We start from the raw sequence: 137,732 nt of genomic DNA on the forward strand, positions 1-137,732 counted from the left end.
ACTACCCGCCTCCTCCGTTTGTGGTTAAACGCCGGTGTCAGCTCTCTCGGAGTAATAGAAAAGACCGAGCAGGGCTCCGAGTCTGTTCAGCATACGTGAAGGCGAGCGGTGAGAGGAGCTCAGCCCTGAATTAAATCACTCACCGCTAAATGGATCTTTGAGACTCTCCCTTGACGCAGTCAGCCGCTGCTCTGTGCGTCTTCAACCCGAAAGCAGAAAAGTGGGATTCCTTTTTTGTTATTTTTATTTATTTATTTATTTTTTTTGTTAGAATTGTCTAACAGAAATAGGCCCTATCTAATGTCTCTTTGAAAATGTCTTGTGTTCGTGGTGACATGCATTAAGCTGCCAGCTTTGTGTCTGGAAGAGGCTCTCGCTCCGCGATCGTCAAGCAGGTAAGCTGATACAAGCGTTGCTAAGATTTTACACTCCAATATCGTAGAGTTTACAGACAACATTCTGCACTTAATGTACTTAAATGTCTTACGCTTTCACATGGGGAAATGGTAAACCTCTCCTGTGGTTTTAGGGCTGGTTGAATGCAAAGGAAATGCTTTAAAGAATATTAGTATTTGAGCAGAATTGTTCGGCTGTTGTGTGCAGAACAAAAAACAACAAGTCTCTCAGTAATCTTCTCCTACTGCACACACACACACGTTGCAAACATACGCAGCTGAACTTGTGCAACATCGTGCTCAAGTGTGAGCATTTTGCGTTCCTTGCCTCTGCAAGCTGACATGTTCTGTGAACGGGACATGGGGGGGCACTTTTACGCGTCGCATGTTGCGAAATGTTCTGGTTTTCTTTCTTAAAGTTTGAACAGTAATCACTTAGCTCAACGGTGGTACGTTTTCTGACACAATAGGTTTGCATGTGCTGCAAACACTCCATCTGATTGCGGCTCCGGTGAAAGTAGCGGATACTTTGTAACTGCAAACCTCCGCCCGCTTTGAGCTGTCGCTTCAGCACCGCGGACAGCTCCCGGCCGCTTAGCTGACCGCTGGAGGCTCCTCAACTTTACTCCTGCAGTTCGTACAAAGAATACCGTCATCTGGTCACGTCTAAGAGAAAATGCATCCTAATGTGAAGGTTTGCTTTGACTCATTATTATTATTTAAAGTAAAGAAATAAAAAATCTCTCCCTGCCGCGGCACTATATCACATAAGAAACTGCAGGAACTCATGACAAACGCTGTGATTCTTGAATTTCAAAACTCACACAGTAAATGACCGGTGAATTGCATGGCCTGAACCTGTTATATTGTCATTACACAGTAGCCTACTTACAGTACAGTAGCCCTTTTCAGTCTCACTCAGATTAGCGGAGGATTTCGCTGCGTCTGTGCCATCTGTCCAGGAAATACATACTATATACTGCAGACTGGATGTGTTGACATACATGAAAGGCACAGCGCTTCATGTGCATTGATTTCTATAGTCTAGTCAGCATAGGCCTGAATTTCCAAGGACGTTCACCCTGCCCTGAAATCTTTCACACTAATGAAGACACCCTGAATTCTCTAACAGAGCAGGCGGCAGTGGTGGCGGTGGTGGTGGTCGTTGGGAAGGGGGGTTCATAAATGTTGAAACAATGCCAGGTTTTAATATAACCTACACCCACGGTCACACAACAGCTAAGGAAGTGGCAAGCCTGTAAGAACAGTTCTCTTTGCTTTCCTCTCTGCTGCACCATGGATGGAGGTGTAGGAGTGCTGCATCATGCTCTGCTGTGGCTAAATCATGTGTTACTGTCCCAGTGGCATTTAAAGCCAGGACAGTATTTAAGATATAGAGCTTAAATAATCTGTTTTATGCCTCCGAACTTCTGGCGCTGTATCAATTGTCAGCCAGTCGTTTCATACCGAAGATCAGCTCCGGCTTAACCTCAGCATCAGTGTGAATCACTGTCTTACTTCTTCCAACTTTTTTTTTTCTCATGTCTAGAGTTATGACTGTTTCAAAACATCATAGTTTTGCTGCTGTTGCTAAAGCTGCCTCTCGCATTAGCCTTCACATCTCCCTTTTCCTGTCCCCGTCTCCCTTATCTTGATTATGCAGCTGGATGATTGAGTCAGCTATTTTGTATGCAAGTTGCCTTAGCTTGGTTCTTTGTGGAGGAGCAGGAGAGTGAGTGAGTGAGAGAGAGAGAGAAAGAGAGAGAGAGAGAGAGAGAGAAAGAGAGAGAGATCGTGCTGAGGATACCGAGAAAGAATTACAGCTTCTCATGACGGTGAGGAGTGGAAAAGACGAGGCTGCCCTGTTCAATAAATTGCTGTTTGAGAGAGACAGATATCCTCGAGGGACAGCGGTTTTGGAAATGTGACCAACCTTTCTAAATGGAAATGGCAGAGCACATTACAGTTTTCCACGCCTCTGTACTGCGGACGACTTGAAGTGAAGCATACAAAACTCTTTGTTATAAAGTTAGTCTGATATAAACCCATTTCTCTGAACTGAGAAAGATTTTAGTGGCAAGTCATTTTGTGCAGTAATTGTATACAAATATTCATGGTGTGCTACAGAGGGGTATGTATAAAGTGGGGGTGGGAGGAGGGATAGGAATATCCCCATTTACGATTTCAAGCCCATAGAAATCTAAAGCGGTACCTCCAATTTGAATGTAGGTTAGCATTTTCACCAGAAGTCATTGCCCTTCATCTTGTTTCCTGTTGCTTGTGGACTACAAGAGAGACAAAAACCATCTTTGTATCTGGTGGACCCTGGTGATATATAGCACCGATGATGATGACGTTTTTATGTGCGTGCGCTGGGGCCAAGTGGTGTCTGCCATTGTGATGGCAAAGATGCAGTTTACTGGACACAAAGAGCATCGGTAGAAAACAACAAAAATGTCACGCAATGCAAATACGTTTACCTTTTGACACTGGTGTCTTGTCGAAAAGTTACAGAGGCTCGTTCAGGGAGCGACACTCGTATGGTTAACAATGTGTAAAGTGTAATCAAAGGGACCAGTCAGGGTTTGTAGACAGAGCTGTGAAACATATGGTACAACAGCCTGGCATATTTCAGTTCTCCGCAACCGTAAAATTCAAACAGCAACTTCCTGTGCCGTATTGTGCTTGCCATTTTACAAGAGCTGTTGCACCACCTCAGTCTCAAATGTCCCTCAGCTGACACTCAGCTGCTTCAGAAAAAGAAAGAATGTTTTTTTTTCTCATCAGAAGTGAAGAATAGTACTGCCATGAAATTATCAGGGGGGGAAACGTGTCATTTGTTCTTTGGTTAGCGTTAAATGCCTGGATTGGATCCAGCAGACAGAGTTACGTTTGACCAGGCAATAACTCATACACAGTACATTAGTTATAGTTACACTGAACCAAACAGCAACTTATAGTTAAAATCCATACTGCACCTTACAATAACAATTCAGTGTATTTTATGTCTTAGATTTCACTGGTAGTGTGACGGAGTCCCTCAGGTTGAAATTGTCTCTGCACACGGGAAACAATGCATGCATGTTATCTCTGAAAGAATTAAATTTCAAACCAATTGGTAAAATAAATGTTGCCAACGTACATTTCTGCAAGCCACCGACATGTTGAAACTATTGAGATGATGTACACGTAATCTGAATGTTGATACAATAAATATAAAACGCAGAGCCTTAACATGTCTATGGTTTGCAGAAATGTACAATACCAACTTTTTATTCTGACTGCGCTGTGAATTCAGCTACTGCCACTGTTTCACTTTAAAGGCATTCTACTGTCAAAACATTGGGGTTGCTTTTATTGTGAAGAACTGCAAAGCTGCAACTATTTTTCACTAACTTCATTATTTCAAAGGATTGTTACTCCGTTCATCCAAAAAATATGTTACTACAGGACTGTTTAGCTGGGATATGAAACTGCACTTACTGCTACTAACCACAGGTGTCACCAAATTAACCAGGCCTGAAATCTTAAGACTACAACTTCAATGAAAGTGGTTAATTATATAACATTACACAGAACTGATACAGCATATCAAGCAATTTTGATTAATAAGAAAGATCCCTGAAAATACAAAATGCAAACCTTCATATCAAAATAAGCTTTGATGATGTAATAGTGACCCTGAACTGCCAGCCATTCATTATTTTATGTTGAAAACATTTGCCAGTGAATGCATAATAACTGTAACTACTTTGCACTGAATCATTTATCAGCATTTCGAATTCAGTTTTTGCAGCGGCCAGATTTCTGTCTTTTATTGTGAAGGACGGGGACATCAGTGACACTGTAAGCCTCAGAAAATCAGACATTAAAGGGAAATGTTATGTTTACTTCAAATTAACATACAGGAAAGGAAGACAAATGGCTCAAGAGTTCCAATATCTAATAAAGGCTGTGACCAGTAGATAAGGCTGAATATACAAAAAAAAAAAAACTGCTGCCCCTTAAATGCAGCTGCCCTTGGCTGCATTTTATTTAGCTAGATTGTAACAAAGATGCACCTCTGCTGAGATGATGTCTCCTTGAAAACATGTAAAACACCATTAGCCAACTTCACCTTGAATCAGCGGCTCATGTGTCATTACATGCATTGCATTCACGGAGCTGTGGCCTGGTCTCATCTCATCTCAAAGAATATATTTGAGTTCACTTCGGGGAGTTTATTGAAAGTGGCAGCGTTGGGCCTTTGGATTCCAGATGCATTTTTAGAAAAAATAAATAAATAAATAAAAACATGGCAGGTGTAACCATTATCGCTGGGTACTTTCATTTCTTCTGCTTACTAGCATCTTGCATGCTGGTTACATTTCAGGAGAAAATGAGAAGACTGCCAGATGACTTTGTGGTGATTTTTACATCTTCCCTGAGAACTGATTAACCCACAGAACTAAGGAGAACACACGAGAAGAAAGCTTGAGAGAGTTAAGTTGGAACGAGTCACTGTACCATTGACAGATTGTGGGGATCAAGCCGGAGATGTAGGGATTCACTCGAGGGTGTGAATCAGTCATAATTAATTTAGGAGTGCACAAAAATTAATCCACCCGAGAGTGCCAGAAACGTTTCTGTGTAGTTTCCCCAGCCACCTGCTGGCTGCCTTATGATAGATGAAACCCTTTAGTAAACAAGCATCACGAAATGGCAGCGAGCAAGGCGTATTGAACATTGCTCTGTCTCTTCCTTGCCATCTTCTCGGCAAAGTAATTAGATGCTGGGATGCAAAATACCACGGCAGTATGTGCAGGCACCTGCTCTGCTTGGTGAATATCCTGTACACGAGAGCCCATTAAAGCCGACACATAACAGTTCTGTCAAAGATCACTTCAGAAGAGGGATTTCAGTGTGACGTCCCCTGATTGCCTAAATTCTTTTTGTAACATCAGATTGTGCGTATGATGATGATGTGCCTCATGCTGTGTGGATCATCTTTTTATTATAGAACAAGAGCACAGGGGAAGGCAGACGGACTTTTACAACAAAGTAGAAGTTAGATTGGTTACAAACACAGAGCTGATTCACAACATGTGGGTCTGTTGGAGGTCTGCGAGGCCAGTATGCAACATATTTCCTCTGTGCATTGTGCAGTGTACACAGCAAAAACCAATGCACTCCATATAAATGCATGCAAAAATAACTCATCTTATGAAACTGAGCTCATTTCATTAGTCATATTAGTTTGAAAAGGCCTTGCCACATCATTCTTAAAGGCCTGTTAAATCATATAAATATGCACTGCATCTATTTGCATAGCTAAGACATAAACCCAGAAGACAAGGGTCATGACATGGGACGTGGTTAATAATTAACTGAGAAGGCCAGTTAATTCAAAATGGGATAGCTATATTGTTATGCTTTTTTCTCATCGCCCCACAGCATAAAGTGACTGACATTTCTAATAGAGGTTAAAATAACTAATCAGTTACTTTTGACCAGATTAGGTTATCTTGCCCAAATACAGTGGAATGACATTTTATTTGCATTAAAGGTGTAACACAAGGCTATTGTTTGTGATTGTATAACAAAAATATCTGTGTATATCTATTGCCTGATTTTGAAATGGAGGTTGTTGATCCGTGTGCGTATCTGAATCTTCTATTTTAATGTACTTAATACAGGTTTTGTCTCAAGGCTTTATCTGACAATCATTAGCCATGTTGGCCTTTGATTGTAGTGTTGACTTCAAATAACATTACAGTTCTGTCAAACATCAGCTTTCTATACAGAGTCACATACTGCAAGGTGTCAGTCATAAAATAAGAGCAGTTATAAAGGCCATATTGAGCTATAATTTCTCTACTTGGTTGCATTAAGGTCTGTTATTATTCTTTTTTTTTTCTTTCTTTTGGTCCAAATTACACCACAAAAAAGATCAAAACGATGTGCGATCTGGTGATTGTGCTCGAAGGCTTTCCCTTCTGTGGTCGTCGGGCAAACACAGAGATGATGAATGAATAATTGCATTTGAGAATTTGCTTCCTGCATTGTATAGTCCAGACTGCAGCTGCTCTTCATTGATTATAGAAGGGATGCTATGAACACAAAGGGGCTCCATCCTATACTGTGCATCTTATTTAATGCAGTCTTGATGCCCTTTTTTCTTTGGTGCACACTTGACTTTGCTTGGCACAGATGACACCTGCTGACGGATAAAATCCAGAAGGGCTTTCATGAATTAAATCTGACAGGCTCGGTGTGAACGTGGCGTCAGGTGTGAATGAACAAAGACGACAAAGTGCCAGGATGACGTATTTGTTGCTTATTGGGTGCAGCTGATTATTTTTGAGTGGATGAGCTGTTTTTATGTTTTTATTACAAATCAAAGTTTAGTAACATCTTAAGGATCATAAAAAGGTACCAGATGATGTAGTACTTGATTTACTGTCTATCATTTTAATGACTGACAGCTTTTTTAAGGAAGTCCTGGTTCTCTATCTCACACAAATGAGCATACATGTACTTGCACACAAAATCTCTCTCTCTCTCTCTCTCTGTCTATCCAATATACTCTCTCCCTCTCTCTCTCTCTCTCTGTCTATCCAATATACTCTCTCCCTCTCTCTCTCTCTCTCTGTCTATCCAATATACTCTCTCTCTCTCTCTCTCCCCCTCACTGAAAAGACAGGACACCAATCACATTAATTGGTTCCTTGGGGAAATATAAAACCCAAAGAGTAGGTCTGCAAAGTCTTAGGCACTCAAAGTCCACCAAATAAGAAAATATATTTAAGCTGTCAGTCTATCAAACTGAAGACATTTTATACAGCAGCAGACTTTAATTTTGTGTTTCACTGTGAGCTGAACATCTTTTGTTTAGATAATTATAATAGATTTCAGTGCAGTAACAAATAGTGTTGGAAGATGTAGCTGATTAGATCCCTCATTGGTAATGCGGCATGATTAGGCAGTTTGCAGTTTCCTACCAATTATGAAATTTAAACCAGCAGCCTTTAAAGATGGCAGATGCTCTGTGAATAAAGCTGCTCCCGTATGCCACACACTGAAGGCACACGCTTTTTTGTCAAATGGTGAGAACATTTTTTTTTTTTGAGGTCAATAGGCCCCAAAAGTCACATCATGATAATCAATACAAGGCTCTCAAACCTACCTCCCTATGAATATTAAGTAACCCCAGCCTGTGCGTGTAAACAGCTGATAGCCTAATGATGCACTGAGGAAATTAACCTGTTCAGTGACTCTTGTAAACATCTGCAAATATGTGGCTCTTAGTCTGTTTTTCTTTTCCCCTTTCTCGTCAAAATTGCAGTGCCATCAGCTATTCATTTTAGTGTTGATTCATAGTTTATCCGTGCAGGCACCACAGGAAGATTTTTTCAGATCGATTTTGCCCACCCTTCCCAGAGCCATTCATTCAGCTCGAGATGCAAAGTAAACAACTCTGGAGACTTCTAATTCGTTTAGTTAGAAGTCGGTAACTCATCTTTTTAAGTAAGATTTCACATTAATTCAGGCACAGGATGAGAGCAAATGAGACAAGATGAGAGGAAGGCCTTTTGCTTCTGCTTGTAAACAGTCAGACTGCTTACAGGTGTGTGTTTCATTTCTGTCTTGGTCTCCAGAATGAATTGTTCACCCAACAGCGACGACTGTTTGTGGTTATGTTAGAAAGGCATCTCGTCAATCTCAAACCATCCTAACCAACAACAACAAACTAACGTTTTGGTTTGTTTGGTCAGACTATTCTGCTGTTCTCTCCTGTCTGTCTCCTGTCTGTCTGTCACATTCCAGTGTCTTAAGAATATAATTCAAATCCCCGGGGCCTCATTTATTAACAGTTCTTTGATTTATACATGAACTTGGTTTTCATTTACGAAAGTGTGCTCCAAAATTGATTTTAAGGCCATGTTCAAATGAGGCAGGTTCTTGGCAGCAATAAACTGTATGTTATTACCATTTACAATGTTTATTCAGTTAAATAAACAAAATTAATTTAGCACCTTTAAATATCATATTCTGAAATCATAGCTTTAAAAGCCTACACAGCAGTAAAATTCTCAGTATCTCTTTGTGGTCCCGTTGTGTCTCTTTTTGGCCACTTTATGGTTGTTTAATTGACTTTCCAGCTTCACTTCACATTGTGGTTCTGATACTGACAAGATGATCACTGTTTTACTCCACTAGGGGATGCATCCGTGACCAATCAGGAGGCACAGCCAGAGGAGACTGTTTCCAGTTTCCAACTATGATAAAGGAAACATAACAAGCATGTCATCAAGTGATCAAATATCTAGAAAACACTCTGCTGTGACAAAGGAAGGAAATAGATTGGAAGGAATTATAAAAACCACAATTATGTCTGAATTGTCCTTTTCAATCTTAAATAAAAACAAACTTTAAGACCTCTGCTACTCCAAGTCAGCTAACTTTGCTGCTGGATAACGTCTCTACTTTTTAACTCAGCAGATTGATTGTAAAGCTGTTTTTGCCCTGTGCACCCAATTGCCCCTGACCGACTGAACAAACATTTCTTTAAGTGTACAATCATCTGAAGTGAAAGCCAAGAAGACACTGAGCAATCAGATGATCAGGGACTCATCTACACTTTGATGCTGTGTGAAGGTCACCCCTTAATCTTCCTTCACAGCACTGCCAACCACATTGTCGTACAAATGCCTGACAGATAATTTGAGCAAGTCGATTGCTTCCTGTTGAGCCAATTCTATAGAAACCATACAGGGACTTGCTACAGCATCTTTACCCCCCACAAATATCCTGCAGAGCAAAATAACAATGTTACCTTGGTTTATATAAACTTGGAGATATATATAAACAACTTGGAGATTGCCTGAGGACAAAACAAAAAACAAAACAATACATAGATTAAATCACCTTTGGCAAATACCTTGACCGTGCATGTTGCTGTTCTTCTACACTTCCACTGCAGACTAAGAATAGTGTCATTGTCCTTGTGTGTGTTTGATGCTACTTCACACTTCCTTTCCACTGCACATTACTTTTAACTACACTTTTAACTAGAGTCACTAGTTGGTTCACAAAGTAAAACTTCACAGATCAACATTTAAGATGAGGCATTGTTGTAGATTAAACTAAACAGTAAGTAAGTAGCTAAAATTAGCTCTACTGCCTACCCTTAAGTAATAATACTACAATGACTTAATACATAATATGTTGTGGCATGGTGAACAATAATGCTACACAAGTGATTGTGGCTGATCATTTTCACTTCCTGCAATAACAGCCTCTTGACTCAGTGTGCAGCTGTTTTAACAGAAGGCTTTTATCTCACAACGATCCCAGCATCTGTTCTTTTTTCTTTTTTTTTTACTGTTGAAGTTCTGTATCTTCGCTGCCTGAAAGATAGTGCAGAACTTAAATCCCCCCCACTTTTTTTATTTTCAGGGCTTCTTTAATTGTAGGACAATCACAATTCAAGGGATTGGCGTTTGAGCAAAGCCGAAGCATATAACGAGCCATCGGCACCGAGACCAATTGCTCGAATCCACAAAGTCAAGCTTCAGGCAATGAGAAGACTACTTTAAAGACCAGCTGAGAAGGGCAGGTTGTAAATAACAGGGTGACTGACTCATCAATAATTTCATCAGCCGTATGTCCAGCCTTTCCCACCTGCAGACGACCTTGTTTGCGGTACTGTGGGGATCAAAGATCAGTTTCGCGAGAAAATAATTAAGCAAAATGTCTTTTGATAGCTATCAACTCACAGAGTGCACAAGGTGCCAGAATACCTCTAATGCACCTCTACACCTCAACTTAAAAGCCTATAAGCACTTCTGTCAAGATGGTGTATAGCTTTTAAGTTCTGGCAAGCAAGCAACTTTGCTTACCGAAGCCCATGTGTCATAAAGAGTGCTAGATGTTTCAAAGAGTCTGTGCAATGGCTGCTGACGGGCCTGACTCGACTTACTTCATTTCTAATCAGTGGTACTAGCTAAATCTACAGATTGTCAGTGAGAAAGTGAAGATAGGACATTGTTGCCATAGAAACTGCCTCCAAACTTGGAGCAAACATACGAGCATCTACTTATAAAAATGTGCCAGTATTCACACCATTAGCAGGCCACAGTGTACCATAACACTCACATTGGAGAGCGCTGCTGCATACTTGACTTACTGTTCATTGACACTATCTGAGGCTTTGATATGATACAAATTATTCAAAGAGCCTGATTTCATGCAGTCATGTAAATTAAGTCTTGAAAAGGCCTTGATGTAGTGCTTCACACAATGACCTGCATAAGGGAGTTTAAAACAACCAGTGTGATAAATTAATTAAGGCTCACAGTGTTTGTAAAGAATCCCACAGAGTCACTTGTGGATCTCTCTTTGTGACTGATTAAACAATGCAGTTTTTATGAAAAAGAAAAGTGTCCTTTATGGAGAAGATTGATTACAGAGCAACAAAGCGAGGCAGAACGTCGGACTTTCAAAGCAATAACTGAATCAAGTCACATCAAGTGGGGAAAAGAAAAATCGCTATATTTGTTGGGCTGAGAGCAATGAAGTCAGTGTTACGCTGTGCCAAGTTTTGAGAGTGCTGTTACCAAATACTACAGATCATGATTCAGATCAGATGCAAGACCTTTTGGCAGTGCTCTTGCTGCTTACAGCAGCGAATCAGAAACATACCAATATTTACCTGGATATCTGCCATGCTTAGAGCTGATGTCTCTGAACAACAGCCAGGCGAATAACTCTGTGCGAATATAAGTTGTTTTTTTTTTTTTTTCTCCCACAAGCTGATGAAATCACAGACAAACTCCATGGTAGCGTGAACACTTTTGCAAACATACTTTTTTAATGATTATTATCCAGGCCGACAGCTGGCAAGAAAAGTGGTCCATCCCCAGCTGCAGAGCATTAATCTGACGCTCCACCTGTTGTCTCCTCACTCTCGCCCTGCATTGCTCATTAAACAGCGTTGCCTTTCAGGCCGAATCAGCTCAGGCTGGTGATCACCCACTGTGAGACCAGAGCACAGCGAGAGAAGGGATCTAGGGTGCCAGATTGTCAGGCCTGTGAGGTGTTATTCCTCAAATAAATATGGAGATTATGTGTAAAGCCTGTGTGCCAATTATTCTTTCCCACTTCTTTAGTAAGACCTCTTGGAATCTGTGTGAAGCTATGCACAATGAATAAAATGTACAGTTAGGGTCTCTTGTGATTTGACAAAAACGTGAAATACAAAATGAACAGGAACTGGAGAAAAGTATGAGATTAGGTTCTTTCAGTGGATTCTTGCCTGAACAAAACAGGAACTGAGGATTGTGCCTCCACTTTTTAAATCTCAACAATCAACCCCTTTGGGACAATAAATGTTATGTACGTGACGGCAGACGCTGTCCTCTCCCTTGGGTTTGCATAATGTCCATTTTACACAGACACATTCTTTTAGTTTATGTGTGCAGCGCTTTAACATCAAGGCGACAGTGCCTTGATAAAATAAAATACTCTTTTATTTATCCCCAAGTTGTTGCTAAGAAGTGGGTTTATGTCAGTCGGCGTTCACGTGTTGCATGTTTCCCGAGAAGGGATTGACTAGTCATCCTGGGTGAGCCTGTAAAACCTTTTACTCTGTGCTGGAATGCTGAATATTCAAGGGATTTTACCACACATTGGGTTATTACATATGCAAACATGTTTTTCTGGCAGTGTGGCTCACAGAGCAGTTCTGTGCCATAAGAGTCCAGGGGTTAGGTTTTTAAGATTTTAACAGCTGCATTCTGCAAAGACACAGATGATATCTTTCATTTATGAAAATGACCGACAAATACAAAGTTGTGTCACCCATGCAATGCACCAGTACAAACAAAAATACAGTGACTGTTTGCATATTAGGATTTTTGGGGGTCTGGTTTCTCAGACTGCACAGTTTGACAAACACGGTTAATGAGTAACAGAGAAAATCAAGCTGAAAAACCTTCTTTCACTGACATCTTTTGGCTGAATATTTCATGTCTGTTGCACCTCTGGAGTCTGACCTCTGACAGCATCAGCGTTGCTGTGAGTATGTATGCAGGATGTATTGGCCACATTCAGAGCACACTATATCACTGAACCAAGATGAGCACTATAAGAACTGGAAATCTGAAAAATTTGAAGTTACTCTATAAAGTAAATGCTTTTCAGTGTGTAGCTAAGGCATCATTAGAACAAGCCTCAGTGTCCACTGGATTTAGAATCAATCAAATCAACCAAAACAAACAAACAAAAAAAACCCCAAAACAATACACAGTTATAGGTTGTAAAACTGAGTGACAGCAATTGAAAACTTAAGCACAAACTGCTGGAACCACTATCATCACCCATCCTTTGCTCAGTAATTTGTGGCGGCTAAATAATAACAGAGGTGTTCCTCGCATTAGCAATTTCAGTAAATGAATTTCTGTTTCCCCAAGATGAGAAAACCAATATAACAGACAGTTTGTGTGTTGGAGCAGTTCAGCAGAGAAGGATGAGGAGAGAGTGTTACGCTTAAACTAATTTTTCATTTAAAATAACACAGTGCATAGCGTGCATAAAAACACCACTAAAACTTCAGCTGCATTAAGGATAGAATCAAGAAAAAGATTTATAAAAAAAAAATGTTAATATGCAGAAAATCAAGTTTAACACAAGCTTAACGTACAACAGGTATGGAATAACATTTTTTCAGATGGTTTGTTGGATGAGGTGTGTTGTCAGCTAAGAGGCGCCATAAAAGGAGAAAAAAAATCTAAATTTGGGTGCTTTCCATAACCTGTCTGAATTTAGTAGCTGCTACTTTAGGAGAAATACAGGTAGCAGCGATTTCACATTTCCAGCCTGCTACCAAAACTGTGAGAAGATTTGACATAAAAACCAGCAAGAAAAAGAAAACAAAACACAAACACATGTTTGCATCTGCTGTGATCTATTAAATACCAATAATATTTACTATGTTGCAAATAAACCATCAAACTCTAAGCTCATTAAGATTCTAATAATTATAAAACAGATCATAGAGATACTCTGACAGCTATACATGCAGAACAGATGTTTTTGCTTGTGCGAGTGTGTGCGGCCTAATTAGGATTTGTGTGTGATTTTCCCACTCCATGCACATGGTTTCACTAATGCAGATTATAGTTTGTCCCCTACATACTGTGGGCTATATATACTGTAGGCTCCACCTACATACAACGTCATAGTGGAACTTAAAAAAATCATTATATGCTGGTCTCCATATGCTTTGCTCAATGAATGTTTGCCTTGCACAATCTGAACTGCTGCTGAATGAAAAAAAAAAAAAATAGAGGCGTCTCTCTATTAGTCGAAGTACTGCTCAGAGAGCTGATGAAAGTGTGTTCAGGTGTCTTCAAATGAAGGGTGGGGCAGAGTGCCGACCTCATAATATAATGTCTCTGCTCACTTTTACTAGCTACAGAGGATCTTTCATCAGGGAAATACACCTAATAAAATAAAGTGACACTGCATGGCACTGGCAGAAAATATGCAGTAGTGCACATGCACAAACAAGGGCTTGAACCTACCGTCCCTGGTTCGATTCAGAAAGAGAGGGAACCTTAAGACCTGGGAACCCTCCAAAGAGACAACTCGCTATGGGAATAGACTACAAGTATTTGGTCTGAGAGAGAGGAACATTTTCTAAAAGCAGACATACAGTACTGCACAGCGCACCAATGTAGATCGGCTCACCTCCAGGGGAAACGAGAAGTGTTTAAGAGGAAGTACTGCATAAGTAAAAGATGCTCAACAGTCTGAATGTAACAGACAGAAAATGTTGCTCCCTGTACCTTTCAAATGGTGGAACAGCACTCAGGCCCTTCAACAGCCTCAGAGTGCTCAGTGGAGTGTCGTGGTGAACTGCAGGAATAAGCCTGAGCAGTGAATATTGCTACAGTATATACTGTAGGTTTTATTCGAGGACAGGGCCTCCCTCGAGGGCCAGAGTGCCTATTAGCCCTGCGGGTGTGCCTGCTCAAACTTCACTCCTATCAGCCGCAGGCGCAGTCCCTCTGTCAGTTCCTCTGTGTCGTGCCTCCAGTCCCTTATCCAGGGAAGTTTTCAAAGAGGTACATCTGTTCTGTCACAGTAATGCCAGTCATAACATGATGATAAACTTGTTCCAACTTGTTTTTTGTTTTTTTTGTTTTTTGTCTTTGCAAATTATCAAAAGAGCTGCAAGGAGTAGCTTAACTGTAAAAGTATTATGTATGATTGTCACTTACATATAATAGCATCATTCTTTTCTTTTCAGTAACAGAAATTAAGAATTTCCTGGACATGTGTGTGAGACAACCCATCAATACAGCATGTCATGAAAAAAAAATAGGTTTATTATGATCACATTAATTACAGCATAGAGGCTGAAATTTCAATTATTTTTCCTTGATAGAGCCTGATTAAAAAGTATAATTCTTCTGGTCCAGCGTATAAATCCCCATCAGAGGAAGTGTATATCCATGAGAAAACGTGTGCACTGTAGTGAATGTTGGGCTCTGCAATCTGTTATTAGAGGTTCAGGCTTGACTAACTGTATCCTTTTCGGCCTAATCTGATTTGCACAGCTAAGTGCTAATGCCTAGTGCTACGTGCCGGTGTCACTGTACTTTTAATTAAAAATATTAGGTCTTTCACTTTTCATTATTCTTGCTGTTTAAGGACTTTCAGTATTCCCTTTGGTTGATCTGATCTCATTACAAAGATACACAGTGTAAATGACTCTGGTTGGACTGTGGAGGCACTGATGCCTACAACTACAAAACAGACAACAGACTGCCCAGGTACTTTACTCTTAATAATTAGAAAACATACATTAACACTGGCATTTTAATGTAATGATCTTGTACCCAACACTATATAGACAAAAGTATTGGGTCACCTCACCATTAAACCAACAGGGTCTTTAGTGACATCTCATTTGAAATGACACACACACACACACAGACAGCTTTGCAGCTCTAACGGCTTCCACTCTTCTGGGAAGGCTTTCCACAACATGTTGGAGTGTTTCTGTGGGAATTTGTGCCCATTCATGCAGCAGAGCATTTGTGAGGTCAGACACTGATGTTGGACCAAAAGGCCTGGCTCACAATCTCTGTTCCAGTTCATCGTAAAAGGTGTTGGATGGGGTTGAGGTCAGGACTCTGTGTGGGCCAGTTAACTTCTTCCACATCACACTCACCCAACCAGGATGGGTCTTTATGGAGTTTGCTTTGCGTGCTGGCGCACAGTCATGCTGGAATAGAAAAGGGCCTTCAACAAACTGTTGCAACAGTTGGAAGCATAGCATTGTCCAAAATGTGTTGGTGTGCTGAAGCCTTAAGATTTCCCTTTACTGGAAGTCAGTCTGTGGAAACCCCATACCACACCTGAATTCAATAATAAAGAGGTATGTCTCAATACTTTTGTCCCTGTAGTGTATTCTTAACATTGTGTAACAGTGCTACTGTTAGTTTAAAGGCGCTAATGAACTCAGTCATGGGATTGTGACAGAGAACACACATAGCTGCCACTCTGTGTGTGAAATCTGCTTGATGGAAATGATTAAAAAAAAAAAAGAGTGAGGCATAAATCTTTTATCTGGACAGTGTTCAAAGTGATGACACTGTACAGCCTCTAAAGAGCACAGGATGCTGCAGTTGTTAAAAATGCAATATAGCCTAAAGTATATCATTCGCTGTTGGCCAGCATGTACATCAAAGCTTTTAAAGTTTTTGTGCCTGGCTTACATCAGTGAGTAAAAGCTGACAGACTTCAGTTGGATTCTGCAGGCGATCTTGGCCGTCGGCCCTGCAACTCGGCCTGCAGCCAGGGTTTGGTCTGAGGCGGGGGCTCAAAAGGTTGAAGGGACCTCCCATAAGACAGACACATTGGAATTTGTTGCTGTTCTACTTCATTGATTAAAAGTTCAGTTTTCTGTGAACGTGATCTCCCTGATACGAAGTGACTTTGTCGTCTTGTCCCAGCTTTTCTCAAGAGCGTTTGTGTCTTTTTTCCTAGAAATAACTAAGTGTGCAAACTTGCAGTTCTGTCCAGAGCTCTACAGTACAGTGAGGGACTATGGATGACTCACCAGACTCGAGCTTCGTCAAGTATTCATGAAAATCTTCACAGATGAAGTGTTAACAATGGTATGAAGGACAAATAAAAGAGCAAACTTTTTATTTTTGAAGTTCATTGCCAAGACTTTCCATTAACCTCTTTGTGTCCCATACTTTAGTACAGAAAACTGACCTGTAAATCGACCCCCTTGGTTAAGGGTTTTGGACTGTAGAGAAAAGATTAAAAGATTCAGATTTCACATGGTGTTTATTAAGCTCAGATCATAATGCACTATTAGAGAGCCCAAGACGATGTTTGTATCATTCAATGCTTTCTTTCTTTATAAATTTAATTATATTAAAGGCATCAGTAATCCCTGTGAAAGGAACTGTAATAAGATTAAGCATTTTTGTTAAACTATCACACACACTAGCACAAAGCACAGCATTCACTTTCAAACCATTAATCTGTGCAGCCTCTGCAATGTATTTTCTTATTATTATCTCAGTGTATCATCTTTACCCCTTTATCACAATCTTTGCAATACGAACAGCTGAAACATCCTCTAATTTAAATGAAGCGTCTCTCACAACATGTCTGGCTCTGCTGTAGCCTGGACTGCCCTGCCACGATTCATTTGCATTTATGTGCATCATGAACCATGCAAGCCCCGACAACATGGGGCTTCCCGGAGACGCAGTGGTGTAAAACATGCACCATGTAACCACAATGTCGTCAGTCCGAGTCTGGCTGAGGACCTTGTCACATGTCATGCTCTATTTTTTTTTTTTTTTGCTAAAATATTATCACTTTCCGCTATGAACTACCAGGAAAAATGAAAGTAATGTGAAACAATACAAAACAATCAAATTATTCATCATTTTGACACAAATAATAGGATTTACGAATATGTGAGCACTTTTTTTTGTTGTATTTAGTAATCACTCCGGTAATTACTGTGTCAAGTTGGAGCTTTAGCAACAGTTATATATGAATAAGATCAACCACTTATAACAGGGTACACAGCCAGCAGTGGATGTTGTTGTACAAAAGTCAATGATAGCAGAGTATATTGCTCTCGTGCTTTTGCTGCAAAAACACAGCACATTGTTCACAACACATTGATTTTTGTTGTTGCTGCTGCATAAAACCTTTCCCAAGTGCACTGAAATTAAAGCACAATAACAAAGGGTTTCCTGTGTTTTCCTGAAAGTGAATGTTGATGTTTTTCTCTTTATGAACAAGAACATTATAGTCTGAATATTTTATGTTCACAATCTCAGCTCAGCCGTTTTCTTACTACGCATGTGCATAGTACATGTATGAGAAAGCAGGCTCTCGTAGAATTACACAAGTCCTCTCACAAAACTGGAGAGACGCCAGTGGCAGCTTTGAGGGACCAGCTAGACCGGGCTTCTCTTCTCTTTTTAATGTGCTCTGCCTACACAGCCATGAGCCATCACACTTCCCCTGGTAGCCTACATACACTGTCCTCTTCTTTTCTTTTTTTGCCTTCTGGGTTTGGTCTCCATATCCTGCAGTGTCTGACTTTAACCCAAAAACACCAGCATCTGTTTTAAATGGGCAAATGGGAGTTCCACTCTTCCTCACATATTTTTTTTAATTGACTAAGACAGTTTTAAAAGCACGTAGTGAGATACTTGGAGAGGAAACTGAGACAGAGGTGTCATTAACTGTACCAGAGGCACTTTGTATTCTGAAGCTTGTCAATAGATACTGTGACAATGTATTTTTGCATTGTACTGCTGTATAAGGTAGGGTGGTGTGGCTGAAATCTGTAACACAAAATGGACAATGCAGCTGTCTATGTGATATCTCTCTGTGGTTATGCTGCGAATGAGAACAGCTAACATCTAATTCAAAGTTTCCAGTTTGACAAAATGAAAATAAACACATATGTAGTAAAAATGAGGCTCAAGTTGCAGCCCAGATTTAGTGCTTACACCCTCATCAAGCATTTTGGGAAATGGAGTTCCAAAAGTATAACCTAAGACAAAGACGGGGCTAAGAAAGTTAACAGCACAGACAAAACGCTTGTTTTCAGGTTGTTAAATGAATTTTGGTGTCACTAAAGCTAAGTGTCTTGTCAACACTCTTCTTATATTGCTGGAACACTGACTCCTCCATTCATTCGCATACAGATATTTACCCTGTTCTGAAAACTTGCAGATATACACACAAAAGGCAATTTTAAGCAGTGATGATGGTGCAAATAACATAACATCCCATTCCGGGAGCTCCTATAATATAGCTGCATTTATAATGACATCAAACACTTAAGAAAATCTAAGGGTGGTCACCGAACGATGGATACATTTTGCGACTTTCAACACAAACTTTCTTGTCTCATCTGTCACCATTACAGATTGTTTTTAAGCTCTTATAAAATAGGTGTTGATCTGAACATGTATTAGAAGTGCCAAGCACTTTGATTGCATGGAGTGTAGCAACCAAGGCCACACAAATGTCCTGCCACTCCTGCAAGCTGTAAGCTCTCCTATGCACTCCCCTGAATTACCTGTCAGCATCGATTACAGAGAGTCAGTGTGGATAGGATCTTGGATTTTCTCTCCCTCAGAATTAAGATAAGCTCCTGCCTGCCTGTTTGAGATGCCCCTTGTTGACCCACCTGTTGAGCGTGATGCGAGATGTGTGTTCCACCGCCATGGCCATATTATCCTCTAGCTACACACACACACACACACATGCACTCACGCCAAGCTGGCAGCACTCACTGTCCTCATCTGTTCATTTCTCCCCCTCGCCCCCATTCCTCGCCTCTCCTCTCACCTTTGTTTTCAGCCCTTGTTTTTATTCTCACTGCTCTAACCCCTCTTGCTAAGCTATCTGTCTGCTTTTATTCAACCTCATCTCTCCCTCCACACCTCGTTGACAGCAAATTCCAAAGAGAATGTCCCATTTCTGCTGTTATCCAAGCAGAAATAAAACATTCTGCTCATTTAGTTTGTGAAATTGGAAAGATATAAATTTAAATAGGCCATTTCCCAATAGTTAGGGTGCACAAGACTATCTACCACACTTTAAGAATGCAATAAATGTCTACTTGTGTCTAAAGAAATATTTGGTTTTATCTGTTTAAATATAAAGTGATGCTCCACTCCAACTCTGCAGAGTTTTTATGATATGTTGTCACAGCAGACATTTCAATATTCATACAGAGAATCAATCCTGTGTATCATACATTCAGCTTTCACCTGCATGATGATGCATATTAATATATAATAAAGATTACAAACTGAGCATTAGCACAAACCAACAAATCCTTCAAACTAAAAGACAAATACATTGTCATTGCCTTCAGAAGAGAACATATTAACCTATTAACTATTACATTTCCTGACCTAACATTTAATAATTGTCAATGCCTTCCAAAACTGTCACAAATCAGTGTTGGAATAGTAAAACATAAACAATTAATACATTTCTATTTCAATAATCTGATAACAAAGAGAATGTTTAAGGTTTGTTGGTCATTTGGTCATGGTTTGGGAACAATTACGGTCATAGTTAAAAGATACAGTGTGTCAAAGTCTGACATTTTGTTGACCCATCCATCCACCCTCCTCCTGGACTTTGTGGCTCTCTAACAATTAACACATTTCCACCCACCGGTTTTCATTTTCATTTATATTTCAACTTGTGCATTGAAAAAAATGATAATGAAATGCAAGAAATTCCAGAATGAGCTGAAAATCACAAAAGACATCAGATTAAAATGTCAAACCTGTGTGGACCCAATGAGGACACTGTAACCTTCTTCAAATGAATACATGAAACAAACAGAGATGCCTTTAACAGCCACAAGGAACGAAATAATATTAGCACCCTAACCTCCGTATCAGCACCACAGCAAAACATATGTACCTCACTGTCTCTTAATTTAAACTTCAACACTCACACATGCATGCTTGTGCTTTAAAAACATATCACGACTCGAAACTGATCCAAGTGCCGCTTTCAAATGTCATTCGTTTTTTTTTTTTAAAGGGGACTTTGACCCAATAAAGTTCCAATTATTAGTGTGTGCCTTTTCTCTGACCTCTGATGTAATGCACAGAATGTTTCACTACAATTTGATAGAGAAAGAAAGATGGGGAAAATGACTGCGGTAGTAAAGAGAATATTTAATTCTTGATCAATTTTCTTTTTTTCGCATTAGTGAAATAACGCAAACCTCCTTGTGCTGTAGTTCACACGTGAGTCTTCCAAATCCTGTTCTTTATCAGTGGGAGGGCTCAGTATTGGTATATTAGTTCTGTGGCTTTGAGAGGGAATTTTTCATCTTTATAGATTCTGATTGGAATCCTTAATGCCCCATGAAAATGATATATGTGACTTTGCTGCCTTCTCTAAACCATCGCAAAAGGTTTCATCAGGGTAGAGAGGCTGGTCCTTAAACGAACGCTTTCCGTAATTTGCACAGCTTCAAGCCTAATGTTAAGTTGATGAGAGTCTCGTGGATGGGAGTCTGGAATCTAATATAATTTCATCAGAGGGCTGATTACACTCAAAATGGTGTGCAGACTTTTCAATATGTTGGGTTAAGTAGATACGAGGAAAATGTATTTTCAGGTTTTTTTTCCCCAGAGATTTCAATTACAAACACCGATAGGGGTTTTGAGTGCCAGAAGAAATAAGATGTGACTTTGTGGTGTTCTCTTCAACTCTTAATACTATTTAATCTGCGGAAACAGGCCTATTTTTAATGTGCATACCGTCAGAGATTAACGTTAATTTAGTAAAACGTCTCATTGATTATGTGGAACTTACACTGTAAAAATTACTGGTTCAAAATTAGTCCAAAAAACACCCAAGACAAGAGACTGTTTTGATGCAGTATAACTGTAGCGCTATTCTTTATATTACATAAGCTATGGATGTAAACAGTTCTATGTATCTACTCTAATCTATCTAATCTTTTTAAGCTTATTTGTCACTGTTTTTTTCCTATTTGTTAAAGAGGTGTGGGTCCTTTGCGGTTTTGCCTGCCAAATGCATATAGTTTTTGGACAACTAACAATACACATTTGTGAGTTTTAAAGAGAAACTTCAGACTGTCTAACAAAGGCTCAAAATAACCACATACATTAATTCAGACAAATAATTCAACAGTCATATAAACACTAACACTAACACTGGTCCAAAACAACCCGATAGCATTGTGTCAGTATATTGACTCAAATGTTGTCAATTTTTGATATTATTTCATGTGTGGACAGTGACTCAGGCCCTCGTGGGACTTTATCAGCTTGTCTCAAACATGGCAGAGTAAATGTGTCCTCGTCAAGCCATTTTGTTATTGTACTTACAGTTCCTAATCCCCCAGGTAATCCTATCGACTTCACTACAGCCACAACCTCCCTGAGCTTTCCTGCACAGCTGTCATCTGTTTATATTTTACCTGTCAAACTGTTGGAGCAGATATGAGTTTATTAGCAAGGTGCGATGTGGTCAACAACTTTTTATCGGCTTTTTGCTGGCTGAATAACTGTTCCCACGTGAAGATAAGAGGACTTGTGAGGTGTGAGAACAACAGCCTCGTAATTTGATTCATTTGGAGGTGATCATTGTCCCCATTAGTGCCATTTATGTACAGTGATGTAGACTCTAGCTTTCATTGCCTCCTCCTCTCCCCTCGGAAATGAACAATTATCTTCTGTAAATTGATTTTTGCCACACACAGTGTTCACATCAAACACATGCACATAAAGCCACGTTGTGCAGCACCCCTTTGCTTTCACTTGGTGTCACGTCATATACTTACTGACATGCTGAGCATTATCATTCCCTTTATGCAAGCATATATCTAGTTCATGAGGAAATTCAAAACATATATGCTTCTTTTCCTGTTTTCTTGCCTCTAATCCCCCTAATCCATTATTTGTCATGCTCAGAATGAGCTGCTGTATTTGAACTTCAGAGGAATCAAGTGACTCTAGTGGAAAAGACAACTTTAGGACTTGGAGGCTATTGTTATCGGCTGATGGTTGACACCACCTTAGGCACATCCCACCTTGAGGTTGACACCATTTCCTTAGTGCCATCACTGGTCTTATATGTCCAAACTCTCTCTGAGGGCCAGTGTATGAGCCAGAGGGGATTTCATGATACAGTCTGACTGCAAAAGATGCTCAGATCTGTCTCCTAAACAGCCTGAAATTAGTTCATGTCAACCAATAGTTTAATTTTCCATAGACTGTTGTGTGTTCTGAAAAGGCTGATCGTCACATAACCCTGAGACAAGTTGACATTTCTGTACCAGATTTCATTATGGTACCTGATTTTAGGCTTTGAGAGAGACACTCATAAATCCAATTTCTTATGATTTTGAATTCTCTCTATTTTTTATTTATTATAAAATTGCAATATTAATTATCATTATAGTGCTGTAGTAATCAGACTCTGACAAAACCATCCTGGGAAGCTTTAAAGGAATAGTTCAGCATACACAAATCTCACTTATTTACCTTCTTCTCATGAGTGAAAAGAGAGAATCGATACCACAAGACAATAGTTTGCTAGCATAGCTTAGCATAAGTGGAAAAAGTTAACCTGGCTCTGTTAGAAGATAACAAAGTTCATTCATTAGTTCATTTATTATAGCTTGTTTGTTTAATCCATATTAAAGTGGAAAAAATTATTGATGTTTTAGGTTGTATCAGTCTTCTCAAGTCCACCAAAAAGAACAAGGCATTTTCGCTAAAACTTTCGTCTTAAATGGGTTTTTCAGGATCTTTCAAAACATAGTTGAAAAGGGGCGAAACACACTCTTCCTTTTTAGCTCTGATACAACTGAATTTCCACAGTCTTGGTTAGAATAACGTGCAATGCTGAAATTCTGTGGTTTGACACAGCTTTTACTGTGTCGTACAGCCTTGTTTAGAGAAAATCCACAACAAAGCAGAACTCAATCTCTGCATTGTGTCTCCATGATCTCAAACAGCTTAGGGTTTCTTTACATGCAGAACATTTACCCAAAGTAAGAAAAAGAGTCAAGCATTAAAACAGACCACGGCTTTAAACACTGGTGGTGATGGTTGCTGAGCCCTCAGAGTCTAGCTCCTTGGGGTTCTGAACCAGGGGCTGAAGGTGCTGTGTAGCTGAATAAGCTCACCAGGTGTTGTCTAAGATGCAGTTTAGACCTCAGTCTCCTCTCTGCTGCTGCCTCCAGGCTATCCAGCATCAGCCCTACAACATACCCATTCTCTCTCTCTCTCTCTCTCTCTCTCTCTCTCTCTCTCTCTCTCTCTCTCTCTCACACACACACACACACACACACAGTTTGTTTATCCTGTCTGCCTCCACAGATTCCCACCTCAGACATTGGAACAATGACCACCACTGACTGAGAGAATGCTTAATAGTCTGTTACATCCATTGAGTCTCTTAAGAAAAGTAGGGGTTTTTTTTACATTTCTTCATCTTTACAGTCTGTTTGCTGTTTCTCTGGCTCTCCTGACAGTCCATGCCTTGCTTTATGTGTTGTATTTTATATACACTTTGGCCTGAAAATGGCAGAATGAAGACAGCAACAAGCATGTCATTGTGTACCTCCAAGAAGTCGTGGGTGTGAATGCAAGTGCTGCAGATTTTCTTTTTCAGATTGTTTGGACACAACACAACACAACACTGGGTGTCATTTAATGGTGTCCACATTAAGCTTTTGGCATGTCATTTTAGGTGCAAATGTCATTGCAAAAAAAAAGAGTAGCTTGGACTTGTGGATGGGTGGATGGGTCCTTGACCAAAGAGCACAGTGTTCAGGTTCCAAGTGAAACCAAAAGTCAAAGCTGGCCTTTATTGTGTTAGACTGTAAGTTAACTTACATAACATATTTAACACACATGATGTAAGTTATGTCACATAAGTAAGTAAAGTGGTCGAAGCCCAAACCATGATCTTTTCCTTGACCTGATCTTTTCCTGTTTCCCTGTCTAAGTCTAACCAAATAGTTTTAATGCCCAAAACTAACCAAACTGCTACTGTCAGATCATGTCACCTGATTTTGTCATTTCCTGCATGCCCAGAACTCATCAAATGCAGATGGCTTTAAATGACATATAAAATGTTGTGAAATGTTGTGAAATGTGGGGTGCTATTTAAACGCAATCATATGAGATCATAGTGTGCCTGTCGGAAAGGTAGGCAACAAAACACAAACTGCAGTTTAAGTTTAATTTATGATGACTCTTGTATTCAACTGACTTCCTTTGTCACTCTGTAATAAAATCAAGCAACTTCCTGTTTTGCCGCAGTCAGACAGGAGTCACAATTCTTACAGCAGTGAGAGGGCTCTGTCACTTGAACATTCACAAATGTTGTTTTGTGATACTTGCTAAAAGAAAATTCTGCTGTTTTTTTCTTCTATTGAAGTAGAGTTGCAGCTGAGGAAACTCAGTCAACTCCTCAGTGTCCCAAACTGCAGGATTCATCACAGAACTTGTGAAAGGTGTTTGAGTGAAGTCAGAGAGGTTCAGCAAGTGAACAAAAAAGGTGACAGTATGGCCCCTCTGGGGCGCTTGAGGTTTTGTGGAGCTTGACTGACAGTGTCCAGGTGGATAGTCTGTCTTTGAGGTGGCAAATAACCTAAAAACTCTAACATTGTCCAAATGTGATTGTGTTGAAAGTAATGGAAATCAAAGAATACAATTCTCAATAGCTACCTGCCTCTGCAGGTGGAACAAAAGCTTTGTGTAGTAGGTGCATGGTCTGAAAACAACAGTGTTTTAGTTATACATATTTTTCTTTGTTGGATGTGTTGACACAGACAGTTATGTAAATAAAAACTGCAACTGCATAATGCTACACATTATCTATTGGAAAAATAATGATAATAATAATGTCTGAGGTTCTGTTAATTCTGTGCCAGTCGTTTATGGTAACTGTGGTAAATATGTGAAGGCGGAGATGACATGACTAAGAATTTTTTACGGTTTGGTTATCAGTCATGGGATGTGAAATTTCACCTGAGCCTTACATTTAGGCAGAACACACTCTGAGGCCCACAGGGAACTCATTTCCCTTCAATTTCTTGCAAGATTTTAAACTTGTACATGTTAAGCCTCCACCTGCATACCAAAATAACAAGCTTGTCCTCTGATGCTTCTTTGGGTTCACCACAGCACACAGAGATGACAAAGCTGAGGAAGTAGGATTGAGGGCAACAAACTGTCACACAAAAGGTGTTTTTTTTTTTCAAGTCCCTGACAGACGCGCCTTAACTTCCTGAGCACTGAGGCATGAGTCAGTCACAACTCTAAGCACAGGACGTCTCTGCATGTCCTATCTCCCTTGAGCTCCTTCAATACATTACAGTGATGGACGTGTGTCAGGTGACGAGGAAAAGTCAAGCGACTTACACCAGTCATTTGCTGCCTCACATCTTGGCAGTGTAACGGGTCCATGTAAAAAGCAAGATAGACAGTTGCTCAGTTCGCTTGGAGAAGACAGACCTCTTCCTACAGATCAGCTGTTCAGATTCAGTGAACTGACAGTCAGTTCTTTTCTTCCTCAAAGAAGCTGTAGTCTGCGTCTGCCTGGTGTGAAAACGTTCCATTTTTGTATTCCTCTGAGCATGGTGCCTGTTTGGTCTGGGAGAAGTTTTGTCATCTATTGGTTTGGAGACAAGGATATATTTTTTTAAAAAAAAACCAGCACAGAGAAACGATTGTTCTGACAATTTGTGCCATCATTCAGTACAATCCCACAACACGGTTTCTGCTTAAGACACTGCCAAACATAAGGCATAGTAGCCATGTTATGGTGGGATTCTTTGCTTTTAATGTACATGTGAAAGTTGGCTGCAGTCTCAGCTGACAAATGTTGACGAATTGGATTAAACTTAAAAAGACCCACTTCGGTGACAGTGTTTATAATTGTGATTAAAATACTACTGATCTTGTATTCTTTCTATCATGTGGGAGTTTTTTTCCAGCAGTCTTCCCTCCTTAACACTCACAGTCGTGATCCAAAGCAAACACCAATCATACTAAAATGTTCAAAGGGATATTCGGTGCTCATCATTAGCTTAGTTGGTAAATTCCAGGCTTATTTACTGATTGCACAAATGAGACATCATGAAATGAAAGCCACCAAATTGGTGGTCATTAGGGAAGTGAACCATTTTTGGAAGCATCCTGCTGGTTTTTACAGCTCTTGTGAATTCATTGTCCTAAAGCATCCATTAAGTACAACTCTATAGATTGAAGAGAGCCACAAATTGTAACTCTAGTTTTACAATCGCAACCAGAGTCCTTTAATGGGAGCACTTATCTCAGAATCTGAGTAAAACATGCATATGCTCAGCCATTCAGGACGATTCAAGTCAGTCCTGTGGGGGGGCTGCTTCCCATGAGCCGCAACGCACTTCTCTTCCAGTGAGCTGGTGTGGCAAAGTGCAATTACTGCACTCCCTGCCCTGACACAGCAATGTAATTATCTCTGAAGTTGGCCCAATGCAACTCTCATTGTTTAACCCTTCTGTGACAGGTCAGCAGGGATGGTCCGCCACTTCCCATCTGTCCTGATGACAGAAGGTGGGTGGGTGGGGGCAACCAGAAGCACGATCTGTATCAAGCCTGACAACAGACAACCGCCTAACAAGTCAGACAGGAACAATCCAACACATACCGTCTTTGTTAAGAAAATGATGGGTGGTCTGACTGCAACACGTGACAATCAGGGGTCCCACTGTGCAGGAGAACACACAGGAAACATGCAGACACAGCCTTGCAAATGAATCCACAGGGGGAGGAGTGATTTCAGCTCTCTACAAGATGCCTACATGGCTTTAGTTTTTCTAATACTTTAGTGAAACAACTACCTTGTTTTTATATGTCATCGATCGCACTTGACAGCACCTGCTGTAGCTGGAGACACTGAGCAGATGAGTCAGTTGTTGTCAAAAAATAATTCCACCCACATAAGTATTTCTAATACCATGAATGTATTGTTTATGTACCTATGCATGAAGCTTAAAAGAACTGTTTGAAGGAATATGTCTCTTGAAGATATGAAATAACAACTGTAGTGTTTTCTTCCTGCTTTCAGTCTTCATGCTAACATGTACCCCATCTTACCATAGCAGAATGGCTAATAAGTGTACTGTCCTACTGTTTCTTTAATGCCTCTAGCTTATGTAAGTATAAAAAAAAAGAAGAAGAGAGGGAGACATAACGTGCTGAATGGAAATTACATGAAAAGACGGATCTATTTTGGTCTCAAGTACAAGTACATAACAGTACATGACATTTTCTAGATCACTTTTCCCCATTCAGACTTAGTTTTGCGTACAACTTCTGAAAGCTACCCTTTTACAGATTAGTTTTACATGTAAAAACTGTTAAAACTGACATTATGCAGTGTCAGTAGTGGATTCTAGACAACTCCCCTGCGACTACAGAAAGTCATCATTAATCTTCATAAGACTTTGAATTAACCACTGAAACAGTTTGGATACCACCTGTAAAAAGGAGACATGGATGAATGGAGGACATTTTGCCAAACATCTTCTTCCCAGTAGAACGATGATGTAAGCACAGTGGCTTTTAGGTGGCTGGTGCGCAGCCAGGTAGAATGACATATAGCAAGGAGGCATGAGCAATGTGCGGCAAATCACACTTAGGTGAACACAATCTCTGCCTTGACTTTCAGGTTTCATAAATAATGCAATACAGGCAAAGGAAAACATTTGGATTTCCCAGGAGCAAAGACAAATACCTATTAAATTCCACTTTCAAGTGCACTTCTTTAAAAAGGGGGAAAAAAAACATTTATTGGCTGAGTAGCCTGGAAATGCTACTTGAATGTTCAACTTCGGCCTGAAAACCACTGACTTATTTTAAAACACAACTAAACATATCTGGGAGTTGGGTGGCATCCAGACGGAGCTGTGACTGGCTCAGTCAGGTCTGTCCAGGTGGTCAGAGTTCAAACAGACTCAATGAAACTAATTTCATTCACAATGTTTTCATCTCTGTTTAAAACCAAATCCCCATTGAGCAATTTGTCGTGAATAATAACTGCTCACACATTCTTTGAGGAGTCTATACTGATAATCTTACAATTGCATCATCAGAAGTGCACCGAGTTTCAGGTGATACGATAGTGTGAATAAACCGTGTGAAAAGTGTGTAAAAATATTCAGTGTCTGCAATGTGGTTATTGTTAGAAACTGAGTGAGGGAATGTTTATGATAGAGAGGTTGAGATTTTTAAATATTATTTGGATATTATGAAAATTTGCTCATTAAAACAGCTGTTTATGGAGAATGGGATGATGGTGCCCCGTCGAGTGCCAAGTAAAGGTTTTATTTATTTTATTTGTTTCCTAACTGAAGGGTGCAAGATAGTTAAGTTTAAGTATATGGACTATGGGGTTATTGCACTCACACTGACGTTTAAGGGGGGAAAAAATGAATAAATGTGAAATGGAGGTGGAAGAGAGACAAATGAGGAAAGAGACAGAGAGGAGAGAGGCTTTTCTGCCTCGGACATGCCTGTGGGCTTTTGTGTGATAACTGGTGGCTGTAGGAGGCTGTGAAAAGATAAGGTTTACTAATGGGGTATTCAGGAGAATGTTTCATTTATTATCGTACTTTACTAATGCAACCGTGGAGTCAGTGCTATTCATGTGAGCTCTGAGAGGTTTACATTGTAGGGACTGTTAGTGGTGCTTCCAAAACTGTTAATCCTGGAAGAGGAGAGGCAGCTGCAGCCCTGAGAGGCTGTTATGAAGGGTGGCTTTCGAGCAGCCATGGGCAATGTTGGGTTCCAGAGACTTGATACAGAGTCTTCCATCTTTCACATGAACACATTTTCAGTATTGTCTGTTCCTCGTTGGTAGCTGCTTTGTTCTTGGCTCTACTTGGACATGTTTTGTCACCCAACATTTTTGGGTGATTTCACACTACAGTTGATTTACCACATTACAGACCTCTGCATAGTTTAATCATGCCCAAAACGTGTACAATGAGACATGTACACATACTGTAAATGAAACTGCAGCCTTTCTTGAAAGAGTTGCACACCAGTTTGGCTTTGTATTCCAATAACATTGCAGTGTGGAGTATCAAAATCAATGCAGTTGGAGGAGAGATATTGCTTTCTTTGTTATTACATGCATTCTTCATGTCAAAACCTGCAATCTATGTTACCCACAATGCAACTCGAACACAGGCAGTCCCAACAGAGCTTTGGGTGTATTATTCAGTAACGGCTAATATAGACTAGAGGCAATAGCCTGCAGCAGAGATTAGAAGTGGGATACAGAGGGTTGATAAATGTATGTAACTGCACAAACCAGGATTTTTGTAGTCTTCAGCTTCAGGTGACATTCAAACAGCATCACTTGATGCCATTTATTGGACTTTATGCAGCTCCTTCTTGAGCCACTAAAGGTTTTACTGTATTGTATAAACTACTACTTGAAACTACTACTATTCTCACGTATGCCCTACCCCTCCCCAAGGCCCTTAAACAGGGTTTGATATGTAGACTCATTGGTCTTCCTCATTCATCTTTTCATGGCCTGCAAAACACCAGTTTGTGAGTTTTGGGTTGTTGGGGGGGGGGTTTGGTTGGCTGAATTGTAACTGTATTTTTAGTCTCAAATTTGAGAACATATTTTCATACTCTATGTTCACTGGAGGAGCTGCATGCAATATTAACATTAATAAAGAGACAACAATCATAGTAAAAGTTAGGCAAGAAATGAGAGGCTCACCAACCTTTTTTGATTCTGGTCTGGAAAGCAAATGAGAGCAGTATTGTTACTGCAGTAGTTAGCACTTTGATATATGATCTCATTACGGAACATTTCAGTTGGCTCTGTACTCATTCACTGCATATGACTTAATTATTTTGTCAAGCTGCTAACCCCGGTGTTGCCTGTGCCAGAGGTGTTGTAGGAGGCATTAAGCACCACTGGCAACAAATTTTACCAGTTTAAGTCTTTGCAGGGAATTATCCTTATAAAAGGAAGGCATATATGTTCTGTTTGTCTTAGTGTGCTTTGGATATTCTCTGTGGAATGAATGCACTGGCTAATCAGGCAAAAATTCTAACAAGATGAAAATTGCCATTGTATTTAAACTTGTGCTGTAGGTGGAATGCTCCCAGTTTAATCCCTACCTGACGGTTTCAATCTGAGGTATGTGAATTCAACTGTTTAAACTTCAAGGAACTGGAATATATGGTTGGAAACGTATCATGGGGTTTTAAAGCACTTAAAGAGACAGTGGCACAAGTGACACGGCAAATAAAGGATGCCACACAGCAGTTCAACGAGAGGAGGAACATGCATGCACTTGGCAGGAGATGTCTCATAGGTGACCGGCCCAGAGGAGTTCTGGAGGCAGAGCGAGCGAGGCAAAGCCCAGGAACACAGCCAGCATGAACAGGTGTTGGAAAATGTACCAAAAATCCAGCACAAAGCCAGGTGCTGAATGGCAAAATTAAAAAAAAAAAAGAAATGTGAAAAAAGATCGGTGAGTACCACCACTGTAGGTCAAGGAAATCACATCCTGTCTAAAGAGGAATGGAGACGGTATGACAAAACATAGATGCATGGCAATGAAGTTCAAAATAGAAACTTAGAGTTGAACAGAGAGTTCAGGGTGGTTGTTTGATCATCGCAGACAATTTTTCTCAAGGAGCGTTTCCATGGTGAGAATAAAGGACTGACAGGATTCAATCAAAAAAGTAGAGAGTAGAGCTGAAAGTATCATGTATGAGCCAGGAAAGACTCTAAAGCAGTTTTTTTGTCAAGTGCTACACACTGAGGGCCCATTTAGATCAAATACAGCATGCATGCTGCCACAGATAAATTCGGGATTACACAGAACGAAGGAAGAGACAAAGAATGTGGCACAACCGATGAACTGGGGTGCACAGATGTTTTGTCTGATGAAAGGTGATGCCAGAACTTATGTTTAATTAAAGAAGTGGAATGATAAGGGTGACAGGAAAGGAAGCACATGATGTTAGACATCAGCCCAGCTATCTGCAGCAGTGATCTTATCCCTTTATGCAGCTTTTGGATTTTGGCAAATCCCACTGCGTTAAAGCAGACTAGAGTGCAAACTGCTCAGTAATGCTGCATGACATATTTTTATTACCACTTTCATGTGAACTTGTATGGTGTGATTGATATCCATATGAGCTTATCAACTTTATGAAAAATGGCATCTTATTACGTTAGTTTTAGAGGTGAAGGTTTCTGCAACCCAATTGCCAGAATAAATGTTGGCATTGTGCGTTTATTTAACAATATGATGAACTTTTATATTTCAATTTTCAATTTTATGGTGTCACAATGGAGGTCTTGTCACCTAAAACACAGCTGAAAACCCTTCCAACAGCTCTTTGAAAAGATGCCTAGGAAATGTCCCAACAGTCACTAAAATTGGTGGTCCCAAACGGTGGCCTCTTGCCACCACTGCCAAATGAGGAACACATACACATCTTATCCGAACATGCTATGATGTGTATTGTACAAATGCTGATGTGGTTTGCTTAAATATAACATATCTGTGGTTTGCCTAAATGTTATTCACTGCTCACATTTTATTCCGGTGGCTGGGCTGTGGTCGGTTGCGTTCCCTGCAAGGCAGCCTGCGATGCTACGTTAAATGTGCTCTGTTAAAACCACCAAACAAGATTATGAGCAATCAGTTCTATTTGGTAGGGTGTACGAGGTCAAGGTATACCACATCGCTCCTCTGTTCCCCCGGTCTCACTACCACTCAAGTCCCATTAGACAGTAAACCCTCTTGAGAGAAAACAAGATCAGGAGCAGATGAAAGGAGGAGGCAAACTCTGGCTTCTTTTGTGCCTCAGCATTTTTGATGAAACATTAGCATCAGTGTGCGTGGAGCCCTCAGATAACCCAAGTTAACTAAGAAACTGATGGTGAATTAATTATTGCTATATGCTTTTGTATGCATTGCTCTGATACAAAATCAAATTTTGTAAGCATTTACATACTGGTGAGAAATCAATGAGAGAATGTATTAACTTAAAGTCCAGTGATTTCCTATAACTGATATTTTACTGATATATTGTAGGGATTTTGTAGTTTATTGAGCATAATTTGTTGCTTTACGGGATGTGAAAAAAAAGCCTTTTTGTAATAGTCTGTTTTTAAATCCATACACAGCTGCATGTAACTTTATCCATTCAGACAGGGAGTGTATGTTCTGCTCCTGCCCCTTTTTATTCAGTGATTTTAATCATCTTTCCAAGAGGCCCTGGGTAAATTTGTCTTTGTTTGTGTTCCTGTTAGGTAATCCATCACAGTGAACAGCATGTCATCTTTTATTTATATCACAGCAATGTTATTGTTGCATGCTTATGCAGTTGACACATAGCCAACAGTTTCATTAATTGACTAAGATTACAACAATAAAAGCAATTAAAGCAATATATTTTTGTGCTTATATATATGTTGGAGAAAATGTTATAGAGCATTACTGAAATTATTCATTGCCAGGTTTAAATCGCTAATTAATAACCTAAATAAAGGAAGAAACAATATAACACAGTAAAAAAAAAACAAAAAAAAAACAAAGACCATAAAGTTGAATCATGAAAATAATTTAGATTTTTTAGAAGGAGCATGAAGAGACTGTGTAGATATCTCTACTGTTAAAGAAAGTGTTTAATTTTGGCTTTAAAAAAGAAAGAAAATGAATTCTTGTTTCTAAATAAAAGTCCAACTTCAGGCTTTTTTGATGAGCTGTGTAATGTCTAGTTAATAAGACGGACCATCATCATTTAAGATATTTGCACTGTGAAAAGGACTCAATTATATTGCCCTGAAAATAGTAACAGATGGGAGATTTAGTGACCTATTTGCAGAATTAGAAAACGCCAAAAGTTTCATTTAATCAGCACAAGTTTCAACAGATATAAAGTTTGCTGAACTACACCCAAATTTTATTAGTGCATGAATTCCTTAGATACTTAATTAAATTAGATTATCAAGTATCTGACTGCTGCAGTATGTTAAACATTCTGTTTGAGTCAGTCATGGGTCTGGTCACTTAAATTACTGCAGAACAATTAACATGCATGTTGTTCAAGCAGTCCTTTAAACCGGGCTTGCCAAGACTTGACGTTACGCTTTGCTCACAGTAATAAAGCTAGACTGAAAAAGAACTGAAACAAAATGAATAATAAGCACTTAATGGCGATCTCTAAAAAAGAGAACGTAGGCTACATTTAATGGTGCAACAATACAAAGTAAGCACAAAGTGTATTGAGCTAATACGCTGTAGTAAGCACTTACAAAAAAGTTTTAGTAGTCGAATAAACTCTGCGTGAATAACTCTGGCCAATGAATTGGCAGCTGCTCAGAATTTAGTAACAGCATGTCAATCCTTGGATGACTCAGAGGTTATTTAAGAAAGAACTCTTTGTATTTTATTACTATAACTGTAAACTATGCGCTTTTTTACACTGTGTTTAGTAAATTATATAATACCATTATGTCCTGCAAGACGTTTCTATTAAGGTACAGCATAAGGTAATATCCTGCAAAAGGCACTTAGAAAATACTAGTGACTAACATTTTAGCCAATTCATTTCTGTAAATATTCTCTGCTGCAATGCAGAACACACCATGCAAAGACTTGAATCGGCTGCTTGGCTTCAGTGTTGACACTGTAGCTTCATCAGACCCCAAAGTGCATTACCAGCTCCATTCAAACCTTTTAATGAATCAGCTCCGGCAAGACCCATCAATATGAAGACACTGAATAATGCCTTTGGTATGGACACTTAGCTTGTTACCCTATCCATTCTGTAAGTGCTGATTGAGGAAACTGGGGGGGTGGGGTTAGCTGCAGTGCACGGGTTGTTTTTGACCTTAAATCCATTTCTAGTTAATATAATTAGCTTGAGCCATGTGGTTGGTGATTATTTACACATAAGCATGTGAAAATGTGGCATAAAATGCTTTTGCAACACTCATATTAAGATTTTTCTTGTCTGAAGTACATTGCAAATTGATCCATGAAATATTACACCAGGTTCTTTTGTTCTCTCTCTCAGACAACAATACCTGTACATGCTTGTATCTCAAGTTACTTTCTACTCTTTGTATTATAGATGATGTCTCTTCATTTTCCCCTTTTAATTATTCACTTCATCCAACATTAATCATCACTCATATTGCAGAAATTGGTGGTCAAACTTTTCTTGCACGGTCATTTTCCATATTGGGTTTTGGCTCTGATATGTTTTACTTATTTGTTTCGGAATTCTTGAAATAGAAAGCAAAAATGGAGCTCTTTCAGCCAAGAGTTTGCTGAGTCATGACAATTTATCCTCACAGTCACTGACGTTGGTGTCTTAGCGGCTGCAGAGCGAAGGCGGGGCGTCGTACTGTGATTTATTGAGTGGGCCTACTGCAGAGGGAAGCGGGGAGAATAAAGTGCTCTCACCTGGAAAGTGAGGCTCACTGTGGCCAGATTTCACTACTCACAGTCAGTGTAAAAAGAGCCAACGAGGTCTGAATGATTCCATATTCTTGAGTGGATTAATGATCAGTTGCAGGAACAGTGCCTGCAGTGCCAAATTGATTCTTAACATTTATCATTGTTGAATATATGAATGGACAAGAGCAAGTGGGCAGGAGGTTGATGTGCTGACCACTTGCTTTAAATAATGAACACAGAGGGACTGTGTACAGTGGACAGTCTGCAGTATCTTCTTCTTGCACGTTCAGTTGAGCGGCTCAGACATGCCCTAGCGAACTGCTTGAACCGAGGGCACTCTGCACACTGTGTCTTCCCGGCCTTGCAGGTTTCAGTGTTAACATATGTACCGTGCAGTCCCATGGGCCTGACAGTCCCCTGTGCACACTGAGCTTCATGAGGTGAGCAGGGTGAGATAAGTTGTGCCATTTTTCATGTCAGATGGTGTCCCAGATATGCATCAGCTGCCAGTAAATGAATGTCTTGATTTTTTGAGAGTTCTGGATGGTGAAAATCTCGAGTAGTTTAGGAATAATAATAAACTTAAACACAAGGATTTTACAGCACTTTGTCATTCTGTGAAACCCCTGCAAACAACTCTAAGGCTTTAAGGGTGTTCACCAGGGATGCAGCAATTCCAGGCTTTTACTTCTCAGAGTCCTCTAAGTCTCCTCTGATCCCATCAATTAAACTGCAAGCTCCTCTTTATGGAGGGCTTATACCTTTTGTCCTTTACACAGTAAAGACTGCCTTCAGAGCTATCCACATAATGTCACTGTGACTTAGTCACTCTCAGCAGATTGGCATGAGTGTATCTAGTTAAAATTTATTATATGTGGCATATATTTGAAGAAGAAAATCATCATATTTTCGTGCCTTTTCATTCAGGGTAAAATGTTGCTTCCCTTGATGATATCAATTAGACAGGCTGCAAAATACCCAGAGTGAACAGTGGGATGCTTCATGGACTTCCTTTGCAAGCCTCTGAATCACAGTTTGAATTCAAATCTACTGATCACACTGATGACAGCGCTCATTTTAAATTAATGCCGGAGCTGCTGGTGAGATTTTTCTCTGCTGTAGGTCTTACTTGAATACTTGCTGTGGTGCTTTAGGGGTTTCTGCAGCTGCTTCTTTATTTGGAACTCTGTTGGACAGGAGAGTCAACATTAGTGCTTTTTTTGCGCTATATTTCTCAACAGAAGCCTTCAACTTACACTCACGGGAATATCAGAGAAAGCCTACTCAGTGCAGTCTTTGTAAGTGCTTCAATAGGATTTGTGGTTACAGTACACACCAAAACACCATATATTTAACAATAGATAGGCATATTAAGTCATTCTAACTTTAAATATTCAAAGCCACTGAATATTATTAGTGCTAAAAGTGAATGCAGTACTGTATGTGCTTTACATGACTTGATGCATCCCCATACTGAAAGTGTACATTGTAGCATGAATCCTTTCTTTTCCTGAAAAGAGCCGATGTACATTAGCCTGCTGTCAGCATCACATCTTCTCCTAGAATACCATGATGCCCTCTTTAGCTGGTCTTGCCCTGAAGAAAATCTGCTAAAAGCAATAAAGGGGGTGGAGTAAAACCACGCAGCATCCCTGTTATACTTGTCATTCTACCCCACTTATTCCATATAATAACAAATTACTGCCCATGTCACTCAAGAGATCCAACTATGACCGAGAATAAAAGTCATTATGGTGCTTCTCAAGATGGTCTTGACAAATAATCCTGGAGAGCAAAAGCAGACATGGGAGCACATTAATGTCTTTGTCACATGCATGTGCGCAAGGCCACTCTTGGACACAGATTGCATTTATATTGCTATTCATCACTATTCATAGCTGGCCTGGAAGCAAAGACGAATCTTTGATGCAAAGATCAAGCATTAAATGAATGATTCCCCGGGCAAAACAAAAGAAGCCACAGAGTTTGAACCACTTAATAGCTTTTCTGCTTGTGTGCCCTACTGTCCTGCACAGAAATGGCTTGAACAAAAGATTACGAATGCATCTTGACAGTGAAGTGTCAACAGCAGGGTCTCCTTCAATATGGCAAAGGTTAAGTGTACAGCTTTTAAATGTTAAAACAACGCAAGAGGCACCACACTTAGAGTACCAGGTCAGATAGAATACACAAATGCGGGGCTGTATGAAAGAGCTTGAATATGATTAAGACCATCAGAAGGTGGTAGTTTGCCCCAAAGCAGTGTGCAGCAGGAAGTGGTCAAATTTAATAAAGTGGTCTTGAAAGACTATGATGTTGGTTGGTTCACATTTCCTCAGCAAGTTACTCTCAAGTTCAGGGCCCCCGTCTGCAAACGCTTGCTTTCTCTTCCCCTTTGAGGGGTCCGAAGGGCCGGAGATTTCACCACAGTTCACTGGAGTTAAATCTTGTTTAAAATAAATACACAGTATTCCCTTTAATGTAGCTATCTCAAGGCTCTCCACTTTTCTAATATATCTAACAACAGTAGAATAATTAGGTGCCTTATTGCACATATAAACTATTGTAAGATGTGACCTGACTTTGAACTGAATGTTTCATTTATTTTAATTTTATATAAGGTGACATGTACAATTAAACCTGAGATGTACAAGAATTTAATTTGACATGACAAAGTGGCAGTTTCTTGTATGAGCTCTTTTGTAATCTAAAAGCAACTTTCAGTAGAAGAGAAATGTCTTATAATGTTTCATGTTTCCTTTGTTAGTTTCCTCACACACACAAAGGCACACAGACGTTTGTACTTCAGCAGTAAAGTCTACGACCATGTTCTATTTTTCTGCAGAGCCATTACAACATCATTATGTGTGCTCTAGAAAGCATGCTATGCTACTTTAATATTGAATGAGTGAAGGAATAGCACACCAGTATCTTGCTTTCACAAAGCTATCAGGAAACCCATTCTGTCAAATGTGTTTTTTTAACTGTCGATAGCATTTGCTCTGGTGGAGGGTACAGTAAGTATTACTGCATGTCTATTTTTAGAAAGGCAATTTCAAAGTTTACTGTGTGCATGCACATGTGCAAGTGTTCATATGGAAGTGTTCTTGTTTGTGTGTGTGTGTATGTGGGGGGGGGGGTTGCCTTGCTTAAGGCTTGTTGTTTGCAGGTTCAACAGGCAGCACACACTCTGCTGACTGAGGCTACGCCACTCAGATGGAAAATCAAAAACTTAAAATGTTGGGTATTAGCAAATAATATTTAAATCTAGTAACTTTACCTCGATGTCATGGTTAGCTGGAAGGTCTGGCTGCTGCGATCACATTTAGACCACGTCCCAACACAAGTCATAGTGATTCCTGTCCCTGTGTTATAGAGATACTGCATTGTTTACATTTCAGCATTGTTGGTAATTATAACTAACAGGGCAGATCCAGAAACAAACTTAACAAAACTGACCCACCCAGTAGTGTTCATGACACACCTCCAATCACACACTCAATCTACACTGGAGTGCATCTTTCAAAGAGTGAAGCAGAGATACTTTTAGCCGGTCTGCTGCTCACTCTGTGCAGTCTGTTGCTTGTGACTGTGCAGCATGCCACAAAGATTTGTTATGCTTTCATACACCCTCCTCCACCCCAGCTGCCACGCTTTTAAGTGCCGCAAAGTGAGGTACTCCTTGATTGGCAGCTCGAGATCAGTGAAGTACATAACAGGAGATTTATTCACCACCTAGACCTTGTCATCCTGTCAAAATCAAAAATTGTCTAATTTAGTAGAAGTCACTCTGACTCAAATGTACCGAGCAAGGAGCAAATCATGTGCAGTTTTGTCTTTTTTCATTTATTTTATACTGGAGATATCATTCTTGCAGTTTGGGCACTGGCCAGTAAAAGTTAATATATAACATTAAGATATAACGTAAGCCTGTCAGCATGCTGTCTGTTTATGCAGCTTGATTTTATAATCATGAAGGACAGAGATAGGAAATCAAACTACATCATTTTTGCAGATTATCACAATCCCTGTGATTAATCTTTCCTTTGTTTTACATGAACTGAATCTAGTCGTGTGAATTTAGTCTGAAGCTGGACACCACAGAAAACTGTCCATGGTACCAAGGTCAATGCATTTTTAAGGACAATTTCTTCAAATTGCTTTTGGTTGTTAATAACACCTGATGTCCAATGGGTTCACCCAGGAGTTCAGCACTTGAGATGAGCCACTATTTTGACCATCAATTGATTGTTAAAGTCAGTTTTTAAATCCAAAATATCAAATATTTCATGGTTTCAGTTTCTTGAATGTGTGACTTTGCTGCTTTCCTTTGTCTTAAATGAATTATAATTAATTATATTTGGGGATTGAACTATTGTGACAGGAATTTATCACTCTTTTCTGTTGTTTTATACACCAAATGATTAATCGAATAACTTACTAACACTAAAACATTTCATCAATAATGAAAATAAATTGTAGTTGTAGCCCTACAAAGGATGTGAAATCAAGATGGATTGGTTTGCACTCTTAAAAGGCCCAAATGACACTCTGTCAAGTCCACTACGTGTCTTCCTAACAATTATGGCTGTAATAAGTGATATACATTGTGTTTACTGCCGTTGATGAGTTTAATATTGTGAGACGTGTTGAGGAGCATATGAATGAGGTACAGGCTGTGGTTTGTTGTTTGCTGTGTTATGCTACACTAATACACCATATGTCACATGGTAAAACATGGGAGAATGTAGCTTCCTGGTTGATTTGTTAACATAAAATTCATTTAGAAAATCTCACGGTCTCCCGTCTCGCAGAAGCCTTCGCACTGCAAACCACTTGAGCACGCTAATCTCTTCCATTAAAGCACAAGCACAACAAGATGGTTTGCCTTTTTTGAGGAGGGCACACATAATTCGTCTCGGGGTCACTTCTCTTGCTTGTAATAGCAAATCTTAAAAACTCCCTCCTTTCTAGAGCATCCACTTGTGACAACAAAATCAAATGAAATTCACTTAAACATCCACTGTGACGGTACTCCTCTCATAGAAAGTTGACATGGGACAGATTAAATTGGCAATGATTTAAATTCTGAGCAGTTGCGTCAAGCTGTGGACCACAGCAGGCTATTTTTGTCCTCATATCCATGTGCGCTCCTCTGCACGTCAGCAGCTGAGCAGAATCGGTCAGATCGGTGCCAGTGCTCAACCTTTCAATGCTCTGGGTCAGCATCCTGGAGATGTGCCAGAAATTTCAGCTCCTCAAGACCATATGGGGTCTGTTTCTGCTCACCACCTCCACTCCTTCCCCTCCTGCACCCCTTTCCTTCAGGGCTGCAACCTGACCCATCCTCACGTACATCATGTCTTATGAAAGGCAACACAAAAGATGAGAGTCTTCAGACCATACGAGAGGGCGAGCATGACTGATGGATGCTACTCTGCTTCTCCCAATAAAAGAGTCAATACTTCACAGAAAAGGGATACGAAAGATTCACCTTATGTTATTAGTTAGTGTCAGTAAAAGTTTGGTATTGCTACAAGAAAAGAGAGTATGATATGAAATGAAATTGTGGTCTCAGGCAGTGGTGCAAAATAAAATGTCACTTATTGTAGGATAATAACTTTTAACAACATAAATTAGTATATTTGTATATTCCTTTTCCACTAAAATATCCAATGTTGTTATTGTTATGTTGATATTCCTCAGACCAACTACAGCATTAAGCTTTTTTATGGTTATGTTGAGACAATGGCAGCACTTAAGTTTAGGAAAAGACTTCACTTAAACATGAGACATGTTTGTCTAAACTTAACTAAATTGCTTTTGCTGCCTGAACTTAATCACAGAAGGAGTTAGATGTGATTTGTCTGAGATATTTGATATGATGTTGGACTGATGTGTTTAGCATAAACTTCTATATGCAAACTTCACTCCTCTTTATCTGATGCACAACAATATTCAAAATCTAGTTTGTGGCAATTGGTGTTTATGGGTTTTGAGGGCAAATTTTTGTGCAACCTGTCTCTTAAAGCCCAGTAGAAGGCTAAATAAGTAGGTTCCTCTTGGTTGAAGCGTGGCACGTAGGGGCAGCTGCAGGACTGACCCTGCCAAGGACAGAGAGCTTCCCATGCCTGTTCAATGCCGTAAAATGGGTCATTGAACAGCTAAATGGAGTCATTATGATGAGTAATTAAAAGAATACCGCTGAAGACTCCCAAACTCCCCTTTTCTCTCGGTTCCGCTGCTTTTTGTGTTGTCACAGGCCTTTGCTGAAAGCCAGCTGCCTCGGGCCACTTAAACTATCACCCCTTTCACTGGAATGCAAATAGCAGCCTTAGCAGCTAATTGAATTGCATTATCTATTGTCCTCTCATTTACTGAAAATTTAGCCATTTTGCAGATTTCCATTACTGATTGCTGGAGATTGAATTTTGCCTGTGCTTTTCATCCGATACAGCATGTCATACACTCTGAATCACAAGGGATGAGAATACAGAATTGTTTCATTAGAGCAAGAAGGGTAATATGAATACTGATTGTGCAGTAATGTGGAGCTTGTCTTATGTAGATATTAATATGTATGTAGGTGGGAAAATTGCTGCCTTGCATTGCTGCATTGCTGAAGAGACTCAGTAAACAGAATCATAACAGCAAGGTTGAAGCATGGACAAAAGACGAAGAAATCATGATTCAGTTCTATTTCTCTTATTGTTGTGAATGCAGAACATCAATCTCCCTTTAAACAAAGAGTGTCGTTCTCTTTATTTTAACTTCCCATAAAAAAGCATGACGATGTGCGCATGCAGCCTCCCCCTGGCCGGTGTGTGCAGCACATTCTCATTCACTTTTATGGGGAGTCATTAAGATGATGGGGTGGGGGCAACTGATGTTTGATTAATTAGTAAAACTAACTTTGGCAAGAGCGGAAACTGAAACAGAGGATTTCATTAGCTGGGGCTTGTTAGATAAGGTTAATGAGGTGGTTCTGATTCTTGAAAAAAAGAAAAAAAAAAGAAAGAATATCCATGAAGCCAAATTTATTTTGAAGACTGAAATGTCAAAAGAAGGTTATCCTCCAAAGAAGAAGCTTTTTATTACATGCTCCAATAAGACTGGCCTCCATGGACTGGATATAACATGTTGACTTAAATATGTGGATATTATATGAAAATATTTAGTTGTCTCACAGGTCGATATATATATATAAAAAAAATCATTTGGTCAAACTAAGCTCCTTTTGATAGGAAATTACATTTTATCTCTATCATTTGTGTTTTTCCTCAGAGTTCAAGAAGAGAAATCAGTGAACATCTGCACTGCTGGAGGACACCAGGGATGCTCTCTCACACTGAGGACTTCAACCCAGATTACAGAGGCAAGTGCAGTTGTTTGGTACAGTTGTTTGTAGCTCGAGTCGGCTGCAGTTCTGCATGAGCAAACGCCCCCTAAGAGGATCACAGAGAATCCATCACTAATCTTCTGGTCAATACACACGACAAGTACAGTGGCAAAGACAAGTCACTCAAAGGACATGTCATCCTGAGAGTGGACAGTCTGTATGTCTCTAGGTGGATTAATGTTTGGTTAAGGTTTGCTTGTTTTAGCCATTTAAATTAGCATGTCAGCACAGGAAGCTAAATTGTTGTTTTTGCAGAAATCTGGTATTTTTTTATTTATGAAATAGTGGAAGAATTATAGTAAAATGTTGATAACCCATGCCCAGCCACCTATTCAAATAACTATCAAATAACTGACAAATAACTGTATCCTTTATAATTGTTGTGTAATATATATTTCCCCCTCTTTTTCAAAATGATCTCAGTTTCTGCTAAAGAATTAGGTCTTCATATAAAGGAAGCGCACTTGCAAGACAATTAACAGTTGTTTTCCCATATATGATCAAATGATCAACCTTTTTGATAATTTCACTTAAGCTCTTTGGACTATAAATTCTTAATGTTGTTTCATAATAAAGAGAAACTTGTTTCTTTGTGTGAACTTTCATGTAATACCTGACATATGATTCCTTTAAATGTCTTTTAAGAGGTAACAAAGTTCTTTCTTTTGCTTTGTCCTGTATCCTTTTCTTTCCACCCGTGTTTGAGCAACAAATGAGTTTCGTGTGTGTGTGCGTGTGCGTGCGCGCATGTGTGCAGTTACAGGAAGTTCACATTCACACTGAACAATTAGTGCCACATGTAATCAGGAGGCCATTCACATGGGAGACGAAGCCTTCAAATCTTAATCATTATTTGACTCACTTTCTCAAAATACATTTTCATAACCTGCACACAACCTTTCCGCTTCACTGAGTCACGAGTTACTCAGTGAGTCTGTTATGTAAAGTGGGGCAGATATGGTTTCATTAAGGCACATGTCAGCAGCGGTAGAGTTTGTTCTAAACATAACACTTTTCTCTTGACATTTACTTGATTGTGACTGAAAGTGGTCTCTAAAAGACCAGGATGGAAGATGGGTGGCAAATAACTAACCCTAACCCTTACCCTAATTTTAACAGCTTTTGTGAAATTACGCACTGCCTCGATATCTTGTCTTTACTTCCTTTTAAATTAAAGTAAAAGACAAGGTAAAATGTAACGTTGCAGTCCAACAGCCCTTCCTGTTCATTATGTATTTAAATGAAATTGACAGCAGGCAAAATTTCTGCTTGTCCATTGCCTGAAGGGTTCCTTCTGTATTTTTTAACCTGAACCCTATTTTCCCATGTTTTTGTATTCAAGTGACTAATGGGAACAACAATTATTGAAATTGGCCCAGTATCGAGGGAGATCATTGCTGCCGGTATCCAAGAAACAGGCTGCAATGTGATGGCTGCAAGCAAAAGCGCCCTGTCAAAGTATGTCCACTTAAAGGTTTTGTCACAGACGGGCTCATGTTGCTCTTCAAGTGTCTTTTATGGAAAGCCTTAATTCACCTCATTAGGTGTGGAATCATGGGGAAAGATGGGAAAAGGACGGGTAACAGTGTGTAGAGCCAACATGTTTTCAGGTCCAATGCAGTGAATTAAGGGTTTATTTTGACCTAATCAGAGTTAGTGATTGTGATTTCAACAGTGGAAAGACAAACTGATGTGGTTATGTTTTTCTGTCCAGTTTGAATGAAGTCTTACGACAATAAAATGACTTTTTTGTGCAAACGCGGGCTTGGGGCTTTGGCCAGCAGCTTCTCTGGTTAAACAAGAAAGGATCTTATCCTTAAAAAAAGATAAATAAATAACTTGTCTCCTGAGCCTGGTAGTGGCCAAAACAAGCACTGGCAGCCGCAGTCTTACTCAGTACTGGACAAATTTCACCAATCATTGTCCACCTCACCCTCCTGGACACAAAAACATGAGAAAATATTGTCTAGGTTGAAAAAAGCTGAATTTATTATTTATTTCATGGCATGTTTGCTTTATTACAGTTAGTATGCCTTCATAATCATTTCTGAGCACAGCTGAGCCTGACAACATACAGATGATTTAAGTGAAAACCTGGCATTTCCTCTTGAAGTTTACCTCTTTTTTTTTTGTTGCAACCATCCAAGAACTTGATTTACTGGGTCGAAGTGACCATTACAGTCCAATGGGGATGCTCTTGAAGCTGCAAACTTTTGGTCTTAAAAAATGTTTCAGCTGTGTCCCAGTGCCCATTCAACAAAAAAATGAAAGTACACCAAACAGAGAGATGCAATCTCAGAATGAGAGGGCCCAAGAGGGGAGGTGTTTTAATGACGATCATGTCACAGAAAGCTTGTTCGAAAATACCATGTATCAGCGATATCATTACCTAAATCATGTTTGAACATAACATTCAGTCTATGAGCGGTGCCTGAGAGCACATACATGGATATCAAAGCTGCTATTTTAGTGTCATTGTTAATCAAAGAATTTATTGTAGTTTTTTATGTGTTTCTTTAGAAGTGTTTGTGTTCTAGGCCTTTGCCTTTCATGTTGACATAATTTCCAGTTTGTATTCCAAATGGGAGCAGCTATTTCTGGTATCTTTATTTAAACTAGAAGTTGAAAGACAATAAGCGTTTGTATATATGATCCTTTTTATTATTTCATGTCAGTCATATAAGGAAATGCACACTTGGAAAGACTCCAAAAATGAAATCTCCCACTGGACACATCAAATATGTGTCTGATTGCTGGATCAATTGAATGACTTTGATTTAATCCCCACTGCCTCTCAAGTATGGCCAAAGGGATTTGTCTTATGTGGATATGTCCAGAAATATTTCTATGCAGAAGGAACGCAATCAGCCGATATTCATATATACTTTTTTTTGCTATACTAAAACCAGTTTTGGCAACCCATGAAAAAGTAGTGCAACTAGGTTTTCACCGTGGTCATTAAAACTGAAGATGTAGTGTTGGCCCTGGTGAGGCTGATGTGACGAGTCTGTGGGTCCAGAGCTGGAGAGGGACCACAAAAATCCCAGTTTAATTATTTTTTTCTTCAAAAAAAGTGACCAGAGCAATATTCTTTTAGAGAACCTACATTTCCTAGCTGCCCTGCAGAAATATGTGCTTTTATTTCACTGATTTGTACAAGAAGTGCACTAACAGAGGAAAAGTTCTGCCTTAAAGAAACCTAATTCAGGAACATTGAATGTTTATCCTGCGTTTCTCTGACTTTCTTTTTGAGGCTTATTTTTGCAAGTGTTCGGAGTCCAGTTCACCAGGACCTCTTATGTGCACAAACCAAAGTGCACATGCCAGCCTGAAGAGTGCCACCTGTTCACCATGGAGTGTGTGTGTACGAGATATTCGACATTGCCAAAATCAATGGTCCTAAACTTTGCCAAATAGGGGCTGCCCATCCTCCTCCATTTGTGGACAAGTTTCACTTTAAAATGGAGCTAAAGATGAAAAGTTGTGTCACTAGAGGTGTTAGAGGACAAGAAACAATTTAAACAAACATTAATAATTGAGATGACAGTGACATGTCATCGGAGCAGTGCTGTACTGTGGCGGAAATAAAGAGGGAACTGTTTAAAATGATTAGATACTAAAACACCTACAACTAAAACACCTCAAAGCAGTACGAGAGGCAGCCAAGAGGCTAAGGCAGTCACAGAGAAGTAAGCCTGGATCACTGGATAACATTTGATATTACAGCTTACAGAAGTTTATGTTGGATGCAACAGAAAAGGACACTGGGCAGACTGCCTGACAACCTGCCAAAAACCAGTAGGTGTTGGAGTAAGAGAATTTTCCAGACTTACATGAACTATAAGTTGTTATGCCAAAATATTACAATGTAAAAAGTAAAATCTATTAAAACAAAACATCTCAGTGAATTGGCAAGCAAGAATATTTACTTTGCATTAAATTGTTTTATCTGAGTTCATCTTGGAATTTAAACTCAAAACCCTCTAAGATGCACTTCAGTTTCACTTATTTACTTATTTGATTTGACTGAAGTCTGTACAAAAGTTAAGTCAGGATATCATAAATTCATGGATCGCCGTGACGATCATTCCCCCGTCCAGGTCACAGCAGCTTTAAGCTTTAGCCCTATCAAGCTGTCCAGTGCCAGGTCCTCCATCAACTTTGATCCCTAATTGATGGCACTACAGAAGAGTTATTTGAATGGATTACCGTAAAGAGCATCATGGATTAGCCTGTGAGGGACATGGATCCTGTGGGAGCCTTAAATTGGTCACATAAAGTGATTATGAAACGTCCGTATTGTTGACAATTATTTGCCTCTGTCCTCACCAAAGGAATTCAACCCTTCCTCGTCATTTGCTCAATGCGTCAAATTCACTTTGGCCTGTTGGACCTCACGTTGGCTGCAGTGTGCATGTTGGCTGCGGTGGTGTTTGCTGGTGGCCAAATGATTAAAGCCTTCAGGATTGAGGGAAGCGGTTGTAAATACAGCATCGCTTTAGTTAACATTGATGACTTAGCTATTAAGACGTCAAGCCAGTGACTATATAAAACCAACCTGTCGTTTTTTAATCACTGTGCTTGTTAAGGCAAAGTCAATACAACACATCACACTCTCAACAGCAGCACAATTCATATTTAAAGGCGTAATGTCTGACTAAAAGAATATCCAACGTAGGGCCTCCTCAGTGGTTCTTTGTTGGTGTGTTTCCCAGAACAGAACTCATCCAATTGCCTTGCCCGGGCTGTCATCAGTCTTAATGTACTGTAATTTTCAGCGATCACGTTACTCACTTCATGCTCCCTCAGTCCATTAATTTATTGATGAGAGCTACTTCTATCAGAAATATGGCAACTGTAAGATTAAATGCTTTGCCCTGTAACAGATAAGCAAACCCAAATCAGACCAGGAATGCCTTCTGTAAATATACTGCGCATGCTCAAGTTGCCAACAAAGTAAGCCAAAAATTGGACGTCAGTGAACATAAAGCTATGATCGAGTTTATGAGCCATTTGTTATAATGACAGCTCTGTTATTGTAACCCTTTCTGATACTCAAACACTTGCACAGGCTTTGACTTCACAATTTCAAGGTTTGATGGAGAAAATGAACGGAAACTAACACAGGGCCGCACATTTTTGACAGGCAGCCGTCAACCATTCATTACAGTCTCGCTAATGATTTTTTTTCCCCACATCACTGATAAAGTGCTGTGGCACCTTTCACAGCATGACAGGGGACTTTTCTCAAACCATGACACCTCAATTCTTTGCTCTTATTACATGCCATTTAGCCAGTCAGACCACAGAAGATAAAGCCTCCAGTCTGTATTAGAATTTGTGCAGTTTTAAATTAATGCAATAAAACAAAGAATCTCCTTTGTCTTAAGCGTAAGGTTGATTTAAAACACAGATTCGGGCATGTTCTTGAGTGAGAAAAGAGAAGATGATTGAGGCTTTGATTTATCGTCCATAGAGAAGGATTAAAAACCGGAGGCCACTCACCTTTAAAGAAGGATCTCTGGCCATCTATTTTTATGTTTCCTCTTGTCAAAAGGTGTCCTTCATTTGTGTCATGTCTCTTTAACATTGATCTTTTCATTTCTTTTGTAAGACCTTATCCAACATGCCTCAGCTTTAAGCCTGTGAACTTGAATTAGATTTCATTGAGATGATTAATACAACAGAACAAATTAGGGAGGTGAATGAGTTTTACTGACATTTGTTGAGCATGTAATTACCTGTGGACTCACTGTTCGCCATCTAAGTAATTGTTATGTGACTCACTGTATATAATAAGAAGCTAAAACTGATGTGAAATCTATTTCAGGTACAAAAGCTTCCTGGTGCATTTTCAAACAAAGTTTTCTTCGGTCTGAAATATAGCAAGATTGCAGGAGATGTGACAGCAGGTTACTCAAATGAGAAAACTTCACCAGCATCATTTTGCCTCAGCATCATTTGATAAACCATTTGCCAGTACTCATTTTATTACCTGTCTGACTCACGTCCTCCTCCGTTACTTTGTTATTTCAGCCTCTTTTCTTGAGAGACTATTATCTATAATTTCCATCAGAGCCTCCAAAGTTTGGTTATTTCTATTTAAGAGGAATTCGCTTCACCATTTCAGGATTGATTTGTGTTTGATGATGTATGTTTTCCATTGCCACTGTGCTTCTTTATTCCCTTATCCCTTCATAAAGACAGCACTGAGGCTGGAAATTGCATCTCAAATGGATTATAGATTAGTATCAGTGTCTGACTGTCCAACTTGGGTGGTAATGTGTCAGGATTGTGGCTCAGTCCTGACAAAGAACTCATCTAGTGTGTTGTGAGAACCAAGCTGAGGGTGTAATAAATCCTGAATCCAGGTGATATGAATAGATTAGTCAGTAATGCTGTCTAACTTTCATTTATCTATTCATTTATCCATCATTGAGACTCATTTTTCTTTACAGCAGTTGCATTTACTTATTAATTCACCTTCAGAAAGGGAAGAGGAACAATTTGCTTTAATCAAGAGCTGACAATCCTGATACCCGCACACACAAAGCTGTGGGTGTTTCACAAGTAAAGATCGCTGACTTTTATGTATAGGAACATCATATCTGCAAAAGTTAGGTTGCCAAGTCTAATAATGGACAAGCAATAAATATACACAAAAAATGCTGCATTAGCCACTAAAATTAACCAAATTTTCAGATTTTATAAATGTCAATATATTTATGTTATGGTGTCCTGTCAGAAATCCAAACAGTTATTTCAAAGTAATGGATAAGCAGACGAAAAAGTTAGCTAATGTATTGTTTAAATCTTGAAAATGTTGAAAAGTCTGAACGTAAACTTGATCAAAATGACTGAGACACTGACAGTGTAAAAAACGATAATATGCACTTACATCTAGTTGACAGAGTTTCACAAGATCCCATTTAAAATGCAAAAATCTTTTCTGTAACTGAGTGAGTCAGTGAATGGATTCATCTGTTCATGATATATCTGTGACATTTTTCTACATTTGACATACTGTTTTCATTGCGGTAATCGGAGATCAGTAATCAAATCATTAAGCAGGTCACTGTTCCTGGATATTTAATGTCCCTTAATGTTTGTCATGAATTTTATGACTTGATGATGATTTAGCAGCACAGTAAAAATCTAAATGAGTCAGAAATGAAAATAACATTTCTGTGGCCTGACTGAAAGCAGTCATTTCAACAGGGCTCAGTAGAAGTAGAAGACTTCTTTAATGATTAATCACATCACATGAGGCATCTGTCCACTATGTGATATATCTTGTCATATGACCTTTCCACTTTGTTGTACAATGATAATTGCCTCATCACCTTTGTAGGTTATGACACAGATGACATTTATTCACTACACCCCCCTTGTACAACTGTTTCACAAGAAGTGTGCAAAGTAGGCAAAGGCAAACTATCTGTGAAAGACTGGCAGATGTTTTGATATTATTGATTATTATATTATTATGAGAACTTGTATTATCCACATGGAACCTGCTGTCAAAAACCTCATTAAAGATTTTGTTTCTTTAGATAGTGAAATGCATTCTCATAAAAATTATTCCAGCATTCCAGTACTATTCCAGACAGTAGCCATGTATGCAAAAACAAAACAAAACAAAAAACAAAAAAAAAAACTAATGGCACTGTGACAACTATAGTGTCACATACAAGAGCTTCTTCAGCACAAGGTGATATTTCTATGACTCTACCACTACACGGCAATATTTTTCCTTTATGAAGAACCAGCTTCCTTTTTACAAAATCAGCAAATATTCCCTTTCTGCGATGTGCGTTTTTGGAAGATATTTCAAATGGACAACAACAATAAAAATGCAAATTCTGACACAATGTTATCAGAGCATTTTGTGTCCATTTATCGCCACTAATGGCCATTAGCATTTAAAGTATTTATTTGTTGCATCCCCCAACCTAACTGGGATTAAAGTGTTCCCTGTGATCTACCTGTCATGTCGTGTTGAGATCTCTTTCGCTTTTGCTTTCAGTGGCGCACCACAGAACCTTTCAGTCCTTTGATAGTCAAGCACGATCTCTCTGTTGCATCCTCTGCCCCTTACTGAGCCAGAGAGAATTTGTCCTGTCAGAAACAATAAGTTTCCTCTCAAGGCAGAGACAGTTTTATTTCTCAACAAAGCCATCGCACAAGGTGGTTGTTTCCATTTGCCTCCCCCATGTTTCCTTTCATTCCTGCACTCATCATAGATGGATCAAATTGCAGCGCCATGAAAGTCAGGCTTTTCTAACATCCTTGCTATTGCCAATTGATTTTTTTTTTCACCCTGTCACTTCGTCCAACTTTAATACACCTTTTCGGTTCAGTTAAAAAGAGACCCATAGTGTAGGTTCAGGGAAGAACACAAAGACATTATTCAGCCCCAAATCAGATGATAATCAGCTGATCTCCCTGAGCATCAACTACACACCCACAGACCTATTCACATAACAGACTAATGTATTAAAATTGCTGCTTCATTAGTTGTGGTGGTTGCTACTACCGCTTCTGTCTGCTGTCATGAACTACCAGAAGCCTGAATGCAGAATCCATGTATGGATTACTGATTGACAATGAGCCAGGGGCCCAGGAGGTTAAGTCCAACAACAAAGAGACGTATGATGGCCACAAAGAGATGCAAAACACTACAAAGAGAGATGAATATGACTAAAAATAGATCCAAAACAGCTACAAAGAGGCACAAGAGGACCACAAAATGACTACAAATGAAGTGCCTGCTTTTAGTTTGGGTGTCTTGTTCCCATTAGAAGGTGGGGAGGGGGGCTTTTATGTGTCTGTGCCCAGGGGCCATTCATCTCATAATCCGTTCTTGGCACCATTCATCATCTACAGCTTTCAACAGGGTCCAGAATTAGCACTTGCCACTTACCAAAGGCAAGTGAAAGTCTACATTGGCTAATAAAATAAATGTCATCATTGGCAGATCGCTGAAGTAAGCCTACTGCACTGCAAACTCTCATCCTTGCAACACAGAAGCTAATTGAGGACATTTTTGTCTGGCCACGTCACACTGAGACCAAATTGGTAGATGCATTTTTAAATTTGCAGTTTAAAGGTAAAATGAGCTTATTCCATGTTATGTCAACTGGATTTGTAGCTAACAGCTTGGTTTAAAAGAAAGGAAGTTCATCACTCCAAATATTAATGGCTGGTTTAAAGCTGAAATCCATTGATAGATTGAATCTTTTAGTGTTAAATGTGGTAAATCTCTGAGAAATACTTGGTATTATCAATAATTATTATGACTAATATATTTTTAGGAGTGGATAATTGTGGTTGAACTGCAACCTCATTCACCTAATAGTGTTTTTAGCTGAAGATGCTTTCCTAAAAGACGCCTCCTTCATGTTTGTGACTCAAAAACTACAAGGATATACATGAATAAATCTGAGACACAGCACGGCATACATTTAACAAACTTAAAAAAAAAAAAAAAAGGTGTATAGTCGTTCAGGCAGACATGGAAATGATTTTATGTTCACATGTTCCCTACATCCACAACCTGCAGTATGTCTCACAGCCTCACCGGCCTCCTCTTGTATTAGCATTTGTGCGTGAATTTTGAGTGTTTTTAGCACGAGTTCATGTTTAGTAAACGTTGTGCATCTCAGGCTCTGAGACTGTGAGCACAGGGACGGTCTGTGTCCAACTTGTCACATTTGTTCAAGAGCATCAGACTGCAAAACCAAAATATGTATTGCTGCAATAAATGGTTAAAACCCTGATGCAAGTGTCCTTACTGAATTAGGGTAAACCTGGGTAAGAAATTCCCTGGAAAGCAAGCTAACTCCTCAAGATATAGATGAATTGAGCTCATTTTGTCTCATAGCCGTCTTTGTGGAGATAATCTCAAAGTGATAATGTCCTCTTCCTAAATGTGTCAGGGAGTCCATGGGGTCAGACAGATATAAACATTTAGCACGGGAAACGGCTGCTCTGCTGTTCACAGCTTGTCAATCAGAACACTGAGGCAGGTTGACCTGTCAGTCAGAAGCACAGTCCTGCAGTGGAGCATAACTGAATTAGCTCCAGTCACTTTCTGAAGGTTAATTGGCAGGGAAAACCTTGGCTGAGCATTGCGAGGTAACTGACCGAGATAAGGAGAGCTGTTGAATCACTGGTTTTGTCAGCATATGTGAACTTTCATCAATTTCCCAAATATAAGATATTTATAAAGTTATAAATATAAAGATGTTGGTGCTCAGCAATCCTGTTAAATCCACCTGAATAGTGAGTTTTCCATAACTTCCTGTCACGCTCTGGGCTGCACAGTAGCTCCCACTTTAGTTCAACATGTCATGAGTCAGCAGCGAGAGACATTGCTGGCAGATGCTTTAGCTCGGAGGGCAAAATAACGTACCGAGTTGATGGTCAGTTGATGGCCTGGAAAATTACATTTAAACCTTCAGGTGTTATTCCAAGTGGTATCTTACTCTCAAACATACAGAATTAAATTAAACTCTGCTTTGCTCCTGTCCCTTTGATAAATGCTTTCTGTAGTCCACTTCACATTTTCCTCGTTCAGTATGCGTCCTGCGGAGCTGAACTCTTATGGTTTTGTTCAAAAGTATGGTCCAGTACAGTATTAATGTTACAGAAGCGAGTGTGGAAGGTTGAGGGGCATGTATGTTTGTGCTTCCTTGTTCTCTGCTTACTGTTGCGCCGGGCAGCTTTAATTCTCCAGCAGGTATTCACTGATGCGTGTTTCCATCAATGTAATTCCACGCCATTCTCCATGGCTTATCATCTTTATAAGAGGTGTCACCCAAAGTAGAGCTTTTAGTTTGTAATGAGATTCTTTTTTTCTCTCGTCTAAGCTTGAAACCTACTAGGTCATGAGCCTGTTGAAGGACTCTTGATACACTGAAGAACAATAGAGTGAGATATTGGGAATTTACAAGAGATGGCAGGGCAGTAAGTCATTTAAAGTTTTACAAAGTATGACACCTGTGTGGAATACCAAGTAGTAAGTGGGCTGAATGTAACTTTCCAATAGACCAAGAGGCAGTTTCAAATTCAGGATGCCTGTGCATGTCTATATCTGTCCCACCTTTGCTCTCAAGGCCTTAATTGCCCAAAAAGGATGTGTTATTTGACATTTAGCACTAATGTATCATCAGCATTAATTGAGATCAACCCACACTTCAGCAGTACTTATTATCCTGATGATAATTTGCAGCTAATTAGAAGGTACCAATGCTAATTGGCAGCAACATGATGTTATCTGTCCTTAATTGATCTTTGTAAAACTTTAATAAATCTAGGATGTTAGATTATTGGGCAAAATAGCAGAAGTATATCAATTATTTTAGGTTTGTTTCCACAAATTAACTGCATTCATTCAGCAGGGATTTCTCTACATTTTAACTGAAGACCCCTTCCAGTCAAAATAAAAGTGTTTTTCCTCTTATACAACTATATATTTTAGCTTATCTTAGATTAATGAATGTACCAAGTCTGACACTATAAGGCTGTTTTCACATTTACTGCTGGAAGAAAAGTAAATCTTCTCTGTGTTAATTGTAAATCTGATTCTAACAAGCCTACAAGCATGATTTTTGACTGAGACTGGACTTTACAGTGAAGGAGACATCTTGTGTCCGACAGTTAAACTAGTGAAAATATTTGCATATTCATATATTCTGGATTTTTTTAATGAGGGTGATGGAATAGGTACCATTTTTAGCATTTTAATGTAGTAATATTTTTTCTGCAAAAATCATGTCACACACATGTTAGAGATTTCTTATGGATGCCTTAATACATGTGTGGACAGGAACTTTGAACAATTTATCTCTTTTTCCTCTTCCCTTTAAAGCTTTGTTTCCTGTGTTCATAATAATTTTATACACAGCAAATTTCACAAACCACCACTGTAACACATGAGGTGCTCACATATTAAGATTTACAGCTTCTAAATACACTAAAATACACTAAAACTTCTAAATGTTGTTCAGTTAAACAGAGATAGTATATTTACTGCTGTAAAGCCAAAGTGGACTTATCAGTAGCTTTAATACTGTTAATAAGTAAAAACACCTTTAATCATTTAACTACTCAGCTAAAAGAAATTTAAGTAAATGAGTGTTTTCAAATCCCCTGCATTATGTAACTCCACACACAATATCTTATCACCACATTTATCACTTTATTTCAGCCTCGGGAGGTCATATTGAGATAAATACTGTGCTGAAAGCTTCCTCTGGCTCTGTTTTATATGAGAAAGCAACTCCAATTGTCATATGGGAATAAAAGGCTTTGTCTGGAAAACAAATGGATTCAGTGCATCGAGGTGGCATTCAATACCACTCACTTTTAAGAGAAGTTATACAAACTAAAAACTCCATCTGCTGTCTGAAAAAGGCACATCAGGTCCAACAAGTATATCACTGAAACCATAAAAAAAGCGCTGAACTTTTAGCAAACAGTATTCAAGACCATCAATACTTCTCGAGGCCATATTCCCTGAGTAATTAATGTATGAGTTTAATATCCTCTAATATAATGCAAGCATATGTGCCTCTGTTCTCCCTCTCTCCAAAGCATTTCAATACCTCAATGAGCACAATGTTTTCCTTCCCCAAGAGAAGTAGTTCCATTTCAACTCAATTGATTCGCCACTTCTGTTTTCCCATCTTTGCTTTTTTTTCTGTTCTTCCTATCAAGAAGTGCATGCATTTTCAATGACATCAAATAAAGGGCAGTCATTGGTATGGATGAGGAGGGTCCTCAGAGATTGAGGCACCTTCACACTCACAAAGCACAAGATAGGAAACACAGGGAGAAGCAAGAAAAGCTGGGCCTCAAACTGTAAAAACAGATCCTTTGATATCACGCTTTTGTTGTGTTGGAGATAGAACAGAAAAATATTCATTTAGTATGCACAGTGAAATATTTTGGACAGACATCAGACATTCTGAGAAACAGTAGGTGACTGAGAGACAGAGATAGCCAGAGAGAGAGAGGTGAAGTGCAGTCTGGTTGGTTTGCATACGTCCAATTGTTTGTGGAAAAGGAGACGGCAAGTTTCAAGATTCTTTTTTTTTTATTTATTTATTTTTAACTCCATGTGGCATTGTTCAGCTTCTGTCAAAGTTTGCCTTGAAGCATTGGCTCTTGTGGCGGGCGGAGCAGCACTCCAGAGGCTCTTCTGCTCGAGTTTAAAAAGCCCAGCCAGACACAGAGAGCCATTGCAGCTGAAAAATTCCCCTTAAAGTGTTAGAACCTGTCACTATCCCAACACCTACTTAAACTCTCTCCTTTAAGGTCATATCGACTTTTGACTAAAAAAATGTCAGATTCTTGAATTTTGTTGCTTCATATGCTGCCAAAAACCATTTCTCCACATATACAGCTGCATTTGTGTTGTGTTTTTCATGGAAAAGAAGCAATGATTCGCTGAGTAGAAGCAAAGTATGAAGAAGCCCTGAGCAACTGGAACAGAAATTCACAAGGTTCTGTTTGAATCATTCTTCAACAGCGAGGTTTCAATAGGTTATCCACACAGTAGGAAAAGAAAAGCCTTCATTACCCAGTGCATAAAGCCTAAATGGAAAAGAGACTGTGGAGTGGCTGCCTGTGTCTGATAGGGGAATATACTCAGCTCTGATGCCTTGGGTGTTCTGGCCTGCTGCACTTAGGGCTAGCACTGGACCATACAGATTGCTGCCATTATGGAAAGTGGGTCTGTGGTGGCAAATAGACCTAAGCTCTTATAAGGAAACATACACTGCTGGCTGCCTTAGGCTCCTTTGAAAATCTGAACGTACAGCATGATGTGATTTTCATGAAAACAAAGCACTGAAAAGTAATTGTAATGTATTTAGTTGCTTTGTTTATCTCCTAACAATTCAACACCTCAGGCAGTTTTGTTTTTGTTGGCATATGCTATGGATTCTTTGGAAAACAAGTGCAAGAGTTAATATACTTAATATATAAATTTACATTTTATCATACAGTATCACCTGTCAGTGTGAGCATGCATGTGTGTGTGTGTGTGTGTTTACCCTAACAAGGGGGAACTAGCTTGGCTGTAATTTATGCATGCTTTTCAGTGGTGTGGCAGTGAATCAGTCGGAGGCTCACCAGAGTGAGTCACTGTGGACAGACAAACAAAACACAGCCAGTGCATTTTAAATGAGAGGAGACATCTCAGCTTAAACTTAAACTTCCATTTAGCCACAAACAGGATCTTGCACCAGTGCCATGCTGTGAGCAAGTGGAGGTCGGGTCAGATCAGGTCAGCCTCTGCCACGTGGTATTTGCGATAAAGGTCAGAGTCTGGGGACTAATGGCAAGACATTTTTCTTTAAGAGAATCTTTGCCTTGACAGATATTCTGTATTTTTCATATTCATCTCATGGAACATTTGATTTTGAACCTCTTTCCTCCCAGTGACTTTGAAAGTTTCCTTCAATGCTCCTGTGCTGCTGCTCTTTTGCCGCTATGAAGGTGGTTTTGTAATGACAGCCTTTGGCATTCTCTTGCAGTGTCCTACACAGCATTTATTTCTCCTCTACCTGAACGGCTGTGGTTTTACTGGTGTTTTTACTTTTGATTGCAGATAATTTTTTTGTACTGTGTGGGCGAATTGCAATTAAAAACTGTTTCTGTGCACTAAAATTGCAGTTCATTTATGTTTTAAAATGTTGTCTTTTATGTGCCTTGGAATGAATCTTGGAAGGTACATGTGTATGGACATAGCCTTTAGTTGTAGAACTCATAAATCTTCATGCGGACTGCCTCTGAACAAAATATGAAGTGACTTTGCATGCACCACATGACAAACTGCTTACTGTACAGTGCTTTCATTTAGCACTTTTGGTAGAGAGTGGAAATGGGAAAGCAGAACTCATGAACTGACAATGGAGAAATCCCAGCTTCCCCATTTTCAGTTAATGTATAGAATATAAAGCTCCAATATGCTGAACTATGAGCTATAGATTTACATAAAACCTCACCCTCTGGTTCAACTCAAATCTGAGCTAGACTGTTTTTTTGTTTGTTTGTTTTGTTTGTTTTTGTTTTGTTTTGCTTTTCTCAGAGTAACATGATGTGTAGTTATTCTTAGTTACTTTAATATAATATGAAGCATGTAGGTCTGATGTATTGCAGGTTTTCGTCCGTGGTATTGGGTTTGGTTGGGAATATAAAAAGTGGAAAACACAGTTAAAAATCTAGGGTTTTGCAGAATCATCCAAAGTCAAGGGTAATTTAGTGCAGCCGCGTCTTCTTGAAATCATATTTATATCCTACCAATTTCAACAGCAGTAAATGTAATGCTTCCTGGCTTATGTTTCTTGTCAACATAATGGGAACAGGTGTGAAATGAACTGAACTGTTCACTGACAATGAAAATTCATTTGTTTTCCCTACAACAGAGTTAAGTGAAATTAAATGATCAATGTTTTTTTTAAGGTTATATTTAGAGACACACAGCACTAAAAGTTAGAGGAAAAACTGCCATCTTGGTAAAATAGTGAAAGAGTCAAAGATTCAAAGCACGGCACAAAATGTGTTCACTTTATAAACATTTAACCAAAACTGCAAGCCTTTCATAACTTTAGTGTTTTTGCTGTTTAAACTAACCACAAACAGTACTCCTGAGTCAACTTTTTGCACCCACCCTAACCATTTCCACAAAACCTCTTCCTTTACTTGAAAAAAAGAGGTTTCTACTTGACATTCTTTGACCAATAATTACATTTCCCTCGAAACTTATTTAGCAAATATTGCATAAGTCTCAGGACTGGCGCTGGTTCCCACTTGACACCCACAGTATTTAGGGTCAAACAAAGAGGATAAATTATTGATTATGCTTCAGTGCAGACACTTGTATCCCCAACATGATGTATGACGATGAGGAAAGCCACAACACTCATGTGACTGTAACAAACTATCAAACTGACAAACTAAACTCAGAAAAAGGTCAGATGACAGCAGGAATGGACTTTAAGGCCATGATGGCAGGTGGGGTTTCAGTTGAAGTATACTCTCTCTGCCATAAACTGTCACATTTATTCTGTTCAAATGGTGATTAACCCTGTTGCGTAGAGCCGTTTCCTCTAATGCACAAACTGACCTTCTGTGTAAATGGGCTTAAAGAAAAAGTAAAAAAATTGTATTGAGGGTTCCATTGATCAGGATGGACTATATTGTAGATTACGTGACCAGATTTCGAGATGAAATTCATCCTCTGATGGCCATAACAGTTAACAAATGCAGTTTTGTACACACAGCATCCCATCCATTACTGAATATAAACATCCCCTTGCTGCATGTTAAAATCAATTCAACAATTTTGTTAGACTACTGTAAGATACATTATTACTGACAACTGCAGTCTTTCAGCCACTGCTACAGTATATACCTGTGCAGCAGGTAGTGTGGGGGATTTTTTCTTCTCGGCAGCAGTACATTGACCCTTGAATAATTAATTCCCATAATGAAGGCTGTAATAATGAGGGATTTGGTGATGTCATACATTGATGCTGTGCTCTGAATCCACCTAGTGAAAGAACTGTAGTAGCTGCATTAACAGTATATAACTTTCAAAGACATTTTTTTTTTAAATTTACAAAAAAAAAAGTACTTTTTAAAATTAAAAGTTAAATGTGTACGCAATAAAATGCACCCTTACTAAGTTCACTACTCTTATGGGTTTCTGCTTCTGCAGCCTTGTTCTGGGAAGACCAGGTAGCTTATGGTGGGGAATAATTACATTGGCAAGCCTTTGATAGATACTGCTGTGCAACTGACATTAGTACAGTCGTTTTGCTGACTTTATGCCTCAGCTCTACATAGTATTGCTACAGTACATTTTAGTATCTGTTGCAGTTATCTTGTATCTGTCAGTTGTAGCAACAGTGACTGCTGTTCAGTAAAAAAAAAAAAACACAGGATTGTTTTAAATGTGACTTAGATTTTAAAATAAGAGAAGAAAATGCTTTTCAGCCCAGCCCAACCATTTAGAACATACTTCTCACTGCAAATTACATTTTTGAGTGGATTAATTGGTGTTATCTTGTTGCATGGAATTGTAGAACCAGATGGAGCACTCAAAATCACATAAAAAACTTACAAAGATGTTGCGAGCTGTATTTTTAATTCTAGAAACAAATGCCAAAAAATTAGGAAATAAGCTCTCATTTTTATTACCCTTGCATAAGATAGATAGATAGATAGATAGATAGATAGATAGATAGATAGATAGATAGATAGATAGATAGATAGATAGATAGATACTTTATTGATCCCAAGGGAAATTCAAGTATCCAGTAGCCCATTACAGCAGTGTAGATTAGTCAACAGCAAGCAAACAAACAACCAAACAAGGACTAGCTGTTAGTGGGAAAAATAGACTAAACATACTAAAATAAGATCATAATTTAATTTTGCACAATCCAGCAGTCACACCTTGTGTGCCTCTTTTCTCTTGCAGAACCAGTGTTCAAGAAGATTTTAATTTATGCATGAGGGGTTTCAGATTCTTGTAAAAATTCTTAATTTCGCATGTGGTTTTGGATAATTGATTTAGTGTAGCTTCTTAACATTGGCTTCCCTCCGATGCATGTGACAGTCCTCGGGTTAATGGTGTGAAAACAGGGACCCTGCTTTTCCCAACCTGTCAAGTGGTAATTGGCCAACAGTTTCCTCAAATTGCAGTCTGCCGCAGGGACTGCAAACACCTCTTAAACTGTGTACAAAATAATTAGTGGGACATGAACAGGGAGAACATGCAGTAAACATGAATCCCTTGCTTTGACTGCACAATTTCAAGACCGCCATATGCAATATAATACTTCTGTTATCCTAAAATGTAATTAATGTCAACTATTTGTTCTTGCCTTTATATTGCAGGTCATTCCTCCGTGCATATGAGAGCGATACAGAAAGGAAGACAGTGGAAGAAACAACAAAATGAAACCATTTAATGATGGTAACCTTTAAGGAGAAAAGCACAAGCCAGCCTGAGGTGGTGAAATCTCTTTTAAGCATCACCAGAAGTTCACTACAGGCAAACCTCAATGAAAGAAACTAAGTGTGAGGGCAGATACTCAACATTTTTCTAAATGGTAAATGGGGACATTACCATCCATCAATGACGAAGAGAGAAATAAAAGGATTGTTTCTGGCCCCTGAGAACAGTTGAATATCCAGCTGATTTTCAAACAGAATCTTCTTGGCCTGCATAGAAGCCACAGCAGTATCTCCTTTCTCTCATTTTTTGGCCCTGCACATGACTCTGAGAGAAGCACCAATGGCCTGCAGCTTAGGCATGGTGATGAGTGCCTTGTTTTGGTCTGTAGCCATTGTATATTTGACTCAAATTGGCAGAGTCAGTGGAGACTGCTGGCTAATTGAGGGTGAAAAGGGCTTTGTATGGCTTGCAATTTGTAGCCAAAATCAACCACCTTATGAGGCCATCCCACAGCATATCAACAGCACCATAGTGGACCTTCGTCTGAATGAAAACAAAATCAAAAGTATCCATTATTCTGCCCTTAGTCGCTTTGCCAACTTGACCTACCTGAACCTGACAAAGAATGAAATTTCCTACATAGAGGATGGGGCCTTTTCTGCTCAGTTTAACTTACAAGTCCTTCAGATGGGCTTCAACAAGTTGCGGAACCTGACAGAGGGGATCCTCAGGGGTTTAGGAAAGCTGCAGTACCTCTACCTCCAGGCAAACCTGATCGAGACTGTGACACCCAATGCCTTTTGGGAATGCCCCAACATTGAGAACATTGACCTCTCCATGAACCGAATTCAGCAGCTAGACGGGTCCACGTTTACTAGTTTGACTAAACTGACCACCTGCGAGCTGTATACCAACCCTTTCAACTGCTCATGTGAATTACTTGGTTTTGTCAAATGGCTCTCAGTTTTCCCCAACAGGACGAATGAGCGGATGGTCTGCGACTCCCCACCTGGCGTCTCTGGTTATAGTTTACTTAGCCAGAATCCTAACAATCCAACATATCGAAATGCCCTTCACATGCTTACCACTGTGTGTACTGATGACTACGTGACACCATTTATTCCTGTGCCCATTGATCCCACAACTATCCCACCAGACTCGACACTTTGTGGGTTGGATGACTGTCCCTCAGGCACAGAACCTGAAGATATTACCATCAGTACAACCTACAATGATGTGGAAGTAAACCCTCTGATGAAGCTGAAGCAAGTATCAAATACAGGTGCCACTATCACAGTTCAGATTCCTCATCCCTACAAGAAGATGTACATCCTGGTTCTGTACAACAACAGCTTTTTCACAGATATTCAAAACCTGAAAGATATAAAGGAGGACATTGAACTAAAAAACCTTAAACCCCACACTAACTACACATATTGTGTTGCTTCAATACGTAATTCTCTTAGACACAACCACACTTGTCTGACAATCACCACTGGCCCTTGGAATGGAAAGGATAGAGGTGTAAACAATGCAACTGCTACCCACTACATTATGACGATTTTAGGCTGCCTCTTTAGCATGGTCATTTTTCTGGGCGTGGTTTACTACTGCTTGCGAAGAAAGCGTCAGCAAGATGAAAAGCACAAAAAATCAGGGAGCCTGAAGAAAAACATAATGGAACTTAAATATGGCCAAGAGCTGGAAGGAGGGACTATTTCTCGAATGTCACAGAAGCAGCTGTTGGCTGGTGAGAGTATGGCACGTATGCCATACTTACCATCTGCAGGTGAAATGGAGCAGTACAAATTTCAAGAGATAAGTGATACTCCTAAAATGATGAAAGGAAATTACATGGAGGTGCGAAGCATGGACCACCATGAACGCAGGGAGTGCGACATGGGAATGGCTGGGAATAGCCAGGGGTCAGTGGCAGAGATTTCCACAATCGCAAAAGAGGTGGATAAAGTCAATCAGATAATTAACAACTGTATAGATGCTCTAAAGTCAGAATCCACTTCTTTTCAAGGAGTGAAATCCGGAGCAGTGTCCACTGCAGAGCCCCAGCTCGTACTAATATCAGAACACCCACAGAGTAAGTCTGGTCTGCTGTCCCCAGGGTATAAGGACAGCTACCACCACTCTCTGCAGAGGCATCGAACTTCTGATGTCTCGCCAAAGAGGCCAAGCACTGCCACAGGAGGGCCCATGCGAAGCCCTAGGCCTTATCGCTCTGAATCCAAGTACATAGAGAAAACCTCCCCAACAGGAGAAACCATCCTCACTGTAACACCTGCTGCTGCCATCCTGAGGGCTGAGGCAGACAAGATACGTCAGTACAGTGACCACCGGCACTCATATCCTGATGCTCAGATAGAGGAACTTGAAGGACCTGATGGCCACAAGTCCTCCATGTTGGAGCCTCTCACTCACTCCCGCTCCAGAGACTTAGCATATTCCCAGCTGCCATCTCAGTATCACAATCTGAGCTACTCCTCCAGTCCCGAATACTACTGCAAACCATCACACAGCATCTGGGAGCGATTTAAACTCCACCGGAAACGGCACAAAGATGACGAGTACATGGCTGCAGGCCATGCACTGCGCAAGAAAGTCCAGTTCGCAAAGGATGAGGACCTGCATGATATTTTAGACTATTGGAAAGGTGTATCAGCCCAGCATAAATCATAACCTCTTTAGGTGTTTTTAAAATGGACCACACATTGCAGAAATGACACAAGAACCTCATCTGATAATTGAATCAATGGATACTTCCATATTATAAATCAATCAATTCACATGCATCACATTCTCTTTTGACTGTGAGGAAAAATGAGGTAAAGATTCTTAAAATTTGTCATATTATGTAAAGAATTCATCGGGAAAACTTTTATCTATTAACAAAAAAAATATATTGCAAATTAATAATATATATGTTACAATGGATTATAGGTTTTTGGGTATCGCATGGCCAAGTCCTGTGACAGTGGATTTGCTGTTGTGTAATATGAAACTACTATATGAAGATATGTCTACTAAAACCTCAATATTTTTTTGAGGAACTACCTGGACCCTTCATTCAGAATGAACTTTTGTTTTCTTCCTTTCCTGCATATATTTAATTCAACAAAACTATGTACAGATATGGATTTCTATATTTGCAATGTTTGCTGTGTAAATGGAAAGTATTAGTGGATGAATCAGGTTTTATCAAACGGAGTGCTGTTCATTTAGAATAACTTGCTGAAGAACAGCATATCCCACTTTAAACCTGTCATATCATTTGTCATTTTTAACCTTCACCGCCTGTTTTGTTTATTTTTTTTTTTAACCTTTTCTTTGTTAAAGCTTTTACATGCATTTACACGACACAGATGGATTCAGTTTTTATGTCCCCTTAATCACACAATGCAGTATTCAATGGATGGACACTGATAGACTCCATGCAGGCAAGATGCAGTATGTTACATGCTGTAATGAAAGTCTCAGTCATCAGTTTCATCAACCATCATTTGTACCTTTAGTACCAAAGTAGAAAACGCTGAAATGTTTACAATATTTCTGCATGGTCTGGGAATCGTATGAACAACGATCGTATGAGCAGTAGGTCCATATTGACTTTTCTTTTTCTTTTTTGTATCAGTTACTCTTTCAAAAATGAAAACATTGGGAAATAATATTATCCACACAGGATACGGCATTGAAAGTCTACAATTAATCACTAATATCTCAAAGGGAATGCAGCTGTGCTCCTTCACCTGTTGTTTAGGTAGAGACAGCTGCTCTTCCCTGCAGGAGAGCCCGATGGATGAATGTAACAGATACATATTCTGATCTGTCTATGGCAGCTTTTATGTAAGGAAGTATTTATTTAATGCTAATAACGACGTGTTTTCCTTTTCCTTTGCTTCAGTATTTCTTCCAGTGTATTATATTGCATAATGTCTGATCTGATAAATGCAGGAAAGTAATTTGTTATTCGGAAGGGCCTTGTTGCTTGCTGAAGGGTTTCATTTTATTTTTACCTGCTTACTGGCTGTTAAATCTTTTTGTATATTACGAAAGCTACGTACCAGACGAATATCAACATGCTAGAGTAAAATTTGAGAATGTGAAACTGAATCCTCTGACTTACTGGCTGTGAATTTGTATATCATGAAATTTTTTGAGCAAATGTAAGATTTAATGCTTTTTCTTTGTAAGATGTTTATATAACTTTTTCCTAATAGGCTCATAATGATTCATTGCATATTCATGAATGAGCAATAAATATGCATTTCAAACCCTCCTACTGATTCGAAGATTCGAAGGATTGTAATAAGGTAACTCCAAATGTATTGTCAACGTAGGATATGGGTTTATTAAAAAGTAGAGAGCAAAACCTTGAGGTTAAGCACTCAAGCCTCGCATCAGTCATTTCTAGGGCTACAAAAAATTATGTGTAAAAATAAGTACTTGCTGAATTTGGATCCTGATTACAAACTGTGATTATCAGTTTCAATTTAACAAAACAAAGTTTTTCATTCCAATTAATTTCCTGTGCTAATTAGTCAAGTTTCCAAATTTAGTGAATTTTTTAACTGAATTTCCACAAAATATAAATAAAATGCAGTTTAATCTATGTATTTATCCACTACATTTATGCTAACATGACTTTGGCAACATGAAGAACATTTCAGGAAAAACATTTCCTTGTGACATCTCCACTCTTGCTTTGTACGTCCAAACCAAATGTGGATGGAAACACATTTATTGTGGTCCTCAATTTAAAAAAAAAAAAAACCAAACCCAGATAAAACTAAGTCGTACTTCATTATTTGGATGCAGCTACAAACCTAATACAATGTTGGCTAGAATCTGTGATGCTTGAAACCAAACACAGCCAGCATCTCCAGATGCCAGATGATGATGATCCACTTTTTGGAGCTTAATTGATACATTTCCCTCAGTAGTGCTGGACAATCTATTCTTTCCCCATTTATTTCTTGTTAAATTTTATTTTAACATGTGGTATATCTTGCAAGATCACATCAGCTCTTTGAGTTGAAATGAATATTAACCAGCTTAATATCTATGAATGAAAAACACAAAAGGAAAAGGACCGACTTGTGCTGAGGTGAAGGCCTGAGTCTGCAGTCTGACAGCAGAGCTGACCCGAGGGAATTAATTTATCTGGTGACATACTTTTTCATCAACTCTTGTTCTTTCCATTAGACATCGAGTATGTAAGCATAACTGCAGGCATTAGTTAGCCCATTTGTATATTTTCTATGTCATACTGCTGCATCCACTTAATGTAAGTGTGTCATGATGCTGTTATTATTCATTAATGTGAAATGAAGCATTCATGAGCCTGATGTGTTATGTAAGCACTTTATAAAGTGTTAACTTGGTTGTCTGACTTAATATTTCAACCGCCTTAAGATTTTGGGATATGTGTACAAGTGTAAATTTCCTTTGTTTTATTTCATTGTTGATACTGTTGATGAGTCTCCATTTGTTGTTATTTTTATAAAGCATTTCAGTATCTTCTGAGAGCTGTCAGGTTTCTAGTTATTTTAGCTATTTAGCGACATGTTTTTATACTGCATATTGTAGCACTTCTGTGTCTAATAAGAGTTTAAAGTGTTGATAAAACCTTTAGAAAGATCAACAGTTGTTGTTCAAGTGCATCAAAACAAACAAGAGCACAAAAATGTGTTTTTTATTTTATTTCTTAATACTATGTTATCTGCTTTCAGACAAAGTACTGTGAAATAAAGTTAAGGGTGCACATACAGTATACACTCAGCATCTTTATTATGATTTTTGGCCAGAATCTTCATTTGTTGGCATACATCCTGCATTTTCCAGCTATGCAGATGCGGATGGGCAGAGAAAATCAAGAACTTAGACTCACATCGCATCGCAATACTGCACGGAGCATACAAGCTACAAACATCTCGTCAACAGCAAAAGCTTTTAGGGCAAAGAAGAAACACAGTATCATATTCTTTTTATATCAAAATATGCAGACCTCCTGTACAACCTCCATTAGTTTCAGAGAAATCCAACCTTTGACAAAGATAAGCAAAAAGGGCCCATATTTGCTCTGCCGTTGTCACCCACTAATGCACAGATTTACATCATAATATCCAAAGAAAAGATCAACTCTTTGTCTTAAGAATGACCCTTGTTGTTCATGAGTAATTAAACCCGAAGTGGATCTTTTTCACCCCACCCATTTGTGATTTTGTGGCTCATGTGCTATAACGGGTGCATTTAAGCAGCGCATTTAAGATCAGGAAAAATACAAATCAGGTAAGCTTGCACAGCTGGTGACGGGACACAAATATAAATCCAAAAGTCACGTCATCTCCTACCAGGTACGTTATGCCTGCCAGTTTCATTTTGATGTAAACTCTAAACCAGCATACAAGTTTCCACTCACACCTCAATGCATCTTTTAAGATTAGAGTAATAATGACAGTAAGTACTGAACAGGTAGATTAAAATCTTATTTTTACAAAACCACTTTGTATATTCTGAACCCTTGTTGCAATTTAGATATGCATTTTTATTGCTTTAGTAGATTACCCTAGCAGACAATGTGATGCAGTCGGATATTTGTGATATTGATATTGATTTGTTAAGTATATTTTTGGAGGTTTTTAAAACATTAGCAGTAAATATAAGGGCCGGATGTAGAAGTTTCAAAATCAAAGAACAGTTGTGCCCTTCTTTGCCATTTTCACTTATTGTACAGGAAGAATGTGGGCAGAAATACCCTTTTCTCCATTCAAAGTAGACACAAAGCATCGACATGTTGCAGGAGTACTGCTATTGTCATGTATTACCATTACAAAAGTGAAGGAAGGTAAAAAGCTTCCTTTGAAAGGTTTTTTTGTGTCCTTACTCCCAGCTTTGACTAAAAGCAAAAATTAAGGCTGATTCACAGAGTCAGAATGATAATATTAACGATTCTATGTGCTCCTTGTCCTACTTGTGATTTCTGGAAGCATAATATGAGCAGTAAATAGCTGCAGGGGTTAGTGATTAATAGAGGTGAGTAAACAAGCCAAGGTACACGTTCAGACTGCATTCAGAATCACAAGGGGCAGGCCAAGGCTGTGTTTTTCATGTTTTTTGAAGGTCCGACTGTCTGATTTAGTCCACTTGTTCTCAAAAAACTGTTTCCAGTTATTGTATATGACATGTGGTAATTCTCCTGATAAACAACAACGATTGAGTATTTGACACACCTGAAGGTGCTTGTCAACATGTTACCAGCTCCATGTTCTGCACACTACCTAGCAATTGCTCATTACTGCCATCCTGAAAGCACAGTGAACTTCAACAGCCAAACAATAACCATATTGCTTTAGTGTGCTTGAGTCCCCTCAATAGCTTGTTTACAGTGCTGCATTTGCCGCCTTTCTATTGCCGTTTGCTTTGCCTGGAGGGAAATGAAGAGGAGACTGTAGAAGGCGTCGATTTTGATTTGTTGTTGTTACTCACATCACAGAACAACAGAGGTTAGCACTGAAGTAGAAATTACACAAAGACTCAACTAGCAAACCCCTCACTTAGTCTTTGTATGGCAGAAGCAGTGCTGAATCAACTCCTGGGGGTTGGACCGAGGGTGTTACTGCAGTACCCAACTTAGAATATGGACAAAAAGCAGAAATGCTGTTGCTGTGATGGATTTCCAAGGTTCTGAAAGAAAAAACAAAAGAAAAGAAAAGAAAAACAAATGGCTAACTGAAAGGTATTAAAATACAGGCTGCTCCAAAATCAAGTGTCCAAATTCTGAGTGTGTAACTTAACTGACCAAATACTGCCTCTAAAAGAATTTCACAGTCAAGCAAAACAAGAGGTGGTTATGATAATCCCACAACGCAATGCACCAAATTTGATAAATGCAAAAATTGTGCAAATCCACAGCTGTCAGTGATGATTACTGAATTTACTGCTCACCATCAAGTGAACTATTGAGTGTCTGTTCTTTTGGGAAAAGTGCATGGATGAGCAAGGAGGTGATTTGGGACAAAGTCACATTCTTCAATTTAACAAGACAAGAGAAGCAACTCTGGACTCAGGCACTTTGGTGTTGTGTGACAAATGCTAACATCAGTGAGCCAGCATGCAGTGTAGTTTAGAGTGCATGCTAACATTTGCTAAGCACAGCTGAGACTGGTGGGAATGCAATTACTTTTGCACATATTTCTGCCTTCAACAAAGGGTTAGACAATTAAAATTTGAATCTAAAAAAAAAAGCACCGTATGGAAAGGTGGGGAACCCGAGAACTGAGCATGGAAAAGTCTTTGGAGAGTGAGAAGAGTTCTCACTTCTGAACTGTCACTATCTGTACAGAATTTCAGTGCCATTCATTCAAAAGTTATTGAGTTATATTTCAGACAGGTACCGCCATCCCTTGAACCATACTGCTAACTAAAAACTTATATGGTCGGATTTTGGAGCGGGATCAATGGATATGTTTTGAGCTTGGAAGCCACTCGAAATTGAGACTTTTCAGAGAAATTTATTATACTTTGAAGATGGAACTAAAGTTGAAAACAACAGTTCAGTCAACACACGGTGTGAATCATTGTCATTAAAATCTAATTTAAAGAGGGAACTCCATGTAGTCTCAGCCCCTCTGACCACACCCAGCACTCATATAAGCTTGTATGTGAGTATATTGTGTTGTTTTGTTTTTTGAAGTTTCATTCATGAATCCCCAAAATCACAGTTGCTGAATGGCACCTTAATGTGATATATAACTGTTTAAAATTCCCTACTTTCTATTAAATGACGTAGTGAGTATTGATATACATGGAATAAAGAATGTGAGAAACAGTGGGTGATTTCAGATATGGCACAGACTGAACCGAGCTGTGGACCCCATCAAGTCACAGTTGAGAAAACAGGCCGCAGTACACTGATCACACGAGTGGGACTTTACCCAAGGGTTTATATTGATCCTGAACAAACAAATATTTTAGGGGACACAGCAGAGCTGTATAATAATGTGAAAAAAAGGTCAACCTAATCCCCGAACACATTTGTTTGTGATGTTTGTCGCCGTCTTCCCTGGAAGAGCGACATTGTGAAAATAGAAAAAGATTGTGTCCACGGTCAAGGTGGAAAGCAAGGCACAAATACTGTTTTCATATCGAGACATTTTTAAAAGCCTCCTTTCGCTGTAAGAAAGATTGCTTCTTGGACACAAAGAAGTTTAGTGATGGCGACCCTCTATCCCTGGACATGGCACACAGAGTGCATTAATCAGTTGTCACCAGAGCATGACTAAGGCTCTGAGTATTTGAGAGAAAACACCAAAAGTTCCTCAGCTCTTGTCAAATTCGATGTCTAATTGGATATGGGTGATCAGCTGGGAGGAACGGAGCTACAGTGGGCTCTAAAATGAGATCTTCACAGAGATCAAAGATCAAATAGCTGGTATAATTAACAGATCAAGCTGTTATAAAGCAAATTTTTGAGGGGGATCAAATGAGCTAATAGCATTCCAGCATGGACAGTGACCAACAGTGTCTCAGAGGAAAGTACAACTTGCAAATTAAATTTTAAAACGTATCTGAATATGAATTACTACTGCTGTACCATACATCCACATGTATCTAAATGTGCTATGCACTTACTACTGTGACTTATCCCCCCAAGAAAGAGCATTATGAATTAATCTTTTATGTTTTCACCAATGGGAGCTGAATCCTGTGATCTACCAGCACCTTTATGCTGATATGCTGAAACTCTTCACTCTTGTTAAAGGAGATTTATGTGGATGGATGATTCCAACGAGTCAAAAAGACCCAGGAATCGCTCATTAATACAAGGCGCAGCAGCAGCAGCGATCGCCAAGCAGAACAAGCGAATGATCCTTCAAATGAGCGCCGTGCACAGGCAGGTCACAGAGACCACCAGTCAACACCACTTTCAGGAAAGAGAAGAAGAATTGCTGAGTACACTCCATGTTGGAGCAGCAGAGACCGAAAGACTCATTACGATATGAAAGTGAAAGCAAATCAAAGAGTCTTCACACTCTAGAAAATATAAGACGTGTGCCCACGCAGGTCACATGACTTTTGTTCCCAGAACTTTTGCTTCTGGCGATAATAAGCCTGCCTGCCTTTTCCCCACATCTTTGGTCCGCCTCTTTTTTTTTTCTGCCAAACAAAGACTTCTCTGATCATGGCAGAGTACAAACGAGAAGAAGCTGAGTGGAAAAAAGAAATAAATAAAAAAAAAAATCAATGGTCCCATTCCTGAGGAAGATAAAAAAGCTTTTAGGCTTTAATTATTTCCCCCTTGTAGCTTTATGAATTTGCTTACCACTCAATTCAGAGGTGAGAACTTCCTTGAACACACTTGTAATAAGCTGGATCATTCATCATTCATCATCATCATCATCTTCATCATCACAGAGTTCATTTCACTGCAGTTAAAGTAGCGTGTTAATGTGTTTAATCTGTGTCTCTACTTGAACACAAATTTATATTTCAACATATACAGACATAACATAACACAACACATCAACATATAAAGCTTTTGAAACCCAAAGTGGCTCATGTTGTTTTTTGTTTGTTTGGCTTATAAATAATTTGAGCTCAAATGTTCATGTTGCTTCCGTTGCACACATATTAACAAAACTACACACTTAGGATTTGCTGAGACAGAAAAGAACAGAACAGAGCCATTTTTAGTGTCATCAGGGACACCTGTGCTTCCTACAGACAAGCCAAAATGTTCACTGTCCAACAATAAACTATAGATCGTGAGAGATTGTGTATGCATGTAAACAAGCGAATAGGTAATGGGATACACCTGTCACTATTGCATGGATCCACAAGTGGCAGTAAAGCACCAAGAAATGTAGTCATGGAACAACAACCGCATCACTGCAAAAGTTTTACGAGGAAGGAGATGTGTTGGTTAGGCGTCAAATGCATTTTGGTGAATAACATTGAATACAAAGCACTGACTTTATATTTGTCTACAAGAAAACTCCACATGGTGAACAAAGAAACTCAGTACTGTTCTGAAATGTAATAAAAGGTATTAGGCTAAAGAGAAAACAAGAGTGCACTTTCTAGTATTATTTAATACAGCAGATAAAAAAATGCATCAAAGGTTTTGATAGATAAAAAAATCTGAAGCTCACTGAAACAGATGTGTGTCTGCTGAGCAGTATGGATGCATTTTCACTCTGAGCAGGAATGAACTGATGTCCTGCTGCTGTGCTGCGTTTTTTTGTATGCGTCACAACAAGAGCCTGAGCAATGATGTCACATAATGAGATTTCTTTCTGTCACACTTTGTTGCTGCTTTCGTCCCATCTGGGAATTCACCATCGTCCTCAGTGTGATGTCTCTTAATCTCAAAACGCTGCAATCACTGGAGCTTTTTTTTCTTCTTTTTCCTGGGGGACATGTTTCTGATTGCCGAGGCACTTGTTATTTCCTAGAAGAGGCTCTGATGCATACTGCAGTCCTCTAATCTGTCCAGCAATCATAAAGTCTCTGGAAGCTGTCAGTGATTGCCCTGATAATGGCCGTATTTCAGAAAATGCTTAAAAAATTCATATTATTTCCTCTCAGTGAAAGGCACTTATAACCACTATCAACTTATGTCCAACATCATCCCATGTATTTGTAAAAACCCAGATGTTTACAATCCAAATTGATTTTCAGGGTTCTTGAAGACATAGATGAAAATCAGTTTAGTCATAGCATAGCAAGTCAGTCATTAACTGTGTGATATAAACTGATTTTCTTTTTTTTTCAGAATTATCAGCTCTGAAAAGTGCAGCCTTTGACATGTCAAATGACTCAATGCAATTAGTCAGAGGCTTCATGGTTTTAAATAGCTTAGATTGCAGTCCATTAAGAGACGGCATTTCCCATCATACACCGAAAGTGTTTTAAGAATTTTCTAAATACTTCACACTTTGCATTATTTTCTCTCTTTAGAGAAAAACAATTGTCTATTATGAAGATTCTCCTGACTGCCTAATCACACAGAAAAGGAAGGAACTGCCATTATTTTCTATTGCAACATATTCTGCACAAATACTAACTATTCCCGTTTATCCTCCTTTCTTTTCAAACATGAATCTCAGCATTAATCAGAGTGCAACAACGGCAACAAGTACGGAGACATTAGGAAATTATGAAGAGGCTGGTGAACGTGAATGGAACATCTGCACAGAATCAAAATGAAGGAGACTTACTGCTTGTATCAGATATTATGCCAAACTGTTTGGGACTTGAATTCATATTAACTTGTTTTCCTTCATTCATTCATTTTCTATGTGCACAGTTCAAATAAAGGTTGGAGTCCGTCCCAGCACACATTGGACTTAAGGCCCAGGAACATCCTGGACAAGTTTCCAGTCCATCACAGGCCAGACAGTTACAGACAGATAAGTAAAGTGGGACTTTCTAGAATTCAGACTGTGAGACAGATTCAAAGAAGGAGGACACATTTGTGGCTGTTTTATGCCTCTTTGTAGTTGTTTTGGGTCACTTTGTGGTTATTTTGCATCTCTGTAGTTGTTATGCATCATTTATACTTTGCATGTAAGTTTACTGTCTTTTTATGGTTGTTCTAGCCCCATCTCTGCTCACATTGATTCCTATGGGCACTTAATAGGGAAGAACATGCAAACTGCATACAAAATAAAGCTTTCAAACCATACTGTACATACTAAGCAGCATTTCTTATCTTCTATCCTATGAAATGAACTAATATTCAAATTATCCTGTAGTTACAACATTTAAGATTGCATTAAAGTACTAAAGAATGAGCTTTGTTACTGCAACAGAAACTAGCTTGAAGGAGAAAGTGTGAAAAAAAAAATCAAGTGATCCTTTGTGCTGAACCTCCTCTGCATTCGATGTAACAGCAACACTGCTGAATAGAGAATGAGATGCATCAGACCACGGAATAACGTGTTAGTATTCATTGTGACTGAAATTAGGCTTTGTTCTTCCTTTTACATCCTTTGCATGCAGAGAAACCTGAATTATGTAGAAATAGCTTCTGTAGGTGGCCATGCAAGAATTCATCACTTCTAGTAAAAGCGTTGAAAGAGATCCCATCAAGTCCAGCAGAAGAGTTAAAAAAAAAAAAAAATCAATGATCATGATAATGAATGAAAGTCAAATTTCACAGTTTGAGAATCTGTTTTATTTTGTCTGTCTTGTTTTGAGCCTGGGTGTTTGTATGTTCTCAGCGTGTCTGAATGAGTTTTCTGCGGCTGCTTTGGTTTCCTCCCACAGTCCAACGGCATGCAGCTCAGGTGAGAGAAACTCTAAATTGCCTGTGGGCATACTGTGAGTGTGAACTTGTTTGTTTGTCAGTATGTATGGGCCCTTGCAATAGACTGGTGACATCTCCAGCAGTGTACCCCACCATCTCTCACCAAATACATGCTGGGACAGGCGCTGACCCCCCACAACCATGATTAAAATCAATGGACAATGGACAAGGGACGTGCAGAGAATCCAGTATTTTAATCTTGTATCTGTAGTTGTTCAGGCCACTGAATTAATTTCTATTTCTATTTGTGTTTGAATAATAGTGGAAATAATCAAAAATAACAATCCTGTTGTTTTTTCCCATTAAAAGCAGCAAAGACAGCTGATGTAGAAGAGTGACCTGCGGGGATAGGCATGGCTGCATTGTTAATGTGGTGCTTGTGGGGGACTGAATGGAAACCAGGGCAGGATGCTTGAAATGCAATCGATTGTGCATTGAAGATGTTGACAGATGTTTACCATCCTTGCCTGTGCTGAATTTACTTTTGTACAATTTGCAGACCATCTTGGCTGGATCTGTACTGACTGTGAAATGCTGCCAGACAGCACTTGTGTTTTTGTGACGAAGTCTAAAAAGGTCATTGGTCACCGTTACATTCACCCCTGTAAACATATGCATAAACAGAATTTCTGGGAGACAACATCGGCATTTGACATTTGCAGAGATTTTTCTGAGCAGGGTCTTTTTGTCATGTTTAGTTTTTTTTTTTAATTTAGGGAAGAGTTTCACATTTATTAATAATAGGGCTTAAAGATTTAAATTATTTGCAATATAATATTGTTAGGAGTAGCATCTAGAATCAAATAAACTCAAATTGAACTCAAACTAAACCTAACTTCATGTGAGTGTTGCACTGCAACAAAAACGGTCATATGAAAGGAACATGCAAGGACACAAACAAGAGCAAAAGCCACCGTGATGTACAAAAGTCGGTCACTGTCTGTCAGCACAGCCATGGCCACTCAGTGCATCCTTTTGTCCAATGTTACTGTGTTTTGTACCTCAATGCCACCGTACAAGTAGAACTAGTACTGGAATTCCAACCACAAGGTACTTAGGGAATACTATCCAAATATATACATTTCTAATCAGTTTTAGACAGTAGCTAATAATATTAATTATGACTCAATACACCAGTTCCAATTTCCTATTGTGCAGGTCATTACTGTTGTTGGTTACATCTGGGCTTTTCCTGCCATGGGCATGTAAGAAAAGGGTGGTTGTGAATAATAATAATAAAAAAACTTACACTTAATGACAAACATCACTCCTCTCAGGAGTTAGGAAAAATTACAATCTTAATGCTAAAACCGCCCAGTGTCATTGGTGCCTGGGTAGCACAGAATGTGATTAAGACAATTAGATCCACTTGTTCTCCAACCGAAGCACACTCTGATCAGCAGTTGTAGGCAAAACAGGAGACTATCCCCTCCAGGTCCTGTGTGAGTTTGTTCTGTTTGTGCGATTGATCGCAGTCCTCCTGAATTATCCCTCCTTTATTTTCCTCTCTTTTTTTCAGGCCAGTCTGCTGTAGATAGGCTATGTGAGTGAGTGGGCAGGATATCCAGCTGTAGTGGGATATATTCACTGAGAGCATGCCAGTTTTGCTTTTATTGTGAAGTGTTGCTGAAATTATGGTGTGTCAGACGGCACCGATTGATTTTGATTTGCCTTCTGCTCAGAAACAGCTGGACACAGGAGCGAGGCTGGTCAGGAGAAAGACCGAGTGGGTCATCCAGGAAAAATGTTCCACTCGGTCATCTTTTCATCATCTTTCCTGGATGACCCACTCAAAAAAGTCATTTGCTGAAGACATTCATGGTCCCCAGAGGACAGCTTTCCCTATGGCACTACCCGCATGGGAACATCAATGTGGTGCTGAAAATGATTAAGCAAATAATTGATTAATAGAGAGAAACATAATCTAGAACAAATCTGATAATTGTTCTTTATTCATAATTAATCGTTCATGTCTTTATCAAGCAGGAACACTAAACAGCAATTTAATTATTTACTAGAAACATGAGGTTGGTTAAACTGAACCACGTGTGAATATTTTCCAATGGCTAATCTCTGTCATTCCACCAAGTCTGTTTACTGTGCTGGAGTATTTCACTCGTACTTTGATGTTACAAAACACTGATTCAAACACACTGCTAAGACACATAAATGTATGCAACAGTCAGAAGCAAGTGTGTGATCTTCCCCAGGTTCACTTTACCTCCAGGGGGAAAGAGGATCTCATTGTTTTCATACATTCATTAAAAATCTCGGTCGCCTTGGCTATCATAATCCATCATTTTAAATGACACGTCAAATGTTCCCAACCTTTCTTTGAATGCCACAATCATTGTATGAAAATCAGGGTGCTGGTCCTGAAGATCATCACAAGCCTTCTTTTATCTTAAGGTGCATTTGACTTTACGGCAAAGGGGAAATCATGACGGAGGGGGAAAAAAATGAAAATTCTCACTTTAAAAGATAATTAGCTGGGTTTGTTAAACCAAGTTTCACTTTACTGTTTGTCAGTTGCAGTAAAAGAAATAGCGCTAACATCAGATAGAATAATTAATGATTAATAATTCACTGAATTTTAAACATAAATATTCATTGATTAATGTGCAAAAGAAAGTTGCCCTGGCTGGAATTCTTTCTCATTATCAGACTCACAAACTGCTGATGTGCTCATAAGTACAGCAAACAAAGAGTAGTGGATAAAATGTCAGGAGCCATTACAGTCAAAGCCACTCCGTTATCTCCAGAGAGTAACTCCTACAGGATGTAACATCGTGAAAGATCCTTGTTCTACCACTTGTACCATCTAAAATAAACAGAAGTGATACTTAGTGGGGATGTATGGCAATCTGTACTGTGTTTTAACCTTGATTGTGCTGGAAAAATACTCTCCTTAATGTATCTCTTTTCCTTTTTTCAGTTATTAATTCTAGCAACAACAACATGTCATACACAAGGTAAAATAAGGACAGAGATGATGATACAATATCCGTGTACAAACTTTGAATATGTGACTGGTGTGATTCCCACATTAAAAGTAGTGACAACACTGACTTGCAAACGAACACAAACATGAGCAGAGCCAACACACTTCACGCAGTAACTTACTTGGACTTTCTTGTGTTCAGCATAATTAAAAATCACATTTTTCAACCCTTTAAACCCCAACTGTTTACAGCAATTACTGGGAGGAACTGGCATGGGGAATCAAATGCGTGTTCAGTAATATCTAAAATCTTAAACCATTAAGCAAAGTTACAGATCAAACTCTGAGCTGCATTTTAACGAGATGCATCACTCAATGCTTCATAAAAACAACACCCAAGCCCAGAACCAGCCAATACTCTGGTAGCACTAATTAGCAACAATGACAATGAGAGTCGGGACTTCTGCTAATGTGACGTGCAGTATTGACTAAGTCCTCCCTGTTAATGCCAACTGTCTCCTAAACAGAGAGACAGTTGACAGTGGCCTAGAGGTTGGAGAAGGAGCTTGTGACCAGAGGGGCAGACCAGCAGGAATAGTCAACACTCTCTCCTCCCCCTTCCATTATTAACAGCTGGCGTGCCCTTGAGCAAGGCACCTAACCCCCTAACCGCTCCCTGGGTGCCTGACATGGCAGTCCACTGCTCCTGTGTGTGTGTGTGTTCACTGCATGTAATTTGCTCGGTGTTGCATGTGAGAGAGAAAGGGTTAAATGCGGAAGAAAAATTCAGTGTATGTAAAAATATACAGCCAATAAAGCAGATTCTTCTTAGAAACATGGAAAACTAATTTGCTTTTAATTCATTGTTCAGGTCAGAGTGTCAGTCAGTAAGGAGCTTCGACTCTGACAGCTTCGTCACCTCTGCCTGCTCTCTGAACAGAACAGTTTCATATTTTGGCTCCCAGCAACAGTTTTGTAGGTGGACTGAGGTTCAAAATGTTTCCAGCTTCTGTATCTTTTGAAATGTAACTACAGGAAATACTGCTGCTCCATCTAATACACTATGAAATGCAACTATCAAAATGTATTTTTTATTAAGTCAAACTGCTGCACAGCTCACTAAAACGGCAACACCGACTTCATGGTCATATTTGCGGAATGTTCTGAGAAATCCTACACTTCCAAAATGATTGAAATGCGCCGTGTATGCACTGGAAAGATATTAGGTAAATACATCTGAGATCAAAGCCTCTGGGGAAGCAGTGAATAGAGCTAGAAATGTCTGCGGTGAATAAAAAAGCCAATTCTATCTTCTTAGATGTGCAAAAAAAAACCCTCAATAAGTCGGGTATTATTCTTAAAGGGTCACATCTCATTTTAGACCTAATAAATTTCATTACACTTTCATACCATGGCCCCCATGAATACTCATTTCTGAATGACTCGGGGGATGTTGATTAATTTCAGATAACGGCATATAGCTTTGATGGAGTGGTCTTATCACTGTTTCATACTAGTGTGCTACCATGATGCAAGCATGCTGTGAAGGCATCACACTGATGCACAGGACTATGGAGAACAGGAAGACAGAAACTCCTGGATCTGCACAGGTTACAATACCTGTAAGTACACAATGTAAAGCAGTCTCACACTCATAATAACTATCTAATCTGCAAAATCTAATGTGCAAAAGAAATACACAATGCCTTGTGGCTAGAGCCCTGTGCTGTGCCATAATACTTATTTAATTGTTATATAGCTGAAGTGATTCACCATTATTTCATCAGCTGCCAAGTTGGTCAGCAACCTGATGACACTACCCACTGTGATTAATTTTTAACCATAATTACTGGGTGGGCAGGTGCTAATTTCAGGCCCTAGTGGGCACCCATAAATGCAGTCTCATGGCTTCAAAACAAGCTCACAGAAACCCAAGAGGTATAGAGACAATTTTGTCCTCTGTTGTCATAGTGTAGAACTAACAGTGTGGCAGCTGTTCATTTTAGAGACAAAACGAATGCTTGGTTGAAAACTCTCCTGATGTATAGCCTGAACAGAAACCATTTCATACATTTGAAGTAGGTCTTTAACAACATATGATAAATAAAGAAAAGATGTCCCAAAAAGGATAGACACAATAATCATTTCAAAATAAAATAATGGCATGAAAGTTTTTGGAATTATTCCTTTTGCATAAATGTGAACATCATCCACAACAAAATGCAAAACATATAATATATTGTCATACATAATCATTAATATGTTGAATAAAATAAACCACAAAGCACCAAACACCAAACATACTTGTCACTGGAGTATATAAATGTGCTGAAATGAAAGTTGTCCCAATTTTGTGATACAAGATATTGTTGGAAACAGACAAGTTATCTTGTGAGTAATGAAAGTAATGGATAAATATTATATTTTTGCTTAACATCTTAAAAACAAACTAAATGGCTGACCAAAGTATGTGTTGACCCAAATGCAAATGCAAGTCTTTTTTTATTGCAAATGAGAATGCAGTTATTGAAAATGCATCATGCCATTTGCCTCCGATCTGCAGAGGGTTCCTATACAGCTGGGTGTCACATGGCATGTTGCATAATGAGACGGTCAAAGTCCTTATGACTTTATAATGAAAGAGCATTAGAAGAATAAAAGCATCGTTCTCACAACAGTAAGTACGTCCACCCACACTCTAAAACTCTACTTGTGAAAATGTTTCTTGTGGGGGATGACACTGTGACTGTCAGTATGTTGGATGACCTTTTATAGAGTCATTGTTTTGGACAGATGTTTGCTAACAATAGCTAAAAAGGCTATTGTACAAGGCAGAGGAATTATATTTTTTCTCCTCCCATGACATCCACAGACATCTTTTTCTCAGACAACAGTTCTGGCTTGTCTATTTTACAGACTCTCTGATTTGTTCCTCACCTTTGCTATGTGGTCACTTCCCACATCTCCCTTGTGGCTCTTGTGGTACCATAATCTAACACCCATGACAATAAAAGGCCGGGATATTGAATTGGTAGATATATGGGAGCAGTGGTAGATGGGCTGTGAACAGGACTTGCTTTGGGACAAATACCTGAGCAGATCTTTGATAAGGTACAGGACTGTTTATTTTTCCCACCGCAAAATAAACTGTTTAAGCGTGTGTAGTGAGATGATGACCTTGTTTCACTGAATCAGTTTTAACCTTTTTGTTGTGAAGCCTGACTTGGCAGCTTGTGCTTGTGGAATAAAAGCCAACTTGGGAGTAAAAATTACAAGGTTGTCTGATTCTTACATTTGAGCAGATGACCTCAGGTCACCACTTTGGAGAGCCTACAGACCCACAGAATCCAAGGCCAAAGTCTCCAGTCTACAGCAATTTAACTGAACAGCATGGACACAGAAAATTACATCTTGCCCTTTGTTAATGAGTACTGTGTAGTGAATGGCTGTCCTCTCCAGAGAAACAACAGTATTGATTACTTCTTAAAACCTCAGATGTTTACAATTAGGGGCAAAGGTGGAAGGAAAGGCATGATGTTGATACACCATAAAAACTATTAAGGAGGAGGGTGAGTTGAATGAATGTTTATCTTGAAGTTACAAAAGTTTTTTTTCCACTTTATTTTGGCCCTGATCCCAATTTGAGTCCTTTAATATTGGATGTCTGCCAATAACAAGTCAGATCCAATCCTTGAAATTCCCTTGGGATCAATGAAGTATCTATCTATCTATCTATCTATCTACATAATTGCTGATTAAATACTTTCTACAAGCTACTTGATCCAACTACTGCAGGTTCTCATTCAAAAATTTCAAATTAATGAGAAATTGATGAATTATTGATATGAATGAAATTTTAACTGGGAGAATATGACTTCTGACACTGACGCGAGGCTGTCTGCTAGAGGAGAACCACAGAAACACACTGTACAACCGTGTTACAAAGTGGAGGTTGAGGTGGAGGCTCTGCTCGCAGAGTCGGGTGGGCTATTCACAGTGCAATGCAGTAAAGATTTGAGTCGGCTTAATTTCACCGATCCATTGCATTTTTGATCACGTCTGTGGTCTAGATTTGTTTGCAGTAACTATTCAATGTATTTGGATTCAGTAATCACCTCTTTAAATAGTTTTCATTCCCTCAGTGGATTAAAATTGCCTGCCTCCGCATGAAGGATTCAGAGGAAACAATGCAGCGTGTAATACAGAATTAACCAAACACAGGCCTCAGTTTCAAGTGGGCGGCAGGTCAACATATATAAATATATATATTTCTGGATACTCTAACATACACAAAATTACTCTCTTCTTCTGTTTTTCTGTGCAGTTAATGGATATGGATGCCTGGTTGTTTAGCAGTCTATCTGTAATCTATATCTATAATCATCTCTTTAATCTTACAACACCTGGGACACTTTGAGATGTGATTTGTATCTAATGGGCTGTTTGGGTCCTGTAGTATTCTTGTATCACATTTTTCCATCATGAATACTCGTTCAGAAATTTCCTCTTGCAGGCCTAATTATCAGAACAGGTTTTTCTTTGGTTGTATTGAAATTAAGCCACTTGAGATTTTTTTTTCTTTTCACATCCACCTACACAAGGAACCAACGTTAACAAGCGGTAAACTGATCAAGTAAGTGTGAACTTTAATGAGATAAAGAGTACTAAGCTCACACAGTACACTAGTACCAACAGTCCATAAATAAATGTTATTTTGTTAATTTCTTGTTACTTGTTGAAGGCTGTGTGTTTTTTAAAATGCTTTATTTTTCCTGTAAAGTATAATCTAAAGGGTTAAAATATATATATATATATATATATATATAACAAGCAGAGCAGTTGGCCAAGATGGCAATAACATTCACTTTTCAACCTAATTCTGTTTATTTTTCTTCATTAAATTAACATATCTGATAAGATGTTGCATTTCAATGCAATATGTAAGGGGAAAAAACTGCTTTTACAGTATCTCATTTTAAGTGCAGCCCTAAAATAATTGTGTTGTTTTTGATTTTTAGTATTTTGGTGTGCTGTGAAATATTACTGTGGCTCAAATTTGAATCTCCACATGGCCTGGTAAAATACTGGGTAAGAAGTGTTCTCCTCTTCCTCAGTGACAACTGTCAAAGTGCCCTTGAGCAAAGAATTAACATCCATAACTGCTCCAATGGAGCTGTTAATTGGGCTGAAGTACACAGAAGAAAAAACAGTGGCTCTCCTGGGCAGCTCCCAGATGTGAATGTTTGTAAGTGTGTAAATATTATGCTCAATGCTGCTGAAATACACAATCTCGTGCTTTATACAGGTAAGTAAAGCCAAGCTGTGTTCACACAATTTAATATCCTGTTGAACAAAATTGATATATGGCACATGAATTATCACACCGATAATTCAATATGCACAAGGAACTGTACAGAAATCACTGGGCTGCAGGGGTGGGGGTATCGTCTTATATTTTATTTTATGAATAAAAAACCAAGATCCTCCCCTGTATTAATAAAATCTTATTTGGACACTGTCCTCGACATCAGATCCCTTCTCCATATTTATGGCAAAATTTTACATAACAAAATGAAATATATTCCAGCCACAGAAGAAACCTGCTCTGTTGCTTCTGCCGGACTTGAACATTTTTCACTGCATATTTTTCTCTCCATTTCTGAATTCTGCTAAATCAAAATATATATGAATTAGGTCACCTGGTCTGACAAGGTGTCAGACTGTCCATCAAATTGGCTACATGACATATATGGCATGACTGGGCATGTTGGAGACGTGCCTCCTCCGCAGCTTCACTAATCATTTTCAGAAAATGTCTGATAAATGTCTGAGGTGATCCAGTCTTTCAGTGCGGTTTCTTTCAATAAATCTTACATGTTTTATTTGTTTCAAATATCCAGCTGTGACTAAACCTAAAACTTTAATAACTGCAGAGGGAAAAGGTGTGAACAAATTAACATACTGGTATCGTTACTTTTGAAGTTGGTGAACTTTCTTATTCACACATTCAGCATTGACAGAGCAACATTATCATCAATTTGTGTGTGACTGAAGCTGGTCACTGACACTGACACTGGTGCAGGTGAAAATCACATTTTACTGGTGAGAATTAAACATGAGTCACTGGTAAAATAAAAAAATACTCCACATGGGAAAGGCAAAAGGTTTGATTAAAACAAAAAAAAGCGCTAACATACATTTTTTTTGACATATTTTTCACATACAATGATAGACAGAAGAACAATAGACCCAGGGCCACAGGGTAACACTACAGAAAAGACACTTTCCATTTCCTGGGACCTTTAAGCCTTCTGAGTTACACAGGAGTCATTTCAAATCTGCCAATACGATCATGTTTACCATCTGAACATTCACATTGCATTTAAGTACAATGTCTCTCAGGAAATTACAACTCTTGGTTGTTTCAACATCACACAGCTGGTGCACTTTTTTTGTGCGATGACCTTTTCAGCCCTCATGAAAACCATTTATATTATATTCCCTCAAGCACAGTGTCATTAATTCATGCTGCAACTATTCTAAGATCTGGATTTAAACTTTTTGTTTAAATGTTGTGCTCGTTGGAACGCCTCTCAACTCTGCTGGTTTTCTCTCTCAACAACAGATCAGCCCAGTGACAGAAGCCCGAAGCCCATTTAGTTCATCGGACTTCCTGCAGCAGCCGACTTGGACGAGGCGGCCGTTGCATCAGCTCCTGCAACACCTGCACTCTCCCCAGATTTGAACATGTCACTCCGGCGAAATGCCAAATGTCAGCGTTTGCAAAACCTGAAGTGCATTGGTTCATATGCACTCGATATTGTGATTCTAATGAGCTTCATGAACTTCAGGCATTGTCTTCCGCTAATTATCTGCACTTCAAACAGTAAAGACCAGCAAGACTGCATTCATTACCACATGCAAGAAGATTAATGGGCTCAGCCATGATGGTGCATGCCACCTTGTCAAGAAAGCAACACAAGCTCACACAACTTTGGCACAGCTCTTCATGATGATCTTAAGCCCTCTTTCAAAGAGACCAGGTCATCAGGAGATTGTCTGCAAAGTAATTTCTGTTGCAGGACATCTGCAATGTTAATGGCCAAATCACATGAGAAAAAGACCTCTAATCAGTCTCGAAAATTACAGAGATGGGAGTGTCTGCTCCATTTAAAGAGGTGTTTAATCTATTTACCTGCTGTCCTGGCACCAAAGGCTGCAACAAAACAAGGCAGGAACATCAAAATAGACTGCACATGGCAATTAGTGTTAAAGCCTGCTGATATCTGACCTACACTGACACACTTCAACTCCTCTGCTATTTGGGAATGTTTTCTTTCTACTTTTTGACATTTGAATTTTGACATACTGGTCATCCATGCTGTGAGGATTAGATGATTAATCAAGTTATTTTTAAGCAAAAATACCACAACTTTTGATGGCTCCAGATTTTCAAATGTGATGATTTGCTGCCAGTTTTTGTCTTACATAATATTAAATTAAATGTTTGCATTTAGAACTGTTGACTACAGACAAGAAGCAATATGAAGACTTCGCATTTGGAAAAATTTTCCTGAGATTTTCTTGAGATTTCATAAATTGAACAATCAATCAATTGATTAATTGAGGAAGTGATTGCCAGATAATGAAAATAATCCTTAATTGCAACCTTTAAGGTTTTAGTCAGGGTATGAAATTAATAAGAAAAGGCAAAGGCATCTTGGAGTACCTGTTACTGAAAATAACAAATATAAATCAATTTACGTTGGGTATTTTCAACAGAAGCTACTTTTATTGCTCATTTATTGACATGTTGACATGACCGGGTTATAAACATGGTTGATTATAGCCTTAAAATTACAACAATTCTGAAAACTTGGCTTCAAATCTCTGGAAAACTAAAGGTTACTTAAAACTTAAAAAGTCACATCAAAGGTAAAATGTTAGACCATATATTATTTATTAACGTTCAAACATTTGTTCATCAAGACTGTCTGGGTGTGGTTTGATCCAGTTTGATTGACAGTTACCAAATAACTCACCATCAGAGTCTATTTTAAATGTTGCTAATTCCTAACTGGTGCACTGGAGGATGTGACACTCATTTCCCACTTCGTAAAAAATAGCTCAGAGAAGGAAAAAAAAAACAGAAACACTGATAGGTTGGTGTTGTAAATTATCGTGAAAACAGGTTTAAGGCTGACAAATCTTAACATACAGCTGAATTTGTCAGGCTGAGATTGGCAATGCTTGCATAGTGTGAAATGGTTAGAAGTGTTAGAAGAAACCCGCAGTGTTATAGTACACACTGTACTACCACCAGGAGCTCCACATGACTGACCTGTACTCACTTGCCTACAGTGTCCAAAATTAACTTTCTGAATCATCACCCAAATTGACAAATTGACAAATGAAAAAAAAAAAAAATTACACTAACCAAGCAATATTTATTTAGCTGTCAAAATGTATGCACACTGAGTATGACTTCAGTATTTCAAAATACTGCAGTAAAATCACAAGAAGATTAACAAAGAGGTGCAAGTGGACCTGTTGTACAAGAGTATTGTGGAGTTTGCCGACAACAATTTGATTTGATTTTTATGGAATTATTAAAATATGACTGCTTTTTCATGCAAATCAATGTACATTCCCGAGTTAAGGAGGTGCATGTGAAAGCACCATGAAGCCCCTGTGTACACTCTGACAGACAGACTATTTGTTATTTGGTGTAAACCATTACCTGCTACGTGGCAAATAGCCTAGCAAGGAAAAGGTTACACATGTACATGTTTACACAAACGCTGCACCACCTCCTCTTGCGAATGCCTCCATGTTGTGTGGTGTAAGCAGCATCTCAAGCACAAAGTTGTTTATTCTGAACTGTCCTCAACTAGCAGGGTTTAAACGGAGTCTAACCTTGGCTTTAGCACCATTTAGACCGGAACTCGCTGGATGCTTTACAGTGAACACACTCTGCCCTGCGGGCCTCAGGAGCAGCTCCTTAAATCCAATGTGACAAATGAAACGAGGAAAATCATGGCGGTTCAAAGATGGTCAACTGTTAAAAGGATTTCAGATTACTCGACTATAAAGAACGCAATGATAAGATGCCAGGGGATAATCACTTTTCTTTGGCATAATTCTGAGCTGCGTTATGAGCCGACATGCACAGAATGAAGGCACTGCTGTGAAGATCGCCTCCCCCCATTTACATCTCCAAATGCTTGTCCATCAAGATGTATGTGCGCTGGCTGCTTTTCTGAGCTTTATTAAACACACACCAAGCAGATCATTTACTTTGTCACTTTCATCCTCGCTTAGGTGGCTACTTTCAAAGTGAGGGCGCTCTGTGTGGGTTTTAACTTTGTAGGCCAGTAGCTCTATTAGTGACTCTGTCAGCATCCATATTTCATTATCTGTATGTGTTCCCACCCCTCTGCTCCCAATAACAAACACCATAAAGTGTCAATTGAATTATGAGCCCTGGTTTCTGCCTACTCATTTTGATAATAGATTTTGAGATAAATCACGCAGCTTTGTGTGGTGAGTAATGCTGGGCTGACAGAGGACAAAGCTCCCATACTCTGCAACCTCCACTGCGTTTAAAGCGCTAACAAGATGCAGCTGGATGTTTCTCACAACAACATGTTACACAAGAGACCGTGGATTGAATTTTTCCACTTCTTCCAAATCCATGAGTGGTAACTAGAGAGTCTGGTGGTAAGCACTACAAAACATTAATACAAAGCAGGCCAGAGACTTTCCTGCCTCAGTAAAGGGACCCTGTTTAAATAGCTGGAAGCCCACAACTCTGCAGTGACAGTTTTGTATTGTTCATTCTCCAATTAATAACTTCACTGTGAAAGGTTTGTGGGCAGTGCTTATTGATTCAATGTTATTAAAACTCCCAATGCTACCCACAAAGTCTCTCAGCCCTTGCCTGCAGACTGTTAAACAGGACCCCCCCCCTCCCCATCTCCTCTTCTAATTTGGGCTGTTTGCTATCGATATTGATTCATTCTTGATATTCCCTTCAGCTGGTCTGTCTGTGAAACTCTACACTGTAAGACATTGCTCACCCACATGTCAATTACTGTAGAAGGGGGAGAGCACCACTCTGTCTTAATGAAAGCAGATGGGCTGAGGAGTTGAGCAGTTTGCTTCTGTTGCAGATATAAAGGGATGTGTCGAGCAAGTGAGGAAGTAGCGCATGGTGGAAATTGTGCACAGCTACCGTACTGCGGCAAATCAAACTGTGATGGTGGCAACAGAAAGTGTGCTCATCTGAAAACGTGAATGAAAAAATTAGGGTTTATACTGTATAATATTATGGGATCCAGTTAAATATTTCTGACATGTATTCTATTTCTTACTGATTTCATGCACAGAGGTCCATTCAAGCTGGGGCTGGATTTTTCTTAGCCTAAAGAGAAGTCTGGAAAAGGCTTTCATTCAGGATTACTTCAGACACAGCTGTCAGATGGGGAAAAGGTCACCAGGTGCTGACTTTCAAAACAGCACTGTGTTTTTGTTTTTGCTGTCAACTCTTTTGCACAAAATAATAAAAAAATAACACAGAACGAGCCGATACCCACCGGCAGTGACATGATTCTGGAAGCAAGAGTGACTCAAGTAAGAACTCACAGTACTTCTCCATTATTTTGGATTGTACGACCTGATATTAGTCACCAGGAACAAATGTGATTGATTAATGCCAGAAGTGTGGCTTTACGGGAAACTCAGAGATCAAGCAGCATTCCCTTGGCTTTGTGAATGTTGAGGTTACAACAGCCTTGAATTGCCATCTTAAGCTGAATGAGATGAAGATTCCATTAGAAAATTGCAGAGGGCACTGTCGTGCTAACGGAGGGCTAACACGAAGGGCAAGCACCGAGGGATACAAGCCAGACTGCTCCAAACAAAATCCCAGGAGCTGTGTTCAACCCATGTGGACAGACTCATATGCCCACGTCGCTTGGGCATGTGCAAAATCTCATCAGCTTCTTTTCAGCTGGCACAGAAAGAGGAGTGTTCACAACATAATTGTTTTGAACAGACACAAGATGGGAGAGTAGGCTTCACAGTGTCCACGCAGCCTGAGGTTCAGGGGGCATTACTGGAAGCCAGACAGATGATCAGCAAACCTGTGGCCAAAGCAGAGGCACAGCTACTTGCAGAGGAAGTTGGGCCCACCCGATTTGCTGCACCGTTCGGTGCGACATACTGACAACAAACACAGTGAACAAGCTCCTCTAGTCTGCCTCAGTGTGGCTGGAGACAGCAGTGAATTTAATCTCAGATGCAAGGGTTTCACTCCCAATTTACCAGGCAACTGGACTCTCTGAGACCCAGACAACATCCAAAAGCAGTTGTGAATACACATGTTCTGTGTTCTAAGATTTAGTCCATATAGCTTCAGCCAGAGCCTATAGGCTTATCTTTACATTGTAAAGCCAAAGCCTATTACAATATTATGAGGACTGGACTAAATACCAAAGAAAAGCTCAGCATTGTATTTTATTATTTTCTACTTTTGATATTTTCTACAGTACATTTTCATTCTTTACATTAATGTTCACTCAGTAGAAAATTTTCCATCCGATAAATGCTGTTGGTTTGTACTGGTTTCCTTACTCTTAGACCAACTGAGCAAACTGTTCTGAAGGAGGGAAGATTGCAGTAGGACATTGCAGTATCAGATGTGACTGTGTGGCAAAGGTAAATGGTTTACATGGTCATTACAGGTCAGGTAGAAGGGACCTTGAGGACAATGTTGTTCATAGGCCCAGAGGGAGGTCAGTATCGGCTCTGTATCACACCAGTCTGCAGCTCCAGTCTGGATTTATCGAGCCTTATGGAGAGCTTCACGGTTTAGCTATTCGGCCGCTACTTTACTGTTTTGGCTCACTCTCACTGCTCTCATAAGATAATTCTTGGCCACAGCAAGCAGCTGTGCACCACTGTGCACTATATTAAGCATCTGTTTGTGAACGAGTTCACCATATCAACTTTGAATAGGGGTCAATGATGTGATCACGTCTACTTTCCCCAAGTGGCCAAAAACTTTGCTATAGCAGGTTTAAGAGTGTTTCAGTCGCTCATTTTGTATTTTTGTGGAAAAGCCACATCAGACAGTAATCATTATATAAAGCAGTGTTTTAAACAGATCCTTCAATTCAGCAAAGATTTGAAGTAACGTCCTCTTTCCTCAGAAGACATTATGTCTTGCTGTGAAGCCCTCTGTGTTCTTGACACCCACAGAACAGTAAATAAAACCTTTTACCAAACCTCTGTTCAACCTGTATTCAGTCAGTTTCCAACGCTCTATTTTAAGTGTAGGAACAGCCAGGGAAAAAAAGCCAAAGGTTGAATGACATGATGTTGCATTACCTGAGCTCTGGTCCATGTAACACAAGTGTGTGAAGCTCACAGGCACAAGCATGCAGCCAGCAAGACCAGCCAAGGATTGGTAGCTGGCTGCCAAATACAGATTTTGGTGCAATAGCCACCAAATTCAGTGAAAATACAGTAGACAGCTGTTGGTAATGGATGCGCATTAGCCTGCATCTGCTACAATATTACTGAGCCAGCTAAAGACAAGGAGATCTAACCATTTGCCAAAAATAGCACCAATTTTACTTTTCACATTATATGATTACATTTCAGTTATCTATCAAAACATTTTATAGATGTACGGCTCAGGAATTAAACACAGCCTTATTAGGCATCAAGACCTTGAAGTACATGCAATCATGATTCCTGAAAGCAGTTATTAGTACAATTTAGTGTGATGAGCTATTAACACATGTCAATGGAGATGATTGCTGAGATGCACATTTCCTCACCACCTGCTGCATTTGATTATCACTGACAGAAAGGCGGAAACACCATCATGAACTCCAAATCAGAATCTTTATTTGAGAACTTTTTCAAACAGGTACAGCACGAGTGACAACTCCAAGAAGCCGAGACACTTTTGTCCAAACATTTTTCATTATGAAAGGGGAAGTTTGCAGTTTTCTCTGATGAAGGAGCTATAGAACAAAGTTTTGAAATTGGTTGTGGATGTTTTGTTTTGCCAGTGATGGAGACTTTTGTAAAATTTAATGAGGCCATTTTCTACACATCCAATCTTATTGCAGCAGCTGAGCGATGGCGTGTCATGCATGAACAAGGCTGATTAACAGGGAGGAGTTGCATTTAAAGCACAAGTGTGATGACTAATGTGAGGAGATGTGAGTTATTTGTTCAATTTCAGATTAAAAACCCTATTATTAGAGATCATGAACAGGAAGACAATTTGGATGACAGAGGCAGTGGGCCTGGGGTCACAACAGGCAGAGTCCGAGATGAAAAAGAAAAAAAAAATGAAAAAAAACAGCAAAGTACTCCTTAAAAGCCCCCTTGTCTTCTCTGTAATGTACAGAAGGAGAGGACATCAGAGTGATGTTGAGAACTCAGAGCCGACTGGGTTGGTGATAATGAGAAGTGAGAGCTCTCCAGACACGGCAGATAATGGCATTTCAACCAGCCTCCATCATTAGTACATATAGCTCTGAGTCTTACCTATTCCATTACATCGCTCTCATCGTCGAAGTCAAGAATGGCCTTTTGGGTTTTTATGGCTTTTCTAAGATAGTTACTGTCTGGCAACCTCTCAACACAAGAGTAAACACACAAAAGATCATGAGATGTAAGAAATGAGCAACTGTAAACATCATGACACCTGCCTCTGAATTTGAAGAGGATGTAATTTTAAAGCAGCTACAATCGACATTTTCATAATAACAGGGTATGCTCCAGCTCATTCTGGTAAAGTACAACCAACAACCTGACCCTTTGGTTCACTTTCACGTCATCATTTTCAACCACAGCCAGCGGTTTTCTTTGGAAAAGCACAAAAAAAAACAAACAAACAAACAAAAAAAAAACTACTGTACACCATCTTTTCAGCACTCAACAGTAGAGAGACACAATTAGTCTATAGCTGGTGAACATAGTGCAGCATTTGGAAGCTAAAAACCCAGATAGTTCTTCATCAGGTGGTAGAGACCAAAATGGAACTAAAAACAGAGCTAAAAATTCACAAAGTAACCAAAAACACGACTGACAATAAAGGATAATGTTGCTCCCTGGCTGTTGGATGGGTTGTGTTCTATTTCCAACAAGAAGCTAAAAAATGGCAGTTAACACACACCTAAACTTAGCTGTAAGAAGATTTAAAAGAAGCCCCCGTGGAAGTTAAAGCCCCATTCCTGAGTTATGGTTGCTGCTACAGGCTTTGACTTTTCAGTCGATGGCATATATTTCACTTTCGACTTGAATCAGCAACTGATTGAAATTATGCTTGTATTTTCATCATGAATTATGTGCATTTATGTCTCAAAATAATTAAAAAACTGGGCCTTTTTACTTTGAATCTCAGGATGATGAACAGATCTGCAGATACTCGAGAAAAAAATCTGTGAACACATCTATAATTTTGACACAAAAACGATACGATCAAAGCTTTACACTCTGCACAATCTGCATTATTTTCAAGTCATCAGCATGTTAAGAAACAGGATGCAAGTAGCTCTGAGGGGGGTGGAGGTGATGATGATGGCGGCGGACTCGTCTGAGAGGTGGACCGCTGGGCCATCGATCTACCACAACACATCACTCCGGCTCCATTTACAGAACCAATCACATCCCCTGCTGATTGATGTGCGGATAATTGAGCTGTCACTGGAGTTTTCATGTTTCTCCTCCAGCTTGCTTCAGACTTTGGTTATTGTATTGTATTTTACTTTAACACCATTTACAACAAAGGACATCCTGATGTGTATTTATGTCAATATCCTGCCAGACTGCTGTCAGGGAGACAGAGAGATGTTAACTCCTGTACCAGGCATGATAGAACACTAGCCTGTCCAGGCTAATTAACCTCAGGGGCCAGGCCTCCTGCTACCCTGCAGGGTCAGCCGCTGTGGCAGCTGCTTCATCCTGACTTCTCACACCCACAGGCACTTCTCTGGCTCTGACTTAGCAACAGACTTTACTCACTACTGTAGCTGCAGTGTTGAAGGAAGCAATTCCTGTGTTGCAGTGAAGAGTACTTCAGCTTTGTGGTGAGATTATGCAGGTTCTGAATCAAAATAAAAAATTACTTAAAAAAAACATATTCACAAGCTCACAAGTGATTGCAATATTACAAGATTACAATATGGTGTGATGTTACAAAGAGACAAAATGTAACATATACAGTTCATTAATTCCACAGCAGCGATTTAGTTGGCTCATACCCTGGAAGTAACCCACTTTTGTTCCTTTCAGGACCACCTGCTGTTTTGCCATAGGCTGTTTCATACCCAATGATCACCTTCAGTTTGTCATTTGTTTTAGGAGTTTTTACTCTTTACTTTTTATTCTAGCTCAGTTTTTTTGTATGGGTTTTTTTTGGGGGGGGTGGGACAAAAGTCTCTGTCAAACAAAAAAAAAAAATCAAATACTGTGGATCTCACGAATGCTCAGTTATGTAAATATTGTGATTATTATGTAAATAGAGTTGCTAAGATGACATGTCAAAGGCTTCAAAACAAAATGCAACAAAGAAATCTTAACAAAGAAAACAGGAACTCAGAATGAATTTTTTATTTATGCATTGTGTTGGTGACAAACTGGGCCAGATGGCAGTTTACAATTGTCTGGGGCAGTGAGAATCTTCATGTGTCCTGTCAAAATGATGATGAAAATGGGTTTTCTCTGTGGTCTGAACAGTGCCACTTTACAGAGCACATTAGGGCATGTGAACCTCCTATGGTGTATTTCTGTCTGAGAACGGCCGAGCAGCAGGTTAACGCTGTCCACATGGAAAAGACTGCTGCCAGAGTATTAATAATTAAAGAGGCTCTGCGTCTCTCCTCTTGCATTGTTCCCTCTTGTGATGGCCATAACGGAGTTGATTATCCTTTTCAGCATAGACTCGGCAAGATTATCATCTGCTGCCCGCTGATACAGCGGCCATCACATAAAAGCTTGCTTTCCGGCAAGCTACATCATCGCTCTCAGGCAATGGCAGCTTCATCAGAAAACTCAGCCATGCACCGAGATAGCTGGTGATAATGCTTCCACACAGCAGGCCACATTATGGAAAGAATGCCTTCTTTCTCTCTCAACAATGTAGCAGCAGCGGTCTTGGCTATCTTACAGTCCGTCTTAAATATTGATGTTATGATTTTCATTAACACATAATAAATAATACATGCATGCAAGGGGTGGATCAGACAGACAAATTTGATACCAATATGTTTGCTAATTGTGTTCGCAAAATATTTTCTCTGCATGATAAAACAGGGCATTTGTACAATAATGTACACACTGCCCAAGCCCCCGTGCTAGATAGTTTGGCCAGCTTAAGTGTTCCTGAGCAAAGCACTAAATCTTTGTCCAGGTCGAGAATTTTCATACTCTGACCTCTAAGAGGGCACTTTCCAATAGCTGAGAATGTGAATCATTTCTTTTGCAATATGCTATGATCCACTGGCTTCTTGCACAATGAGTATCAATTGCTTGCACCTATGAAATTGAGACTGGGCTATACAATAGCAGTGAGGTGGTGCTGAGCCAGTTCAGATGTAGAGATGAGAGAACTTCAGTGGGTCATTGAGTGTCAATAGCAGTACAATAATGCATAAGGAAACTGTATGGGAAACATAAAAGATATCATTTTAATAGTGTTTGCTGTTAAAGAGCACAAATAGCTTAAAAGCAATTTATTCAACATGGTGAGCAGGTCAAAGCTTGAATGGAAAAAAATGTTAAAGCTTCTCAGCATGCTACCCTGATCACAATGCAAGCTGTAGGTATAATGTTTATAATTGTTACCATTTTAGTTCATGTTAAGCATGCTAGCACTTGCTAATTAGCATAAAACACAAAGCAGAGGTTGATGGGAATGTAACCGTTTTGCAGGTAGGTGCTGGAGAAATTCAAATTTTGACTTGTTGATGGCACAGGATATAAAGTCAGTGAATCATCAAAGACAGCAAGATTCATCCTCTGAGAACCACAAACGTCTGTACAGAACTTCATGGGAATCCATCCTGTAGACCAAAGCCAACCAGCTGCTTACCTCACACCAGCATACACAGTGTCTTTACATTCACATTTTATTACCCACATGTATCAATCCAAAATATTAGTTATTAGTCAAACTTGTGGGGAAATTGTGTCAAATGAATTAAAGTTTTCATTCACCTGCAGACACTACAGATAGTCCAGACAAAGGCACATTTCTGATCATGACCAGCAGACAGGCTGCCAGAATGAATATCAAATAACGACTGAGGCTAGCAGTGATAGCTCTTGCCTTAATTTGATGAAAACATCCTCATAAATCAGAAAATAAACATATGACACACAGCACACATAAGCCTGTTACAGATATGGATATTGCTGAGAGGCCTGTGTTTGATATAAACGAGATATAAACAAGAACCATGTGAGGACAGATAAGATCTGCTAGATGAATAAATAACTTGTCATGTTGCTGTTGAGCTGTACTATAATACTCATGTAGGAGCTGAGAGGGTCCTCTGGGAAGAATGACATGGCTGCACATTTCTGTCCCTGCCAGATGTCCCTGAAGGGAGGACGCTAACCCCTTTCATCTATGTGCTTGGCTTACCCGTGATTCATGAAGCATGTTCGGCTGGATCCCTTTACTCTCTATGTACCCCTTTAATTTCAATGCCTGACCTCCCGTAGCGGCCAGAGATGTGAACAAGGAAAACTGTGGTGCTTAGAGGGAGGCATGGATGAAAATGTTTTTGACATTTGTTTCGGGTGTTGTCCCATTTCAGCATGGATCAGTGTCCCCCACACATCAATTTCACATGAGTTAGATCCAAAAGCAAACACAGCCAGAGGGGCTACGGCTGTCTGGTGCTCGAATCTTGGAACAAGGCCTCTGGACACCATAGTGCAGAGCACAAGCAAACAACATATGCTAAGCAGCTATAGCTCTCATCTCTTCATTGCACATCCTCTGCTGCTTCAACAGGTTCATGGTCACGCAATACATGGATGCTGATATATTTCCAACAGCAGCAGAAGCATTTGCTGAAGATTTTAGCTCCAAGAGAACTAATATTTATCAAATCCTCTGTGGTGCATTCAAACTAAGACCAACCAGAACCCCTCTGGGAGCCAGGACCTGTGACTTTTATTTTCTCACATGTAATCTAAAGTTTAATAGATCTGCTCGAGACAATTAATTGAATAAATCAAAGGCAAGCATCTCTTTATATATTTATAAGCATTTAATAAGACTATTACTCTTGCTGACATTGTATTTATTGGTCGTACCCCTAGTGAAGAATGTCTCAATATCACATTAAAACAGCAGAAACAACTGTGTGCTTTGCAATTTGGTGTTGCTCCCTGGTTGCACATTAAAAAGCAGAGACTTGAAGTTACAGCTCAGAGATGTTTACTGCAATGGCCACAATACGAGGGGAGTTCTGTGAAATGGAAAGAGATAACACCAAGATGTGTTTGACAGTGTGTTGGAGTTTTACAAATTAAAGGGAGCACATGGTTCTCAAGTGAAATAACAAGTCTGATGTAGAGGATCGACAAACAGACACTATTTTTTGAACAAAGCCTCGACAGACGCATACTTAGAGAGCCGCATGGTGAGGCGTTCAGCTCCACAGATTTTTAACTCATTGGGCCCCTGCACCAAACATAGTTCATTTTCTTCTTTCTGACCCTTGCAAGCCTTTTGTCCCTTTTTTTGTTGATTAAATCATTGAACTTCTTCTACTCTTCCTATAGTGTCTGCATTTGAGTCCAGTCTCTTGTTGTGACAATCAGCTAGAGGTGAGGAGCAGACAACAAGTGTGGTAAGATCATCCTGGCACCGACTAGTTTGCAGCCTGTCTTAATCTGTGCTTTGTCGCTTTGTAGACATCCAAACTACTTTCATATAACTGGCAGCTTATAGAACTATACAGTAATCTTCGCATTACTGAAAACATATGTAATTTGTTTTAAAATAAGCTTCAAGCATAAGCCTCGAGCCTCAAACATAAAATGCAACGAAGGTCTCCAGTGAAGTCTTTTATCTGTTCTCTGTTGAGCTCAGTCTGATGGATCTTTTATTTGTTACTGTGCTCATGTGATGAAATTAGTTTCCCCTCTAGAAATTCATAAAGTTACCTTATGCTAAAATAATAATAAAAAAAACACTGTGGCAACATTCAGTTCTATTCATTTGGGAATTAGTTGCGCTTTTGGCCATATGCAAGGATTATGTCAGCATCCATAACAAGTGATTAGTGCTCATTAAGCTAATATGAAATAATATCACCTCCAGCCAAGAGAGCCAGTCACACTGGACTTAGCGTGGTTTGAGTCTGTGAGCAGTTTCCACAACTCAGAACTTTACTAATCACTTAACACGTTATGTTAAGCATTCTGAATTTAAACTAGAGCTTCCTCATATGAATACTTCATCATTATAGCTGCATTTGGCCAACTCACTTCTTTATCATTTCTCAGAAATGCAAAGTCCCCCCTGCATGATGTTACTTCACTGATCCTCATGGGAAAATTCACCCTGACTATTAAGGAGCAGAGAGCAGCCACTGCAACAGTTTCGAAGCCAGCACCTCATTCTCGAGCTGCCGCAGGTATAAACCTAATACCGAAGGAAGGAAGGAGAGAAAGGTGAAGAAATGGAAGAAAACCAGAGCGTTCACATAAAACCCCTTCAATAACACGAAGAGCATGGAAGAACCTAAAGTTCAATATTTTAGAGGCTTCCCATGTAATTTACACATCTTAACTGAACTTATTATGGTCAGTGTTGAACAGTGTAGTTTTAATGTGATGTGCAAACTGTGGCAGACAAGCTCAATGCATGAGTGTAAAGATAAGTTGGGAGGCCATACGCTGAGCAGGCAGAGTCGCATAAAATGAGTCCTGCTGGGTTAAACTGTTCTGGTTTAATGAACAGCGACATAGAATAATCTCTGCAGCCAGGTCTCAGGTGCACACTCCAGGCTACTGTTAACTCTGTCAGTCTGACAATCATTGATCAAAGGTGCACGGGCTCAGGGAAGTGTAGCACAGATCTCATACAACACTGCCTCTCTTAGGATGCAAAGGGCTATCAATCAGAAGTTTAACCAAGGGAGGGAATGAAAACAAATCTTAAAGAGAAAAGCAAAATTTCCATTTTAAATCCAGCATACAACCTTCATGCTGTCATACACTCCCTATGACTGGTAGTAGAATTATATTGACAAATTCCATGTCAAATGAAAACTCTGGAGATATTATTTTTTAAAGTGTGCTGTGAACCAAAGTTCAGGATGACCAAATCTGCAGAGCTGCAATCACAATATGCAGAAGGGAATTCTCAGGTGAGCAACCACAATTCAAAATATGCTTAAAAGAAGTCATTTGCAGAGAACTGACTGTGAAAGTGGTTGTTTGAATTTTTTAAATTTTTAATTATGTTAATACTTGACGTGGCTTGGTAGAGACTAATTTTCTAATTTAAGACTTATTGTCCACTTGAACTTTTGTGTTTGCCTTTGAGAAGAGGTAGATTAAACATATTCTTCCCACTCTCACTGCAAATAGGCAGAAAGTGAGATATCCCATTGATTAAACAGGTTATTGCACAACCTTTAAAACAATTAAAGGAAATCATTAGTCTTAATGAAATGCTGAAGTGTTGGTCTCCTTCTTCAAAAGGTTTCCCTCGTTATAATGGCCCCTTGTCAGATAAATGTGATTCTGTTCAGGTCACCGTATGAGTTAGGCCTATCTCACAAGACTTCTTTTACGCAGCGCAGACTGTGCATATTTGGCCACTTACTGTAAGTGCATGATGTAAACTGTACATGTGTCAGGAGCACTAAATATTGTTCTAATCCCTTAAGGAATGACACTGAATACTTTTATGATTCCTTCATTTTAGAATATAAACAAAAGAGGTCGGAAGTAACATTCAGTTTTCATCATGCAGAGCCCAAATCTCACCATCTCTAGCAGTGGACAAAATCCTGGACAGTATAATGTTTAAAAAATAAAGGGAGAGATGGGATCCAGATCAGAAAGTGAATTAGTTTGAACAGCACTCGGCATGCCGGTAAGATTTTCAGCAGGAAGATCAATGCCATTTCCAAATCCTCTCTTAACAAACAATGTTGTTGTCCACCATCCTGTTTAGATTTAGATTTGTGATAAACATAATTCCAGGGATGCTTCTTGATGCAAAGCCCAAGCGCATTAATTAGGAATGTAGGAATAATCCAACACCAATATGAGGCTGCCCTGAGCACCAGCCCTGGATAAGCATTTGTGAAGGTCATCCCCCTCAATCAGCTCTGCTGGTTATCATGTCAGAGCAGAAATCATGACTCACAAGGCTTTCAGAGTCAATGAATGTCTTAACCTGTGATTTTTATGCGTTGCAATTTACAAAGAATAAATAGATCACAGGCAAACCTGTAAAGTAGAAAATGAAAAAGAAAAATGGTGAAAACGTGATTCTGTGAAACTGCGAAGTAACAAAATAAATGGAAAAGAAACAAAGGAATGAGTTTAATAATGACATAAACGCTGGGTTCTCAAAGAGGGGTTTGTGACCTCTTGGGGGTCCTCAAAGTTGCTCTTTGATCACATTTTGAAAGTTCTTATCTTTTCAAACAAAATGAAATATTTCTGAAACACATTAACGCAATTTCAACATAGTTAGTAAAGATAATTTTGTAAAAAAGCAAAAAAAAACACAAACTTGTCATTTACAAAATGCTACTCATGAGTCATTGTGTGATCGTGTGACACCAATAAACTGGTTAGCATTAGCTATGTATGACCCATTGGACCCAAGTGAGAGGAAGTTCTTGTGAGCTTCATTGGATCATTTTGTAACTTATCAAGCAAGAGTCTGACATACAGTCCACCTCAGAAACCACCAGCAATAGTGCACAGGGTGAGGCTAATGCAACTATCACTGGCCATGTCACAACTGCTGCAGGTAAGCACAAACAGAGAGATCCGAAAATATTAAGAGAACTACTCAAGTTGGAATTTACCTTCGAACGGGCTGAGGGAACTGAGGTCTGACATCAGAAATACTTTTCCATTGACATATTTTTCAAAGTACAAATTCAAGTATCAGAAATTGTAGCTGTAATCAGAAAACCTGTATTTTATCTGCTCACAGCTCACGCACTCACAAAACACTGCTCACTGATGATGTACAATATAATGGGCCTACTTCACCTGTTAACTCAACTTTTGAAGTAGTGAATGGTGAAACCTGTTCTAAATTCACCCGTGTCTTTGTTCATCTACACCCCTGTCTATTCTTGCTTTTGCCTGTGCCACTTTATTTAGACATGGCAGTTTGGTTTCTGTGGATTTGAAGACTGGAGTGGCTCAGCTGCACCAGAGTTCCACACTTTTTACTTCAATCAACTATTTATGTTTTGAGGCACAATAATCCCCAAATAAATGTGCTGTTGTTGTGGGAAAAGCAGAGAAGAGCATGAGCTGGGACTCAAGCTGTAACCTGGGAATGAACAAAAACCTAACTGGGATATTATCTGGGGTGAGGACCCATGAACCCACCCAGTCTGAAGGAAGGAGTTTCCCCAAATGACCACTAGATGTTGGTTCTCAAGAAAAGTTTTAGCTCAACAAAGTGATTAAGAATAAACCTTCTTCATCGCTCCTGAAATAAAAAGTTATTTTCTACACACAAATGTGAAAGAAAACATAGATGGAAAACCATTTTCTACACACAAATGTGTAGAAAATGGTTTTCCATCTATTTTCCATCAGATGCATGTATAGACAGCAACAAAGCATCCACAGGCACAAAAGCAGCTCTGTCAGGTTTTCAGGCAGTGGTGCTTTGAGCTAAATGCTAATGTCACCATGCTGACACAGTAACAAAGTTAAAGTGATGTCAAGCAGGTATAATATTTGCCATGTTCACATCTTAGCTTAGCCTATTAGCATGCCATCACTTCCCAACGAGCCCTAAACTGTATAGCTGAAGCTGACGGGAATGGCAGTTTTGCAGCTAATTGATTACTATCAAAAGACATTAAAATTCTGACCTGATAACGGAGCTAGATGCAGAGCTAGGGCATCACAAGTTGTTACAAGTCATAGTGAGGGGATCATATATGTTTGTATTAAATGTCATGGCCAGTCCAATCCTTTCTTCACTGTAGTAACTACACTGCAGCCCAGCCTGCTAGTGTTGCAGCACGATGCTCTGCGTAATGACAGCAGGGCTCCACACTGCAAGAATTTGGCTCAATATGCGAGTGAAATTTACAAGAGTGTGAGTGTGAAAAATGGTTTGGTTTCAGTGGTGATTGACCGTTCTGACACCCAGATTGACAAAATACACCAATTTGCTAAGGTCTAACAATAACAAATCTGTTATGTCTCCTCTCTTAATAGCAAAGAGTACAAAAGTGCAGCTAGAAGCTTTTCTTTCTTTTTTTTTATTGGTTAAAATGACAAAAGTGGCAGGTCATCTCAGTTGGGACTAATTGGCAGCAAAGATTGTTTATGAGGTAAAGGAAGCATCACTCTGTTACAATCCCTTAGCAGTGGAGTTTTTTGTAGTTATAAAAACAATGGAGTGATATGGTTTCAATTTCACAATGGTCAATGGTCACAATTTCCAGTTAATTTTGATCCATATAATATCAATAATTCATGCCACTTTGTACTTCTGAATCAGAAGCATCAGTATTTGAATCAAGCAGCTCCTGAAACAAGGAGTATTAGACTTAGCAGCTACAGCTCTTATATCAATGTGTAAAATACATATTTATTTTACATTTCAGTGAATGGTATTAGATTGAATTTGTTATCAGCAGATACCCAATATTAATGGATTTGGACTGGGCTAAAGAAGTTCTGATGGGGGCCATCCCTAGTGGAGTTAGTCTGCACCAAAGTGGCAGGCCAATCGCTCAGTCGACAGGGCCATATATATTGCTAGTGTGGCTAAAACAACATCAAGGCATTCAGCAATCTATGTTTACTATTTGCCTGAGGTTCCTGTTTCATAAAAGTCGCTGCACTCACTCGGTGTAAATATAAATAACAGTTAAATATGCATATGATGCAAATGAGAGCAGTGTAATGAGCTTCATTAAATAAGAAAAATATGTAAAAATCAAGTGTTTTTTGTTTTAAGTTATTTCATTTTTTTGTTCATGTGTAACCTTTTTGTTGTATTGTTGTTTGACTATGATAAACACTCCAAACACAAACCTAAACTGGGAAATGCAGCACATACAGTCGAGGTAAGTGCCATATGCTCTTCTGCCTATATTGGTGTAAATCAATGGATGAGCACATACAAAAAATTTGAGAATACTTTTATGAGATTATATGACAAGCTTACGTCAAATGAGAAATACTTAAACACGTTGTGGTGTAAATGCATGACTATTGAATAAACAGGATAGGCATTTAACGGGGCCTTCAGTAACTGATTTTCATCCCTCTTGAAGCGTAGGTAGGATCGCAGGATTTGATTCTTCTTCCCTACTGAGGCTTCACACAGCCAGAGGCAAAGAAATGACAAGACAGAGCGAACAGCAATGTGGCCGGCTATAAATTTCACTTGATGTATAAATATTTGATGAGGATAATTAAAGAAAAGAGCTAATCGGAGTGAAAACAGGCATCAACATTTTATTAGTTAAATGTTTTTGGAAAGTTGTCATTGAAACAATTTAACCATGTCCTATTTTTAAATTGGCTTTCTCTCCTTTTCCATCCCAAAGCTACAGCTGAATTTAAATCCTGATCTCTTTAGCCGCTTGATTAGTCTTGCCCTCTTGCCCTTAAACTGTTGTTGTCGTTGTTGTTTCTGAAGCACTGGCTGCTACTTTAAAAAGGGCTGACAATGTTTTGTTACGGCCGTCATGCCATGTCATAACTAAATAGAGATGACAAATGAGCTCTCAGGATCGAGATAATTTAATACGTGTACCCCACTTGAATGGATGAGGGTCCAAGCACCTCCTCGGCGACTGGTTCCTGCCAAAATGATTGAGTTGCTTACTCTTTGGTTAGATCAGCGACAGAATAAATGGATCTATTACTCAGCAAAGGACAAGCGGACATACTACCTGTTAACATCCAGGTGTGGAGGAAAGGATTAATATCAGTTTGAAAGCAATAGGCAGCCGAAGTACCTGCAAAGCTTAGATGCTAACCTAATGCTAACTTATAAACTGAGATCATGGTAAACATTACACCCGCTCAACCTTTGTGTATAGTAGCAATCTCAAAGTGAGTAGGTTAGCATGTTAGCATTTAGCTCAAAGCATGGCCTCAGAACCACTAGCATAGTTGTGGACCCTTAATGTTGGTTTTCTTTAGCTTCTCTCACTTCTCATTTAAAAGAAAACCTAAGTTTGCACACATTATTCACGATGAGGCACTGTGTGGTGATGATTAACACTATCTGTCACTGGCCTTCATTTTGAGGTGAGGTAATCATTTCGTAGCCTATCCATACAAATGCTTTAGGTAGTATGGTGGCTATTATATTTTGTTGTGCCACTGCACTCAAAAGCACTTTTCTCTGCTCTCAAGTGTTTTATTTCAGGCTGTTCTGTACAGATTTAACTGTTCTGTAAAATGAAAACGCCTACTCTCATCTGCCGCAGTGTTGTAGCTCAGAAACTATTCCCTTGTTGGACTGTACTCAGGACACAAATGCGTGTCTTTAGCCCCAGGTGCCTCATGTCATGAACAATGAATTTCTGCGTGAAAAAAAAAAAAGAAACCCTGATTGGTACAACACACAAATACACCAGAGAGGACCTGGAGACAATAGCAGACTGTTTGAAATACAGTGTTTTTACTCTCAAAAGTTTTCCTGATTCACTCAGTGGGAACTTTTGATTGGAACATTGTTTTAAGCTATATCTCCTCATTTCCTCATGCTGATCCCAAAATCACAATGATAACAATGGAGAGAAGAATCTGGTTTAATACATCAAAACATGTTTGAGTAGCAGAGTGATATAAAAAGCAATTATCATTGTCATGTTGCTCATTGAGTGTTATTGTTGCACCTCAGTATGCACGCCCAGTATTGATGTCTCTATCCACCTTTATCCTAATTACAGTCAGAATAATAGCTTGCTGACATGTGAAAAGCATGGCCTCATGGGAGCATGATACTAACCATAGTCTTCATGGGTTTTCAATAAGATCTTCTGGAAGCCTGTAATTTACAGCTAAGATTTGTATTGCTGTTCAGGGAGACAGAAGTGCACAGTCATTTAAAAATGGAAGTCTTTTTTTTATATGCACCACTGACAGCGATTTGCTTTAGCAATATTTCTTATTTGCTTTGTGTATTGGCAGCGAATCCCAAACAGGTAAATGCGTGTGGTGAAAGTGAAAGGGACACCAACTCCCTCTCTAGTAAGTAAGTAGCATGAAGGTGCCTTTGAACATCATTCACACACATACACAGAGTTTATGTGAGAGGACTATGGTGGTACTGTTACAAGAGCGTAGATAAACAAACGTGAAACATTCAGCTACCAAAATCTGACAATATGTTCACCTGAGTCGTCTTCAGTTAATGTGTGCTGTAACGCTAGTGTTTTCATGCTTTGCAAGCAGCTGCAAGTTTTGATTGATTTCTGCTGTCCTACCTCCTTGGTGGTGGAGGTTTTCAGGGCTGCATGCAGCTTGTGAAGAAGAAAATATTCAGGGCTGAAAAAGGTCTCCCGCCCATCTGCATTTTCGGGATAATTTTTCAAGGGAGGCAATAGTTCAGTCCAGATATACTTGGCTTGGGGGCCCAGCATGGACCAGTCAACAAAGAGGTGGAATCCACCTCCTGGTGTTACCCCCAGCGGCCCAAAGTGGCAACCCACCATCATGTGTATAGGATTCTGTCTGTATTTAGTTGTGTGCTTTTTGTAATAAATCTTTTTTTCACCTGATTATTATGGGAAGCATGATAACCAGACAATATATATAATTTATATACATATCCATAGATAATAGATGGAGTATAATTTATGTAGACGTGTATAATTTGGGGTTTCTTTCAATGAACAACCTCTGACTTCATTGTCATCCCCAAACACACACGCACACATGCACACAGACACCCTTGTCGCCATGGATACAGATGTGTCAGTTCCCACTCACAGGATCTAGTTTCACATGCCTGGGCCTGAAACTAGATTCGCTCAAAAACAAGATTACTAATGTCCTCTTCTTTTCTGTGGACACCGATTGTCAAGCTATGGATTCATCCTGATTTCCAAGAATTGGTCCTTGACATATTTAACCATTTGGAAGGATTTTAAACAGAAGCACCTGCAATAGACACGAGGGATTTGGTCTCTTTGAAGCATCATTAGTCAGCCCATCATGCTTTAAAGACTCACATCAAAGTGCTAACTGCCAGATTTTACAGTTGGCAAATGCTGTTAATTGATTATTAGAGCACACATTTGTTGAAGTGTTTGTCACTGAAATAAAGTTACTATTAAGCTTCAATGAGGAGTGATACAGCAGCCTCGGTAAATGTACTCACATGACACAGAACATCAGAGAGTGCTTACTTCCAAAACATAATCAATCAATTTTACAAGCTGCAACTGAATTGCCTGCAGGTATGATCACATTAACTTTGCATCCTTGTTATCCTTAGATTTGTTAACACAGTTACACTGACTCATTATGTCTAAAGGTATTAGCTGTTGCTTTCCACTGTTCCCCCCTTCCTCAGTATGAATATTCTCTTTATTTTCCTATTTGATGTGTAGCGGCTTGGTGCTATCTGGCAGTGCAGAGAAAAGCCAAAATTTCAAAACAAACAACACCCTGCCAAAAAAAAAAAAAAAACAGGCAGTTTTTGAAAGATGGCTTTGAAACAGGCTGCTCTTAGGAACATTGTCTTCTCTGCAAATTGGTTGCCTTCAGAATGATATGCGTTGCACGCCAGCTGCAGCAACAAGTGACTCATGCAGGTCATTTAAGATGTGTAAAATGACATTTCCATCCTTTTTTCAGGTATTGAATGAATAAGTAACATCACTGGCTCCATCTATCTGTTAAAGTAATAGCTTTTTATCATTCAGACATATGTCATGTTTAATGTGCCTTACAGCTTCATTCAGACGTGACAGTGCATTTACAGAAAGAGTCCAAGCTTATGTGAAATTTGACACCTGGCTCACGCAAGAGAGAGTCAGCAGGAAGTTAAAAATGTTATGATAAGGTGCAGGAAGACTGTTATTTGCTCTTTCACAGGCTGCATAACTGATGGGTATTGGATTTTCCCCTTTATGCCAATAACTGATTTGCTGATACCGACATATGCATGTTTTTCCTACCTGTAACTGCAGAGAACATCAAGTCTCTCTAATGGTGAAATTAACATATTATTGTGCCTGCTCTTATCATGCAGGCCCACTGGCAGATGCAGATATAAAATGGAATGTTTTTTAGAATGTACACATTCACCAGGCAATACAAGAAAATATGCTATTTAAACGGTTCGCGTTGAGTGCAACGAGTTAAAAATGAACATTTCCCGAAAAAACATTGTTCTGAAGCAATCCTAAAGACATCAGTTTGAGCTGATAACTACTCTGGGAAGTACTTGCAATAACTTTGATCAGTGTTCTTCCCACAGAGCTACAGTTCGGTGGCCCTGAGGTGAATACTTTGGGTTATGATCACACTTTTAGTTCATTTCCTAAGAGCAGCCCTTGACTGAAAATGGCATGTTGGGCATTCGATTTGGAGCCATCTGATAAGCAGTTTGCAGAACTAATAAGAGCAGAACAGCTTTGTTAACAGTTGTCTTGGGAGGGGCAACATTCAGCTCTTATTTCATCAGACCTCTGATTGCAGGGATTAATTAACTCTGCATTCTTCACATTTGTCTCAGAAGAGTGCTTCCATTCTGATGTGGGAATTCTAGATACAGATTTACTGTAGCCTAATTGGTTTTGGCAAGATTACATATCAGAGGTTTTTAACTGACATCAAGAAACAAAATTCTGAAAGGCCAAATTGCTGAAACTGCACTCTGAGATGAAGTTGCACTGCATGGGTTATGAATCTGCCACTCAAGGTGTGCATGGATCTAAAGTTGGACAGTTGGGTCATTTTGAGGGCCACAAATTCATAGAAATCTATGGAAATCCATGTCACAGTTAAAGATAGATGCTTTAATCCCCCATGTTATGCTACCAACAACTCCTCCAAATTAAATGACAAAATACATGCTTTATCCATGCCCTCTTTCAGCCAGTGACAGCTGGAGAAACCATTTTTTCACAGCAAAACTAAATGACATCTGTAGTCTTTCCAGCCGCAAGATCATTAGCCCATTACCCATTGTCCTACTGTAGCTGACAATGATGTTGGGTTGGGGGATTATTAAATTTATATACTGTGGGCTAATTTCAGACCACACTGCTCAGTAAATACTGTATAACTCCAGTGAGTGCCCAGAGTACAAAGTATGAACGTAGTAGAATTAAATGCTGAACTTCCAAAAGGCTTGTGGACCCACGTCAGTGAACCAGCTTTGAATGGAGGTGCCAACTTTACAACCCTAATGAAACACTTAGCTTCCTCAGGCCTTTGCCCTACTTTTATAGCACTTAAGACAGTCTCACCAGGTCCCATGTACTATTTTTACCTTGCAGTGGAGCCATTCAATCAACCAGAGTAACATCAATGAAATGCATGGCATAGCTGAAATGTTAAGCTTTAACTGTCAAGGGTAGTGGCCCAAAATGTAAGGTATTAAGAGACGCACACACAAGTGACAACTGGATGTGGGTTCAGATGGCCAGTTCCAGTTTGGATCCAGTGTGAAATACCCAATTTGTTAAGCTGGAAGTGTAATGAATCTTCTTTTCTCCTCTTTGCCTCCTAAAGCATTATACACAGAAACATGTATCAAAAAACATGAAGTTATTATGTTATGAACATCAACATCACCATAACCTTTTTTAAAAATATATTTGCATGGTCCTGAAGTGCTTTCCTCTGACAACATGACAAATGCATACAGGATTTGAAAAGATGCTGGTATTCACTGTTGTTTCAGCTTTGATCAACTGCACCCCAACCCAAATCACAAACCAAACCAAACTACTGAAAGCTGCATTCATATTCAACTGCACATTCAAGGTAGAATATCTCAAAACTGGAGCAGCATTTCTTCTCCTGTTTGCCTCACAAATGTCAAGACAGAGGGTAACTTCCCAGAGTTTTAAAATCCTGCCTTGTAGGATAATGAACTGTGGTTTTGGCAGCTATTCATCTTTAAAATTCATGGATCTATTACTCAAAACGGATTGACTTTCATCTTCTCATCAGTAGCTGTAGCAACAAGCCCACACCAACACAGCCAGGTGCATATTTTTTTGTTTTCTTTTTTATTTTTTTTAATAGTGCTATTTTTGGTTTGAAACACCCACTAAAGAAGGTTTCTGTTCTTGCCAAGAGAGGACATTGGCACACCTTTTATCTTGGCCTCAATTCAACCTTTGTGACAGTTTTATACTTTCTCTCTGTACGCGTGAACCCAAGGGTACAGAAATGGTAAAATTTCAAAACCTGCCAAAAATCTACCGAGAGAAGGAAGGGGTAAAGAGGTCATGTAGTTTCATGTACCCACAAAAGTTGGGCTACCCAGTGGAAAGACATATCTGACAGTACATGTCTGTGCCTTGGCCAGTGAGCAGACAGGACTGAGTGGCCCTCCCTCGGGGCTGCCACTCTCTGCTGTCCGTGTCTACTGAGAGGATGAGGCACGGTGGTGAAGCCTCTCTGCACAGGACCCCTGGGACACAGGTTTGTGAACATTCTGTCACAAGCAGTGAGCACCCATGTCAGGCTCAGTTTGCTCTGTTACATGTACTGCAGCAAAGGCTTTAATGAGTCTGCATGTTTCCAGTTCATCAGGCATAAATTAATTAAAGTTTCCCTCTTAGTTTCAGAAATCTTCCATTTCAAAACAAAACGGACTACAGATTCTTTGGACAAAACCTCAATGTGTAGCATATAATTATGACTGTTTTTATGAACAAATGAAATTTGAGATGTTTAAAATACCACATAAAATGGTTTTTATTGACTTTTATATCACATTTGATCAGATGTATATAACAATGATCCAATAATTAGTCAATTATGAAAGAGAGTAACATAATTTTAAATTAAATGTAATGCTTTCCAAAGGCTTTTTTGAGGAAACCAAATTTTGGATTTTAAGACTTGCAGATACTCTGTTATCTTGTAAAACTAATTTCCTAGGGCAGACTGCGATCCATGGTGTCCTTTTTATTAGAGAGCAAAAAGTCAAATCTTAACCACAATTGCTTTATAAGCATAGATCTGAAAAATAAAACCAGTCAGTCCCTAAAGACCCATGCTGTCTTCAACCAGGGCCCAATTAGAGGAGTTATAGTGACAAGTCAAGCATTACTGGTCTCCACAATCCAAAGAGATCTGGGCTCTTGTTTATCTCTTATTTCAATTGTAGAAACCACATTAGAATTCTCCTTCAGTGTGCTATTAATAAATGCCAAAACAACATAAGCTGCACGGACAATATATGTTCAATTAGGATTATCCAGAGACACAATTCACTGGGACTGTGGAGTTCAAGTCTTCATGAAGCTTGTCAAACTGCACAAACTTCCATAAGGCTTTAAAGGGTTCGGATTTGCAATTAACCAAAGCGACAGCGAGGAGAACAATGCACCTACCCGAGCCACCCCCACCCCAAAGCTTTTCCATTATTTTAACAAGCACAACAACATATTGTATGTTAATAGATTTCCTCCCAGTCCTCTAGAGCTCACCCCTGCCTGTTGTCAGTCTTGTTGATTAACAAGAACGCAATTAGAATTTCAGGATGCTGTTTAAAATTAGTATTCCCAATACACAGCTCAGTGCACCTACATGGTCTTGCTGGTGTCGCCCATCACCTTTACCTGCACGTTTCATCTTCAGGGAGTGTCTCTATTTGACCCCCGATGAGCATCATACTTAAACATTTTGTTGTGTTAATTTGAAATGTGATTCAATCTCAGGCAAAGCCTTTAACTTTTCCAAATACTTCAGAAATACTAAAAAGCATGTTGAAACAGAAAGTGTTCATTTGGATCTCAGGAAATGTTGTATTATGCTGCAGACCCTTAAGACTTAAAGTTTGCTCAGTACATATCTTGGTCATAGCTTCCCTCTGTATTTCAGGATCCAAATGAATGTTGTTACCAGATTTATGTAACTTACAAATATCAGTGTCAGCAGCAAAATCCAGGCTCCAGTTTAGATCAAGTTGCACTGAAATTATAATCAGTTAGTTGTTCCTGTGTGTTCCAGCTTCTCATAAGTGAGCATTTGCCAGTTTTCTCTATTTTACATCACTGCAAGATGAATATGTTTGAGTTTTTGGAACATTTCTAGATCAAATGGTTTGATTATCAGAACATTATCTTCACACATTCACTGAAAATGAACGTAATTATAAGATGTTGTCCTAATTCCAAGAACACATCAACTTTTAACTTCACTGACGTGGTAGGATTTATTGAGTTTTGCTGGCCGAAATGGACGATTTTCAACAGAGATGAATTATCGAGACCATTTAGTTTTGCTCGCTTTCATTCCATTCCATTTCATTTCCATTCTTATTTTTCTTTCCTGTTTAACTAGTGCTGTTGTAAAATGTGAAGTTACTGCTTAAATGTCTGTTTGCTCAAACAAAGGCCTCTTGTAAATGTGATGAAGACATCAGCTGCTGGTAGCCGTTGAGGTAATTCAGTGGATCCTGCTTCTATCCCCACTCCTACGCACACATCCCACACAGTTATCAGACACTATGAATAATCTATTCAGAGCACTGTACCAGTGTGATAATATATTGGAGGAATCTGCCACTTAATGATACACTTGTGATTCTGTGCATGAAAGGTTTACAGACACAAATTTCAAAATTCTCAGATTTTACTTTCCAGTTGAGCAAGAGCATGAGTTTCTTTCACTGTTGTAATGTTAAAGCACCCTCAGTACATGCTTGACATTGAGGCATTGTGTACTAATACTGCATGTCATCATGGTTTAGATCTTGCTTTCTTTATGTCAAGATTTTTTCTCTCCTTCTCTCTCTGAACTGTACATACAAATCAATGGAACAATAATGAGAACAATGACAACATTGCTGCAGGTTATGCAATTCTTTCTATGGGTTAAACTGAACTGTTTTCATGTAGGACACAGAAGATGTTTTTTTTCAAAAACATCTAATGGGGTGATGTTATGAGGGCTGTGCACAGGCAAGAATCTGGCAATATGATACACATCATGATACTGGGGTACTATTCAACTACTATTTGCAATATATTGTGATACAGTAAGCAAGGCAATAGATTCCTACTTTTTTTATCTAATCTTAGGAAAACTGTCATATACATAAAATCTGATTTAAAAAAAAAAAACAAGAATTATGCAATCAGAACAACAAATGGATCTGCATTTGTATTTATCAGAGACCCCCAAAAAAAGCTAGAAGAACCTGATTTTTGTTGTTTCAGGTTTGATAAGCTGCACCTCAACCAAAGTCACAAACTAAACTACTGAAAGCACTGCTCAAGGCCATGTTCACATTCAACTGCATATTCCAGGTAGAACACCTTGTAACTACAGCAGCATTTTTTCTGCAGTTTACCTCATGTTTATGTTTTTGTTTTTGTTCTGTTTGTTCTGTTCTGTTTTTTGTTCAGTTTTATGTTCTGTTCTGCTTTCAATTCAGTTTTATGGCCTGCAACTCAACTGTTTTGGTTCATCTGCTCTCAAACTTGTTTCAAGCTAAAGCAGGCAGTTCTTTTCAACAAAAAAGCTCTGATAATCTTATTGTCTATCTGCTATCTTCCCAACACCAAACAGCAGACAGAGAAAGGTAGCCTTTATTGAATATTTAATAAAAATGAGCCAGATATTTGTCTCAGGAGTTGGATGGAACCAAAAAAGAGCTAAAAGGAAAACGAATATTGGACTTTACAATAAGTTCACTGTATGGTGTTTATAAGATGAAAATATGTTAATTTCCAGCTTGTTGTGATGGCCCCAGACAGAAAATACAGTTAATATAGATTTGTCTTGTTTTTAAATTTCATGGTCAAAGGATATTTTTTGGTTTAAATGTTTTGTCAAATTGTCGCTGAAACGTTGCTAAAGTCTTTTCACTGTCTAGATTTAATCGTGTCATTGTCAATGGCCTTTGTTTCAACTAAAACATTCACTCTCTGACCATTTGCAGCTGCGGACTGCAGTGATTTTAACCTTGTAAATTTGCAGCTTTTTAGCACCACTTTGTCATCAGACTTAAAGTGACTGCTTATGTCTTTAATGAGCCGAGTTCATTCCAATTATGTAGGCATCAGAAGTAGAGAACAAAGCCGATAAATCTGAAGCACGCCGGCTTTATTTCAGATTAAAGGCAACAATACGACCTTGAAAGGCTGCTTTTCCCCCATATACTTAATAGTTTTCCTAATTATCTGATGACTTGAAGTGGTAAAGATGTGAACAGCGAGAATTACCATTCATTAAACCTACAGTTTCTCAGGCCAGTATACCTCTGCTCAGAGACAAAACTCATGCACTCTACCAAAGGGCTTTTTCCTTTCATGTCTAAGTATCTAACAAACAGCAAGTACTTATACCATCTAAAACCTCAAAAAGCACTTTGTTATAATTTAAAACACAACCTGCTGTGAAGTATCTGCTGCTTCTAGTATCTGCTCCTCTTATATTCCACAAATGTCAGTAGAAACAATAATGAGGGATATTCAAATTTTCTGATTAAAGCAGTTTTTTGAGAAAAATCAAATTATCCAGTAGTTAGAGGTGCTGTGTGTTCGGATAGCAAAACAGCCAATTTCTTTCACTTTGTATTTACACAGTTTGAAATTTAAACAAAAACAAGAAAAAAAAAATTCTAAATGGTATATGTATCCCACAGAGCTATTTTTTCTCTGCAAGCATATCTATGGAGGACATCCTCAAATCCTTGCATTAACCTCATTTAAATCAATACTTTCCATTTAGACGATTAATAGATTTACGTAATTGCAGCTCCGGGGCCCAGTAAAGTACAACTCAATCATTTGTCACAATGGTTAAACAGCTCACTGATACCTGTTGTAATTTTGTGAACTGCTGCGGTGAGCTGAAAAACATTAGAAGCTGGAAATGAAAGACTGCAGTGATGTTTCTAGAAAGGAGAAAGACTCCACACTCCACTGCACTGCTTGTGTTTCTCATTGTATTCCTGCTCACAGCAAATAGACTACTATTAGCCAGTCAATGTGTCACAAAGACTGTATGAATGAAATAAATGTTTTATTGAAATGGTGCATTTCTCAAACATCTCAGCACAAACATTCTGCGCAAACATTTCCAGCGCTGTAACCAGCAGAGAGGATTTTTTCTGATGCTCACATTATCCTTTGACAAACACAAGGCAGAGATTTACTAAAGTGTCAAAGACTCTGCACCATCTCTAACAAGTCTTGTACAATTTCAGTAACAAGACGACATATTCATTGGGGAATAGCATGAAGGGTTATCGCTAGAAACTGCAGTACTAGTAGCAGCTGTAGTTACAGTATACATCATATGAACATCATATGGTCTATCATGTCACTTTTGTGCCTGTCTGACAAACGAAACAGAATCACACTTCATCCTTTTCCATTGCACCTGCAGCTCATGCCTTCCTTCCAACTGTGCTCCTCTCTTCAGCCACACTGGGTGTCTAAATGCGAGCAATTAGCACAAGTCATTTACATCCCAGGGCTCTACATCGGGCAAAACTTTCCTCATCTGATCGCTTTTGTGGTTTGTGAGTTGTATTTTCAGTAGAATAGGTTCCATTAAAGATCCTAGAAGCCTTATTATCACCACAGTTAATGTATTTGTCCTTTTCACAGTAAAAATCTTGAGAAAAATGCTGCCGCCCTGTTTTTGTCGGCTCACAGAGAAATGATCCACGTCTCAGAGGGATGGTACAAACCTCGATTCGGATGCGTTGGAGCAGCAACCGGCCATTTAGCTTTGATGTTGCAGTTTTTCAGAACTGCCATGCTCAGTCTGAATAGTTTACAGTGTATGAATCCCATCAAGAATTACAGAAATATGGCAGGCCTCATGAGATTACTGTACATTCTCGCTCCAGTCGGGAATGCCTGGAAGATATTTTTCCACCAAGAGAACATGGTGCTTACTCAGCTTTGTGTAAAATAAAAAGAGAGTTAGAAATTAAAAAAAAATCTTCACAAAACATGCTAAAATGAACACTAACTGTTAAATGCCACACAGCAGGTGGTTTCCTTTTCATCCACCTCCACCTGCGTTTGTCATTGATCTAGTGGGGAACAATGATGTTGCATAATGATGACATTTTAATAAAATAACCCAGGACTCTGAAAGCCCTTTACATAATGGAAGCACTGTACAGCATGCAATTAATCCCACTTTCCAACACAGAATTTCCTAACATAAGGCAACAACACTGTGTAATTTTATCTGCTGCACTGCATTAAGAGCGGACAGAGGTGTGCATTCTCTGTCTTTCATGCATCTGTAGACATACGTGAGGCACATGCTGTCCTCGAGTTAAGGAAGTATTTACCATACACACACATGCAGTGGACATACTGACCTGTTCTCAATAATAGCGCACTCTAGCAATATAAAAAGATTATGTCCTTGCTTGACTGTTTGGAGTTGTGCGCTCTCATTAAAAAGCAGAAAACATTTCTGAATCATTTTCCAACCTGCACAACACATTTTCAGACTTGTCTCAATTAACAGTCTGAACTCTTTTCACCTTTACTGCACGGCAGCGTAAGGATTGGAATTCCGGCCGATCAGATTAGCAATCAGATTGCTATTCCAAATCTTTGGGTTTTTAACTGTCAAAAACAACAGATCTGAAGATCTCACCTTGGACTCTGGGAATATATGATGGGTATTTTTAATATTTTTAGATTATTAGATATGAGATCATTGATGATAATCGTCATTTGTTGCAGCCCTATTTGCTCAGCATGCCAATGTAAAGTCAGAGCAAACAGATGACTGATTTGAAGTGCATTTCTCCAACTACTATCTTGACTAGAAACTCATGTCATCAGCGACTTTACTTGAGCCTTGTCCGAGCCTTGTTATTGAGGCGGCTGTTTATATAGCGAGAATTTAATGTTTCATTTTAACAGTAGCTTCCACCCCACCCCCAAACCCACCCCCACCAAAAACCTGGACATGACAAAAGAGAACAAGCACGCTTCATTTGAACCACCAACCCTTTTGTCACTTTTCTAAACTTTGAGGCCACAATTGAGGAACTTAAATGACTATGGTAGAGGGACTTCTGAGCTGAACCTTTGTGTTAAACTACAAATGTGTCGTTAAAAATATTTTTGCATATTTTGCATTTGAAAATAATGCGATGAAATGGCTGCTGTCTGATACAGTGGCGTAATACACTTGGGATTGCTTCACAGCACAACAAGCAGGAATTACTGGGCCAGGAGCATTACCTAATAAAGAGAATGTTTATCTTCCAAAGGACATGTGTCATTTGAATTTAAGCTCAACTTAATACAGCTTGAATTTGAGGACAAAGCAGAGAGAACTGCTGCAGGACACACTGTTTTAGTTAGCTCATTAATTGGCTGGCAATTATGGAAACAAAGCCTTCAGGCTGACTCTGCTTTCGACTAAATACTGCATACATAGGTCTTGGATCTGTTAGTGATAGTCTTTTCTGTACAGTTTTTAAAAAACGATGCCCTGACATCATTTCAAATGTATTTCAGTAAAATGCTTGTTTTCAGATAGACAATATTTCTTTATGCCGTCCGTGTGTCTACATAACATGTTTGGGAGAAACAGAACAAAGTAGTTTCCAGCAGCAAAACCAGAAAAAACTAAGCATTCAATAATAATAATAATAATAATGATGATGATGTGTTTGCTGTCATTTGTTTTTTTTTTTTTTTGGAAGGATGAATATGAAATGTGTACCATAAAGCAACTTAAAGATGAAAGTGAAACACAAACATCCTGCATCATCGTAACTTCTGAGATTTCCCACTGCATGACAATGCTGTTTTTGCTGTAATGTAGAGGGGAGTTAAAAGTGGTTTCGGTCACATTTGACTACACATTGTTGTTCTTCAAAGCACGAATACAATAATTTTGTGACAGCTCCATCCAGTAGTCCATCAGGAACCAATGATGAAAGCTTAAACATGGCTTCATTGGACACTTCAGAAACCAAAGTTACATATAAAACTGTATTTAGATACAATTTCCGCCCCTCTGATGTTAAGAAACTTTGCTGCTGTGACGATACTGGACTGCAACGCGCCAAAAGTGAAGCCGTGTGAAGCTTATTTTGATAAGTGTGAAAAATGCGACTCTATGTTATTGGTCAAATAATGCTCAGAGGAGCCAGTCACATAGATTTGATGATGGACTTCAGTATTCAACATAATTTGCTATTGATTTTTGGAAATAATGACAATAACCGGAGTGTTCAGTGAGTGATGAGTTCAATATGAGGTTAAACTGAACACAAACGCAGATCCACACACTGTCGACTGCCGTTGCTTGCTTGCTTATCAAATATCGATGCTTTGCACAGTATCAGTGGTCTTTGTGAGTTGTGTGGAAACACAGGTTTGTCAGGGACATTCAAATCTTCCATGGTTTGGTCCATGAGAGCAAACTAAATATCTTAAACATCAGATAAACATCTTAAACATCAAATAAAACAAGTTATTTGAATTTCTCAATATGGGCCTTGAGGAATTATTTTCATTATTTTGTGAAAGGTTATACCACAGACTCTACTGATCAAGAAAATGATCATCAGATTACACAACAATGAAAAAAATGTTAGTTTCAGCCCTACAGTGAACACTGCAAACTTTTTAGCAAAATAGTAAAGAAGATTAGAAGATAAACAGATAAAAAGATCAAAATAAAGAGCTTAAGTTTTGTATTTGATAAAATATAGATGGTTAACTGCATTAGCTAGTTCGTACTGTCTGGATAAAACTCACCTCTTGAAAAGACAAGGAAATAATCATGTGTATGTCAATAGCCTGTGTGCAACACAATAGTAATGTACACACAAAGGAAATATTGTATGTCACAGTTTAAATGACTAATCCTTAAATTTCACGTCAACATTCAGATCAACAAAACTGAAGCATCACAATGGACATGCCAAACAAAGACAAAAGGGAAAATAAGCTCAGCTTATACAACACAATTTCACAATGAACACTGGCAGAAACAGCAGGAGTTAGCTCTCAACAGACAAACACGTCCAAAAACACTCACACAACGCACAGATGTAAATAAACCCAACAGCAACAATAGTAACCCCTTAATGTTTGCCTACTCTGAGACTGGGAGTTCACCCATGGAATTGGAAACAGTTGTATTGTTTTGCTACCTGCTGTTTCAGGTCAAAAACTGATTCTCAATCTCAGTTGTTAAGCCAACACTGACATGGAGCTTAGAAAAAAAATGAAAAGTAGCTGTCAAATACATGCACTTACAAAAGTGAAGCGGTGGTCTCCTCAGGGAAGAATTGTGTGGTCAAAAGTTGCAGACAGCAGAATGAAACATCCAGTTCTTGGTGTGAAGTCACAGCTTGAGGCCCTCAATTAATCCAAACAGTGAAGAGTTCATTCACTCCTTTTGCAGGTGTGCTTCCTTCTGAAATGCAGCAGCAGACGAAAATAGTGGGCAGGACCTTGACAGCTTAAATATCCCGCCTTTCAGCAGGTGGTGAGTTCAATGTTCCTATGTCACAGGTGAGTAAACTCCAGCGGTCTGCGTGAGGCAGTTTGCCAGTTTTTAGTGTAGTGTTGTAATTGCTAAACAGATCTGAGGTCAGTTACAGAGATGGCAAAGAGACACCAAGTACTGTTTTACTATATATATGTGGCTAAAAAATCAAATTAAGAATTAGCAATAAAGAATTGTCAAAAAGAAATTATGGAAACAAAAATGACAGTGAGGAAGAAGGTAGATGAATATAAAATATTAGCACCTTCACAATAATAATACAGAGAGTACAGGAACATGGAAAGTATAGGCCTTTTTCATCATGTTAAACTTTACTACAATTAAGACTTTTGGATTTGGTATTAGATTTACATCTTGAACATATCAAAAGTGAGAAATGATAACCACCTTGCTGAGGTTTAATGAACAGCATTCTTTGTTTATTTTTACCATTTTATATCAGCCTGAAGACAATTATTTTTGTTTCTGATATATTTTAGTTGCATTTTTTTTTTCAATAAGTGAAGGCTGTATTTAAACCAGTTAAGATCTCCAATAGATCAGCCATGATTTGTGAAGTGAATAAAGACAATTAATGAACATTTCAATTGGAAGTTGTGCAGTCCTTGCACCACACTTTCATCATCCCTAAAAAAATGATTAAGGACTGTACAACGAGACAATTAATGTTTCATTTCATATAATGTTAATTATAGCGCAAATTAGTCAATAACTAAATGTTTTACAGATGCTTGTGAAGGCGCAGCATCTTGTGAACCCTCCTTATTGGACAAATAAATCTCTTGCATTATTGGATTTTGTGTAAAACATAAAATGCATAATATGCCACAGCCCATGGAGCTGTTCTGACAGCAACACCTCAAAAAAAGCAGACTCCTGCATTTTACAGTCAGAGGTAACGTGGCCATTATCTTCACTGTAATGACTGCACATGGCACTTATTCAAATCTATCTCTGTAATATGGGGTTCAGTGCCTCCTCCAGTCATAAACCTTAGCAGAAACCACATAACAAAAGGAGAGATATCTGTTTTGTGAACTTTAATACAATGAGAATATTGCTAAGCTGATGAGTTACAGGTTTCATGACTTTATTGAGCAAGCTGTGAATCCATACAGGCCCCCAGTGGATCTCTCACATCCTCTAAATTCAGAAATTATGCAGGTACAAGATAATCAAACTAAAGCACAGCACCAGAAATACTGGTTCAGTTAACTGGCAAGACATCACAATGCAGATAATGTTCCAGATTCTCTGCAGGACATATCTCGCTGCACCAAGATCGACAACAAAAGCCAAACATATCAATGTAACCCACACTTTGCATTTTTACAAGCAAGCTTAAAACTCTGTTGTTCACTGCTGTCTTTTAATGCCATTTATCACCTTTAATTTGTCACTTATTTCCACATTTTCACCTGACAAATTTAAGTTCAATATTCACCTTGTTTGGTTTCCGTCAGTCTCTGAGGGAAACATCTGGCACTTACTGCTAAATGCTCCATTCTGTTCACCAGCTGGTTGTTAGCTGCGTCTGTCTGCTGTTCAGTGATGGACAGGCAGTGTACAGCAGGTTTTTAGAGATTTTTAGCTGAACTCAGCTGCGTGCTGCAGCTAAAAGAATGAGGCTGAGAATGAGTCAAACTAGGGGTAAAGTTTTTATTGCAGAAGTTTGGCTTTGCAGTTTATATTTGCCCACCTTCACCTACACTTACCAGCTTACACTAACATGGCAAGGAGATCATTTCCACAAGTGCATTGGTCCACACTGTAATCAAACAGATATTTACAAGCTAAGAAAAAAAATATACCAATATTAAAATAGATGCTTATTAAATGTTTAAAACCACATGACTAAACTTTAAAATACCCACTACCTCAGTCTGTTTTTGCACCAAATACCAGCTGCCTTCAACCCAACAGGGAAATTGATCTAAAATATCATGGAAACAATCATTGACACCTCAAACAGTTGTCACTACGTGGTATACCTCCACACATGCAACAAATGCCCCGGTTTAGGTCGCGCAGTAAGGTCATCTGCATATGTAACCTACCTGCAGAGGTTTTAAACATGTCACACACAACGCTTCACTCGTCTTTAGTCTCTGCCAAAGATACACGGGACGAGTGCCTGACTGCTGACCTGAATTAGCTGTTTGATGCCTTTGGCTGTGCTGTGGGTAAAGGTCAGTGTGTACTTTGAGCAGTGAGTGCCAGCTTCAGGTGGGATATCGTTAAAGGAGAGCCTTCAAAGACAGAAGCAGCAAATGAGATGAACACAGTGCAGGAGGCTGAGACCGAGTGAGGGATGTGAGCATGTTACACCTGATATAATTGTCCCATTTGTGCTTCAGCTGTCAAAGAACAACCATATAAGTGCTGTGTCACATTCATATGCCCTCAAGATCAGCCCATTCTCATCAAACCAAGTATGAATAACACTCCAGTGCCTTACATCATTTCACCGTTAACACAGTCCATTTCTTGGAATTCATCTGCCATTTCTTGCTGCCTGCATTACAGTTTTTTTCCTGTCATTTCAGGCATAGACGTCCTAGAAGTATGCAGATGGGGCAGGTTGGGGTCACGGATGGCATAAATGCAGGATGTTCAGCCAGGAGACGAGTGTTCCTGTCCCTTGTAAAACAAAAAGTAAATGCGGACTCATTTTAGTCCATAAATGAACATTTTCAATTTATGTAATCTATGTAATGTTTGTAAGCTACATTATGTATCATATATAAGTTAAAGTAAATTTAATACCTAAACCTAATCAAGTATTTTGGTGCTTAAACAGAACCAAACTCTGATCGTAGGTCACGTGACTTGGTCCTTTCCTGCACGTGTAAAACTCACTCAAAAGGTTTAGGAAGACGACCTGAAAAGCTTAAAATGCTTGAAAGGGCCGGTGAGATGTTCTTAAAAGTGGCGTACTGTTTATATGCCCATGTGATCACAAAAACACGATCTAACATTCTTCAAATTGGAAAAAGTGGGTTAATAAATATATCAGTCATATGTAAATGTATTATCCAATTACATATGCTGCTCCCATTACCTTATAGGTTAATCAAAAAAATATTTTCACAGCTTCGATAATAATAATGACTGCCTTAAATAAACTATTTTCAGAAATGTTCACAAATTCAGTTTAGGTGATACACAGAACTGCTCAGGCAGAGTAGATTTGTTTTTGTCTCCCACTTTAAGATGGGCCTCCTGATGACAGGTTACTCATCCGTTGTCACTATGATTGCACATCCAGCATGATGATGGAGAATAAGCTCATTTCAATTTCGTCATGGATAATGACACCTGATTTTCTGCTGGGGAATCTCAACAAAACATCTATCAAAGTATCCACATTATAAATCATCTCTGACAGGGTATTTAAAACCAAATACACATTAAAATCATAAATTCAGAGTCATGCTGTGCCTTTTCTGTGCACTGACTCAAGCTCAGACTCACATTTGGTACCAGATCATCAGTTATATCTTCTTTCTCGACTTCTATCAGTGACCATAATAACATTGATTGATAGTGACATTTCAATCCATTTTTTCCCATAACTTGCGATTGTTTTCCGTGCAACAGCGGTAACATGTAAACAATAAACAGTAGTGCACAAAATAAGATGGACAGCCGTATTGTGTGAGTGTATCTGTCTGTGTATGTGCATGTCTGGCTTGTCGCTGTAGATGTTGTGATGAGAAACAACTTTGAGCTACACGACTGACATATTTGGATGAACACAGACACTCAGGATTTCATTGAACGCCGATGCACTGCTGGTTTGCAGACAGATTCCCTGCTTCATGATACGCGCTAGACTTTGGACCACAAATAATCAATGAGTGTGCTCTGCCATTTCAGCCACGAATCAAGTTGAGTGACTTGAAAACGTGCTGGTATCCCGCAGAGGAAGAAGAGGCACTTGTGGTACTTATTTTCTTTTCATTTTGCGAGTAGATGACCAGTAATATCCATCCACACTCCTGTTGAGAAGGTGCAGCTATTTTCAAGTTCAGCCCTGCGGTCGGCCTGATTGGAATGTGCTACTAAGACTGTGAGAATAGTCAATGACTGATTTTCCGTGATGAGAACTTATTTGTCAGCCTCAGGTCTGCCACTGAGGGAAGGGAAATATGAAACAATCCTGCCCAGTCTCTACACACATGACTTTCTGTTCATTTTGGGTGATGATTCTGCACAACACAAATTTAACATCCAAAGTCATTTACATAGGGTGGTGGAAGCTAAAGGTTTGGAGGTCAGAGTTAGTAAATCAGCAGGTGCTGCATTTCATGTTAATGCCAGAAGAGCAAAGTTTGTGTCCTGGCTCACACCAGTAATTAATGTTGAAGAAATAGAGAACACAGATGATGCATTTCATCTTGAACCGAATGGATTGTCATGAACTTTTGTACAAATATTCATGATGTCAAAGCAGAGGGCTCCTGGAAAAGACACATGGTTGTCCAGCAAAAAAGCTGAACCAGGCAGCTTTGGTGCAACACAATGTAGTATCATCTAACAATTACTCACATGCAACTACAAATTCCTGGTACATGAAATGCCACACTGATAATACAGTCAGCTGAGTTAAGAGCAACTTTCTCCTCCTTTCGATGTCTACCCATGAGCCTGGACCTCACTTGAATGAGTGTACATTGCCCTTTAGTGCATCATCAAATCAATATGACAAATGAATAATGACCACCCTTTGCCTTCAAAACAGCATCAATTCTTCTAGGTACCCTTTTGAATGAAGTTGGCAGGTAAGTTGTTCCAAACATCTTGGAGAACTAACCACAGATCTTCTGTCTCTTCATGTAATCCCAGACAGACTCGATGATGCTGAGATCAGAGCTCTCTGGGGGTCATACTAACACTTTCAGGACTTCTCGTTCTTCTTTACACTGAAGATAGTTCTTAACAACATCGGTTGTACGTTTGGGGTCGTTGTCATGCTGCAGAATAAATTTGGTGCCAATCATACGCCTCCCTGATGGGGAAATGCAGCCCCAAACTTAGAAGCAACCTCCACCATGACTCACTCTTGCCTGCAGACCTCATTATTGTACCGCTCTCCAGCCCTTCGGCGAACAAACTGCCTTCTGCCACAGCCAGATATTCCAAATTTTGACTCATCACTCCAGAGCACCAGCTGCCATTTTCTGCACCCCAGTACCTATGTTTTCATGCATAATTGAGTCCCTTGGCCTTGTTTCCATGTCGGAGGTATGGCTTTTTGGCTGCAACTCTTCCATGAAGACCACCTCTGGCCAGACTTCTCCGGACAGTAACTGGGTGTACCTGGACCCAACTGGTTTCTGCCAGTTCTGAGCTGATGGGACTGCTGGACATCTTCCGATTTTGAAGAGTAAAAAACTTTATGTGTTTTGCATCTGCTGCACTAAGTTTCTTTGGCCGACCACTATGTCTACAATCCACTACGTTGCCCATTTCTTTGTGCTTCTTCAAAAGAGCTTGAACAGCACATCTTGAAACCCCAGTCTGCTTTGAAATCTTTGTCTGGGAGAGGCCTTGCTGATGCAGTGTAACTACCTTGTGTCTTGTTGCTGTGCTCAGTCTTGCCATGGTGTATGACCTGTGACATGACACTGTCTTAAACGACCTCACCTTGGTAGCAGAGTTTGGCTGTTCCTCACCCAGTTTTAAGCCTCCTACACAGCTGTTTCAACCTACTTGTGAAACTGATGATCATTAGCACCTGTTTGGTGTAATTGGTTGATCATACACCAGATTTTAATCTTACAAAATCCCTGACTCTGTGCAAGTACATATAAGAACTGATGCTGGTTTGAAGGCAAAGGGTAGTAACACCACATAGTGATTTGATTTAGATTTTTCTTTTGTTTGCTTACTAAGTATTTTGTAAAAATAAAAAAATATTATTTATATTTTTTGACAACATTCTTAGTTTACAGTATTTTTCATACCTGCCTAAAACTTTTGCATAGTACTGTATATATACATAATTGGCCATTGTAATAAACTTTCCTTAACCAAATGTTTTAGTCAAGTCAAGTCAAGTCAACTTTATTTGTATAGCCCATTTTTACAAGCAGTTTGTCTCAAAGGGCTTAACATAACATCAGCAACATCCTCTGCCCTTCGACCCTCACATCGACTAAGGAAAAACTCCCAGAAAAACCTTTAACAGGAAAAAATGGAAGAAACCTCAGGGTGAGCAACAGAGGAGGGATCCCTCACCCAGGACGGGCAGACGTGCAATGGATGTTGTACAACGTGCAATGGATGTTGTACATGCAATGGATGTTGTACCCTTAGTCATCCTACCCTCAAATTTTCACAGCAGCATACTTTTTCCCCCTCAGTAAAGTAATTATTGTTGAATATCCAAATGACTCAAAGCTGCAAGTGGTCTCCATGTCAAAAACAACCGCTTTACTCCAAAATGATATTGACATTTTAAACCAGCCATGTAAAAACAACCTGCAGTTGTTTGTTTATTCTTTTTACTGAGCTGTGACTCTTACTGGCAACTTCCCTGCAGAGACCGGCTCAGGTGTGTGTGTGTGTGTGTCTGTGTGTCTGTGTGTGCATGTGTGTGTGGCCGGTTCACTGAGGTCAGTGTTACAGACCATTTTGACTTTTTACCCAACGTTATGTTTTTACTTCTGATTTGTTTCTCATCAGTGTTTTTCTGCTCTTATTGACTGCGTTTTCCTGGAGTAAATGTGAAGCAAATGTGGCATTATTGACTGAAAAGTCCCATTTCAGCACGCGGCAGTGGAGCAATTGTGTTATCACCATGACTGCAAGCAATATAAACTTTCACTCTTGAGTAATAAAGCTTCAAATTAATCAGGCAAATCGTGTTGTTGCTTTTGCTATCGGAGGCCCAGGCTGCAATGTTTCATCAACACGCTGCGAGCCAATGCTTGCTTCTTTCCAAGAAAGCACATCCGCTGCCTGGAAACAGTTTCTTCACATCCCAAATGAGGGATTGAACGGGGCTTTAGCAGAGTTCTCAACAATGTAACATAAATTGAGGCTGTGGGCCCCAAAGGATTCTAGCTTCCTCATTCCTGTCTCAATTGGTCACATCTAATGAAAGGAACAGAGCTGTAGCCATTCTTTAAACAGACAGTCAGACTGAAGGTGCATCACTGACCACAGCTCTGTTCTTAAGGAAGACAGTACTGAAACACACATATCTGTGAAACTGAAAATTGCTGCTGGTGTTTCTTTATTGTGCCATAAAACATGTAAAGTAATGTTTCTTGGAATATACAGTGTGCTAGTCTTTAATTTTCTACTTTTGGAAAAGCATAATTTTATAATTAAATAAATGAAAAATTCAAAAAATGACAAGAAATGACTACCAAACACCACCTGCAGCCATCACTGAATGGACCTAACAGGCACAGGCCCAAGGGACCCAGGAGTCAGGGGGGCTCTTGGACCAGAGCCTCTGCTTAGAGCAAAACCGTCACAAAGACACAAAATGCCCACAAATGACCCATCCATTTTACATGTCTGTCCCAAGGGTCCATTGTGCCTGAAGGTGTTGAATGGTAAACAAATATCACGTTATTCTGCACCAGACACATTCCTCCAAACAGACAAAAACGAAAAGCATCTATATTAAAACTCATGTCAGTAAGCACCACCAGTATTATATTTTGGCCAGCTGTAATAATGTTCTGATCTGAAATGGCTCAGTAACTAGGAAGCCTGTCGAAAGGTTAGATGTATGCCTCTTATTTATGGAACATCAATAATATTGATATCCTTTCTGCAACTTGCTCCTTTGATTAACTCACTTCATTCAGATCTACTCTCATGGGCTTGTTTCAGTCCCAACCTCAATCGATGACCCTCTCTGTTTGTTAAACAGTCACATGATCGCGAGTTGTATTTTTAGCACCGGCAACATAATCATTTATTGCATTGATATGCTGATTCCAGCTTATGTGGTCAAGTCTTTATGTCTGCTAGGAAATGTAAAACAGTAACATATGATGAGTTTTCGTTTTATTTTTCTGCTGTCAGACTTTGTTTTCAACATCATGCAACATGATAATTTACTTAAATTACATCAGTATCACTTAACTTAATTCAAAGCCTTTCTTTTGTTATCCAGTTCACATTTCTAAGCCCTCATTCTTTTGGAATCAGAAGTTTTTGGTCTTTGAAGTCGACTGATGAATTACACATCTTTGTAAGAAGAAATAAAGGAGGCCAATTACTGTGACAAGCTCCCTTCATTAAAAGAATTGAGATGTGTTATTCCCTTGACTTTCAGACTGAGCTCACTTCATAATGATCCGGTTCTTCTGCGTGAACGTTGACCGCTCTTCTCCTTTATAGCTGAAACAACAGGGCCACAAATCTCACGAGGACTGGTAAGCAGCAGCATTGACAGTGATTGTCAGTTACAGTTAATGTAATGGGTGGATGCATCCTTAAAAGCAGCATGAGAGCCTTTCCTACCACAATAGGAATGACTCTTGTTTTTTTAGAAAGAATTTTTTTCCAATAATAACTGTAACAGTTTTCACCAAAGACTACCTGATTTTGCATAGCCCACAGTTTGAAGTTGTGTTTTAAAACTGGCCCTGCAGCAACATAAATACAAAATGAATCAGTTCACCCATGACATTAAAGACAGATGGACCAGCAGTGGAATTTGATTAAACTTTTCAGCATTCTTGCCAGACATCAATGCTCTGGTCTCCAGCAGCGTGCCATCAAGCCTCTTGGTGCAAACTGACAATAGGCCTACACTGATTATTTACACAGCCAGGCAAACTCAGGGCCTTTCTCAGCTGAGGTCAAAAACTTTTGCTTCATTAATATTTTTTTTGTTTTCATTAATTCAACCCTCAATCACAATCCCCATTGAGAAAAACATCCAATTGTTCCCCATGCACACCAACAAAATGCAAATACTCCCGAATGATTTAAAGCAAAGTCAGCAGAGGTACTGCACACATTTGCGGTTACTGATCTACACATGTTTAACTGGATGTTGTTGTTGTGGTTATGATTTAAATTCACATGATTTATTATGACCTTCTAGAAGGCTCAATAATTCTAAACTATTTCTTGACTGCGCAGGAAATTAAAAAACAAACCACAGTCAATCTAAATGAAAGGAAAACCAAGCTAAAAATCCTCAGCTATGAGAGCAGCTCTGGAGAGGTTGGCACACTTTTAGCCAAGCTCTAATGTGAGCAGGCTAACATGCTTACAAGGACAGTGTTAATGTCCCGATACCATGCAGGTATTCACCAACAAAGATCAGGCTATTATTTAGTATAAACAAAATTTAATTTGGAATGTCTCGAGGATTCAGGATAGGTAGAAAGGGGTTTTGTTCGGTGGGATGATTGAAGGTCGCGGAGAGGAATGAAATGGTGACAAACTGCAGTTGAAAAAAGTTGTGGTGTTGGTGCAGCACTGAGGACATCTGGGGTTACAGACTCAGAGCGGAACCACGTCTTCCCCCTGTGGTTCCTACAATAGAGACAAAGAAGAATTACCCAGATGGAACACACATCCCTTTGATTGTGGGAGGAAACCAGAGGACACAGCAGAACCTGCACAACACTGAGAGAGCAAGCAAGATAGGAAGAATCCTATCTGGATCATGATTATCCGTATAACATTTCATTTCCATTAAGTTGTTGTAAAGACATTTTAGTTTGGGTCAAACTGCTAAAAGACCAACAGAGCCATTCATAGAGCCACATTGCTAGCAAAGTTTTCACCAAGAGGAAAGGTATTTTTGCTTCAGTTGTACAGAGTGATTTATGTATTAATATTCACTGTGTCATACACATGACTGAGTAACAAACTAAGAAATAAGAATTGATTATGATTATAATTAATATATTCTCATGCATCACATGTGGTGCCCATAATGTCACAGCAGAGCACTCATAAGAATATAAAATCAAAACTCTCCTAATAACCAGTCTGTACATTAAACCTGAGCCTCCAGTTCCTGCACGTATTTTATCTGAGATCATGGTTGTTATTAGCCATAACTCGAGTCCAACTGAGGTCATTTTCACCAGGAGATAAGAAGCTTCTATGAAACAACTCCGGATTCACATTGTTGTCAAAGTGACGAAAATCATTTGTGGTCACGCTGCCGGAGTCAGAAACATTGATTATAAAAGAGGGATCTGAAAGCACTGGGAGTATGACGTCTCAACTCAGGCAAACAAACCCCTTCCTGTGGTGTCCAAATTTGACTATTTAAATGGAACTTGTGTTTTTATGGACACAATTATTTTGTTTTTCTTTTTAATCAGACCTTCACCTTAACAACAAAAATACATAACTCCAACATAATTCCTTAAAAAAAAATGCATACCAGCCAACTTTAATATAAATCATTTTGTGGCAATCAGTACATTAAAACATTTGTATAAGCTAATTTCAGATGTCAAAATGTTACAGGATTATGAAATACATAGAATCTCATGACATCCAAGATAATCACATTAATTAATGCAAATATATGAGGTACTTGGTAATACTGCAGGATGTTTCACAGTTTCACTGCATGTGAGTACCACTTTATCTGGAGGGAAAGCGAAGGCAGAGAAAGACAAGGACAGGGTGACCCGTACAGTGATTGTGGTGATCAGTTCATTTTGACTGTCTTGACAATGGTGATTTTTCACTATTAGAATCCATTAGTTTTAGTTTCTGACTTTATCAAGAAAATTACCCAGCATCATTTTCTATCTCAGCATGTGAAAAAAAAAAAATTGCGGTGATTACACAACAGCACTAACAGAGGTTGTTACAGAAGCAGCCTTTATACAGCTTTTATGTGCTGAGGTGAAAAGCAGGACAAAAGTGAAGAATAAACATGAAAATCCATTCATCACCATGATTAATGCAGCAAATAAAAGTCAAATATGGAGGGGCTGACTTTCCTGCGCTTTACTGTATCAGATCGATACCACCACAGTGGCATGTGTTGCGTATGCACACAAACATGTAGGAGGACTTAACATTTACACAGAAGTAACTCAATACAGGATTGGCTTAGCAAAGTGGAACCAATGAGTAAAGGTAGATTCCAAAGGAGGTTTTGAATAGGTCAACATTTATTTGCTTTATTTCTGCAAGTTACCTTATATAAGAGAGCTAGAAAGTCATTAACCTGTCTTATGCTGCATTCTGTTGAGGAGGGTGAGGCCCAGTGAACAGAACCTATATTCATGACACTGAACCAGGACTTCTAGCTTACCAGAGGACTTCAGTATGTCAAAGGTGGTTTGGTGAACGGAAAGGCTGTCCACACAGGCAAACACTTGAGGCAGGTAGGACAATAAAATGAGCAGGAGTCCAAAAAACTGGGTCAAAATACACAAAGGCTAGACACTGGGTGAGGTATTTAGGTAGGCAACAAGACACAGGAGAAACTAATTGGAGTGGAGCTAAAAATCATAGTGGTGGGAAAAAGACATGTTTACACCTTGTGAGCGTGCACATCAAACAACCCAACACAATGGACTGGGTGCACAGCAGACAATTCGACTAGTGACACCTCCAAGACTGACTAATCAACATTTGGTTTAGAAAATCAACTTGTGGTTTTAGAGGGAGTAATATGCTGCAGCTGTTGCATGACAAACAGCAGTTTATTCAGCCACCCGGTTCTTCTGTGCAGCCTCTCTGCTGGTTAGCTGGCAACCTCTCTGTGACCAGAAGTTGCTTGCATGGCTGCTGTTCACAGAGAAGTGATTACAACACATAAAGCGCCCCTCCATAAGAGCACAAATATTGTAACTGTAAAACGTAACATTTTCCTCACTGCGGGGGTTTGAGTAGAGGAGTTTTCCTTGCATCACTTGAAGCCATGATCACTCACAACAGGTGAAAGGAGAGGAGGACTGGTGACACAGACTTTTTGTTTGATACATTAGCTTATTCACAATCAAAAATAAGACAGTCATTCAATTATGCCCTATACAGCTTCTAATATTCAGTTCTCTTGACTGTAAAGACCTAACATTTCACCCCTCCCTCCTCAGCACTCTTTACTAAGCCCAGTAAAACTACAGTGATGTCCCTGGGAGAAGAGAAACAGAGCAATAAACCCAAAATATCAGAGCTGTTTTCCAAGCAACATGCTTTTCTTTTTGCACTCTTTCCCTCTCTAATTTCACAAAAAAACAAAGGACCATGGCAGGAAATGAAGGAAAATGGATGATAGAGCAATTCTGAAACAAAGTCAGAACAATAAAACTGGAAACAAAGAAACTGCTCATCCTGCACAGGAAAGCGAGTCCTGTCACAAAAGGAGATTTTTTTCAAAATGGTGGCTCCTGTCAAGGCTCTCCTGCACCTGAGAAAAAAAAAAAAGAAATGAAAAGGAGAGGATGGCAGCAAGAGTATTTCCATTAAATGAAGCCCATGCAGCAAAAGGTGAACTCACCATATGGTGAAGCAGTGGGGACAGGTTGCGACTGTGCAGAAGGACGGCGACAGATATAGAGAGTTAATGGGACTCAGGTGCTGCTCGTTGTCTCATCAGGCCGCCCCTCACCTCTCTACGCCTCCTGACCAACAACCCAGATCGGCCTTGCTTGCCACACACATCCATCTTTTAGTGGACTTTTTTCTTTTCTCATTTTCATAGTTTTCACGTTTATATGCTTGAATATGTTGTTTTTGATTCGTTTTGAAGCTCTGAAATACACAAAGAAACTAACCTGAAGCCTCTTTGTCTCATTCATTTGCACAGCATTGCTATAGAGACCACAAGATTAACTTTAATTCTGACATGAATAGTCTTCCGAGGTTGCTAGCTTTTATTTGCGGGTTTCTGTGGCAATAATGCAGAATCAAGAAACACCCCAGAGCAACCACTGTGCACACAGCATGTAGTTTCTTAAATACCAGTTGATTATTTTCCTGGAGACATGTTTATTTTCACTTTACACTGTAGAGAAAGATACACATGAAACAGTTGAGCCAAATTGTGACCTGGCACATAACATTTTATCAGGTATGAGAGCAGTGTTGTTTGTTTGAAGAGATTATTGTATGTCAACACTGGATTCTCCACACCATCTTGAAGTTGAAAAGTCCTCCAGGTTAACACGCGATCTTTGCAAATTATATGAATATTTAAAATCACAGCTTGATTCGACCAAACCTCTAAACCGGTAACAAGAATAATTCAATACCCTTGCATAATAGAGAGGATGTGTTTTTCCTCCATTCATCAACCTCCTGCTGCTCTTCACTCTGAGAGAATGCTAGATGCTTTGCCAAAAGTGTTGTGTTCCTCTCCTGCTGGTAGAATGACAACTCCCCCAATAGGTGAAGTTTTGCACCTTCCAGGAATGAGACAAGTCAACCATAACAACCGGTAGAGCACTGTGGGAGCACGGAGACAGCTCGTCCGATCTGTCTTCCATTCTGCTTGAGAAAAACAAAACCCCTACACAGCGCCTCTGGTTGTACAACCAGCTCTCCATACAGTGCTGACATGAACCCAAGGGGCACCCGCTGTACAACCATGTCAAGTTCTGCCTTCAGCATCTTTAGAGAGATTAATGAGCAAGTGCTCTCCAAAAGACCAAAAGACTCCCCTGCTTCCTCTTTCACTTCCTTAGTAATCCAGGAGGTTCAGTACCTGAGACGTTAAGTGGGTGAATTTGACTTAAATGTGTGAATTTGATAAACACTCTTAGTTTTTACAGTCTAAATGGTGATGACACAAGTGTAATTTTACACCAACAAGTAAAAAACTTTTCAAAATGAATTTAGAAAGTACTTGCTGACTGATAGGGGGAAAAAAATGTGTGTTTGTGAGAAATTAAAAACTGGTTTATCAAATTACAGTAAGTTGAGCTGAGTTGGAATACAGATGATGTAAGCTCTTCAGTCCAATACGGAAACAGAGACATGAAGTGAGATGTCATACAATTAGCCCCTGTGCCATCTGTCTTCTGCCCAGTATTCATTCCCAGTTGTATTTTCTCATTTGTCTATCCACCCGCAAGCAGATCGGCCCCACGATTCCCACAAGATCGCTCCCCGCCTGTCCCATGACAAGTTAATTAAATGGAAAAGAACAACAAAAATCCAATTAAAACTCAGCTTCCACATTACTGCTTTTTGCACAGAGCACCTAAATTGAGAAATTTTTGAATGCATGTAGTTCAACTGTTGCCTCCTCTTGAAACAGTGATTCATCATAAGGCAAGTTGTCATTGTTTTGTTCACTCAGAACCGCCATGGAAACCATTTGTTCCTAATATGGTGAGAAAACTGAACAATGGAACAGCAGAGATGTAAAATAAAGATGAAACTGCTATCACTGCAGCCATGTCAGCTCAAGTCAAGTTTATTTGCATAGCCCAAAATCACAAACAGCATCTCAGTGGACCACCAACACTGTGGTGTCACGATAGCTTTGGGGTTTGAAGACGCTGATGTAACATCCACATCTCGAATCTGACCGGCGACCTTTTGTTGCATGACATTCCTTCTCTTTCTCTCTCTCTCTCTCTCTCTCTCTCTCCCCTCACTCCATCCCGTCACCTCTCCACTATCTACTATCATAATAAAGGCAAAGATCATTAAAAAGTCACAGCATCAGTGATAAACCAGCCCAAGCTGTATTTTTTATTACTTTGCATTTTGCTTTTTTATTTTACCACTGAATACATAATCTATAGAGACACAACAGCTGTGCTGGCATTGCACTGCTCTGCACATCAACCATAAACATGTAATACATTTGTAGTACATAATACATAACATAAGATTTTCAATCTTTTGATCAGTTTCCATTCAGGTTTAATCATTCTTCACCAGATCCAGCTTTTCTTTTCTTTTCTTTTCTCACGGTTAGCTGCAGCAGCTTTAACGTTTCATTTCATTACAACTCAAGCCTCTCTCTTTGTTTCATTTTGACTCAAGGCAGGAGCCACTGCAGTCCTTCATCATCCATGACCATTTTGTTGTAACAAAAAAATGACGACATGATTAAAAATGAAGACCTTCAAAGCAGGACAAAGTTAAAAATTATTACTATTTTGGAGTTATTATTACATTATTATTTTTGAGTCACTTGGTCAGATTAGAAATGGACAGTGCCTTCACAAGGGGAAAAAAAGGTGCTGCTAATGATTAGCTAATTCATAAAATAAGTAATAATGAGATCCAACCATTATAGATGGTTGGGGTGTTTACAAAGACTGATAAGTGGTCTTTCTGGTCTTCAAAGGATAACTGGCGATGGTAATGAAGCATCATTATTCATGATCTCTGCAGGGTTGAAAGTTGTAGTCATGTTTAAAGGGTTTGATAAACTGGGCTGCCACTTTTACAAATTATGTTTCATCAGCTTAGACCTTGCCTGGTAAGTATTGCAATTACTAATAAAGATTAGTGACTAGTTTATCAACGCAAAAAAAAAAGCTGTGCAAGAAACCAAATACACATCCTCCTCTTTCTCCGTTTCTAAAGACAGAAGATTTTTTTCTACAACCTTGTAAGCTTGAAAAATAAAGGTCTGATAAATTGCCTGATAGAAATCTATACTGGCAGTAAGAATGTTAACATGAAGTCATTAGCTTTCAGTTTCCATATTTGCTAGTAAATGTCAGGCTTAGCTGATGTGGGGATGCAAAATGGTGCCACTGAGTCCAAGTTGTGTTTTGTTTGCTCTGCGTAGCATGTGTTTTGTTTTTCCCTTGTCTCTTTAACCCTCCTCCCACAACCATCCCTCACCCCGTTTGCAGTAATGTTCCTGACATTTTTCTGCAGGACTGCGGCAACCTCAAAAAAAAGCAAAGATCATGAGGAGAATGCTTTATTATTCACAGACGTGTCCTTTTGTATGATAGCGCCAGAGAGGCAGAAACAAAACACCTGGCAGTTTCTGGCACACTTGAGTACATCATGGTGCGAGATGCATTGAAGCTCTATGCCCCCAAGGTTTGAACATGCATGAATATCTTAATTGCACGCTCCATTTTAAATTCCCACATTTTCTGAGAAAGTCACTTGTTTACAGGGAAATTGCCTTGTGTCGCTTTGTCAAGTGTCTCGCCACAACATCGACATCATAGACAGAAAGTGGTGCCGATAAAAAAGTGTTGCAGTCGTCATACTGTCCTGAGATTTCAGATTCATTTATTTGCGTCAATGGTATGAAATTATCATCATAATAGTAGTCATTACTTTGTGTCAGTGAATGCCTGCTTGGCTCGGTCTGCTAACATTCAGGAACAGGCTCCGGGAATAATGAATGTTGTCAGACGAGCAATTCATTTTGGCAACTCAGGTCAGCCAAGGGAATGAATGGCATGATGCTAAGAAATGATATTACCATTTCTTTAATTTCCTGTCAATTTGAGACTTCCACTGTGTCAATATTAGAGAGACTGTTTGTTTTTATTATTGAGACCAAGCAAAGTATAAAAAGGAAGTATTCCCTTTATACAAAATGCACCAAGTTTTAGAGGTTTGCATCTGAAAGCGATGACATTTTCGAAATCACTCCAAAGTCCAGCAGTCGTACGTTTTTCTGTGAAAGCATGCATGCAGTGGAACAAATCAATTCTGATTTCAATCCATTCAAGAGCTTTTCTAATTCTACATCTTCTGCAGGCCTTTGACACCGGAGCAAATAACGTCAGAGCATACAGAACGAGGCAGATGTATCTAATAAGAGCTCACTCATGTGAACATAATTATTCATAATAACCTTTAAAATATATATGTAAACTTCCTCCCAAAGACCTGAATAAGGTGACACTAAAGGTAGCTGATTATATCATCCTCATTCTCATAATTTGATCATAAATGACCTTTGAAATGACACAAACTGGCAGAAGACAAGAAACCCAGCGATATCTGAACTTTTTAACCAGCTAATATTCAAAACAGAAGTATGTAAGCTGTTGTGTGAACCTTATTTATAGGAGTAGCATAACATCATTAAAGTGAAAATGAATGTGTTCAACAAAAAACAAACCAAAACAGTTCAAGGAGATTACTGAGCAGATTTTTTTTTTCCCGAATTCAGACAATTACAGAGGTGATTATAGCGTCATCCTCACATCTGAATTTTAAATCTGCAGCTCTCCAATAGTTTTCTCTCTTAATTCACCAATATTTACATCTGAACGTGCAGCTGGCCGGAGAAGAATGAATTAACCTGTGAATGAATCATCATTCATCCTGAGCCCGAGTGCTCAACCACAGCGGAATTTACATAAATCCTGCAGTAATTCTGGAATAATTTAAATCTAAATAGCAAAGGGCTGAATAATCAACAAGTAATGAGAAGTAAAATTGGTCATCTGTTCACATCTTTCACTATCAGCTTCATCAACAGGCATGGCTGCTCCCATTCACTCCAAACAATCATCTTTAGAGGGCAGTATCCCCTCAATGCAGTTCATTTTACCAAGAGGCATGAATGTTTCAGTTCATATTACTCATCCCTCCTGAGACAGAAAGGCTAAATAGCAGCCTGTTTAATTTATTCATGTGAGCCATTGCTTCCTTTGCAGCCTTAATACAAATTCTGTATTAATTAGGGTTCCAGTTTTCATTTTATGGAATGATCACATTTGAAACAATAATGTGATTTCAATAACAGAGCTAATTTATCAATAAACAAAACCATTTTATGTTTGTAAAAACATAACAATATCCAGTTTTGCCATAAGGAACATGCTTTCAGCTGCAGCATGATTTGTAAAAAAAATATTTTCATACATGGTCAACCTTGAAACGTAACATATTTACTGACATTCACAAAGTTTGATGTTTAGTTGATTTTTCTTTCTATGTGTACTAATCTACAAAACTATACAGATTTATAATTGCCTGTTCTTGAAAGGCTATTTCCATTTATACACATAACATCCTCTAACTGTTGCTCATCAAGCCTGTTATTAATCTGTGAATGGCAGGGGCATCACAGTGAGGAGAATAGTGGAACGAACTACCTTGGTCCTAAACACAAGGAGACATCGCCTGGAATTAAAAGTTCATTTCATCTGCAGTTTTCTATCTTTATTAGCCTCTTTAGTTCATTGCCATTAGTGATTAAAAGAACTAGCTTGGCAAGCTCCTGTATGTATCTAAAACACAGAGCTACAAACTGCAGATGGTTTAGTCCACTGGCAACAAGGTTAAATAGCAGTAATTATACTGATGTTTTTGCAGGGGAGCGTGTCAGGCAGTGGTAGCTTTGGAAAAAAACGACAGTCAGGCTACAAAAGATCAAAAGAATTCATTAATAATGATAATTTCAAGTGAAAACAAGACCGATGAGTGAGCACAACCCGCTAACATTGGTTTTAGAGTAGCATGTAGCTTAAACCTGCCTACCTAGCAGCTTAGCTTAGCTCCTGTCTCAGTGTCAAGGCAAGTCAATACAGTTTTCCCAACTACTTTTTATTTACATATATATTTGTAGGGTGCCATCTCTTTTACCATTTCCCTGGAGACAATGTAAGGCTATATTAGCAAGGACTCTACTGTGAATCCCTATACAGATTACTGTGACATCAAATATATGGGGCTGATTCTTTTTTAATGTAGCTCTGACAGAAACATCCTTTTATTTTATTACCAGCGGCTCTAAATTCTACTCAGAGCAGGATCAGATCAGTCTGAGAAAGCAAAGACACAAATAAAACAGAGTTTCCAAAGTGTTCGGCGCAGTGATTTAAAAGAGAATCTTAAAAGAAAATCTGTCTACTGGACTGAAAATATTTTCCCAGGAAATGGACATCTCTCCACTGTCAGAGAGCAGAGCTCGACAACACTTGCAGCGTGCCAAGCTTCAGCATCATCCCACTTCCCATTAGTCATGCTGTATGTGACTCTTATGTATGAGGCTTTCCCTTCATAAGCTCTCAATGAGAGAATGATTGCATATTTCTACATGGCTGGCAGTGCAAATTATCAGCATAAGCAGCACTGGTAAATGACTTTCTGTGACAAAGCAAATATCAAACTGACTGTGTAGAACAAACACTATGGAAAAACAATAAGTCCACAGAAAACACAACACTGGGCTCTTGAGGAATATCACACTGATAGTTCTTGCATAGGATTTAAATATTACACATTTACTGCTGCTACTGTGTTAAGTGTGAAGGGATAAAAATCAGCAGCAACAGTATGGAATGTGTCTGTGCCTGCAGCTGTGAGCCTTACTGATGCCTCAACAGTGCCACCTTTTGATCAGAGTTATTAAGGAAGCCTCTTTTTCATGTTCACTCACCAAAATCACAGTATGCACTTATGACAACCTCTGGAAAATGCCTAAATTGAACAAACAAGAAAAATAATGGATAACTATGGTCATCTCTCTGGCTTTCTGTACATTCTAGCAAAAAAATATCTCTCAGCCGAATCCTTCCTGCTGGCGTTTGGCTTGAAAGTCTTAAGACTACCAAACGCACTCGAGAGTTTCTCCTGGAGTTTGTGAGTGAGGATCCCATCCCAGTATTTACAAACCAGGGAGCCACCCGGCTGTAAAATCTTCTCAGCCAAGTCTACCAAAGATAAACACATTGTGATGAGTTTCTCGTGGTCCATCTCTCGGAAACCGCTGGCGTTGGGCGCCATGTCACTCAAGATGACATGAGCCTGGCCTTTGGGGAGCAGCTCCTGCAGCCTGGCGTGTGTGGCGGGGTCAGTGACATCGTGACTGGACAGGAAGTGGGCACCGTCCAGAGGTGGTATGTTCAGCAGATCGATGCCAACAACTGTGCCGCGCGGTAGCTCCGGATCTAAAATGCAATAATACAACTCAATTTACAAGTAGATACTCATATTTAACATGTTGCTTTCATCACACTTAATGTATCTCAGGCTAACACAGCAATGTGGTTATGTAGCACAAATCCAGGTATTAACACATAAATAAGAGCACATTGTAATTATAATTATAAAATACTGACCCAATAATTCAGTGGTTTTCCCATCCTATAGCTCAATAATCTGTTACTATTAGTTTATTATATAGAATCTATTAGTTGTGGTTTGCTTGTCAACCTAAAGCTCTTAAAGTCCCTTTAAATTTCTTTTAACTTATTGTTTCAACATTTTAATATTACTTATACTTGTGTTTTCAAACTTGCATGTTTCTAGCCATACTTAACTCGCTAGCTTCCATAAGTTACTAAGATCCACAGAACTTAATACCAACAAGTACCAGGGATGGAACACCACAAACCAAATGTAACCAGAGTTGAATCATAACCCCTTCGACACAGCCTCAGAAGAGTCACCGTACTGTTTTTCTCACGCTGTCTCATGTCTCACCTGTCCCGGCTGAGTTGACCCTCTGGACTGCCACCTGGCTCCAGGCTCCAGGTGCAGCTCCGCAGTCCACCACGCTGTATCCGGGCTGTAAAATCCTAAACTTGTCATCCATCTCCAGTAGCTTGAAGGCGCTTCTGCACCGGAAGTTCTGGGCATGAGAAGCTTTGACATACGGGTCTTTGAGCTGCCGCAACAGCCAGCGCTGCTCGGCAGGAGTTTTACCCTTTAACTTCTTCATTAAACATAACGAGGAGTGTAAATGTCTCCTCTGCACGGAGAGACGCCACATTACTGTGACTGTGCAGGGTCACGTGTACCTTTTGGGAAACTGCGTTTGCGTGGAAATGAAACTCGCCATTGGTCAAAGACAAACTTTGTGTGTAACATTTATATATGTCCTCTTGTTGTAAAACTCTGACAATTGTTCCAACCTGAGAGTCATATTTCTTTCTGCTCAATGTCACAAATATCATTCTGTTTTAACATATTGTGTTATTTGTAACGTATCTTCTGGACTATTGTAATAAAGTCATGTTCTAGGGTGTGTTTCCAAAGTCCACAACGTCCTACTTTCACTGTTTAAACACAGCATTAAACACGCACACACGCAATGTTGTTGTTCCTTGTAGTGCTTTTAAAATCTTGAATCTATACTTCTCCTTTTTAAGATTTATACTCTTAGAAAATAATCTTAATCAAGAAAGTTTTATATATTTATGCATATAATATATATGTTTCCTGTTTTCTGTTTTCTTTTCTGGAAAGCAATAAAATCTCATCCTGTCTATTATCTTATCCTACCTTGGTGTATCTGATATCCTGCTTTTTCTTTTTCTTTTGTTATTTAATTTTAGTAATAGTTGTAGTCGTC

General features: G+C 39.2%; 2 protein-coding genes and 1 long non-coding RNA gene across 3 annotated transcripts; 1 reads left to right on the forward strand and 2 right to left on the reverse strand.

Annotated features, from left to right (window-relative positions):
- Positions 1 to 41,975: 41,975 nt before the first annotated feature.
- LOC124073772 lies at positions 41,976 to 116,484 on the reverse strand. The gene is made up of 2 exons (XR_006845722.1): positions 116,275 to 116,484; positions 41,976 to 42,398 (listed from the first exon to the last, which is right to left on the reverse strand). It is a non-coding gene; the product is annotated as an uncharacterized LOC124073772 (long non-coding RNA).
- Positions 60,309 to 64,617, forward strand: elfn1a (extracellular leucine-rich repeat and fibronectin type III domain containing 1a). The gene has a single exon (XM_046416232.1). The coding sequence runs from the start codon at positions 60,645 to 60,647 to the stop codon at positions 63,015 to 63,017; it is 2,373 nt and encodes a 790-aa protein (XP_046272188.1). The 5' UTR covers positions 60,309 to 60,644; the 3' UTR covers positions 63,018 to 64,617.
- An 18,313-nt stretch (positions 116,485 to 134,797) lies between the features above and the next one.
- mrm2 (mitochondrial rRNA methyltransferase 2) lies at positions 134,798 to 137,234 on the reverse strand. The gene is made up of 2 exons (XM_046416345.1): positions 136,862 to 137,234; positions 134,798 to 136,326 (listed from the first exon to the last, which is right to left on the reverse strand). Exons 1-2 carry the CDS (start codon positions 137,148 to 137,150, stop codon positions 135,896 to 135,898), a joined length of 720 nt encoding a protein of 239 aa, XP_046272301.1. The 5' UTR covers positions 137,151 to 137,234; the 3' UTR covers positions 134,798 to 135,895.
- Between the last annotated feature and the right edge of the window lie 498 nt (positions 137,235 to 137,732).

Source organism: Scatophagus argus, chromosome 16 (genome assembly GCF_020382885.2).
Source record: "Scatophagus argus isolate fScaArg1 chromosome 16, fScaArg1.pri, whole genome shotgun sequence".
Taxonomy (NCBI): Eukaryota; Metazoa; Chordata; class Actinopteri; family Scatophagidae; genus Scatophagus; species Scatophagus argus.

What these genes read in the sequence shown, in the direction of transcription:
- elfn1a (XM_046416232.1), top strand. Translation starts at nt 60,645, where the DNA reads ATGACTCTGAGAGAAGCACCAATGGCCTGCAGCTTAGGCATGGTGATG.
- mrm2 (XM_046416345.1), bottom strand. Translation starts at nt 137,150, where the DNA reads ATGTGGCGTCTCTCCGTGCAGAGGAGACATTTACACTCCTCGTTATGT. An exon ending in GGTCAACTCAGCCGGGACAG is followed by an intron (nt 136,327 to 136,861) that starts GTGAGACATGAG and finishes ATTGCATTTTAG; the next exon opens with ATCCGGAGCTACCGCGCGGC.